The sequence below is a fragment of the Piliocolobus tephrosceles genome, chromosome 2, assembly GCF_002776525.5.
Source record: "Piliocolobus tephrosceles isolate RC106 chromosome 2, ASM277652v3, whole genome shotgun sequence".
In the NCBI taxonomy this organism is placed as follows: Eukaryota; Metazoa; Chordata; class Mammalia; order Primates; family Cercopithecidae; genus Piliocolobus; species Piliocolobus tephrosceles.
In genome coordinates, this window is record NC_045435.1 from 119,227,454 (window position 1) to 119,371,632 (window position 144,179).

Below are 144,179 nucleotides of genomic sequence, written 5' to 3' on the forward strand. Positions count from 1 at the left end.
TCTTTTCTGTGGTCTCTCTGCTTATCTGAAGTCTTTGACTATTAAAGGCAGTGAGTTGGTGAGAAGCTGGATGAGCCCTTGGAAGATTTAGGAAGTTCACTTCTGAGGCTCACATACGCTCCTTTTCCATTCTTTCTAACATCCTATGAAATTAAACTGAAAAAAAAATAACGTGGTAGTTAGCTTATTGTATGCTAGCTGTAACAAACATTAAGCAACACATTCATAATGATTTCGTGTACTGCCTTAGAATTTGGAAAAATTTAGGGTTGGCTAGATATCCTGCTTTAGAATGTTGTTAGAGGTTTGAAATGATAGTTCCTCTTCCTTTAGGCTAGCTACACATCCTGTGGCAAATAGGGACTTCTAAATCAGGTCCATTATTAGTAGTCTGTGTTCAAAAGGTATTTATTTATTTTTATTTTATTTTACTTATTTATTTTTTTGAGACAGAGTCTCGCTCTGTGGCGAGGCTGGAGTGCAGTGATGCAATCTCGACTCACTGCAACCTCCGCCTCCCGGGTTCAAGTGAATTCTCCTGCCTCAGCCTCCTGAGCAGCTTGGGACTACAGGCACACGCCACCACGCCCAGCTAATTTTTGTATTTTTAGTAGAGATGGGGTTTCGCCATGTTGGCCAGGAAGGTCTCAATCTCTTGACCTTGTGATCTGCCCACCTCAGCCTCCCAAAGTGCTGGGATTACAGGCGTGAGCCACTGCACCGGGCCTCCCAAGGTATTTCTTAGTGATATTGATGGTAAGGTTTCTTTCACTGAAAAGCATTTTTACAAATAAGAGCTAATCATCTACTTTCTCCTCTGCCCTCCTCTTCGGACATATTTGAAAATTACAAAGGTAGCAACTTAGTGACAGACGAAAGTGAGGCACAAAGATACATTGAGTGGGGTTCAGTTACTCAGTTATGCATTTAGCCACAGACCTACTTTCTTTTTTTCTTTTGAGACGGAGTCTCGTTCTGTCGCCCAGGCTGGAGTGCAGTGGTGAGGTCTCAGCTCACTGCAAGCTCCGCCTCCCGGGTTCACGCCATTCTCCTGCCTCAGCCTCCAGAGTAGCTGGGACTACAGGTGCCCGACATTGAGCCCGGCTAGTTTTTTGTATTTTTAGTAGAGACCGGGTTTCACCGTGTTAGCCAGGATGTTCTGGATCTCCTGACCTCGTGGTCCGCCCACCTCAGCCTCCCAAAGTGCTGGGATTACAGGCGTGACCCAACGCGCCTGGTCAGACCTATTTTTTAGTTTGTTCATCTTCTAACAATTGCCACAGGGCATTATCAAAATCCTATGAAAAAGGAGTCTCAAAACATCTCTCACAAAATGTTCAAAAAGACATAATACCTTGAATGTAGCTTTCTTTACCTCTCAAAATAGGTCAGGTAAAGGTGGCAAGCAGCAAGGCAGGTGTATTCATTAGGGGACAGCAAACTGATGAACTGGTAAAAAGGTGAAGACATAATAGAGTGAAGATTGTTTTACAGGATAAATAACTTCTGTAACTGTCAGATGAAAAGGTTAAAATTAGTTTATTAATACTGAAAAGCTATTTTAAATTTTGTTTAATATTCATCACCTTCTCTTAGGTGATGATTTCTCCTACAAATTACAAAATATTGAGTTCCATTTGTAGTAAAGAAATTTAAATAAAAGATTTAGGCAATAGAAATTATTTACTCTAGGATCCTAAATATTATTAATTTAAAATATTACCTTTAGACATTATATGTCAGCTGTCTCTCTCAACTTTATATTTTTTCCTTTTCTTATTTTGAAAATGAACAAATTTGATTAAAATGACAAATTCACTTAAGTTAGAGAGAATTAATATTCTCAAATGTTATCTTTGCCCTTCTCAAATGTAAGACTTGGAGTATCTCTCAGTTAATTTCTTCCTGCCTTAGAAATAAAATACTAAATCAGCAAAATTCTTCAGGGTTTACAATTTAAAATTAAATATATTGTTAAATATATGGAATATAGAAATATAATTATATATACTATTTTTAAAATAACAAAGAAGCAAAAATAGAATAAACAACACACCTTCCAAGACCAGTATAAACAGCTCATATGTTACAATTGCTACCCAAAGGCAATGTTATGTAAATTCAATTTATAGGCCTTGGATAGCTTCCTCATGTTGGCTGTTCAAAAGTTCTATATTTTCAGGAAACTAGCAGTATACTTTACCTTGGAAATGTAATATTATAAAAATACCACCATTAGTTATTTTATGTACTTCTACATACCCTTCTTGAATTTGAAATAATGGATAAGTTCAGGTAATAATTTTTGCTCTTTCAAATTTTATGACTAAAATATTGAGTTGTGTTTTATGGCCTGCATTTATTATACTCTGTAGAGTCAGCCAGCAGCTGACTCTACAGGCAAAGAATAGGCAAAGAATATCATTGGCAAAGAATATCGTTGGAGTCTGGAATCAGATGCAAAGGAATCAGAAGTTTAAGATGAATCATACATTCAGGAAACATAAGAATTTTCCAAAGATTCTAAAATACATATTGTGTAATATATGAGCAATAATTTTCCAACAACTTCTTTTTCTTTTGTGGCTAGGATAATTTTCTTTTCAAATATGGGGCAAGATTGTTGCCATAAACTTTATTTATTTATATATTTATTTATTTTGAGACAGAGTCTCACCTCTGTCGCCCCGGCTGGAGTGCAGTGGTGTGATCTTGGCTCACTGCAACCTGTACCTCCCAGGCTCAAGGGATACTCCCAACTCAGTTTCTCGAGTAGCTAGGACTATAGGTGCACTTCACCACGCCCAGCTAAATTTTTATGTATTTTTTTTTTTGTAGAGGCGGGGTTTTGCTGTGTTTCCCAGGCTGGTCTCGAACTCTCAAACTTAAGCCATCTGTTCTCCTTAACCTCCCAAAAGTGCTGGAATTATGAGTGAGCCACCATGCCCGGTCTAAATTTGGATAGTGTTTTTGGAGGAAGAGTTTGTTTAACAAAGTACTCTGACAACAGTAAGGAATGTTTAGTTATGAGGAATTTTAAAGGGATTCCAGTAATTATCCAATCTTAATTTCTGAGAGTCAAACTAGAAAAGAGGAATTTAAAGTCGTAGATTTAATAACAAGGAAGATTATGTAGTATTTACACAACAAAACTCCCAAGCTCCTTTAGATTGTTTTCTTTTACAATCAGATTGTCATGTTAATAGAGATACAGTTTCTTACTGTAACATGTTTAATAGAATGAGAACATTGTTTCTATTGAAGAAAAAGACAGCAGGATTTGGATCTGGATTCTAATCTTGCTGAGTAACTAACTTTATGCAAGACCTAAAAGGTCCTAGAGCTATCATAGTCACTTTGATAAACTTTGGCTTGTTTACCAACATGAAAGTCTGACACCCTGGCGGTGATCAGTGAGTAAGTGTATCTGTACACGAAAGTATTTTGAATAATATAATGCAAGTTATTATTTATTAAGGAAAAGCACATGCAAGACACACTTTATTTTTACAGTGGTATAAATGCCACAGACTAGCATCGTTATAAATTCAGTTTATTTTATGGCTTTAGCAACCTATAATTTCAGAGTCCACCTAAAAAAACTTTTGCACCAGGAACTGTCTTTCTGCTGAATTTAGCTAAAGAGATTTACCCCCATTTTGAGCACTCACGCCCATTAGCAATGGTAACGACTAAAGTCCAGTTAGAATATAAAAATTATGCAGTGTATCATAAATTACACCACACTATTGAGACAGATAAAATTTACTTTTCTTGGAATTCAGATCAACAGCAGAAACAAACATTATCATTTCTGCATAACCTTAATTTTTCCCCTCAGGTACACAGAAAAAATAAATGCAGTATACATTTCTTCGAAGGTTTGTGGTTATTACCTTTCCTGTGCTGTACTAGTTTTTACATAGGGAACCTTTGTTGCCCTTTAAAATGTAATTTAGAAATGTAACTGATGTGTTTTGCCACCAATAAAACAAATATACATGACAAAATGAATGGATACTCATTTCAGTCTGTACGATTTGTTTTTAAATTATTCTATTTGCAGCTAGAGGAGAAATGTGAGATCATTTCTTTCCTCTCTGCCAATGGCAAGCTGATTTCCCCGGACCACGTGGACAATTGAACATTAAGTCTAGCGTGCTTCAAGTCTCCCGACTCCTGCCGGGCCATCTGTGGGCACACACACATCTAGGCTAGTACTCCGGACGGGGTAAGGCAGTCGACACAGCATTTCTGGTTTGACTACCGGGATTGTGCTATGTAGCTATCCCATGTGTCTGCCGCATCTGTTTATTGGACAGGGAAAGAAACTGTACTCAGCAGAGTGCACACAGTTACTGCCATCCATTCTTTCGTTCATACATACATTTTACTACGCTCTCCACGTGCGTTCCGAGAACTGGATCACAAACACACATACTCAAATACACACACACACACACACGTGTTCACCCAACCTCACCCAGACTCAGGCCCGGACAAGTCCCCCGCCCACCCAAAGCTCCCCGCCCTTCCGCCTGCCTCTTCCCACCCTCTCCGACTCCACGTGGGCGCACCCCGGCGCCAGGCGGCAGCGCTGCCCAAAGAGCCCCTCTCCTGCCCCAGCACTGAGAGGGAAGGCGCGGCCCTGGGGTCGGACGGACAAAGCGGGCGTCCAATCGAGCCCGGCACTGCCTTCCCGAAGGGAGGGAGCGGCAGCTCGGACGGGCCCAATGAGCAAGGAGCCCGAGTGGGACTTCCTCCCGGAATCCCGTTGGCCAGAATAGCGGGGCCGTGGGTGACACGTAAGTTGGGCGGGAGGTGGCGGCGAGGCAGAGGCTCCAGCCGACCCGTCAGTGATACCGCTCTGCTGTCCCCAAAACCAGCCGAGGCAGCTGGCCCCCACCCTTCCACCCATTGGGCAGGCCGCGCCGGGGCGCGGCCCGGAGTCCTGGTCCCTTTGTTGGGCGCGCACCCCCTCCCTTAGGTGGCAACAAAGTCGTGCAGTGGAAGCCGCAGCGAGGGGGCGGGGAGCGGCCAGGGCGGGACTCCAAGAGCTGCCCGGGGGCAGCGGGGCCAAAAAGTGGGAAGGAGGAAAAAAGGCAGGAGGCATCTGGGGACAGGCGCGAAGGCAGCCGGCTCTGAAGTATGCGGAGGGCCCCCTCCCGGCCCAGGGCATTCGCGGAGAACGAGCGTCGCAGAAGTTTGGCTGCAGCTGCCCGGGCAGCGTCGATGGCTGCGCGCCCCGCGACGCGCGGGGGCTGAGCGGGCGCCACTTCCCCTCCGGGCCGGCTTTTGTGTCTGGCATCTCCTTCTCATGCTGCGTCTGGCCACCTCCTGCGGCGGCCGCTGCTGAGACGCTCGCTCAGACCAAGGGGAGGAGACGGCGGGGGCGGCCGCGGCGTTGGGTCCAGGCGGGACTATGGGAAACGGGATGTGCTCCCGAAAGCAGAAGCGGATTTTCCAGACGCTGCTGCTGCTGACCGTGGTGTTCGGCTTTCTCTACGGCGCGATGCTCTACTACGAGCTGCAGACGCAGCTGCGGAAAGCCGAGGCGGTGGCGCTCAAGTACCAGCAGCACCAGGAGTCCCTCTCCGCCCAGTTACAAGGTACGGCTAACCGGACGCGCGCAGTCGGTGGCCAACTTTGCCCCGCGCCTCCACCCGGGCAGGAAAAGTGGCTTTGTGGAGCTCCTGGCACTGTGGTTGCCACCTCTGACCTTCACGGACGTCAGAGATGAGCTTTTCAGGACTGCCGGCCCCAGAGTGTCAGGGGAGATGACATTCTCACCCTCCCGCTTCTTCCTCCCAGCGGTTAGGTTTGAACTTGGTAGCACCAGCCCATCGGGACGACCCGCTGGGCGTTTGGTGGGCGGGTGCAGAGAGTCCTTTACCCGAGGGCTTGTCAAAGGCCCAGCGAAACTAGGAGCCCTCCGCCGCTTCTGTCAGCCCTGCTCTAAGGAGCATTGTTCCGTCGATTCTAGGTATTTGCTTTCTTGTTGACTTTGTCAGTTGCTTAAAACATGGAGAGTTTGGCAGAGATTTCTCAAACTGTTTTGTTTTTCAAGGGAAAATTAAGCCATGATCCAGCAGCTTAATTAAAGTCATGGCCAAGTCGAATGGAACCTAGATCTAGACCCGCTAGTTTCTTATTTCTTATTCTTTTAATTTAATAGGATGTTTTTAGAGATGCTGGATGTGTGGGAAAAGTCCACACTACATACCATTCACCATCCTGCAGTAGTTTCTTTCAAAAAAGGTTTGCTTGTCTTCCTCAGTAACTTTTACTTTATCACAGAGCTCATGTATTTTACAGTTAGCTCGGGAAGTCAGAGGAGAAACACAGGTTTTCACTTTGCCATGCACAGCAAACCCAACTTGAGCAAGACCTGTAGAAGAACTTAAAGTTTGTATCCTTCTATTTTAGAATCTGATTTAATGTAATTTTCACAAACATAATTTACTTTTAATGTCAATTCAGAAACATTACCTCAAAGTCAGCACCATGTCGTCTTGTTAAGGACGTATCCTATACGTATTTTTTTTTTTTTTTGCAAGCTTTTACTTGTGGTTAGTTTTCAATACTTATGCAACTTTCTCCCCAACCAAAAAATAATAATAAATAGCTGTAAGTAGTGAAATGTTGGCAGCCTTTGCTGATGATGCAAATATAGCTTATTTAATACTGCTAGGTAGATAGATGCAAGCTAGAGGGATGTTTCTGTGTATGTGTGTGCAGATATAAAACAGATGCTTCTTCCTTCAGTTATTCTGAGTGTTTTCTAGTAAAAAATTTAAGATGAGAGAAAATGATACGCATCTGATTGCTTGGACTTACTTGCTCTTCCCAGCTTTGAAGAAAGAAAAGTATTTTTAGCTTACTGACGCTGCATAGCCACAGGCAATGAAAATACATGGCTGGGCTTGGTTCAAAAGTAAAACCCGATTTGATACACTCTTAGGTTCAAAAAATTTTCTTTAAACTCATTGAAATTTACCTATGAGTTATTGTTGGTATGAGAATATGGATATTTGTTTACTTATTTATTTAGAAGATATCAGTAGCTTCCCTGTGAAGTTCCGTGATGTTAGACCAAGGAAAAATTTACTGTCTAATAGTACAACAGTACTGGATTTTCATAAACATGGCTGGAAGGGGCATGTATGGTGGATTATATGAGGTTGTGTGTGCCTTGGTCTCTTATGAGTCCCAAGAGGGCAAAGGCTGTCATTTTCACCATTACCTCCTCAGCACCACACTGTGCCTGGCACTCATTAGGGGAATCAATGCATGTTTATTCAAACAACAAACAAAAATTATTCGGAACTGTGGTGAGTAAGTTCATCTCAGGCACTTTTGTCTTTCTGAGACTTTGCTTCTATGTCTTTGCTTTTTGAAAGCCAAATAAAACAACAAGAAAATATTTTGTTCAAGTAGCTCCTTTGCCTCAATGGCCTATGATGGACATTGTTGACTGAGGCCCTGATTTCTGAATAATGGCCTTTATTTGCAGTATTTCATTTTGAAATTTTAGAAATTTCTGTTCTAATTTGCCCTTTCTTTTTTTGGTGGTGGTGGTGGTGGTGGTGGTAGTGGGGAAAAGAGGTGGTAAATGGTGATACAGGATCATTAAAATGTACAACTTTTGTTTTGCAGCAGATGGAAATGTTCTACCTAATTTGAATAAGTGGCTTCAAAGTCCATTTCTTAATTTATTCTTTTGTCATTTCCTCTTTAATTATGGTGCGACAAAACTTGCAGTATGATTATGCATTAAGAATTTTTTTGCAAGCAGGCTACAGTTTTTTTGTTTGTTTTTGTTTTTTGTGGATTCACTTTTCACTTCTGTAGGATTTATTTTGGATTTCCCATGTGTAGGCCATTCAATGAACATTTTCTGATGGTATGCAACTTTTGCTTCCCTTTTCCAAGACAAATGACATTTTACTCAACAGCACCGTGTGCCGCCTGCATAGATGGGCTTTTAGGACATCAGGCTCTCCAGTCTTAATACTTGTTTAGTTAGGTGGGATTGCATGACCTGCCTTAGATTCAGATCAGAATTAATTACTTTACAAAGAGTGGTCTTTTTAGAAATGACTCTTGGAAAAAATTTCAGTAGTTTGGTCCTATAACCTGATGATGTGCATTTGTTAAGTGAGCATATTTAGGTCACCTTCAATTTAAGAATAGATTATACTTCATAGATTCCTTTGAAAGTGGGTTACTTGTAACCCCAAGTTACAAGTATTATTATAGAAGAGCCCCATAACCAGAAGATGGCGGGGATGGCATGCAGAAAGGTCAAAGACTAGGCAAACCCCTTCCACTATAAAAATATCTATGCCTGCCTGTTTGTCTCTCCCTCTTAGCAATCAGTCATCTATTTATCTCCCATACGGGTACCTTAATTATACTAAGGAGTGGGGCAGAGGTCACATACTGGTGGCAAAGGTAATAACAATCTTTGGACAGCACAGTGTTTATATAACCTTTAATTTTTTTAAACTGCTTTCAAGTGAGCCATGCTCCATTGTCTGTATCTATAGGCAGTGTTTCTCAGTCTAGACTGCCCATTAGTGTCACCTGGTGGCTCCCAGACCAATTAAATAACAGTCTGTTGGGGGTGGAACCCAGGCTTCAATAGTCTTTAAAGCTCCCCTGGTGATTCCTGTGTGCAGTCAAGGTTGAGAGCCACACCTCTATAATCTTAAAACTGAGCCACTCCGTGCATTTACTTTACTTATTTGACCCCAGAGACACTTGAATTTTTTATCTGAGCATGTGATTAAAAGCAGATTGGTTTCTAGACTGTAATTCAAATTCTACTTCTAAAACCTTTTGTGTGAACCTCCACGTTTTTCTTATTTATAAAATGGAGATTAGAATAACCTACTTTATAGAGGTATTGTGAGGATTAATGAAGGTGATAGACTGTAGAGCTCTTAGAACATACTTGGCATATAGTAGGTACTGCTCATTAAAAGTTAACTGTTATCAGAATCCCTCTTTGAGGTAAGCTGTTTTATCCCTTTTTTGTCTTGCCAGGTTTGTCAAGAGTAAAAATTTTGAAATTGGCAGAATTTGTTTATGTAGGTAACCACCTTCTTTTATTGTACCTTAAATGAACATCAAGGAATATGCAAACATCCAGTGTACCTTACTCAGAAGAAAGGACCTTCCTTGACAGTTTAAACTTGGACTACGGTTACTGATTAACTCCGTTCTGGATCTTATCAGATTAGGAGAGGGTGTGACTGCTAAGGTAATAATTATGTGTTGTAAGATCTGGGAGAGAGATATAACTATTTAAATGTTACAAAAGGCTTTTAGCATAGAGGCAAAGAGCCCGACATTCCTAAAACACAGTATTGCAATGCTTTTGGACTTACAGGGATAAGGAGAAACCATCGAGAAAAAGTTTTTGTAAGGGTTGTATGTTCCTATTCCAGATGAATATGTTACAACTATTTAAAATTTTAAAAAAGGTCACAAATGTGGACCCGTAGAAGTGCAGAGTTACAAGTGTGGATTTCTTACATGCATATATTGAGTTGTGGCGAAGTCTGGGCTTTCAGCGCACCCAAAGAATGAACATGTTTACCCCACAGGAAAATTTCCAACTCTCACCCCCCTGCTAGCCTCCCACCTTTTGTAGTCTCCAGTTCCACTCTCTATGCCCATGGGTGCCCATTGTATAGCTCCTACTTGTAAATGAAAACCTACTGTCTTCGACTTTTCTTTTTCTGAGTTATTTCCCTTAGGATAATGGTCTCCAGGTCCATCTATGTTGCTGCAAAAGACATGACTTCATTCCTTGTTATGGCTGAGTAGTATTCCAGGGTGTATATATACCACATTTTCTTTACCAGTTCTCTGTTGATGGACGCTTAGGTTGATGCCATATCTTTGCTATTGTGAATAGTGCTGCAATAAACATACAAGTGCAGGTATCTTTTTTGTATAATTATTTATATCCCTTTGGGTATATACCTAGTATTGGGATTGCTGGACTGAATGGTAGCTCTATTTTTAGTTCTTTGAGAAATCCTGATACTGTTTTCCAGAAAGGTTGTACTAATTTACATTCCCACCAACAGTGTATAAGCATTCGTTTCTTTGCGTCTTTACCAACATTTGTTGTTTTTTGACTTTTTAATAGAAGCCATTCTGACTAGTAAGATGGTATCTCATTGTAATTTGCATTTCTCTCATACTTAGTGATGAGCGTTTTTTTCTGTTTGTTGTCTTCTTGTCTAGCTTCCTATTAAAAATGTCTTTTCATGTCCTCTGCCCACTTTTTAATTTTTTTTTCTTATCAAGCTGCTTGAGTTCCTTGTAGATTCTCGATATTAGCCCTTTGTCAGATGGATACTTTGCAGATATTTTTTCCTATTTTGTAGGCTGTCTGTTTACTCTGTTGTTTCTTTTGGTGTGCAAACATTTGTTTTATTTAAGTTAGTGTTTTTTGTTTTTTGCTCCTCTAACACTTAGGATGGCCCACTGGCCTAAGCATGAATACATCTTGTCATTGGTTACTTCTTTGCTTTCAACCTTCCCTAAATCTACTTTTAAAAAGGAAATGTTGGCCAGGCACCCTGGCTCTTGCCTGTAATCCCAGCACTTTGGGAGGCTAAGGTGGGCGGATTACTTGAGGTCAGGAGTTTGAGACCAGCCTGGCCAACATAGCTAAACCTCATCTCTACTAAAAATACAAAAATTAGCCAGGTGTGGTGGCACATGCTTATAATCCCAGCTACTCAGGAGGCTGAGGCATGAGAATTGCTTGAACCTGGGAGACAGAGGTTGCAGTGAGCCCAGTCACACCACTGCACTCCAGCCTGAGCAACAGAGCGAGACTCTCTCAAAAAAAAAAAAAAAAAAAAAAAAAAAGAGAGAGAGAGAGAAACATATCCTTCAGCACAGAACCAGGCTTTTTTTATTCCTTCATCTCCAGCGTCTGGTGCCTGGCGTATAGTAGGTGCTCAATAAATAGTTTATACCTATGTAGTACTTATTCTTGGCCTATTAATGTGCATATATATGGTGGTATTGTGGGCAGTGAGATGTAGTGGATACAGGCTGAGGCGTCAGAGCACTTGAATTTGATTTCCTGCTGTCTTATTTTACTAGTTGTGTGGGCATGGGCAAGTTATTTAACCTTTCGGTGACTCAATCTCTTCATACGTAATAATCAGGATAATAGTGCTTACAAAAGGTTATCATGAGGATCAATAGTGTTAGCTGATGTGCAATGCTTAGAAGGGTGTAGCTTGCATTTTGGATGATTGAGGAAGCATATATACAATAGAGTGGTTCATAGACCTCAGCAATTTAGACCACAAGTGTGGGCAATATGTGGTAGGTGTACTAATTTTCAAGTGCAACGTTAGAACTTATGAACTAGACATTGTCTATTAAATGGACATCTTCACTGAAGTGCAACTTAGAGTTAAATGAAGAGACTATCATTTTTGCTTGATTCTGTAGAATGTGGAACAAAAATACTCTAAAGTGCAGTAGTTTTTATTTGTATGTAAATTCATTCCCCGAATAAAAAAGATAAAAGCTTCCAAATACCTTTTGAAACTTTGATTCAGTGAAGCGTTCTTTTGAGTATATATGATTTGCACAGAATCTATAATCGATTTCACACATTGTGCCCACCTTAGTCATCCCTGTAATATGTAACATGCCAACTCTAATGAGAGTACTGGTGTCCAGGTAAATAATTGGTTGCTGTGTAAGAGAATTGCTTGTTATCTTGGAGGCTTTAGTTTAAATTCCAAGTAGATTGGAAGCCTTGCCTTGATTATTTATTTTTATTCTTTCTTATCTTAGGAAGGACAGTTTCCAAAAGGACTGGAGTACAAGACCACATTACGGTGGCTGAAAGAATAAGTGAATTGGAGTTGGGGAAATGAATACTGACTAAATATGGTGTGAATCAAAAAGCAAAGGATTGCAGAGAAACCAGAAGAAGCAGGGAGAGAAAAGGGGACACATATCACCTGGTGACTTTTCAAAGTACTGAGGAAGAGTTTTGTTCATACCTTTATGCCCTAAAAGAAAAGCAGCAGGAAATCGTGATGGGAGAGCTGGTTGGGGCATTAGATGTGGTTTCAGTGCAAGTCAGGCGTTTACCAGCAGGGTGATCTTGAGTGGGCAAGTAACCTCTCTGAACTTCAGCCTCTTTGTATTTGAATTTGGGATAACAATGTCTAACTTGCAAACTTGTATGGATTAGAAATAGTGCACCTAAAGTGACTAGTGTGAGTCCTGGAGAATATTACTACTACCATTTATTAGGTGACCAGAACTACTGTTGCTGAATTAACATTGGGCTTCTTTTTATTTTGCCCAGCCTTTACTACATCCAGTAGGTAAGAGTGTTATTAGTGCTGGCCTAAAAGTGGCTCCTTTCACTGTGTACCCTATTTGGCTTTAACTTTTTGATTTAAGATATTCTCACTCTGTCTTTTGCACCCTTTTGAGCTGTTTTTGGGGCCAAAAAGCCCTGAAAATGCTTTACATGATAGCAACTAAGAGTTGTTGTTTTTCATTTTGACAGCCAGGGGTTCTTCTTTTATCATTAAGGACAAAGTGGTTTTGCCACTTTTGCCAGTAGATGGTTTATGGGTTTTATAGCTTTGTTTTGAAGTGAAAATTATATATCATATAGCTTTATTATAAAAGAAAAATGATAAACTGTATTTTCTTTTTAGCCACTGTCCTTTGGAGTGAATTTATTTTGGTAGAATTTTGAAAATTTACTTGAAGAAATTAAGTTATTTTTAATCCATAGCATTTATTGAGTACCTAGGGTTCTCAATATTCAATGCTAAGCTTATTACATGCATTATGTCATTTAACTGTGACACTAGCACTTTAATCTGAATGAGCAATCTGAGGCTTAGAGAGGCTAATTAACTTCCCAGTGTCAAGATCTAGCCTAATGAAACTAAGCTTAGAACTCTAATGTAACTTTTTCCATAGTGCATCATTGCCCTCAAAATTATTTTAGTGTCTCTCATGACAGTATTAATGGTTTTAAGAAAGTAGGTTAGGTGGGTCATATGGGGATTCCTGATAAAATTTAGAATCAAAAATAACAGGTGTACTATTTGATGCAGCATTTCCAGGGTACAAGAAATTTGCTGCTGGTATGAAAGATTGTTTTTGTTGATACTGGAGTTGATTTTATGTGGCATGTAGATGTTGCCTGAAATAACAGTGAATCACATAATGAAAAACTTATTTCCTTTCAATGCTTTCTTAACAAGTAATAGAGAAATTCTCAGTTTGATGGTAAAATCTCTCTCCTAGAGAGTTGCTTCTCTGTTTTTCCAAAGAGAATAGACATGAGGCAGCCAAAGACTTAGCTAGAATTTAATAATTGTTTTGTTGTATTATTGTATTTAATTTTAAATTAAATCTATTACCAATCATTAATGCTATGTAAATCAGATTTTTCATTTATAAAGTAGTGGTGTAAAAGTTTCCTGTTTAAAGTTTATTTTAAGGAAAAATAAACTTATTTAAATGAATATTTGGTAAAATCAAAACATCTGTACAGGTTTTGCATGAGTGTGGTAAGAACTTGCCTGAGGGATGCCTGCATGTCTGAAGTTTAGGAATGCATTGACTGATCAAATTGGATACAGACACTGAATTTTATAGTTAGTTAACTGAATTCTATTCAGGTGGATAAGTCACTTACCAGGTGGCTTAAGCTAAACTGAGAGCCCACATATTCTGACTCCCAGTACAAGATAATATCCCTTCACTGCCCTGTGCTGTCTCTGTAGACTAGGACCCTCTTCTCTGTGAGAAGAAATGGGCATTGCTATTTTTAAACAATGCTGTGTATTTCTGAATGGTATATTTGTGTTCTTTGTTTTTATTGGCCCGTGAGTGCATATGCAGAAGACATGTCAGTCATTGTCCTTCACCGATAAGCTTTACTATATAGGCTCATAGCCTGGAGAGACGTGGGCATGAAATAAATTGCTCTCTATAGCCATATGACATTTTAAAAAGTACTGCTTTAACTATTTTTCGTATATAAAATGTCACAATATGATAGTGAATAGAAAATTAAGATGTGCTGTCATTCTGAAGGATAGGCATTATAGAACATTGAAATGATATTTTTGCTTTTCTTTGAGAGTGCATGAATTTAAAAAAATTATCATTTTAGGAGAGTCAAACATTTCATTTTCCAGTTCACATCTCATTTAAAATGGCTCCTTTAATTGGAATCTTTGTTACAAACAGAAAACAAAATCTGCAAATCAAGATATTTAGGACAGCTTTGACGTTGCTTATGTGTTCTCTTGATAATAGCTATGATGCTCTAAAATAAATATTATAAACATAGATTAAAATTTGGCAGTTGATAATTGATTAATTTGGTTTAGAGAAGTTTATCAAGTTTTATGTTAGTGAGATTTATTATTAATAATATTAATATTATAAATCTATGATCCTTGCCCTTCTGCATCAATAGCTCAATCTTTTAACAGAAAATGTTTTAAAGTATTTTATATTTTATTTAGAGGTTTGGATGCTATAAAACAAGTTAAATTGTATTGATGTCATTAAAATATGAAAAATAATTTTTTTTAGTGTATAGACGGTCATCAGCTCAAAATCTAGATGCCATCCAAATTTGATCCAGGTGTGGGTGCAGCCCCTTAGGTATCCATACAGTCTTTAACTATAATTCTTCACGTATGCTTCCTCTTTATCTGTAGATCCTTGAAACCAGAGTCAAATTACCTGCCCTCAACACAGCCAACATATAGTGGTAGGACAGGCATAAAATACCTAGATATTCCTGTTAAAAAAAAGGCAGAAATGTGAGAAAAATAGGAGTCACCTGTCCATAGGAATTTTGAAATCTGTTGAGGCAAGTGCTCCTGTAGTAGGTCTCAAAGCCTGGGAATAGTTCTCCATTGTTCTTGACTGTACCGTTTGGTTCTTGGTTCCACTCTGAGTCATCTTTCCTTTTTCGTGAGAGGTAGCATATGTTTGCAGCTGAGTGGTTTTTCCAGCCTGCTTCCTACCAGTAGAATTTTAAGGACCCATGGCCTTTTTAAATTTAGTAGTGCTTCTAACCCTTTTGGTCCAAATAGGCAGTGGTCCTGCTGATATAATCTTCTCAAAAAGTTTGTGGGTCTCCTGTGAAACTTCTTTGAATTTTCTCCATTAGACAAAAGCCACATTCGTATATCTCCTGGAGATAAGTCTTCTCTACTTTAGGCTTGTGTCAAGATCAGGGAGAGACAATGCATGCCCTTAAATTTCCCAAAAGCTCATTATGAGGATCTGAGGAACCCTTAGGAGGTCCTGTGATCTGATTAAATAGTACTCTGAGATACCACTTTTGATCTTTCCAAGATTTTAACAAACCGATTTTATAGGACATCCTCAGCTTTTGTCTTTAGACCATGTTTTTCTGGTCGTGTCCTGGAATTGATCTTTTCTTAAAAGCTGTTTCTTAATTTCAGCATTATTTGCTGTCTAGAGAAGCTAAGAATTTTTGTAACTAATCAAGTCTTGCCTTCTTTTTGTTTAGCGGTCCTTCCCCCAATGTATCTCTTTCTTCTCATAGTTTCCTATGAAGACAGTAAGAAGAAACCAGGTGACGTCTTCAGCACTTTGCTGGTAAATGGCCTTAGCTGGATAACTCAGTTCATCTGGCACATTTTATTTTTTTAATTCCCATATAACTGTAAGTGACTGCTGGTCACGTAGCTACATCTAAGTGTGGGTATTGCTAAACCTTAGCCACTATGTAATTTTTAGTTTCCACAAACATTTTCTCACTTTCATTTAAGCCCTTCCATCAACCTTCTTGAATTCCAGAATTCTGTGTATGGTGTGTTCGAGGCACATTCTCACTAATACTTTTCTTAAGGTCCACTACACAGTTCCAAAGTCACTCGTGGCTTTAGATTTTTATGACAGAACCCCACTTCAAAATCTGTGTTAGTTATCATGTTGCATAGCAAATTATCTCAAAACTTAACTGTCTTAGAACAATGAACATTATCTCGTAACTTCTGTGGGAAAGGAATCGGCTTAACTGGGCGACTCTGCCATGGTCACTCACAAGGTTGTTGTCAAGCTGCTGATCAGTGTTTAGTCATTTTAAAACTTGATTGTGATTGAAGGAGCTGCTTCAAAATTCACTCAGGTGGTTGTTGATAGGCCTTAGAAAATCCATTTCCAATCACACTCATCTGGGGCCTACCACAGGAATGTGTCACAATATCATAACTGGTTACCCCCAGGGCAAGTGTATTAGTGTGTTCTTACATTGCTAGAAAGAACTACCTGAGACTGGGTAGTTTATAAAGAAAAGAGGCTTAATTGGCTCACAATTCCACAGGCTGTATAGGAAGCATGGCTGGGAGGCCTCAGGAAACCTACAATCATGGCGGAGGGCAAAGGGGAAGCAAGCATGTCTTACTCTGGTGGAGCAGGAGAGAGAGGGTGAAGGGGGAGGTGCCATACACCTTTAAACCATCAGTTCTTGTGAGAACTCACTCACTATCACGAGAACAGCAAGGGGGAAATCCACCCCGATGATCCAATCACCTCCCACCAGGCCCCTCCTCCAACACTGGAAATTACAACTCAGAGCCAAACCATATCAGCAAGAGATCCAAGAGATTGAGAAACAACGTAAGCACTGAAGATAAAAGTGAAGGTGTTTTAATAACCTAATCTTGGAAGTGGTATCCCATCATTTCTACCGTATTGTCTTCATTAGATTTGAATCTCTACATTCAGCACATGCCGAATCAGCACAAGGGAAGGCCTTAGTGAGGCTGTGAATTACAGACAGTGGAGATCGTTGGGATGCCTTAGTAGTGGCCTACCATAATATTCAGTATAGTTATCTGAATATTATTATTGTCATTGTTGGGAACATCATTATTCCCAAAGTTGTTATAAGCTAACATTCATTGAGCACTTGCTGGGTATCAACCACTGTTCTAAATCACTTTCTTGGATTATCTGACTCAATACTTTTGTAAAAATGTTTTACTACATTCTAAAATGTGACTTACCATTAAATTGGAAATATATTAGCAAGAAGTGGCATTTAAAATTATAGCTTCACAGGGAAATTACCTGGTGTTTAAACCGTCTGACCTGGAAACATTAAAAATCCACGTGACTCTCTGAAGTATAAACCCAGTTGGTAGCTCATTAAGGAAAATACCCACGTGGAAGACATCGTGTCTTTGGGGAGTTTCAAAACCCATTGATAATATGCAGACCGTTTCTTTGGCAAGTAAATAGGAATGCACTGCAGCGTGTTCCTTTTGACTTTATAGACTGCAGTCCTTGGTGAAGTTTTCTTTTATTTGACAGGAGATTTTGTGTTTTTTTTTTTTTTTTGATACTTTTACTGGTCTTAGCAAGATATTTTTGATTTAAAGAAAGCATTAATTGTAACTGGTAATTAATTTCAGTTTGTTCATTCACTCCTACTTTGAAAGTCATTTAAAAAATTGCAATGTATGAGTATTCTTTTGTACTATTAATAAAGTCAAAAGTAGAATATAAGAACATGTTGTGAAAGGTCATTAAATGTGTTCTGAAGTTATAATTCCACGTTCATAGTATGTCTTCATTCACCTAAACATAGTTTAGTTATTACAAATACATGAGAAAAATATTCTTTTTATTTGACTTCCATTGTACTTTCCAAAACATATTTCTATGAGAGATTGGATTGGGAAGTGGGTAGATTATATTTTGTCAAAATATGTTTGAGGCTGTATTTCATTCAAGAATTAAAGATTGTTCTGCTCTTGTCAGTGAGAAGTTGTTGTTGAATTTCTGTAGAACCAGTGTTTCTCTTCCTACCCCATTGCTATGTGTATGGGTGCCAGGTTTCTGCCATGATATTAACTGGCATTCTAAGTTGCTACGAACTCCTGCTCTTGGTGGTATTCATATTGACACCGTCACCCTCTCCCTAACATGTATTCTCTTCTCTATTCTCTTTGCCAAAACCAAAATGAGGAAAATTCCCTGCATGTACTGTAATGTATTGATAATGTGCCATGTCGTTCTTAGAGAGACATATTGTTCTTTCTCTCATATCTTGTGCTCTGAGTTCGAGTAGGGTCCATGTGAACTGAGGCTAGAGTATACTCCCTTGTGTTGAAACTGTCCAGGGAAGCAGAAGCTACTAGTTACCTATAATGGTAGTATTTGAGAGTACATTTGTGGCCTTTTGTAAAGAGACTCTAAGACATCTTCATCTGAGAGTCTCATAGTAACAATATTTTGAGTAGGGGCTGAACTTGAAAGAAAGTCAGCTTTGTCTTTACTGTTGGCTTCCAGTTCTTCTCAGAACTGCCTCCTATCCAGCACCAGCTCATTCCCTAAGACCACACTGAATATTTTTCCTGTGATCCTGTCTTCCCTAAGGGTGGCATTTTCAATGTGGGATCCTTGGAGGGATGGTTCGTGAACATCCTGAAACTATATGTCAATTTTGTATATGTGTCTTTTTCCAAGACGGAAGCCATAGTGTTAAATCAGTTCTTCAAAGCATCAGTGACCTGAAAAAGATTAAGAACCACTGCTTTAGGGCAAATTCCTCCTGAGGTCTTTTCAAGTCCATCTTGGAGTTTGACCTCCCTTAGTCCCACTCCATGAACCCCCTGTAGACATGACTGTAAGTGGCAGAGTTTGTAATGGAGTAGTCAGTGTGTTTGCTGCTGTTCCCCTTAAGCCCTGACCGTTAACCCCCTCACCCTCCCATCCCCAAATTAAAGAATAATTCTGATTGGAGACTTAAATGGCTTTTAATAAATTGCACTCCTAGAATCCATTAGTAATTTCTTAGTAAATAATAAAAAGGTCTAGCAATTACATGAGAAATATGTACTTTCTAATTGCCTTGTATTCATGATATTATTTGATCCTGAAAACAACCCTATGTTACAGAGTAAAGCAGTATACTGTATTATTGCCATTTTAAATTTAAGGAAACAGAAGTCACACAGCAAGACAGTGACATATGCGGGATTAATGCTCAATTTACTTGGATCCTAATTCCAGGCTCTTACTCACACAATCCTCAGTTTCCAAGGCTTCCTCACCCTGGAGCTAAACATAGGTTTAACTGGAGTTACAAAACTGAGTTTCTGTGAGTTTCTGACTTTGCCACCTCTGAGGGTACTCTACTTTTTTTTAGGTTCTGCCAAACGGCTAAGAATATTCCGGTCCATCTGCTACCCGTTACACCCTTCCCAACCCTGCCTACTATGTCCATGGAAGATGCTGATGGCTGCTCAAGCTACTAATTTCTGCTTCACCTCTGCAGCTTTCCACTGTCAGTCTCACATGCCCTGGAGGATCCAGGCAGGCTCCCTAAGGATTGGGTCCCAGGGTAACAAGGGTGATAGTCACTAGGGAGAGTTCAGCCTCACTACCCTTTCTTTCTGTTAATATCTCTGGCACATTGTCCTTGATCCAGAATTAGGGGATTGGACTGTCCCTTCCCTTAGTATGATTTCTTTTCAGTCTTCTGCATTCTGGAATGTAAATAGGACTTCATCTCATGCTGGAATCCTGCTAACATTCACCACCGGCTGCTACCTGGTAGCATCGTTAGCTTGTCATGACTTCACAGTGGGGTGGTTTGATGCTCACCACTCAACTGAGTCTCCAGCTGTGTGTTTTAGATTCCAGGTGTCAAAGTCAAATCACTCCTATAAATAAATCAGAGATTGGTTAAAGCAGGAAAGAAAGTTCTTAGAGCCCAGGTTGCAAATACCAGCATATGGGTATGTTTTGGTTTGGCCCACACAGTGCTTTGAAAAATTTCACAGTAGTTTATATGGAAAAAGAAAAATATTTTATATAAACATCTAGATTTCCAACACTGTGGGAAAAGTCCTATTGCAGCACTGGAGCTGCATTTCTGTGTCAGGTGAATAACTTGCTAACTATTTGGAATGGGGCATGTGGGCTTCAGTTGGCCAAAATTCACACTGCCATTGCTTTGGTCATTTATATTACTGCTGTGGCCTGTATAAGCACCTGAGTTTGAAAATCTTTATCTTGACTAACATTTTTAGTTTATCAATGAAGAAAGTAAGCCTCGAAGAGATGGAATGACTTGACAACTGTGCTATCTAATACGGTGGCCACTAGGGTCATGGGTAGAAATGTGACTCCTAGTGTGACTGAGGAGGTGAATCTTAAATTTTAGTTAATTTTAGTAAATTTTCATTAATTTAAATACCAATTTTAAAACTATGGAATATGAAATGTTTTTCTGTTAAACACAACTTTCATTTTAATTGTGTTGTGTCTTACAAGATATGACTGATATATTACAGTACACATTTACTTTCTACTTTTCAAAATGGGGCTACCAGGTATTTAAGAGTTACAGACATTTCAGAGTGTATTTCTGTTGGACAGCAGTGACCTGACAGAAGTCTCCTAGCTTGTTAATGGCAGGTCTGGAATTTGTCAGATCTCCGCAGTTCTAATCATCTTTTTTTCTCCATTATTAAAATGTTACCCAACTGTTCTTCTAATTCTTGAAACTTTTTGTTATTATATACTTCTATAGGAATTTGTTTTTCCTCATTTTTACATAGTACATGATAGAAAAGAGATTTTATGTAAAGGAAAATTTAGCATCATGTATTAGCAACAGTTATACAAAGATAATTTTAGAGATTAATTTTAAACTTAATATTCATGACAAAGACTTTTTTTTACTTTAAGTGACTGACAATTTTCTCTGAACTACTTATTTAAGAAAACAATTTCAGCATGTTCAAAATGACATTGTGTTTGATTTTGGAACAGGTGTATATTAAAATATAGTGTAAAATCAATGATGTATTTTATTGTAGCTTTAAAACTAGACAGAAATTATTATTACATTTAATATATTGAGTTCTTATATTTTATACCTAAGAAAGCTTTCCCTTTTTAAAATTTTGTATTTTTAATTATCTAAATAAGATAAAAAGATTAAAACCCTTAACAAAGTATTGGGCATGTGTATAGCCCAACCAAATATAAAAATTTAGATAAAATTATTTTGACAATTTACTTATTCAACTTTGAATTGTAACTTATCTACATAAAAGTGCACATATTGTAAGCAAACAGCTTGATGAGACTTCACAAACGCAACTGTATAACCAGCAATCAGATCAAAACACATGGCAAGACCAGCACTCCAGAAGCTCTCTTGCACTCATCGTATTCAAAAATTGTCTTCCAACCTCAAAGAATAAGCACTATGGATTAGTTTCACCTGTTTTTGTACTTCATGTAAATAAAATCAAACAATATATACTCTTGTGGCTGGCTTCTTTTGCTTAACATTGTGAGATCCATCCAAACTGTTACGTGTAGTTGTAGATTGCTCATTTCTATTATTATATTGTTACCTTTGTGTAAGTCTATCAAAACTTACCCAATTTACTGCTAATGGAGATTTGGATATTGGTTGCTGCCACTATGAATGCTCTAGTTCTTTTAACTTTTTTTTTTTTTTTTTTTTTTAAGGTACTAGCAGCTTTTTGATATACTTGATGACTATTTTAAGATAATGCAACATAACGACTATTTTGAGTGCATTTACAAAATTTAATATTGCTCCTTTCCTAGTGTTATTTAATATCCTCATACAACCCAACTATAAGTCCTGATCTGTTAGTGCAAATTTTTAAATATGACCAAAAGTAGAAACAACTAAAACTTAAATGTTCAAAACACAAACATTTGTAACATTGTTAAGCCGGGGGATAAGCTGCCCAGAGGACTGCTTAGACATATAAGCTGGCTTGTCTGTTCTTTGTTAACCATTATTTATGCTTAATGGGCACGTGCTTTTTCTCTTTCTATATTCTAAAGGGGTCATTTTAAAAATGATTGTGTATTTATAAAAATACAATAACAGCAGACCCACCAATTGCCTTTTGTTAGATCCGTTTCCTGAAACAAGTTCACAAAACCCTGGTTTAGAAATACTACCTCTCACTGGAAAAATTCAGAATATAACTGAGCAGTTGAGAGGAATATTATAGAGTTAACACAGATATCTAGTGAGTCGTTAGACTAGCTGTAAAAGTGCTTCTAAGTTAAAATTTTATGATTTTTAAATTCTGATGTGCTAGCTGAAGTGAATAGTGATGAAAATAAGAATTACTTGTAGTGACTCATATTCAGCAATTTATTACATACATTGTTTTCTCAGTAGTTTTGCTTTTTACATATAAATGGCAAAAGGGCAATGGTGATCTTTGATGTATAAAAATCTAATTTTACTTTTGTTACTTGTGATAATTTAACTTGCATTAGGCTAATGTTTACTACCATACAAATTATGATAGAAAAAACTAACAAAATATTTGTGTAAACAAAAATATGTCCTATTTAATTTTTTATTAAAATAACAGTGTTCTAAATTACTTAATAACATAAAAAGGAAAGATCTATTCATTATATGCAAATAATTAACAGGGGATTCCTATCTAGTAATTGAGACAGACCCTAAAAATATTGGTATTCAAAAGTGATAAGTTGTACCTTGTGACATTTTTAAAATTCAAGATTCATACTGGTTTCACCTCCCACTACTAGTTATACTTGCGAAGTTTGGAGGTAAACTGCTAATAAATAAATAAGTAAATAAATGCATCTAGAGTATATCAAACATTTTAGGGAGGTGTGTTACTTTCAATTCATTTGAAAGACTACATTGTAGAAACATTTAAGGATACCAAGTTTTAAGTTGGGTTTAAGTATAGCTTGTTCTGTATATTATAGTTTATTTTTGGAAATCAGGCTTTAGCAATAGAATGAATTTCTTTCTGTGACAACTTAAATCTTTATTAAAAAAATTCTCATTCTGTTTTCTGAAATACAGTATAACCAAAGAAAATTATTATTAGTTGAAGGGAGGTAAATTTAAAAGGTTTAGTTTGATGCAACTCATGTTACATGAGTAGCCATATAAAGGTATGGAGTCAATATATTAGTTTTTGTTGTATGACAATTTCAGAATCTTAGTGGCCTGTAACAAACTTGGAATAATGAATATAATCATGTTCACAGGCCTACAGTTTGGCTGTGGTTTGGTGATGGTGGGCAGGGCTTGGCTGGGTCTGATTACCTGGGCCTGGATACCAGGTCTTTGGTCAGTTTCAGGTCAGCTCCCCAGGCTTCCATTTTACAACCTGGGCTGAAAGGATTGCATTACCTGAAGATGCTCTTCAGATGGCAGGTCATAGGAACACAAAAGGGCAACTGTTAACACTTGGGAATGGGCACACCATTATTTCTGTCCACATTCCATTGGCCAAACATTAATGGGATGGTGAAGAATTCTGCCCCTCCAAGTGGTAAGCACTGCAGAATGCTTGGCAGAATGTGGATGTATCATTACAGTAGTGAGGGATGAAGAATTTGGCATGATGAGTTCATCTACCACAGCCAACTTCAAGATAGGTACAGTGTGAAATGAAAGAAGAAAACTTCCTTATTTGAAGAATCATTTTATAGGGATTATAGACTTTTAAAATATTAACATCAACATAATTTTAGTCACATTTGTGTACTTTTAGGCAGAGGCTATGAGTTAATAATGAATAAGTACTTAGCATAAAGTCTAAACAAAAGGCAATAAGTAAATATGTCCTTTAATTCAGCAAACTTCCTGAAGCACCTAGTGTCCATAGCTTTCTGGGATAATATAAATTTGGTTATTCAAGTGCTGCCATCAAGTAATAGAATGTAAATAATCTGTTAAAAGCTTTCATACTGAATTTTTATGACTGTTCTTTTAGTGACATAGAATAAGTAGAACATTGTTACTTAAGTATTTTGACATTTAATGTGTTGATTTTCGCAGCAGATGATATGATTAACCATAGGATTGATTGATTGACTGATTAATTGAGATGGAGTCTCACTCTGTTACCCAGGCTGGAGTGCAGTGGCGCAATCTCAGCTCACTGCAACTTCTGCCTCCTGGGTTCAAGCGATTCTTCTGCCTCAGCCTCCTGAGTAGCTGGGACTACAGGTGCACGCCACCACATCTGGCTAATTTTTGTATTTTTAGTAGAGACAGGGTTTCACTATGTTGGCCAGGATGGTCTCAATTTCTTGACCTCGTGATCCTCCCACCTCTGCCTCCCAAAGTGCTGGGATTACAGGCTTGAGCCACGATACCTGGCCAGGATTTTTTAGATACTAATTTATGTGGATTAAAACAAAACATAAAAACCAGAACAAGTTAGAGCTTGACCCCACAGATAGATTTGAGCATTTTAAATTTTATGTAAACTTCTGGTGAGCATATGTAATGCTTTGCTTTTAAAAAATTAGCATATTCACTTAGATTCTTTTATTTAAAAATTAAGTGAAAAATATGTCAGTAATATTTAAAGATTTAGCACCTATGATGGCAACTATAAATGTTCATACCCAAGGCTTTGGGAAAAGGTTGTGGAAAATTTATAAAGGCAGATGTCCTCTCTCTCTTTTTAAGAAGGTATCTGATTGTAAGCATTTCTTTCAAACATTCCTTTCAAGTTGCACATTCGTTAATTTCTTCCATTTAATGTGAGGTTTGTGTGTGTATATATATGTATGTGTATATGATTATATATGTATGTTTGTGTATATGTGAGAGTAAGTGACTAGTCACTTATTATATTGACCTTCTTTAGAAGATCACTGAATGGCAATTTGTTTATATTTTGTCTTTTAAAACTTGATTCTCCATGTCCCCTTAAGAATGTCAGAAGCTGAAAACTGGTCTTTAGGTCCATAAACATAGACTTGATTTCTCAGTGGCTATTTACCGTGAGTCATCTTGACATGCTTTTTGTGCATATGATAGAAGAAGCAATCAGAAAAGCAGGTGTGTTTTGACATGATCTTTTTGTGAACAGTGCTTGCTCAGAAAATTTCCAGAGTAGGAACATGTAGATTCCTGTTAAGGCCTAATAAATGAAGCTCTAAAGGCTCTATAAAACTAGTGAATAGTCCACCAATTACCAGTGTATTTGTTTTCTAACTTAAAGAAATACTTCTTGTCATTAACTTTGTCCCTTTAGAAATACGTTTATGTGGAAAGAAAATTAGCTTTATTTTTGTTTTTTCTCATCTCTGTTTTATTCCTTTTTTTTTTTTTTTTTTAACTTCACTAGTTGATTGTTTAAGCACTTACTTTAATAGTCTGGTTGGCACCAATCAGAACAAAAGGAACATTTCTACTGACTGCTTAATTCTTTCATAAAAGGAAAAGTCCTCCTTTCTAGGCTCCACAGCATTTTAATGACAAGAGGTTATAATTTTTAACTACAACACCTACAAATTATTTCTTGAATTTTGATTTATGTCTCAATAGATCACATCTAATTTCCCCTCTGTGTTGGACTATTCCAGTGGTAACTGGGTCACTCAAAAACCAGAACCTATTGGCATGATGTGGGCCACATGGATAAATTTTTCATATAATCATGTTCACTCTTTTCCAAATACATATCTAGGATCATCCCAAGTTGTAATATTTCTAACATCTTTGCATTACTAGAGATGACAGCTATCATCTCTTGGCTGAACTAATGTAGTAGTCTATCGCTTGGTTTTCCTGCTTTCACCCCAACCTTCCACATAGTAGCCCAGTAGGTTACAAAGATGATTCTTTGTAACATATAAATTAAGTAATGTTACTTCCCATCTCTCTTTGAAGGAAATTTTAACTCTAATCTCTTACTATTTTGTTATACTTCAGTAAGGAGATTTCAGTGATGTGGGCTTTTTAGCTGTTCTCAAGCTCATGCCTTTCTCATGATCTTTTTAACTGCCCTTCTTTTTGTCTGGAATGTTCTTCCCTGATGTCTGTTCATCACTGGTTCCTCTTTATTCAGGCCTCTGCTCAGATTTCAGCTATTTAGAAAGGCTCTTTCCTGAAAAGTTGACTAGTTATTTGTTGTATAACAAATAACTCCAAAAACCTAGCGCCTTTAATCAACAGACATAAACACTTCATATTCCACATAGTTTCCTGAGAGTCATGAATCCAGAAGCAGCTTATCTGGATGGTTCTAGTCCTGGGTTTCTCAGGAAGTTATAATCATGCTGCAGTCTCCAGGGAGGATCCACTTCCAAGCTCATTCACGTGGCTGTTCCTCACTATTGGCCAGATACCTGTTTCTTCCCCTGTGCGTCCCTCCTTGGGTTGTGTACATGTCCTCATAACATGGCAGCTGGTTTCCCACAGAATGAGGAATCCCGACAGGAGGAGCCCAACATGGAAGCCACAGACTTTTTTATAACCTCATCTTGGTAGTGACATAACACAACTTGGGACATATGCTGTTCGTCAACCAGCCCCACTATGGTAGAGTGTAGGAGGGGAGTACACAGGGTGTGAGTACCAGGTGCTAGACGTCATTTGGTTGGAACAATCTGGAAGGTTAGCTTCTGTGGCAGCCCTGCCATCCCTGGAGATCTCACAGCTGCTTTTAAGAAGCCTATGCCTTCTCTATTTTCACCTTTGAACAATCTGTACAAGTTATACTTCTTCCTTTGTATATAAGAAAATTATTAAGCAGAAAAATGATAATAGTCCATCGACCCAAGTACTGTCTATCCCATTATCCTACATCATTTTCTTATTTGCACTTACTAGCTGAAATCTCATTTTGTATTTCCTTGTTTGTTGTATATCTTATTTATCTTCCACCATGAGACTGTAAGGACCTTTAATACAAAAACTGGTACTTCATGTCCATGCCCACTATTCTAATCTTTGAACTGAAAACAGTGCCTGAAATGCAGTAGGTAATCAATTATTTGATAAATGGATAAAATAGTTGGCCTTTTCAAGCCCCAGAAGTTTTATTTTAGACATTTTATATGAATGTGTTTCCACATGCATTCCTATATTCTGAGTTTACTAAACATAAATGTTATTAGTTTAACTCGTATTTACTGGTTTACCTTATATAGAAGGCACTATGCTAGATACTCTGAAGTTACAAACACAAAGAAGACATGGTCCCTACCCTCAAGAAGTCCTGTTGGTAAGGAATGGCAGACTATGATATGCATGATATGAGAACAGGTAAAATTGCAAGGCAGGGAAAGTGTGAAACTTTTTAACAATCACCTCACTGAAATGACTAAAAATACATGAAACTGTGTTTCATTATATGTGATCATATATAGAGCAGTTTGCTCATACATTAAGTACCTCTAGATCAGTGTGTCTTTAGAATAAGTTCTCGGAGTAGTGATTGTTTTTTATAGTATTATTTGCTGCTGTTAGCTTGTACTGTATTAACTCTGCCTTCCTCTCCTTAAAGTTGCTTCATCTAATTTTTCTGTGAACTTGAAAGCCAAATAAGCAACCTGGATAAAATTATATATAATAAGAATATATAAGACACTCCCTCCAAAAAGTTTTCTTTTCAATTAAGTTTTAGGGAGGTTTTATTTCTAGTTTAGCTATTTATGGCCCATTTTTACATCTGTCTGATATTCCCCTATGCTTTTAACAACTTTTCTTAACAGAGTGTTATTTTACTTAAGTTTTCTATCGAACTTTTTGCCTCTGTTCAATATATTGTAGTTGGCTTTGGAGTCAGAATACCTCATAGCTCTGCCAAGTTTTAATTTTATGTCCTCAAGCAAGTTGTTGAATCTTTCAGAACATTTTTTTTTTGTTGTTGTTGTTGTTGTTTTTTTTTTCTTAAATCACATCTTCCTTACAAAGTTGGTATACAAAGTCAATGAATATGTTAAAGGCTAGAATGTTACTTGGCAGTCTGTTTCTTTCCCCATTCTCCACCAGGTTGAATTTGCTTCCCACCCCATCACTGAGTGACCAGTGACAAATGCCTTGGTGAGCAGCATCCATAATGGATACCAGTTTCACAGAAATGTCAACGATATATCTCCTGCAATGTAGGGCTGGCCTAAGACCACTCCTGCAGGCACTTTTGTTTCCTAAGATCATCAGTGCAATTTGGGGCATGATCCAAGTTGAATTTCACCACAGAGTGGTACCAGAATTTGGCCGTATGGGAAATCCAGAGTCCAAGACTGGCCATAAAATTAAACGTTTTCTCGAGGTATCCTTCAGAGATTTGATGCTCAGAAGCAGGTTTAAGTGCTATGTTGTATTTCACTCCCTGCCTGGAGTTTATAACGGGAACTCTGTCACAGGCATTTCAGCCTTTGAAAAGAGTAAGATGATGTGAGTTTCATAGGGGGATGTATCATTTACTGTAGACACTTAAAGTTAACAAAACATTCAGAGTAAGGAATTTTTTAATTAAAGTAAGTTCTGCAGCATCCATTAATTACCTACATTTTTCCACTCCCTCACATATTTTCTCAAGTTACCCACCCTTGTGACTCATTCAGTAGCAAAATCAGTGAAGTCGGCATTCTCTTTTAGTCATCAAGCAAAAATGGGGTCATCTCCCTGGCCTACTAGATTGTCTGGTCTGCCCCACACAATCTCTTTTCAGTTTGGCCCTCTTTCTGTTGCCATGTTGCCTTGCTTTCCTGGAGGTAGGAGGGTGCCGGCGAAAGTGGGGGACAGTTTCCACCTACCATCAAGAACTTGCCATGACAGCCAGCTTCTTCGCTCCAGGTGGCTCTCTTCTTAATGTTGCATTTATTGTATTCATTTATCATCCCTGCCTTGAGAGCAGTGCTAAGATTCTGCCCTTGTCTTCTTTTAAATGCAACTGAAATTCGTTGAGTATCTATTATGTGCCATGCCCTGAATTAGGCCCTTATATTTAACATTATGGATTTTAAAAAATGAGGCTAAGAAAGGTTGTGTGTCCAAAATGACAAAGGTAGTAAAAGATAGAAGGAATTTGAATGCAAATCTGTTGGCTCAAAATTCAGTTTTCTCTCTGCTTTAGCATGACTCCCCTTTCCTCCACGCATACCAAGAGATTAAAAATCACTGATGATGGGATGTGAGCTGGAAGCCTTTATTAAGTCATGCTTGAGCCTGTGCCACTGATATCCTCCCTCCTAGGCTCAGGTGACTGCTGCAATCAGTGTGCCCCAGGTACTATTCTCTGGGTCCATTTTGACTCGGAATTTCCAGCCCCTGGCTTGTAGAATGGAAAAAAAAAGCTATCACCTTTGAATTAAGAAGGACTAGTCTTAGAATAGATTTAGCAATTTAGAATAGAAAACCCCCACTAACAAAGAAGAGTGAGCTTACTATTAAATGTATAGAAGTTGAGGAACTCACCTCTGATTTGTTTTTTAAGATATGGATTTGATCTTTAATCAGAAAGGTATTACATTGAATAAATAACCTTTCCTTTTCAGGCTGAAAAGCAATAACCATCTTCTAGAAAGTGAACGGAATTTAATATTTCTTTCTTTTTAGTTTGAACTTCTTTAATAACCTTAATGGAAATTAAGGCAGTTTTCATGGATTGAAACCATTGGCAATTATTGATTAATTGTATTATTGGAAGAGAATAGTAAAAGCAATTCATTTGGATTTTATAATGTATAATTTTACTTTACCTTTGAGTCTCTGTTTCACCAGATAGAAGATTACTTTAGAGACTTTAAAGATGCTGCAATGTGAACACCCAGCTCAGGAAGCTGAAGAAGCTATGTATTTTCCCAGTTTGGAATGGTGTAGACCTGAGTTCAAGTCTATAAAATTTGGGTTTTTTTCTTTTTCTTTTTTTTGAGATGGAGTCTCGCTATGTTTCCCAGGCTGGAGTGCAGTGGTGCAACAATCTCGGCTCACTGCAAGCTCCACCTCCTGGGTTCAAGCGATTCTCCTGCCCCAGCCTGTTGAGTACCTGGGACTACAGGTGCATGCCACCATGCCAGTCTGATGGTTTGTATTTTTAGTAGAGACAGGGTTTCACCGTGTTAGCTAGTGTGGTCTTGATCTCCTGACCTTGTGATCCACCCACCTAGGCCTCCCAAAGTGCTGGGATTATAGGCAGGAGCCACCGCGCCCGGCCTGGATTTTATAGTTAAATACCTGGATGACCTTTGGTAAGTTACTACCTAGCTACTTGGCCTTTGTCATTGCCTGGTAAAATAAGGATTGTGTTTTCTGGAGTTATGTATGTAATGATATGCTACAACTTCTAGGAAAACAAGTTAAAGTATTTACCTTACTAATGGTGAATTAGTAACACCATCTTTCTCTACACAGACTTCGTAGTTGAAAATTAACTATATTAATGATTTTTATGTAACAGTAAGGAAATAAAAATAGAAGTGACATAAATCACTAATGATCCCCTTTTAAGATTTCCTTTAAGGAAAGTTTAGCATGTTACAAGATATTTTTTAACAGGCACTTTTATTTCTCTTATGCAGTATATTTTGAATGCTCTTTGAAAGGCTGCTGTTTCCATAGTTAATTCATTTTATTCAAAGACAGAACATCAAAGCAGCAAAACTCAATTAAGTGGAATAGTCAGGAAATGAAATATTCTGGTGAATTTAGGTAGCAATGTTAAATAGAAAACTTATTACCTTCTCTACCCATATGGCTTCTGGTCTCTGTATTTAAATCATTCCACTGAATTTGAGTTTTTATTGAAAGCTCTGCTAATTTTTGTCCTAGAAAAATGAAGGAAAATCAGTTAAAGAAAATTCTTGTTTCAAATTATATTACTGAAAAGCATTTCAAACTATATCAATTGCTTGACTTCATTGGTAAAAATGTTCATCATTGGAAACATCAGTTCTCTTCCAGTACTGGTAATATAGATCAGATAGGAAGATTCAGCTAAATGTGTTGTCCCTTGGACCTAGCAATGTTCTGTATATTTTTATCTTTCGCTTTCTTCCAAAAATTGAGTGTGAAATAAAACTCCACTTATTTGAAATGAGCATCATTTAGTGAAAAGAAAATCAGCATATTAATTGATATGATATAAACTTAAACAAATGGTTTGTGTAGCAATTTTAAAAAGTGCAGGCCGGGCATCCTGGCTCATGCCTGTAATCCCAGCAGTTTGAGAGGCCGAGGTGGGTGGATCACCTGACATCAGGATTTCAAGACCAGCCTGGCCAACATGGTGAAACTCCATCTCTACTAATAATACAAAAAGTTAGTCGGATGTGGTGGCATTCTCCTGTAATCCCAGCTACTCAGGAGGCTGAGGCAGGAGAATCACTTGAACCTGGGAGGTGGAGGTTGTGGTGAGCCGAGATCGCACCATTGAGCTTCAGCCTGGGCAACAAGAGTGAAAAGAGTGAAACTCCATCTCAAAAAAAAAAAAAAAAAAAAAAAAAAGTTTAAAATGCAGAAAAGTTTTAGGAGGTAAAATAAGGCATTCATAATTTTGGTAAACAAAGAAATCTCTATAAAATTTTAGTGTTCTTTATTTACAGAATCAATGGCAAATGGATATGCAACTCTTTTTTAAAATCTAAGTTGTTTTGTTTTGCTTTTTATGTACTTATTTCCATTTTAAATTTTAGAGAAATAAGAAAAAAATAGATGAACAGATATGAAACCTCCCTTTTTAGTATTAAAAAAAAAAAACCCTATCCTTAAGTTAACATTGCAATGTCTTAGTGGATATGCAGAAAAAGAGAACAGATTGTTTTTAAACATATTTTTATCCTGCATTAAGTTGACATATAAAGTAAGTTGCTTACCTGTTTTTTTAAATTCAGGAAAAAATTGCTTTAAAAAATGTGACTATTCAGAAGCCACGTTTTAAGAGATTTTTTAAAAATTTTATTTTCTTACACAAAGTGTTGAATGAGCAGTGTTTGTCACAGTGATTTTTGTGTTGGTTTGCTTTCAGTTATTTTTATCACAGTAAGGAATGCAAGCCTAACAGAAAAATGCATCCATGAATTTTCAATATTTGTTTTATCTTACATAGATTACTTACTAATCTATGTTTTGTTGAAATCTTGTGAAAGTTATTTTAATTCTGTAGTGCAGTAGTATCACATACATATTTTATCAAATACATAGTGATATTGTATCCATTAATCTAAATTTAGAATGAGAAGTTAAGCTCCTAGCATTTTTTTAAATTTTTCAGTTCTGAAGTTAAAAATGTGTAAAATTATTTTGTATATTCCTAGTGAAACACCAGCCCAGAAAATATTAATAACACTCTGGTTATATTTTGTTTCTGTTCAGATTCATTAAAAAAAAAAAAAAAAACTCTGAAAGAAAAGATGATGGAAATACTTTCTGCCCCACACAATAGATATCTTGTATATTTTGCATATCAGTAATATAGGGTTGTTGTTCTTTCTGCCTTATGGGAATTTTTAATGAATCCTGGCCTTGTTTTTATTTTTTAAATGGCTATGTTGTATTCTCTGATGCGTTTAATATGGGTATGATTTGCTGAGTTCTGTCAGTACTTTGGCAACTACATTCATTCATTCATTCATTTGTATTCTCTATAATTACTTTTATTAACTCTAACATTTAGTTTCAGTTTAGAGAAATGTTGATTTTTAAATAAACAATGAAAAACAAAATACACAGAATAAAATACTCCATTCTATCTCATGTATTTTTTTTTTAGAAAAATATAGTTTTTTTTTTTTTTTTTTTTTTTTTTTAATTAAAGGCAACTACTTTTAGATCAGAAGAGGTTTTGTTGTTTTTTGCTCTTTTTGTATTATGGGGTGTGTGTGTGTGTGTATGTGTGTGTGTGTGTGTGTGTGTGTGTGTTTGGTGGCCTCTGAGGAAAAGCTAATAACCTCTCTATTTTTTGTTTTCCTGCATATACTGCTGATTATGTATGCATTTAGATAACTGCTTAATGTGTATTCCTAAGTGTATTGCTTTGAGTCAAGGGCTAGAATTCTTCATTCATAAATTTATGGTATTGAAGAGATGGACTAATTGTAAGTATGGTAGTTTTTATTCCATCATTGAATAACTAATAAAGTAGTCACAAAATTATGCTCATTAAGAGTGGCATTTAATAGTGGGCACTTTAAATTTTTAAACAAAAAAATTTATCCAGTGTATTTTCAAGATTCTAAAGCAAAAGTGAAAGAACTAAGCATGAATAGTGACTGAAAATTGTCTTAATCATCTTAGTTACTTATATTTATGCAGCTTTATGGAGGGTGGGAGGTTATGTTGTATAAAGGATTTGAAAGTAAATTTCAAGATAATAGTGTGTTTCTCATAGTGTCTTAAGTGACACTCACAAAAACTACCATGTTAAGTGATTTATTTTTCTTATGAAGTGACTCTTCAGAAATTCAGAACGTTGAAAGAAGACCATACTAAATCACCAAAAAAGTGTAATGTTTTGTAAGTTAATGCATTTTAAGCACTGTACGTGTAAGGTAAACTATGACTACAAAAAGGTCACTAGATCTTCTAATGAATAGATACTAGTAATTTTTAATCAGCACCTCACTTGTTCACCCACAAAGTACATGTGAATTGGATGTATAAGTTATTTGTGTATAAACTGTAAAGGACTATAAAAGTATAGTTTGTTATGGTTGATACTAAAGTAGGTATTAAAGAACACGTTTTTTCTGAATATATGAACATTCATCTACAAGTATATTTTACCTCATAGTGATAGGTTTTTCTGTAAGGTGATAAAAGATAGAACCAAGATCTTTAGTGGGATAACTATTCTCCCTGAGAAATTCTGATTTACGTTTTGTCAATGAAAAAATAACAGCAAATAAAGGTAAAATGTCTACTATACTAACGGGTCTTACTTGAAAAGGATAGTTATAGTTTTATTCTCTATTGCTTGAAAATGAATACATAATATAATAATAAACAGCTACTCATGTTCACAGTACTATGAATACTGAAATATTGGTGGAATCTGGAAGTAGTGAGGTTATTCTGTGCCTGAACTTCCTGTTTTCACCTACTTCCCAATTACTTGCAGCTGTCAAAATAATTTTAATCATTTTCAGATACTTTGCAGAAAAAAAAAAGATCTTAAGCCCTTCGGCCCTAATCAAGGGCCATAAGACTTCAGCTAAAAAGATGTTACCCCTTCTCTTCTTGTCTTCTTTTGTATCCCTGCTGAGTCCTTCTGTCTAGTCAGGTCAGTGTTCTTTCTGAACATCACTATTATGTTCTAAGATCTTAAACATTTATTCAGGTCATTCACAATTCCGATTCTGTATCCTTGTCTTCTAAACCAGATCAGAGAATCAGAGGATGTTAGAGCAGAAAGAGGCTTTAGAAATCAGTTGATAAGCTCTTTTATTTTACTAATGATGAAATATTAGGTATGAAATACTTTTCAGATTAAAAATTAAACCAAATCTCAGAACCTCTAGCCTCTGAGCGGTTTTTCTATGGCATGTTGTTTACAGAAACATGCAAGCAGACTTGCAGAGCTCTGCTTAGTCCATGGAGGAACCTAAAGGTTGGATTCTCCCACCTCTATGCCCAGGTTGTCCACCAAATATGCTTGTTTATTTCCTGGTACGTGGAAGAGTTATTATGGGAAAAGTGAATGTAAAGTCATATACAAGACAAGGAAAACCAAGCAAGCATCTCATTAGGCCCATTTGCAGTTAGAGTGGCAGTTGTATGCATTTATTGTCTTATTATTTATTCAGTGTCAGAAAAGGATAATGTGTTCGCATTCTACACAGTCATACATACAGAAAAGGAGAGCCTCACTGTAGGACACCTTAAGCGTGGGGCAGGATCTTAGTTTGTGTGTAGTATTTTTCAAGTTATTGAAAATCATAGGTGACAGATACATAAAAAATAGTCTTCTTCTGCCAAAAGGCTTTTCCTGAAAAATCGGAGCCTTTCTTAGCATTGTGGTAAACTGAATCTTTCCTCTTTTACTTAAACTGAAGTCACTGAGAGTATTCAAAACCAATTTAAAATGAATTATGTATAGCTGATGCCACTACTCTTCTCCTTTACTAAAAACATGAATATTTAAAATCATAGAATTTTAACATCGGGAGGACATTGGTGACTTAACTCTACAACAGCTTCATTTTATTACTGAGGAAAAAGATGGTGAAGTTTCTTAGTTGTGAACACTGAACTGGTTAGTGTCAGGCAGCCAGGAGGTCAGGATTCTTGGGCCTGTGTTATTTTCCCTAAACTACTTGAAAATCCTCATTAAATTATCTCTTGGCACCATCTGTTTCTCTTTGTCTTTTTTTCTCTCCTTTTTTTTTCCTTCTGGGCTAAACCATGTCAGTCCTATGTAAGTTATATTCAATAGCTTTAATCTAAATTCTATGAAATGGGGTTGAAAAGGAAAACCTGGAAGTCTAATTAGAATACTTACATGTCTCATCAAAGATTATCTTTTTCTTTCTTTTCTTTAGCATCCAGTCATGCACCTTTCCACAGATCTGGACTGTTTATTGATTTTACTGTGCTTTAAAAATTTCCCATGAAGCCAGGCATGGCTTTTGCCTGTAGTCCTAGCGATTGAGGAGGGCGAGCTGGGACATCCAGGGACATCCACACTGCCTGGGGAAGCCTCCCGGGACCATGGTGAAGGCAGATGCCAATCTCACCTTTACCATCTAGAGTGATATTATTTACATGATGCAGGGCAGTATAATGGAAGTATCTCAAGGCCTGCTCGCCAGAATAAACTTTCACAAAATCCTCCAAATCCTCTTTATGTCACATCATCCTCAGAAGTCTCCTGCTCGCCCCCTAAAACCCACACTTTCATAAATACTGTGCCCCCTTTTTTTTCCCTTCAACTTTTAGGTTTGGGGGTACATGTGCAGGATGTGTAGGTTTGTTACCTAGATAAACGTGTGCCATGGTGGTTTGCTGTACAGATCAACTCATCACCTGGGCATTAAGTCCATCATCCATTAGCTATGCTTCCTGATGCTCTCTCACCCCCTCCCCCACTCCCCTGCACTTTCTTAAAGGATAAAGAAAGGACAAGTCTTATATTTGACCTTTGAGGGTCTTACCCAGCGATCTCAGCCTTCTACTCTTGAAGGCTTTTACATGCTATGCAGTGATAGTGATTACAGTGTTCCCTCTTCTCCCAAATCAGGCAGTGGCCAATATCTTAGTGGGGAAGATACCCTATTCAGAGTCACATGTATTCTTCATAGCAAATCACCAGGAAAATACTCATTTTCTGTAGCCAGTATGAAGAAAGGAAGTATATGGGCAAATCTCTGTACCTTTCTTTCAATTTTACTGTAAACCTAAAAGTACTATTTAAAAAAAAATCTTAAAAAAGTATACTTTCACTTTCATCCCAAAGGAGAGCTTGAAGTATCTGAAAGTGAAGAGAAAATGTAGGCTATCACTAAGAATTCTAATCAAACTGGGAAAGCAGAGTTTCGATGTCTAGTGTTGACCTTATCCCCAGTGTTGACTTTGTCTTCATGGTCTTTTAGGAGTAAATCTTTTTAAGTTTCCTCAGTGGCAAATGTTAGAAGTTAAGTAGTTTGGTGGTGGTGGGAAATAAAATTCTAGGAAGAGTTAGAGGTGGCAGTGGTAGGTGGGCAGGGGTTTGTTTCGGAGGAGAGCTTGTGTTAGGCCTTAGACATGCAGGTGGTGGTGAAAGCAGGCCTTCCAGCTGTGACCTCTGGCTACCAGCAACCTGTTTCTTAGATTAAATGGTTCTGTTTCGATCTTGATAACTCTGTCAAACATTAGATATGTCTAAAATGGAAGGCACAGTGGACTCACTCCCTCCGCCTTGGATCTGGATCCATGTTTCACACAGTAGCTAAGCCAGAAATATCGGCACCATCCTTAGAGCTACTTCCATAGTACACTTTGAATCAATCACTCAGGCATTTTTATTCTGTTTCCTAAATATAGTTTGCTTCAGTGCATTCCTCACCCTCTGTCAATGATTACCACGTGTGCTTGAGTATGAGGTGAAGTTCCCCTTTTCCTGCAAAATTACTCCTCAGAGAAGAGGGAGTCTTGAGGTGGAGTCAGTGCAAAGCCTCTGCTATTACTGAGTGCTTTCTGCAAGGCTTTATTTTAAATAGAGCATTTGTGAGGAAGACACATTAGCCCCACATGACCCTGTTTAATGCGGTTAGGTATTATGGAGGACATCTGACAAAATCTTTTTTAAAAAGGGTATGGCAGCTTTGAAAATAGTGTGGGAATTTATTCTTAAGAATGTGTCCTCACAGTTGTAAATACAAAGTATCTTTATAAACAAACCTTTCCACTAAGAAAAAAAAAAAAAGCCCGGATACACTCAGATTAGGGATATAGAAAGCATGAACGTGTTCCTACATTACAAATGGAAATGGCAACCATCCTGATTTTTACCAAATCCTATCTCAGGCTTAGGACAAGATTTCCAGCGATGGCACCAGACAGAGATTCCACTAATGCTTTACCTCTGGTGAAGATCGATATGCTTCACAAAACTGTCAGAGGCTAAAAACCTAACTTGAGTTGACACAGACACAGATGTCAGCCATGCATGTGCAGAGTTTGGACCAAAGTGTTTTTGGGAGATGTGGATATAGAAAAAAGTGACATATCTAAATTTCTTGTGTATTTCACTATTTATTTTATTTATATCACTAAAAATAACAAATGCATGACATGACATAAACAGGTGGCTCTTTCATACAGTCTGTAACTTTTGGTAAATGTTATTGAATTATACATTCACAGAAGTACACGAATCATGAGTAAACAGCTCAATGAATTTTCACAAAGCAAACAGTGTAGCCAGCTCTCAGACCAAGAATCAGAACACCACCAGCATGAGAATCAGAACATCACTGGCACTCAAAAATGCTCCCTCTTACTCTCTTCCAGTTATTGCCTGACCGCTGCCCCCACATGTACAGTGTAAATAGTATCTTGTTTTCTGTCATCAGAGATTAGTTTCGCTTGTGCTTGTTTTTGAACTTTTTATAAATGTAATCATTCAGTAAGTACCACTTTGCTGTCTGGCTCCTTTCCCCAGTATTATGTTTGTGAAATTCGTCTATGAATTATTTAGTTTGTTTACATTGATGAATGATATTTTACATTTTGAACAACCAAACTTATCCATTCTAGTATGATAAATATTTGTGGTGGTTTCAGTTTGGGGCTGTTATGAGTAATGCTGCAATGAAAACTCTCCTGTATGACTTTTGGTGAATAAATGTCAAGTACTGGGTTGGGTACATACCTAGGAGTGGGATTTATAGGTCTTAAGATATGCCTTCATCAGCTTTAGTTAACACTATCAAACGGTTTTCTAAAATGGCTGTACCTTTTTCACATCCATTAGCAAAGTAGAAGAGTTCCTTCCTCCACATTTTTGCCAACTATTGGTATTTTGTGTCTTTTTCTATATTAGTTGTTTTGATGGGAGAACAGTATATTGCACTATGATTATAATTTGCATTTCCCTGATAACTAATTTAGTTGAGCACTTTTTCATATATTTCATGGCCAGTAGGATATATATAAGTGGCTGTTCCTATTCTTTGCCCCATTTTGTTTGTTTTTTCTTTTTTGCTTCTCTAAAATCTTACATATTTGGCAAAAAAAAAAAAAAAAAAAAAAAAATCAACTCTTTAATATGCTTGCTTTATTGGCAAAACTGAAGATCATCTTATATTCAAACAATATTTAAGTTTAACCTCCATCATACTGTTTTTTTGGGTTGCTGTGATGACCTGCTTATGAGTCCATTAACCTCTACTCACTCTGAGATGCTATCTTTTACACATACAAAGTTAATTTTACAATCATGCAGATGTGATTAAGTTCTTTTTAGCCCTGTCTCATTCATTCTTCCCTGCTGTGATTATCCACCTTTCCATCAATCCTATGCTAAACATAGTATTGACAAAACTGCCCTATAAAAGCTCACGGGGAGTGGGTGAGGCACTCTTACTAAACTTTCAGATTGCCAGTAAATTCGGATTCAGTAGATTTGAGTTGGGTCCTGGGAATCTGTGCTAGTAACAAGCACTCCACATTCTTATTGTAGGAAAGTTTGAAGAATACCATGGATGATTTTTGATTTTGTTTCAGTGTTCCCTCACATTCCCTCTCCACTGTCTGGATTGTTTTCTATCCTTCTTCCATTGTCATCTGTCAACAGCCATCCACATGTAATCTCTGGGAGTCTAACTTGACTCTTCCAGGCTGAGCACATCACGCTATAATCAGATCTTACTTCTGATCTTCCTCACAAAACTATTACGTCATTGGCCTTCCCCATCTCAGCTGATAACATGCAGTAGTTTGATCTTCAGTATAAATGTGGAATCTGAATATTATATAACCTCCACAGCATGTACACTGGTCCTCTTCTTCCATTACCCTCATGCCTCAATTACTGCAAAACTAGTTTCCCTGCTTGCATCTTGTACCCATGCAGTCTGACTAGAGGGATCAATATTTCAAAACCTAAGTCAACATCATTTCTACTCAAATCTCTGCACTGGAGCTGGCATGGTGGTATGCATCTGTACTCCCAGCTACTTGGGAGGCTGAGGCAGGAGGATTGCTGAAGCCTCAGAATTCAAGTCCAGCCTAGGCAACATAGTGAGACCCCATCTCTAAAAGACAAAAAACAAACAAACAAACAAACAAAAAAAAAACAAAAAAACCTCTCTCATGGTTCCCAATTTCTCTGAGAGTAAAATCCTAAGTTCTCAGTGGGCCCTGTGAGACCCACTGCACTCTGCCCCCTCCCCTTACCTTATGCTTTGACCTTCCAGGCTCACCCTACCTCAGTCACTCTAGCCTGCCTGCTTCTCTTAGGACATCCCAGTGTGCTTGCACTGTACAGCTTTCCTATGGGCTACTCCCTCTATCTTGGAACAGTCTCCCCCTAGATATCTGTAGTACTGACTGACCCCTTCAGTCTTTCAAGTCTTGACTCACATGTCCACACTGAAATATCCTTCTCAGGAAGTCCTACCCTCATCACTCTATTTTAAAATGAAGCCTGGCCCATTCTCCCTACACCTCCAGTCTCTTTCGATCTCTTTTACTCTACTTTTTTTGTTTTGTGGCAATAATTACCTGCTAGTATATTATTTATTCTATTTATTATTTATCATCTAGATCTCTCTGTCAGAATAAAATCCTCCAAAGGCAAATTATTTTTTACTGTTTTACTTACGGAATGTCCCCAAAATCTGAACAGTGTTTGGCATATAGTAGGGGCCCAATTAATATTTGTTTGATTTGTTGAATGAAATATTTGGGATGCAGTAGTAACCTTAAATAAGACTAAGAGAAATTAAATAGCATCTTTTTATAAGCCTTTTATGAAATCTTTTCCAAGATATGTCACATATTTTAATTTTGAAGTAGAAATTGGAAGTTTGAATGAAGGTGGGTTAACTTGTGTGTACTGCTACATTGATTTGAAGGATAAGATAGTGGTAGTTAGGCTCATTCCAACCTAGTTGAGGGTATTCTCTGCAATATGATGTAAAACGTTTAGGGGTTGATACTTGAGTACTGGATTTTAGGTTGTTTCCTTTTTGCTAGCATTACTTGCAGTGTCCATAGAGGCAAGTTCCTATTAAAAAATCAGACAACTTATGGAAATTAGATGTCTTTTAGGTTTGTTTCAAGCACATCGATTTTGAAAACTATTCATAGTTCCATTTTAAAAGCAGTGTGCTTTTGCATATTTTATCCATCTTAAGGGCATTCTTACACGTGTTTGCATCAAATTTGGGAGCAAGAAACAACCTCCTCTCGCTTTCCCTCCATGTCTTTTTCTCTTGTGCATAATTTTCTGAAATACTATGATGCTGTCCAGCTGCAATCTGACTGCTGGATAAGAGGAATAGTACTGTTCAGGTTCTGTTTATAGATGTCTAATTTTAGAATAACTTTTATTTCTATTACTGTGAGTCCTTATGTTTCTAGTATATATGTATATACGCTTATACATGTCTCTCAGAATATAATATTTGCTTTGTAGAGTGCAGTCTTTTTATGGAAGAGGAGGATATTATTCCTCTCAGCTTTCAAAGAGATTCTGTTTAAAAATCTGCTGGCTCAGCAGTTCATTATGTCATCCTAGCCTGACTAACCTTTGGTGATCTCTAATTGTCTTATGTTTTACCTGTCTTAGCCTCTTCTCACAAACTGTATTTATTCATTATAAGATTTTGTATAAGAGTAACTCCTATACTTTGGTGTTTCCCAAGGTGCCTAGACCACTGCTGGGTTATATAACATAATAGCTCAGGGCAGCTAAGAGAAGAATCCTTTCATGAGAAGTGAATAGACTTCATCTGATAATGAGAATGATTATTAGTAGCTTAGCGCTTGAAAGAATGCCAAAAAGAATAGCATGAAGAAATGTATCTTAAGTCAGCTCATACAGTACTTATTTGAAAAAGCCAAATCTCAATTAGTGGCATGAGGAAAAGCCTGGATATAGTTTTATCCACAAAAGAAAAGGCAGTTAAGCACCAGTTCAAGTCATGGTTAAAATTTCCATATAAACTACTTTACTAACTGTATGCATTAGCAAACTCAAAAGTAGACACTTTTGTGAACTGTTACAGGAACTTTATTGTACAGTTAAAAAAATACTGCAATAGCCAGGCAGTAGAAAAATACTTAATCTGATTGTTCTTTTTTCTCTCAGCATTCTGAAAGTGTCTGTATTTCAGTACTATTATTTAACTAATGATAATAGTGTGAACCTACACATCAACAGATAAATTTAATCTCTATTCTGTTATCTGTCTGTTTCCTGGGACATGTGGTGATAATGAGCCTACATATTTGGGAAGTTAGTTTAAAAAGTGCTAGGGCATAAAAGATGGCAGGCAAAGGAGGAAAAGAATGAAATATCTTCCAAATGCATTCAGTCATTGAACAAGTGCTGTCGAATATCACTAGATATTAGGAACTAAGGAATTGAGACTGAAGTGATAGTGAGGGGCTGGGATATAGATGAAAAGGAAAAAGGTGGCTAGTCCCAGTCTTCAAGGTACATAGTTGTTCATCACTCACTCACTCATTAATTTATTCATGCAGTATCTATTGAATACCTTGATATGGTTTGGCTCTGTGTCCCCACCCAAATCTCATCTAGAATTGTAATCTCCATGTGTCGAGGGAGGGCCCTGGTGGGAGGTGATTGGATCATGGGGGTGGTTTCCCCATGCTGTTCTCATAATAGTAAGGGAGTTCTTACAAGATTCGATGGCTTAAAAGTGGCACTTGCCCCTTGTAAGAGGTGCCTTGCTTCCTCTTCATCTTCCACCATGATTGTAAATTTCCTGAGGCCTCCCTAGCCATGTGGAGCTGTGAGTCAATTAAACCTCTTTTGTTCATAAGTTACCCAGTCTCAGGTAGAATCTGTATAGCAGTATGAGAATGGACTAATACATGCCTACAATTCAGTGTACCAGGGTGTATTATTTCATTTTCATGCTGCTGATAAAGACATACCCAAGACTGGGCAATTTACAAAAGGAAGAGGTTTATTGGACTTATAGTTTCTCATGGCTGAGGAGGCCTCACAATCGTGGTAGAAGGTGAAAGGCACATCTCACATGGTAGCAGACAAGAGAACTTGTGCAGGGAAACTCCCCTTTTTAAAACCATCAGCTCTTGTTAGACTTATTCACTGTCGTGAGAACAGCACAGGAAAGACCTGCCACATGATTCAGTTACCTCCCACCAGGTCCCTCCCACAACATACGGGAATTCAAGATGAGATTTGGGTGGGGAACACAGCCAAACCATATCATTCCACCCCGACCCCTTCTACATCTCATGCCCTCACATTTCAAAACGAATTATGTCTTCCCAACAGTCCCCCAAAGTCTTATCTCATTTCAACATTGATTCAAAAGTCCACAGTCCAAAGTCTTATCTGAGACAAGGCAAGTCCTTTCTGTTTATGAAGTTGTAAAATCAAAAGCAAGTTAATTACTTCCTAGATACAATGAGGGTACAAGCATTGAGTAAATGCAGTCATTCCAAATAGGAGAAATTGGCCAAAACAAAAGGGTTGTGAGTGCCACCCAAGTCCAAAATCCAGCAGGACAGTCAAACCTTAAAGCTCCAAAACTATCTCCTTTGATTCCGTGTCTCACATCCATGTCATGCTGAGGCAAGAGGTGGGTTCACATGGTCTTGGGCAGCTCTGCCCCTTTGGCTTTGCAGGGTACAGCCTCCCTTCTGGCTGCTTTCATGAGCTCGTGTTAAGTGTCTGTGGCTTTTCCAGGTGCATGGTACAAGCTGTTGGTGGATCTGCCGTTCTAGGGTCTGGATGACAGTGGTCCTCTTCTGATAGCTCCACTAGGCAGTGCCCCAGTAGGGACTCTGTGTGGGAGCGCCAACTCCACATTTCCCTTCCACACTGCCCTAGCAGAGGTTCTCCATGAGAACCCTGCCCCTGCAGCAAACCTCTGCCTGGGCATCCGGGCATTTCCATACATCTTCTGAAATCTAGGTGGAGGTTCCCAAACCTCAATTCTTGACTTCTGTGTACCCGCAGGCTCAGCACCCTGTGGAAGCTGCCAAGGCTTGGGACTTGCACTCTCTGAAGCCACAGCCCAAGCTCTATGTTGGTGCCTTTCAGCCATGGCCGGAGCAGCTGGGACACAGGGCACGGGGGACCCTGGGCCTGGCCCATGAAACCACTTTTTCCTCCTAGGCCCCTGGGCCTGTGATAGGAGGGGCTGCTGTGAAGACCTCTGACATGCCCTGGAGACATTTTCCCAACTGTCTTGGGGACTAACATTCGGCTCCTAGTTATTTTTGCCAATTTCTGCAGCCAGCTTGGATTTCTCCTCAGAAAATGGAATTTTCTTTTCTGTCACATCGTCAGGCTGCAAATTTTGTGAACTTTTATGCTCTGCTTCCTTTTTAATACTGAATGCCTTTAACAGCAGCCAAGGTCACCTCTTGAATGCTTTGCTACCTAGAAATTTCTTCCACCAGATACCCTAAATCATCTTTCTCACGTTCAAAGTTCCATAAACCTCTAGGTCAGAAGCAAAATGCTGTCAATTTCTTTGCTAAAACATAACAAAAGCCACCTTTGCTCCAGTTCCCAACAAGTTTCTCATCTCCATTTGAGACCAGCTCAGACTGGATTTCACTGTCCATATCATTATGAGCATTTTACTCAAAGCCATTAACAAGTCTCTAGGGAGTTCCAAACTGTCCCACATCTTTCTGTCTTCTTCTGAACCTCCAAACTGTTCCAACCTCTGCTTGTTATCCAGTTCCAAAGTCATTTCTACATTTTTGGGTATCTTTTCAGCAGCACCCCACTCTACTGGTACCAGTTTACTGTGTTAGTTTGTTTTCACGCTGCTGAAAAAAACATACTCCAGACTGGGCAATTTACAAAAGAAAGCAGTTTATTGGACTTACAGTTTCACATGGCTGGGGAGGCCTTACGATCATGGCAGAAGGTGAAAGGTACGTCTCACATGGCAGCAGACAAAGGAAGAGCACTTGAGTAGGGAAACTCCCCTTTTTAAAACCATCAGATCCCTTGAAACTTATTCACTCTCACAGGAACAGTACAGGAAAGACCTGCCCCATGATTCAATTATCTCTCACCGGGTCCCTCCCACAACATGTGAGAATTCAAGATGAGATTTGGGTGGGGACACAGCCAAAGCATATCACAGCGATACAATAATGAAATAAAGTAATTCAGAAATTCTCACCCCCAATCGAGGTTCTGTTCTTTTGTGATAGACAGGGAATTAATAAGTAAAAATCAAGTAATCCATGATGATCAGCACTAAAGAGAAGAATAAGGTAGGAAAGGAGACTGGAACTATTGAGGGCAGGAAGCTAGTTGCAATTTTAGACAGGATGTTCTCGGCGTGAACGCATCTTTCTAGTGAGGATCTGAAGGAAGTAAGGGAGTTAGTTGTTCAGATACCTGGAGAAATAGCAGTGAGGCTCAAGGAAAGGCAGTAGGAGGGGCTGAGGGGAAAGTGTGCCTGACATGTTCAGGCCTAACAGGGAGGCTGCTGGGGATGGACAGGTTGAACGATGGGGTAAGGCCCTGTGAGGGCCTTGTGGGGTTTCACTCACAATGTGGTGAGAAGCCACTGGGAGGTTTTGCCCCCCAGGCCTGGATCTTGAATGTGTAGGAAAGGTTAATTAAAAATTAAATTCAGCCATAAATGATGAAGCTGACTCAAAAGATTCAATTTTATTGAAGGAATGAAACTGGAATTGAGTGAGAAGTAAAATCTGGGCTTCATGGTTTGGGAGTCATCTGTGAGAAGTTGTAGTTAAATTTTGAAGATGGATGCAGAATTCTGAGGAGACGTTTTTGAAGGAAATGAGAGGAGGAACCAAAGTCGGTGCCCTAGCGATGCTCTTCCCTGCTCCTGGGCACTGGAGGGAGAGTCCTGTTTGAGCCTTAAAATGGTAATGGTGGTCCACCTCCTTTTTCTTTTTATTGATTTCTTTTATGGGGGTTGTTTTCTAGGAGATCTCCAGTATTCTTTCGTAGACTTTTTGTAAGGTAAAATTATGGAAGAAGGAAGGAAAAGTAACTGGAAGAATGTATGATGATGACTTTGTGTTGACCCACCAACTCATTCTTTTATGGAGGAAGGGGGTGGGCACGTGGCTGGCTTCCACCCCACCTCTGTGATTTAGAATTACAAGGAAAAACTCTTATATAAAGACTCTAATTTCTATGATGTTAGCCCTAAAGAAACCCTCAAGAGTATTGAAATCTGAGACCTATATTAATTTCAATTTATTTTCCTTTTTGTATCGTCTTTCTTACTATTATGCTTAAATATTCTTCAGTCACAGTTATCAAAAGCATACTTTGTTCATTTTAATTTTTGTTTTATATATAAGAAGATAGAGGTACTTACAAATCTAAATGTTTTCACAAGTTGAATTGTGTGACTTTCATACCAAGTCTCTGTTGTTTGTTGTTTTTCAAAAATAAAACATTATGTTATAGCCAGGACCAAAACCAAAATTGCACAGGCTATTTCTTCTGCCAAAGAAACATTGCCCTCTTTTAGTTTAAGATGTCAAAACACTTAGCAATGTTTTCTGCCTAATTTTGGAATGTTGCTTTCTGATTCTGAATTGGAACAGTTTGCCCTGAAATTGCATAGATACGCATTTTGCCCATAAGTGAATGTATACAGCTGATTTCTCGTGTGACTTTCAGATGAAAGTCAGAGTTAAAATGGAAAATTGCTGTAGGAAGCTGGCACGTTTTTAAACTCCTGAGTGGTTTTGGGGGGAATAAAACCTCTTTCCATTCCGGGCTGCATGAAAAATATTAAACTCCTTTTAAGTAAGCGGGAGACGAGATGAGTATTATGGATTTTCATCTTTTTCTCCTGAGTTCTTGTGATTCAAATCCTATTCCTGTTGCAGTGTTATTCTGCATTAAAGATCTTGACTGCTGAGATTGAACCATTATTTTCTTACTTATTTTACCTTAAACTTGTTTGGTGCTATGAGAATATTCAGTATATAGCTTTTTGTTGCAGAGATTTTAGCAGCATTAGTTCATCTTGACTGATGCCCTTGACTTCAGAGTATAAATAGAAAAATAGAGATAGGTGACAAGGATTGATTAGCTATCCTCATTCTAAGTGAAACAGTAAACCTAGCTAGATAAATCACAGCTCAAAAGCCTGGAGAATGCATGGTAAAAGAAATAAAGGTAGTGCGTATGTGTGTGTATGTGCTTAATAGTGAAGTTTTCTAAAAGAGGTACAAGCACAAAAATTCCGTCTGATCTGTTCTACTGTCTTTCAGTTTTTATTTTTAAACACTTAAGGGTTTAAATAACCCATGGAATTATTATTTGCTTTTTCTTTTATTTAAAGAAATTTTTTAAGTAGAAGAAAACTGAGACCAATGTCATTGCCTTTTTAAGTCAGATATATGTGTGTGTATATACATCTGTGTGTGAGTGTGTGTGTGTGTGTGTATGTATATATGTACATATATGCATATACACACATATTACTTTGTTATTAGACTTTAATTGTAGGATTGGAAGGGCTCAGGGGAGATCACCTGATTTTTTTTCTCTGGCACTTTTAAGCTATTTAAGCATTTTAATAGTGTTTACTCTGTGCCAGGCAGTGTTCTAAGCACTTGATATATATGAACTCATTTAACTCTGACATTCAACCAAAGAGATAAATCTATTATTATCCCCACACACCGTACAAGGAAATTGAAGTTCACAGAAGTTCAGCAGCTCACTCCGTGAGAAATGAAACTGGGATTTTAACCCAGGCATCAAGGCTGTGCCTTCAGCCCTTATATTAGCACCTGCCCCTCTCCCTCTCCTCCTCTTCTTTCTAGACTTTTCAGTTCAAAGGATCAGTTTTCACTCTGACTTCCCTTTACCTGATGTGGTTTCTTCAGCCTATAGTTTAAGGCTTTTTCAGTTTGTTTTCCTTTATTCTTTTCTTGAACCTGGTGAAGAACAACCCTTCTCCACATCTCCATCTGTCATTGCTGCTCCATTCTTTTACCCTCCTCCTCCTTGGTTATATTCTCCAGCCTTCAAACCATTTCTGAATTCTTAAGTTATATTGCATCAGGATTACAAGCTGCTGTTATAATGATGGCTTGTCCAGTTCTGAGTAAGATAGTATTAATAGCACAATATCCTCATTGTTTCTACATATATATACACACACACACATACACACACTCGATTCCTGTTTGCCACATCTTTTTTCTCCTGTATTTGCAAAAATACATTCTTCTTGCATTAAGAGTTGCTATTAGTGATGCCATGCTGTGCAGTCGTGTATATTTCTCAGCTTTTCCAAGACCTTTGAATTTTAACAATAATTCACAAACACGCTTGCCATTCTATGGACATTTTATAGGATTTATTGAGATTATTTATGAAAGTTTATAACTGTGTCCTAGGATCTCCTGGCTCTTGAGACACACTGCTGTTAATATGTTGAATGTGTAAATTTCCATTTAGTGTGGAACCGTCAAAAACAGTTGTATGATTCAGTTTGATAGATGGTTACTTAGGGCCAGCTGTCGGGGCATTATCTTTCCGACTGAATCCCAGGTAAGAGAATAAAGAATGGAATACCATCCTGCACCCAGCACTCTTCACCCATATCCCCCACACTCCCTCTCTACTTGGTTTCATCTAGCAGAGGCTCCATTCTCTTACTGAAGATGAAATCATGCTGATGAGTTCTATCCTTCCTAAGCCAAAGATAATTATTACCTGATTACCTGGTACCACACAATATTAAGTTTGTAAAAGTGAGTTTACCTTGATTGCTGCTGCATTTTATTGAGTAAACAACAATTCCACCAGATTGTAATTTGCAAATTCCACTTTTTTCCCCTCTGTCTTCAACATTCTACAATAATGTTTAACATTTAGTCTGAGGTGACTGGGGTGGGTAATGAACAGTCTGCCTTGTCTGTTTTTCTTGACTATGCTGCTGGGTTTTATTATTATTATAGGTGTTGCTAGGTTAGAATTATTTCCGCCTATACTGGGGACTTGCTGCTTTAGGATCTTGGATAGTTCACCTGTTCCTTTCTTTGAAAACTTTGCGTGATTGCTGAAATTCAGTCTATAATATGTCCATTAGTGCAATATTTTAACTGGCATATTTATGCCCTTATAACTTTGTATCCAGACTGTGAGAACTTTGGCCAGTGGATTGGCGGTAAAGGGAGTGTTTTTCCTTCCAGCTGGGGAGCTTACGTGTTCCTAAGCATCCTATTCTTGCCTCTGTTTTATCATGATAGTATTGTAATTTAGCTCTTTCCCTATATGTCTCCCCCACCTCAAGGAAATTCTCAAAGACTGTGAGTGCACAGTCCAGGGCTTGGCTTCGTGATGTTCTATAGGGCTAATCTTAGGCTCTCCCTTTTTTATTCCAAACTTAATTTAAGATGGGGCTATTAGTTGTAATCCAGGGAACCTCTTAGTTTTGAAAGGATTTTAATGATTGTCCAAGGGGCTTATATTCCATACATGTATATGTTTGAAAAAATACTGCTACTTAACAGTGGACTTGCAACCAAACTTTTTGGAACACAACTACTTTTAGCCCAGTTTTACACTTCTGTCCAGGTATATAGTAGAGATGCCATAAATCCAGAGTTATATTGAATTCCTTTATAATAATAATGCAGGGGGAAAGGATTATCTGGTAGAGGAAGGGGATGAGGCAAGGATTATTGCAATGACAGCCTGTGGATGAGGGGAAAGTTGAAATTGGGGTAGGCATGTCATCAGAGGACCACACCATACCAATTTCAGTAGTCACAGGCATTCTAGGACTTAGAGACGGAGATGTTAGCAGAGGTGTGAAGAGAGGTAGGGCCTATGATGATAATAGATGGAGTCCTGAGAATGGAAGTTTTGTATGGGATGACAAGGAAAGACACAGTATGGGGAGAAGGTATAGAACTCAGGAGATAATGGCCAGTCTGGAAGGAGGACAGTGGTAGTTGGTTGTTGGCCACCATAGCAATGGAGAAAGGGCAAGAAGAGAGGCAATCCCTTAAACAGCAAGGGGTTGTTGCAGGGATGGGGAAAGGGAGTTTTCTGGGACCCTGATGACTTTAGCAGCAGCCGGTAGTGTTGGGGCTGTTCTGTGAATTGTATATGGTCAACCAGTGATTGATGCTTAAATTGTATGTAGTCATGGGGAACTTGTAACTGGCCAAAGAATGGAGTAACACGTTTGGTTTAGCCTGCCAAGAATGAGATCATATTTGACCATAATGCTGAACAAACAGGATTCAAAGGGTAGATCAGAATTTTAATTTACTCCGTTCTCCTTTCCTTCGGTGCCTTTTCAAACCATTCTGTGGAGCTGAGTTTTCTGTTCCTGGATGAAATCTTAGACAAACTTGTTTGCTTCACTAACTTCTCTCAGATTAAAAGCGAAAAATAGTTCAAAACTTGTATTCGTAAACACACAGTCTTGGTTCATTAATTGTTATGCCTGGTCTAGTCCATGACAGTTCATTCAAAGGTAAGGCTTCCCCCTCCGGTCCAGCTCCTGCTTGCTGTAGGTGTGGAGCCTGCAGTGGGAAGGAGAGTTGTGGTAGGCCTCTTCTCCCCAGTTCTCTCCGGAACACATCTACTCTTCATCCCTACTCACCAGGCGACTCTGGATTCTTCAGAGTAGACTGGGTGGGGAGGAAGGATAAAGGGCAGAAAGGTCTTACAGAACTGAACGTCGGTTTGCCGCTGGGTTCTTCTGGCTGTGGCTGATGGTGAACCTGACTGGTTCTTTTGTGGACCCTTTTATAAATTCTTTGGAGAGTCCCTCCCTTCTCTATTTCTGTGCTTCTCTAGTCTGTTTTCCTTGACGTGGGAGGAGGAAGGCGATACACCTCCTCTTTCATCCCAGGGGTATGCTGCTGAGGTCTCCTTATGGATCTAGACAGCCTTAATTCAGATGCAGATCATGTTGACTTTGTAGTCCTTAGGGAATATTTAGGAGAAAATACCCTTCTAGGGTCTGAGAGAGAAGCCAGAGGTGGAAGTATAGATGTAGGGGTAACTGCTGTGCAGATGATGGTTGAAAGTCATGAGATTGAACAGGGTTGCCCAGGAAGACAGGAAAAAAAAATCTCAAAAAGACACTTGCATTTAAGAGGCGTAGAAGGAAAGGGAGCAGGTGAAGAGGAGGAAGCATCATTCAGAGTATTGGCTTTAGAAAAAGGCAGGCTGGATGGGAGTCCTGTTAGTATGTCTGTTCTTTACCTGGAAAGGGGAACTTAAAATACAGATGTTTTTATTTAAATTGTGTAAAGACTCTACACCATTTTCTTCCTGTTGTAGAAATTGATGTTAATTTTACTTTTAAATTTCTAATTATTTGAAGACAAAAACTTTAACTCTTTTTTTCCAGTTGTTTATGAACACAGATCAAGATTAGAAAAATCCTTGCAAAAGGAAAGACTTGAACATAAAAAAGCAAAAGAAGGTAAGTAAATAAATACTTTGTGTTCTGTTTTTCCAGTACTCTTCTTTGACGTATCATATACTTGGTTTACTATTTTTTTTTTTTTCGTTTTTGGCTAAGATATTTCTCAAATCAACCCAAAGTCAGATAGGTGGACAGAGAAAAACATGTCAAGTAATATGTTATGCATTGTGCAGTAATCCTTATACAGGATTGGATTTAGAATATTCTATTCAGTTTATGCCACCATGTGATAGCTCATATGTTGGTTATACTTATTATTTCAGGAATAACATATAATTTTTCATCTGAGTATTAAACAAGTATATTACTTACACCTGGAATTTCTGTCCACAGATATCCAGGGGGGCGGGGGGCGGGGGGAATTAACAGCATGCATTGTCCAGAATATGACAAATTTTACACACATACGCATATATGTATACCGTAATGAATTGATCCCATTGTCCATTATATTTTAAGTTATGCACCTGTTTTTACCTTGTGAAAGTTTTTATTGACACATCACTTGATTCAGTTTGAAAGTTAACATTTAGGTCAGCCACTAGGCAATGCTGTCAGTTTTTAATCAGAATTTTTCCATAAAACACAGGCCTTATACAGCTGATGATTTGAAGTTATCTGCATTCTGATATTTATTTATTCATGTTTTATGATACGTCTTGAAATTTAAGTTAAATATTCTGTCTACCTACCTTGGTGGGAAGGAAGAGGATAGCAGAGGAGGGACAGTATTGGTTAGGACCTTTTACTTGGATTGAGCCTGTGTGAAGAATAGAAATTCAATATCATTAAAATGCTTTGATAAAGTTTGGATTCTCCTTGTCTTCAAATGCAAAGTGATTTTATAGAGCCATCTAGTGGATAATAAAGTTTTCAAAGCATTAAAGATGGCTTGGCTGGCTTGATGTCTGTTTTCAGGAACTGAATGATTTTAGTGTGCCATCTAGTGGATAGCGATAAATCACTTCTGTCTTCAGATGTGCTCCATTTTTTCCCTCCTAAATTTCAAGGAGAGTTAATCACAGAGATATTTTAAAAGCACTTTTAATCAATTGGCTATAATTTGGATTTTGTGGATGCAAGATTTACAGCTGTAAGGTAAAGAGGAAGATGTATGTTTTTTGCAATTCTTTCTAAACCAATGAGAGCCAAAATAAAGTATGTAAATCACCAAGTAGATTGTTTTAAACTTAAAACACTTTTGCAAGCCTGAGTAAAATTTGCCTTTATTTCTTTAGATGTTTAGAATCTGTATAGTGAATTATCACTGTTTTTTCCCATCTTGTATTTTCTAGATTTTCTTGTTTATAAATTAGAAGCACAAGAAACATTAAATAAAGGAAGGGTAAGTTTTGGGGTTTTTTTGTTGTTTTCCTTAATTTGTTTTCATAAAACTTGAAAGAGAGAGAAATATAATTGCAAACTCTTTTACTTTGTTGATCCCTGGGGTTATCGGACTGACATACTTTTTATTTATTTGTATTTTTTGGCTGCCAAAACATTCTAAGAGGAAGACTTTAAAAATTGTTTTAAAACTTACCTTTACTTATCACATTATTGATAATAGGGATAAACTGGGAATAACCTTAATGTTTAACTATAAAAAGAAGATTATTTCATTTATTTGTTTGCAGTCTCTCTTTTTTATAGAATATAAGATTTATTTCGGTTTGCCTTCACATGTGTAGCATCCAACACAGGACCTGGCCTAGAGTTTGCATTTAAGAACATTTGTGGAATGGGTGAAGGGATGAATGATATTGGCATTTAAAAATATTTTAAAGTCCAAATTAACTGGGTAAAAGCTAGTCTTTTTCTTACTCTGAGAAAAGTATATAAGCATTAATTGAAAAACATTGATATTTTGGGGTATTAAAACTAAGAAGAAGCCAAGCGAGTTGGCTCACTTCTGTAATCCCGAAACTTTGGGAGGCTGAGGCAGGAGGATTGCCTGAGACCAGGAGTTTGAGACCAGCCTGTGCAAAATAGCAAGACTTCAAAGTACAAAATATTAGTTGGACGTGATGGTACACGTGCCTCTATTCCCAGCTACTTGAGAGCTGAGGCAGAAGATCACTTGAGCTTAGGAGTTTAAAGCTTCAGTGAGCTACAATCCCACCACTGTACTCCAGCCTGGGCAACAGGCCAGACCCTATCTCAAAATAAAAAAACTGAGAAGAGTCACTTCCTTTGGTAGCCCAGGAGGCCATCAGCTTTCAACTCTTACTTGCTTTTAGAAGCACTAACCAAAACTGTGTGCACTTGTAATTTCCTTACAGATTAAAGCAGTGAAGTGAGGTAGCAAAAATGCAGTTCATTTTAGAAGTTATAAAAATATGAAAAAAATGCATGAGTGTATACTTGTGCTGGCAGGGTAAAGTGAGGGATATGGTACCTAAACATAAACGACATAGCATAGGGAGGGAAAACAATCAGGTGTCTTTTGCATACTGACTGGTTATGGCTACCCGGGACTATTGGGTCCATATGTGAAGATGCCTCTCAGGAACACAAAGATACGCTCCTGGAACCTGGAGCTCAGGACATGTAGTTAAGCCAGAGACTTAGGCTCAAGTTTCAATCCTGGGTCTGCTACTTAATGAAATGTTTGTTCTTGGCGGGTTCCTAATCTTTACTCAGTTTCTCACTCTGCAAAATAGAGCCTCACTGGGGTAAAATCATGTATGTAGAATTTCCTACCCACTGAAGTTCAGGGAAAGACAGTGCCTTTTCTCTTCCCCCTTTAAGGCATGCTCAGCTTGTGAGGCCCGCTCCTCATTGGTTTATTTCTTCTTCCCTCTTACCTGAAGCACCCAGCACATATAGTAGCCCTGCGCGGTGACTCTGTGTCTCAGGACAAGTTCGTGTGTCTGGGCTCCAGTTCTTCTGAATATGAAAGTGGAAGGAAATCATCTCTAAGGGCTCTGTCAAGCTACCATTTTATGATTTCATATCCTGCTTTTTTATTCTGAAATCTAGCAAACTAAGGGGAATGTTAAAACTTCATTTCTCTGTTAAATCGATGGCTCCAGTGACATCTTGGTTCCAGTGTAGAATTCATTTTACTGTAGGCAAGTGAAATAAATGAAGTTATATTTTAAAGTGCTTTAAGCTGTGTTTAACAAGAGAGCCATATTTATCTTTGTGCTTTCTTTTTTTTGATTTACAGCAAGATTCCAATAGCAGATACAGTGCACTGAATGTCCAACATCAGATGTTGAAAGTGAGTAATCTAAAGTTGTTATTTATCAATAAAAGAAAGGATTAACTAATACTTGAACTGACTATTGGCCTTTAAAGTGATTAAAGATAAAGTTTACAGAAATTGATTTGTATCATAATATGGCATATTAAAATCATATTTGGCTAAAAATTATATATAGTTGTAATGGCTCATCATATTTATCACTCGATTACATAGAACATTTTAAAATTATTACACATTTTCTTATAAATCAGGCTCTCGGTTACCTCATTTTTAATTTTCTTCTTCTCTCTATCCATTAGGGTTTTATGTTCATTTACTTTCTCACAGTGGTTTTCCTTAGACATTTTCTTTTATCTTACACAGACTGGAGGCTGTAGAACTATTAAAATGCTTCTTTCCTGTTACTAATATTTAATAAATGTCCTTTTACTTACCACGGGAACACAATTTATTATTTAAAGATTCTCCTTCCTTGGTCCTTGAGTAAAACTCATTATTGTGTGTCAGGAAGAGAATCATTGTTTCTGTCAAGCTGGAAGAGACAGGCAGCGTGCGGTTATGCCCTTCGCAGCATGCAGATCATGCCAGCATCTCCACCCCACCATGCCTCCCCCTCGCTTTCTGTTTGCTATTGTCTTACCCTCTAATATCGGTAGGACATGCACTTTTTATTGAAACTGGAATCTTTTCTTATTATCAAGAGAGCAGCAAATGAATTAAAGCAAAGCATGCCTTCACATTAAGCATTTGGAGACTGTAGTGTATATCTAGATCATGATTACATTGTAGGATTATAATCAGAAATAAGGTAAATAAAAGTCAATTCTCTAAACAGTTGATTACTATTTCCAAAGGGAAAATTCTCATTTACTCTGTCTCTTTTAAACTGAGTTACCAGAAAGGCTGAAATACCAAAGAAGAAAAATTAAAGGCATTGCTGGGAAAACATCAGATCAAAAGAGGAAATCCATAATACCCAGGGAGGGATAATTTTGCCATTAGCCTTACCTTGTTTCCACAGTAATTTGTGTCCCTGGGAATTTTCCCACATTTTTCCCTTTTCCATCTCTCATGCTAACTTCTTAAAAATTAAGAGGAAAATTATTTTTGGCTGTGATCCCAACTGTTCATTTGAAATCCAGGGTAAATGGAGGGAAGCTGCACAAATTAAAGCAATTTGAGAAAAACAAAGCCTATTTCTTCATTTGTTCATGCTTTCTTGCTTTCATTTGTTTTTGTTTACTGTGCTGTCAAGAAATAGACTCTCATGTACTTCAGAGAATGTATATTTCTACTCAAGTTTTCATCTTTGTAGAGCCAACACGAGGAGCTAAAGAAACAGCACAGCGACTTGGAAGAGGAACATCGCAAACAAGGGGAAGACTTCAGTAGAACATTTAATGACCATAAGCAAAAATACTTGCAGCTGCAGCAAGAAAAAGAACAAGAACTTTCTAAGCTAAAAGGTATTTGGAAATCTAATTAGCTAGTTTATCTCTAAATAAGTACTGATATTAATGTTCCAGTGCAACTGTAGACTGTTGTTTTGAGTGGTGATTGATTTACATTTATCATGTGGTCCTTTACCAGCCGCTTTTTCTTTGTAACATTTCACATGTGTCTTCATCTATTTGGGTTTGTTTAGGGAAACAGAATAGAATATGTAGTGTATTCTGTTACATCGTAGATTATTCTGTTGTATCTCAGTGGGGCACGTGGCCCTGTTGAGTAAGACAGTTTTTCTCTTAACTGGGTTGCGAGACATATAGCATCTCTGATCCTTACCCACTAAATGCTATCATGTTTCTCAGTTACTGCCACAATCAAAACTTGCTCCATGTATTTCTAAAAATCTCCAAGGGAGCAGAGACTTGCTGTTGATTGCCAATAGTAACTGAAAAAAGCTCAAGTTCTACAGTCAGACTGCACAGGTGAATCTTGGCTTCTTTACTAGCTGTGTGACCATGGCTTAGGCTGTGTGACAACTGTGGGCTTCATTGTCTTATCTGTAAAACTGGGATAATCATAAAAATATCAACCTTGTGGAATTGGTGTGAGAAATAATTTACATAAAGCATCTAGAATCGTTGCTCATAAATTTGCTACCCATCAACATCTGTGTCAGGTATTTTCATAGTAATATGGAAGAAAATATATCACTTTTCTGAGTGCATGTGAGTCCTGGAGAAAGAAACCAGTGCATTCTACAGTGAAATACTTAGGTGAACTCCAGATTAATCACAAGACACACATCATCTTCCCCACTTGCTATTGGGCACGGTGGCTCACGCCTGTAATCCTAGCACTTTGGGAGGCCTAGAGGGGCAGGTCATTTGAGGTCAGGAGTTCAAGACCAGCCTGGCCAACATGACAAAACTCTGTCTCTACTAAAAATACAAAAATTAGCCGGGCATGGTGGCACATGCCTGTAATCTCAGCTATTTGGGAGGCCAAGGCAGGAGAATCGCTTGAACCCGGGAGATGGAGGTTCTTTCAGTGAGCCAAGATTGCACTAAAATTAAATGCATTGCTGGGGCATTGCACTGCACTCTGACCTGGGCAACAGAGAGAGACTGTCAAAAAAAAAAAAAAAAAAAAAAAGGGTGCTAAATGAGTTTAAAGTGAGGTAATTGGTTTTCAGAGGCATATGGTGCATGCAAAAACAGTGGTCAAGTCCAAATAACATTTGTAGTCTAGTTCATTGTACTGACCCAGTTTCCTGGTTTTGGTAATGTACTATATTTATATAAGATGTCATTATGATGGGAAGTTGGGTGTTGGGTCCTTAGGACCACTCTATATGTCTTTTGCAACGTTTCTCTATAAGCATTTCAAAAGAAGTAAGTTACAACAAAATGACATGCAGAAATTAGTCTTGAGGCAGTACTACAAAGGGTTAAGGGTCTATGCTTTCTGATTATTTTTATGTATCTTTAAAATTTTAAATTACTTTAAAAAGTTTGACTGAAATGCTGAAGGTTTGTTTTTAATTTGTGAAGAGACTCAAATCTGAATACACCTACCCATTACATTTTATTCCTAAGGGTTTGCGTATTAACATAAACATCTCATATTTAATTCCTAGGTAACGAAAATTTCCTTATCTTTTGTCTATAATGCAAAAGTTACTTAAAAGCATTTAAAGTACTGAACCAGAATGGATTGAGATGTCCAGCTAAAAACATGCTACATCCCAATACAATTTTTGTTGATTTTAAATATTATGTTGTCTGAGTTCAAAGTAAATTCTAAAATAAGTTATAAGTGGCTGTAGATATGAAAATAATAGAAACAGAATCCTGGAAGTTTCAAGACTTTATGTGTGATCCTTCTTTTTCTAAAATAGAAACTGTATACAATTTGAGAGAAGAGAATAGACAACTAAGGAAAGCACACCAAGACATACATACACAGCTTCAAGATGTCAAGGTAAAAGCCAAACGTTTCAGTAGTGTTTGTCTGCTGTACTTGGTAGAATGACTTTAAAAGTCATTTCCTAATTGGCCTGCTTTACAAATCCAAGTTGTTATTGTGGGCTTTGCATTAACTAGAGTGTACCTAATATTTTTACCACTTCAGCATTGTAAGCTAAAAGATGTTCTGAAAATCTAAATGTTCTCATTAATACTGAAATTATTCTCATGCTAAATAGTTACATTTTAATAAGCTTTTTATTTATAAAAGTTTACTAATAATGAGAGGTTTGTTTCTTTGGTTTCGATTTCATTATAAATAAATGATTATGGTATTTGGGTAGCACATTTTAGATTTTGGAATACTATATAAAGTGTAGTGTTCTCTCTACAATGATTTTTAAACTTAACACATGCTGCTACAACAACAAATAAATAAGCAAGTAACGTTTGGGTAGCCATATCACGATCAGCCAAAGAAGAATTTGTCATAGAATGTTAAAGCTCAACATGTAAAATTCTTTTTTATGTAGCAACAGCATAAGAATTTACTCTCCGAGCATGAACAACTTGTAGTGACTTTGGAAGACCACAAGAGTGCACTAGCTGCTGCACAGGTTAGAAGGGTAGCAGCCTCTATGGGTTCTTTTTACAAGTCTGCTTAACATTTCTCAATTCCTTTATGCATGTAGTCTCTTACAAGCCAATCTTCAGTGAGTTCCTTAGGACAGAGCTAGCCTAATCCTGAGAACCATGCATGCTTTCAAAATTCAGTTAATAAAACATTAAATAAACTTTTGATTATTTTTTGCATTGGTTGTGCAATACATTTACGATCATTTCTTTTCACTCCAGTCCCTACGTGCAGTAGTCTAATACTTGTTTAAATCACAGAAATGATCTCACATATATGGTCTTTTGCAACTATCTGATCTGTGTTGACTCTTGGTGTAGTATCTGTAGTGTTTTATGCTGCTAGCTACCGAAATAAACTGTTGTCAGACTTTTTCTTCTGTGTCTGCCTTGCTCCCAGCATTCCACCCTGCACACCCTCCTTTTGGAACGAGGCTTATGTGTTGTCGGTCAAATTACAGAAAAGAAGAAGAGTCAACAGAGAAGGAAAAACAAGAGTCATAAGCTCCATTTGTTCAAACCTAGAACAGCCCCTGGCACAAGGCAGGCCCTCAGTATATATTTACTGAATGAACAGGGGAGCAAATACAAGTGTTGGAGAGCTTATTAAAGCCATTTCATGCTAAGTGTTATGCGGCTTTCTAGTAGAAGCAAGGAAACAGGAATGGCTAGTTTAGTTGCTGCTGTAAACTAGATCTTCACTTTTATTCCTACTGGAGGAATTATGATAAAAGAGCAAAGGTAAACTATCTGTGCTCATCAGGAAACCCATGTTGGTTTTCTCTTCTTTATAAAATTATTAAAAGGTACAATTTTCTGTCCCTGACCCATCTCAGAGGCTGTAGCATCTGTGTTTGTGAGATTCCTTTTCTAGACAGTCATTGATTAGGTATCTCCTCCTAACCTGTAGTTGTGTAGGGATTTTTTTACATGTGTATAAATGAAATTGACATCAGGGATCATTTCATTTCACATCTTTTTTATAAAAAATTTTGTCAAGTGTTATTTTATATGAGGCTGTTCTTCTTACTGTAAATGTGACAAATTGATTTGAGTGCTCTGTGTGCTGTAATGGCCATAAATGTTAGACTGAGCAACAATTTGAAAATCCATAGAAAGATAAGTAAAATCATTTATTTGATGACCAAAACCAAATTCTGGAGTAGCACCCTGACAGTATTACTGACAGTGTTTTATAATAGAAAAAAAATATTGGCCGGGCACGGTGGCTCATGCCTGTAATCCCAGTACTTTGGGAGACTGAGGCGGGCGGATCACCTGAGGTCAGGAATTTGAGACCAGCCTGGCCAACATGGTGAAACCCCGTCTCTACTAAAAATACCAAAATTAGCCAGGCGTGGTGGTGTGCGCCTGTAATCCCAGCTACCCAGGAGGCTGAGACAGTAGAGTCACTGGAACCCAGAGGGGCGGAGGCTGCAGTGAGCTGAGATTGCGCCACTGCACTCCAGCCTGGGTGACAGAGCAAGACTCCATCTCAAAAAAAAAAAAAAAAAAAAAAAAAAAAAATTTCTTTTTAACCTAAACTATGGTTATAATTTTCTATTTATTGAAATATATTTTTTTGGGGAGAATGCTAAACGTTTGTCCTGCCTTAAAAAAAGGTGTCAGAACTAGGTGCAATCCTTAATTAGAGCCATATGTGTTAGTCACTTTGGGCTGCTATAACAAAACACCCTAGACTGGGTGGCTTATAAACTATGGAAATGTATTTCTCACAGTTCTGGAGGCTGGAAGTCCTAGATCAGGGTGCCAGCATGGTCAGATTCTGGTGAGGGCCCTCTTCTTCCAGGTTGCAGACTTGAATTCTCCTTGTATCTTCATATGGCAGAAAGTAGACCAAGAAAAAAACTCGTGGATCCCTTTACAAGGGCTCTAATCCCATTCTGGAGGGCTTCACCCTTATGACCTCATTACCTCCCAAAGGCCCTGCCTCCTGATCCATCACATTGGAGCTTTGGATTTTAACATATGAATTTTGAGAGGACACAAACATTCAGTCTGTAATACCGTATTAAGACTTTCCCTAAATCTCCTTAAAAAAACAAATGCTGTTTCAGGCACCTGCATTTCTCATGTAAATCATCTTAGGAGATTCTGCCTTGACAACCTGATTTTTAAATGTAGTTGAGCATTTTATTTAATCCTCACAACCTTGTGAGTTATATAATATTGTACCTTTTTATAACTAAATAAACTGAGATGAGATGAAAAGGGAAGTAAAGTAGCGGCCCCAAATCAAGCGGACCAGAACCGAGGCTGAAGTTCAGGTTATCCTGACTTTGAAATCACGCTCGACTCTTAAGTGATATTTTTTGAGACTTCCTGCATCACAGGTACCTGGGCCTTGCCCTAGACCTGTTGAATTATAATTTCAAGAGTAGGGGACCAGGAGCCTACATTTTTAATATGGTCCCTAATTGTGCAACACACAATTACTGCCCTCAAAGATTATGTATCTAGGAGAAAGACGGAGTAGAATTAAGTTTTGTGTATTGCTCCATATTTATCTTAAAATATTAAAAGCATTGTTATGTGGATGTCATTTATTTTTTACCGCAAAAGTTGGTTTGCAAATATTTAGATTTCTCAAATAAAAGCCATTGCTAGTCATATGGTGCACTTTTCTACAAAATTATTAAAAGGCAGTGCCCTGGGAATTATTTAGCAAGCAGACTTTATTACCCTAGTGTACATTAGAAAGAAGCAAAAAAAGCACCTCTCTCGGGGTGGAAGAGCAGTGTGCCATGGTGCATAGCTATGGCAGCAGGAATGCTGGTGGGTTCTGGCCCCACTCACCTGCTGTGCCCTGCACACTGAGGAGGTGGCCCTGTCTGGGAAGCTTGTTGAGAAAAAGACTTGTGTGTTCTCTGCGTGTGTTTATATGTCTGTTTACACACATGGTATTTGTTTTCAGGATAACAGTATTGGTGTATAAATGAGCAAAGTAAATACAATGTCTCTTGATTTTGTTAATTTATTTTTTCGAATTTTCTAGCTCCTTGTATTAAAAATATTACACAGATATCCACACATCCCACCCCATATACACACAGATGCAGCTGTATGAGCAGATTCTAGTCCTATACCTGTGTTAGTACCTTTGTCACTTTAGAAGAAAAGATCATTCAGAATCGAGGATAAAAATCCAGTCTATCACAGCTGTGCCACTGTTTTCCAGAAACCACTGAGCACAGTGTAGGAAACATTCTGGCAAATAAGGGATTCTATTTGAGCACAAATTAACTGAGGGGGAAAATGGTGGCCTGAGTAATTTATACGTGTGCATGTCTGTGTGTATGTGCGTGGTTGTATTTAAAATTTATTTTAAACCTATGACTCCTTTCTACTGAAAGATTTTACTCATATCATATTGGTAAAAAGTATCTGCACTTGTATTTTTATTATTGTGTGAGGTTTTAATGGATTTTTTAATATGATAAAACATCACATAGCGGTCTTTTAATAGTGATATTTATATTAGTAAGTTATTTACAAAAGTTCTGACTTCAATGTAGTGTGGGAAACTAACATCCGTCTTAGACATTTTTTCTGTTTCCTTCAGCTCTATTTCTAATTTGCATGTGCTCAAAAATGATTAACATGCCCAAGTAAGAATAGTTAATGCATGGAAACAATCTGCTTGTTTTTCTAACTTGTATTTAGGTACAATATTTTTGTCTAGTTTTACAGTGTACCCAAATGCCCTTCTATGAATGGGCATTCATAGAGTCCCTCCTCAAATTGTGCAATTTGTATCCAATTGTGCAATTTATATGCAGACTCAAGTTGCAGAATATAAACAACTGAAAGATACTCTGAATAGGATTCCAAGCCTTCGAAAACCTGATCCAGCAGAACAGCAAAATGTGACCCAGGTGGCACATTCTCCACAAGGTTACAACACAGCAAGGGAGAAGCCAACCCGAGAGGTACAGGAGGTAAGAGGCATGAACTGGTAATCTATGGTTAGGTCACTTTCTCTGTCAAGCTGCCAAGAGGAGACCTGCTCTTAATATTGCCAGCTTTTCTCAAAGAGCAGTAGTTCTCAAATTTTAGTGTATACCAGAATCGTCGGTAGGGCTTGATAAAACACAGATTACTGGGCCCCAGGCCCAGAGTTTCTGATTTAGTTAATTTGGAGTGAGGCCTAAAGATTTGCATTTCTAACTGATTCAGCTGGTCTGAGGGGCACACTTTGAGAACTGCTGCTAGTGTTTTCTTTTTTTTTTTTTTTTTTACCCTGAGACGGAGTCTTGCTGCGTCGCCCAGGCTGGAGTGCAGTGGCGCAATCTTGGCTTACTGCAACTTGTGCCTCCCAGGTTCAAGCAGTTCTCCCTGCCTCAGCCTCCTGAGTAGCTGGGATTACAGGCGCCCACCACCATACCTGGCTAATTTTTGCATTTTTAGTAGAGATGGGGTTTTGCTATGTTGGCCAGGCTGGTCTTGAACTCCTGACCTCAGGTGATCCACTTGCCTCGGCCTCCCAAAGTGCTGGGATGATAGGTGTGAGCCACCGCGCCCGGCCGCTGCTAGTATTTTCTGAGAAAGACTTTAATGTCTTTGTCTTTATTCATGTAGGTTTATTTGTCTTCAAGGAGCTGTAGTTTCTGAGTTTTTCAAGGTTGGGGATTTTGGGGGGGTTAAGGTGAGAAGGTTAAATGATCATGAGGATTTTATGTGATAGTCAACCCGCTCAAATACTAAAGTTAGTAATGTATTTGAACTTGGAGCAGTGCTAGGTCTACACAGAGCATGTCAAAATTTGAATTAAAGGACCTGTTTGACACTCCCCCGGTATGAGTGCTAGTCAAGTAATACACTTTTTTTATATTCTTGTTCTTTATAAAAATTAAGCCTTACTTAAGAATATCTCATAAGTGAGACATCAGAAGTAGTTACCATTATCATTAGTTTCTACAAAAATTTTTTTTCAATCATCTGTAATAAAAAATAGACAATATGGTTATCTTTCTGACAAAGTGGTTGTTTTAAACTTTTTAAGTTCAGGAGTGCGTGAGCAGGTTTGTTATGTAGGTAAACTGTCATGGGAGTTTGTTGTAAAGATTATTTTATCACCCAGCTATTTAGCCTGGTACCCATTAGTTATATTCCTGCTCCTCTCCCTCCACCCTCTGATAGACCGTAGAGTGTGTTGTTCCCCTGTACGTGCCTATGTGTCTCATCATTTAGCTCCCACTTACAAGTGAGAACATTTAGTATTTGGCTTTCTGTTCCTGTGTTGGTTTGCTACAGATAATGGCCCCCAGCTCCATCCATGTCCCTGCAAATGACAAGATCTTGTTCTTTTTTTATGACTGCATAGTATTCCATGGTGTATATGTATCACATTTTTCTTTATTGAAGTCTATAATTGATGGGCATTTAGGTTGATTCCATGTCTTTGCTACTGTGAATAGTGTTGCAATGGACATACACGTGCATGTGTCTTTATAATAGAGTGATTTCTATTCCTCTGGGCATATACCCAGTAATGGGATTGCTGAGTCAAATGGTATTTATATCTTTAGGTCTTAGAGCAGTCTCCACACTGTCTTTCATGATGGTTGAACTAATTTACACTCCCACCAACAGTGTATTAGCACTCCTTTTTCTTCATAACCCTACCAGAATCTATTATTTTTGACTTTTTAATAATAGCTCTTCTGACTGGTGTGAGATAATATCTCATTGTGGTTTTGATTTGCATTTCTCTAATCAGTGATGTTGAACTTTTTTTTTTCATATGATTGTTGGCCACATATATGTTTGTGTTAGTCCGTTTTCATGCTGCTGATAAAGACATACCTGAGACTGGGTGATTTAAAAAAGAAAGAAGTATAATTGTACTTACAGTTCCATATGACTGGGGAAGCCTCACAATTATGGTGGAAGGAAAGGAGGACCAAGTCCCATCTTACATGGATGGCAGCAGGCAGAGAGAGCGAGCTTGTGCAGGGTAACTCCTCTTTTTAAAACGGTCAGATCTCGTGAAACTTATTCACTATTGCGAAAGCAGCACGGGAAAGACGTGACCCCGTGGACTGAGTTACCTCCAACCGGGTTTCTCCCACAACACGTGGGAATTCAAGATGAGATTTGGGTGGGGACACAGCCAAACCATATCAGTGTCCTTTTGAAAAGTGTCTGTTCATGTGCTTTGCTCACAAAGTGGTTTCTAACATTAAAGAGAAGACTGAGAAAACTTTCCACCAAGTTATGGGAATAATTAAGTTGATGTTCAGGGTATTCCTTCAACAGACAGGTTCGGTATCCTCATGGACTCTTGTTCTTTCTCAGGCTCTTATGTTAATGACTAAAGAAAGCGTGACCAGATCACTGGCCTGGTAGTTGGTTCTATTCTCTGCTCTTGTCAGACTACCAGTTTACTGGATTAATCTTCCAGTGACTCAGAGCTTCAGTTTTTCCAACTCTGAGGTGGAGATAGAAGTTATCTGCAGTAACCTTCCTTGCTAGGATACTGTGAAGATAAATGACAAGTGTTTGAAAGTACTTAGAGCTCTATAGAGAAATATTTTTCTGTAAAGCTGGGGCAGTGTTAAGTCAAACTTGCCAGATATGTGAAGATGTCGCTAGAATGTGCAACTCCAGTTGTCCTCAAATGTCTGAGAAAGGACTTTTCTCCCCAGTTTATTAATACAGTCCAGTGTCTCACATTTGATTATTATATCTCTGTTAATTTAAGAATAGGGTTTCACATTTATTTCAATTTTGGGAGAGGAATCTGACCAAAGAAGGTTTTTTTTTTTTTTTTTTTTCCGATACTGAAGGTTAAAGCGAAAAAAAAAAGAGTGACATTTGTTTCTGTTGATACTATATTCTCTTTCTTCCTCACTTTCTAGGTAGTGCAAATCATATAGAGATCACTGAAACTTATAGGGAGAACTGATTTGAGTCAGCTAATTTTAGAGGAGGGATATTCTGAAAAGACATTTCTTTTTTTTTTTTTTCTCCTCAGGGTTTTCAATATTAGCAATAAAAATGTTTACAAAAGACTCCTGCTGGTTTGCAAAGAAGAATTACTACTTTAATACATTAAAAATATTTTACTGTGTCTTGTTTAACAGGCACTATGTTGAGCTAAACATGGATGTTCATTAGTAATGGCATTCTTTTTTAAATTAGTAAGCCAAACTAATAAAAACTAAACCCAACTCCTCAATTTTATCTTACCCTTCTCTTTTCAAATAATTATTGAAAACAAAATTTACATTGAAGAAAATTATGTAAACATTTCATCACTTGAAGCTTTTTATTCTAAGGGAAAATAAGAATTAGTTTACTTCTGAGATACTGGTTACTTGGAGGTTTTGTTTTCCAGGTTATTTACTGTATTCTTCACAGATGAAGCTTTGCTTATATTATCTATTTTATAAGTGAGATTACACAGTAAGAAAATTAAGTGACTCCATTACAGTCATAAAGGCAGGACTGTATGTATTTCTAGACACCTTCTTCTGTGGTAGCCGCATGCCCCATAGACATGGAAATAAAGAAATTACATCATTACTTTTGAAATGGAAGAGTGTCATTCCCAGTGATGTGCTTGGCCTAGGTGTCTCGAGATAGTGATGTGTGGCAGAACCATGAAGCAATTCCTGGAAGAGCAGAAGACACAAAACTCTATGCTACCACCCATAAGGAGGCAGAATTTCAGGCTCTCCCAAAACCAGTCCAACAAGAAGTGGGACGCAGAGAGCCTGAGGAGCATCAGGTAGAAGAGGAGCACAGAAAGGCCCTGGAGGAGGAAGAAATGGAGCAGGTCGGGCAGGCAGAACATCTTGAGGAGGAACACGATCCATCACCAGAGGAGCAGGATCGGGAGTGGAAAGGGCAGCATGAGCAGCGAGAAGCAGCCAACCTCCTGGAAGGGCACGCGCGTGCTGAGGTATGAGGTCACCCGCTTCTGGTATGGTATACTGGGATGGAAAACCTGGTGTTATTTTTACATGTTAAGGTAATATATCACAATCTCTAAAATAGAAATGTGAGTGATTCTCCTAAACATTATGTGCTCATATTTAAGTTTTCTCTCGTAATGTTAATAGCAGTGCTATTTGCATACCTCAGAAAGATGATTGGTGATCAGAGAGCACAACTGTTGTACATGTGCATTCTTTTTGTCAGTTGTATACATTCAGAGATTCATTCTCACATCACCTTAATAGAGTAGAACAGGTGAGCACCCAATGGAGCACCTTCCCAGTTTGTACCCAAATTTTGTCTTGAGCATCTTGAGGCAGAGAAAAGTGTCATTTTCTATGATCAGGTGTCTTCCTCTCTCTGTTCATTTATTGTCAGTATGTTGCCTTTTGCATTCACCTTCAAGGTGGTTATTTAATTATCAAAAATCTGATTTTACTACTTGGAGATATTCTACTGGTTGAGCATATCTAAACAGCCTCTGCTCAGGATCCCTTACTGGGCGTGCCACTTACACATAAGACTTTTCCCTTTCTTAAAAAAAAAATGGCCAAGATTATTATAAATGATGCTTTAAAGGAAAACTCTACCCTTTCTTCTTTTAAACCAACACTTAATACAGCTAGATGCCTTTCTTTTACTGTCTCTAAACTGAGTCTCAATAGTAGGTTACCTGGCCTTTACATGGATGCTGATCACCTTCTATCACTCAGGTTTTATTTGGCCTCAGATTTTCTGAGACTTCAAGCTGCTTGAGGCTTTAGGCTAAGCAGGTGTGAAGACCTCTGTAGTTGCCCTCTTGGGTAGTTGCAAACTTAACCTCAGAAAGCTTCTTCCAGTCTTGTGTTCTTCCCCAATAGGGGAAGTAAATTTGCTTTCCAGCCCTCTACCTTCTTTGCTTTGGTGAGAATTGTGTGTGCTTTTGTTAGTTGGAGTATGGCAGGGAGGATGGGGGAGTAGCTCAATGGAATACAGACATTTTTTGTTGATGCATAATATATGTATATATTTTCAGAGTATGTACAATATTTTGAAACATTCATATAATGTATAATGATCAAATCTAGATAATTGGGATATCCATCACATCAAACATTTATCTCTTTTTTATTTTGGGAACATTCCAATTCTTCTCTTGTAGCTATTTTGAAATATAAGATAGATTATTGTTAACCATAGTCACCCTACTGAACTACCAAACATTAGGTCTTATTCCTTCTCTCTAACTATGTTTGTACCATTCATCAGTCTCTCTTCATCCCCCTTCCCAACTGTGGTAACCATCAATCCACTCTCTGTGTTATCAAGATCCTTTCTTTAAGCTCCCACATGGATGAGAACATGCAATACATGTCTTTCTGTGCTTGGATTTTTTCACTTAACATAATGAGCTCCAGTTCCATCCATGTTGCTGCATATGACAGGATTTCATTCTTTTTTATGACTGTGTATATGTACCACATTTTCTTTATCCATTCATCCGTTGATGTACGCTTAGGTTGATTTCATGTTTTAGCCATTGTGAGTAATGCTGCAATAAACCTGAGAGTGCAGGTATCTCAATATAGCAATTTCCTTTCTTTTGGATATGTACCCAGTAATAGGATTGCTGGATCATATATGGTGATTCTATTTTTAGCTTTTTGAGGAACCTCCATACTGCTTTTCATATTGGCTATACTAATTTACATTCTCACCAACAGTGTACGAGGGTTCCCCTTTCTCCACATCCTCACTAGCATTCATTGTTGCCTTTTTGATAAAAGCCATTATAACTGGGGTGAGATAATATCTCAGGGAAGCAGAGTTTTAAGAATTGCTCTATCAGGCCGGGCGCAGTGGCTCAAGCCTGTAATCCCAGCACTTTGGGAGGCTGAGACAGGCGGATCATGAGGTCAGGAGATCGAGACCATCCTGGCTAACACGGTGAAACTCCGTCTCTACTAAAAAAAAAAAAAAACAAAAAAACTAGCTGGGCGATGTGGTGGGCGCCTGTAGTCCCAGTTACTTGGGAGGCTGAGGCAGGAGAATGGCGTAAACCCGGGAGGCGGAGCTTGCAGTGAGCCGAGATCGCGCCACTGTACTCCAGCCTGGGCGACAGGGCGAGACTCCGTCTCAAAAAAAAAAAAAAAAAAAAAGAATTGCTCTATCAGATTTCCCTTTAATCAGAAGGCACCATCTTCTCAGCCATTCTTAGTTTCTTTGGAAAAAAAGTTGAATATCTGCTTTTCCACTATAATCTGGAATGTGGCTTTCTTTTTTTTTTTTTTTTTTTGGCTATGCTTTGCCTGGGATTGGTATATATATTACTAGAGTTAATTAGCATCCCTCAGTCTTAAACTGTTCATGGAAAAAGCCATAGGCATAGCATCAGGTCACAGATTGCCCAGTTAACGTGAAGTTACCAAAGTTACCAACTACTTGTTTGTATCAGAGCCTTGTGAACATAAATTTTACAGTTTGAAACTGATATCTTCTGTTGTGCCTTCTGTTCCATTTGAGAAGGAAGCACATTGAAAATCTGCCTTAATACCAGCAGTTGGAAACATCTGCTGCTAAAGAATCCAAGGGTGATTCAGAGAAAGCTGGGAAATAGGAGTTTTTGGACTTTATGTATAATCACAGTTCCCCTGACAAATAGGCGTTAATAAACCAGTCCTGCCTCCCGGGTTTGTCAGGAGAAACAAATGAAGAGAAAACCCAGAGGAAGTAACCTCTCTTTCTCTGCACCAACTCATTTTCATCCCAGGTGTACCCTTCAGCCAAGCCAATGATCAAATTCCGATCACCCTATGAGGAGCAGTTGGAACAGCAGAGACTGGCAGTGCAGCAGGCGGAGGAGGCCCAGCGGCTGCAGAAACACCAGGAAGCTTTGCACCAGCAGAGGCTGCAGGGGCACTTATTACAGCAGCAGGAACAGCAGCAGCAGCAGCAGCTGGCGAGAGAGATGGCCCTGCAGAGGCAGGCCGAGCTTGAGGAGGGCCGGCCGCAGCACCAAGAGCAGCTCCGGTAGCCTTCCCCTTTCTCAGTGAGCGAGGACAGCCCCTGCTCCAGTTTGCATATGCAGATTCAAAACAGTTTTGTGCATTTGTGATTCATGAAGTTAAGGGGCTCATATTACTCAGATAGCCAAGGCAGGACAGCTACTTGAAAATTAAATACCAAATATTTAATTTTAAAAATATTATTTTTTTCTGCTTAAAAGTGGCAGGTTAGGTCTCCAAATAGCCTTACAGGCTTTGTGCCAACTTTATTTTATTTTATCATTAAAAGATATTTTATCTTTTTACGATACCTTTTGAAAGTGTATCTGGAATTTTTATTCGACCTAATTGCATACATAAGAGGTTTTTAAAAAGTTTTTACGGCTTCTTAAAAATGTTGAGAAATTTTGCTTTTTACTGTCTTTAAAGATAAATGACCTGTGTCAAATTATGCCTCTGAATTTGTCTCACTGGATTTATCATGTTTGTGTCTCTCGTAGGCAGCAAGCTCGTTATGATGCTATGGATAATGATATCGTTCAGGGAGCAGAGGACCAGGGAATCCAAGAAGAGGAAGGAGGTGGTGAGACTTCTTAGATGATGAATGTTTTAATAAATTACTTGATAACATTGCGTATTACCAATGAGCCAATATTATATAACATCAGTGAGCTATATGCATACCTGAGTAAGTGCAAAGGAGATTTGTGAATCATGTGTCTTTTTCTTAATCCTCTTAAGCAGTGCACACTGGTAGTGAAAAATGCTCAAGATAATCTGTTTCCTCTCTGTCATTTTGCCTGTAGTTTAAGCTTTTTATATACTAAATATAATATTTCTGACAAATTATTATAGGATTATTATGCTTTGGGAAACATCTACATTTTCTCCTTACCTTGGAAGTCCTTACATCATTGCCTTAAAATGTTTTAAAATTCAGCCAATAGTAGCTTTCATTTATGGTAAGCACTTAATATGTAACTTATCAAATATTGCTTACTGTTATAGTAGAACCAGAATGTAACTAACTGTCTCTTTGGCACCACTAACGCTTAGATGTGTATCCTTTTCTAAAAAGTCAAAAAGAAAGTGCTTACATACGACCTCCCTTAATAGCCTGTTGTGATATTTTACAGCTCTTACACAGTCAAGAAATTGTTTTCCTTGTGTCCCCTACGTGGCACTTTAAGCTTTTTTGTTCTAATATCAGTAAGACTAGAGAATGGTTTGTCCTCTTCTCTAAGTAGTAAACCCCTTTGTGCACTTGAAGCCTGATGGTAAGTTACCCTGTATCATTATTTTCTCTAGGCTTAGTACACTGCATATACTTAAACTTTCCTCTTCTATCTTACTTGTTTTAAGAAGTTTTCTTTTTTTTCTTCTCTTTTTTTGTTTGTTCTTTTTGTGCTCATACAATTCTCTTTATCTAAATATTTTTTCAAAAAGCAGCAAGTAAATGTCTGAATATGAATGTGTGCTGTTCTTTGCTGTGGCAGTCGTCGTCATTACTGTATCAGAAAATATGTGATGGGCTATATTTGTTTCTGAGCTCCACAGATGGGGTTGTTCTTCCTTGCATTTCCTGAAACTATCAATTTCTTCTTTTGGAGCCCAGCTATTTCCTCGGATACTATCAAAATTAGTTGATTTCTTCAGCAGTGTCCAATCAACTGGGCTTTTTTTATTGAGAAAGTTTTGATTGTTGTTGTTTTCTTGCATATGAGGGAAAAATTACAGCCCCTGTGAAAAGTATTTATGTAAGAAGAAAAGTGTCTGATCCATATCATCTCTTTAGATGCACAGTCTGTGAAAAGAACATAACTTTATTTGGAAAAGCCAAGACATAGGCCTTATGTTGAGTTAACAGAGGTGAAGGTAATATGGTCTGTAGGAAAGTCCACTGGTGGCTTTTCTTTGAGTTGAAAGGGAAATCCTGTTTGATTCATTTGGGGCTGATTTTAGTTTCTTTGATTTGCTAGCCTATGAAAGAGACAACCAGCACCAAGATGAAGCAGAAGGAGACCCAGGTAATAGACATGAGCCTCGTGAACAAGGACCCCGAGAAGTCGACCCAGAATCTGAGGCAGATGTAAGTATCCTCTCTTCTGCCCCTGACACATGGAAACTCATAAGGTGGGAAAGAGAGTTGAAAATTTGCCTGATGCCAGCCTTCAGCCCCAGATATTTCTGTTATGTCCTCAGCACAGAAGAAAAGTGGCTTGCATAATTATGTATGGGCAGTGTTTTTAACTGTAAACCATGGTGGACGTGTATGTGATGAGCTGGTTTAAAGATTGCTCTAGGGGAAAAAAAAAAACAGAATTTTTTTTTTCTGATGACTTTTAGATTAATTGAACTAAAACCTAGAAAAGCAAAATTGAGAGACATTGAAATGCATAGTAACTCTGAAAGATAGGGGGAATAAAAGGCAAGTGTGGAAGTTGGAGATGGGACCAGAGAAAGGAAACTGACCCTTCCTGAGCATGTCGAGCAGTCTGCTAGGGTGTTAGGTATGTTGTGTGGCTCTGTGTAACCTCTCAGCAGTCTAGTGACCGTTTTAATAAATATATGGATGAGGATGTGTGGTTTGAGACATGAAGAGTTGTTCGGGTACCACAATGGCACAGAAAATTTATAATATAAGTAGGTAGACATCTAATAACCGGCATTGTTATTTGTGTTTACCAAAAAAGACTGAGACCTCCAGTTCAGCCAGGTGGGCTAGATCCTTGGCCCTGCCTATATGCGAAGCAAGCAAATGTTTAGTGAGCCTGTTCCTGTGTGTATGTGTAGATGACTTTTACAACTTATTTTAGCTGCCCTGTCATCTTTTGCTGATAGATATAAACTACCATGTTTATAACAGTCAGTCTTTGCTGTCACGTGGCCCTGTTTCTATCGATCCAGTGGATTAAGAGAACCCATGTCCTTGATAATCATCGAGAAAGTCTTCCTGCTAGCTCCTTGAAGGCCTCTTGATGGAAACAGCTTTTCCACTTAACTTGCACCAAGATGTGGCAGAGCACCTTTCCCTGGCATTCCTTGCATCAAGATTTCTGAAAATATGCTCAAGGGAACCTAGTCTTGAAATATTTTCAGGAAAGAGCAAATACTTGAGAGCAGAAACACATGAGAGAGCAAGAGACTACCTATGAAAGAGCAAGAAAGCAAGTGTACAAAGGCCTGCAAATGTACATGGGGTGGGAGGAAGGGTATTTCAGTCACTTGTTTGGGAACTGCTGTAGGCTTTGATTACTTGACTATATGATCCTTTACTTTCCTATCATCTGTTTATTTGTTCTGGGGAACACGCTGGGAAATATTGGCCTTTGTACCATTCTTACTTTTAATTAGAAATGGTTAATCCCACTTGTTCCTCTCTTTTTCTATTTTATTTGAACATAACACTGTGCCTGCTAATTCATACCTGTTACTTGGTCAGAGTTGAGCTAGTCAATTTTATGAACTTTTGCAAAAGATATTTGGTACTTTCTTCTGAAATGAATGTTACATTTTTCCTGTATTTCCATACAACTTTTTGATAGTGCACTAAAGAAAATCCGTATGACAAGAGATTGTGGAGTAATTAGAGTTTAGTGTGAAGGTGGTAATTTGTTAGTCTCTACATTCCCAAGAATAGTGTCATTTGCACTGGAATAACATGGCCAGGGATGTGCAGATAGTAGATCAGCTGAGACTGCAATGAACTCTCAAACATGTTCAAGACTCTGAAGTGAATTGAAGTAGAATCTTGTCTGGAGAAGACTGATAGAGACCAAATCCTACTCTGTGGCTTTACTGTCTCTTAGAAACATTTACAGCTTTAGTAAGTGTCCTGTTGATGACCTGGGAGTGTTTGGGGCACCTCATGACAAGCATCACCGTTCTTGCCCATCTCAGGCTCTAAAATCTAAATCTTTATGAGGATGTATATTATTTGGAAGGTGCTTTGGGAGCTTAAGTGGAAAATTGAAATAATTCTAAAGTTGATAATATGAAGGGCCTTTGTTGAGCACAATAACTTGGGAGATGAGTTAGGGAGGACATTTTTCATAATATATTGCCCTATTGGGCAGTTGGGTAGCTCAGACCTTTTTAACTCCCATCTCTTGCCGGTTCAACAGCTATTTCATGGGAGTGATTGTTAATAAAGAAATTGGATCCATACTAGGAAATGACCATTTCCTTTTGAGTTAGCCTTTTTCTTGTCTTGTCTCCTTTTCACATCTTTTTTATACATCCTTTCTGGTATGAGCCTTTTTTCCCCGTCAACCACTTTTCACCTGCTGACATGTTAAACATTGCTTGCACAGGGAAGTTAGTATAAAAATCAACAGAGCAGTGAAAAGAGTTAATTGCCCATCTAAATCCCCCACCTAAATTAGTATTTTTTTTCTCACTTGGTCCTCTGACTTTTATTAATTATTTTCTTGTTTATTCAGTTCTGTTCACATTACTTGTGTCAGTAGAGTTTTGAGGACTATTTCGAAATCACTTGCAGGGAAGAAGTGCTATTTGTACCTCATTCTGATTCGTCAAGCGTCTGACAAGTAAAGCAGGAGTTTTCTCTTTTGACAATGCGATGCTAGATTCTTGTGAGTCTTGGCAAGGATAGATCTGAACAATTCAGGGAAGGACGATTTCATTTGCTGCCAGTGTGTAGCCTTTCAAATGAAATTAAACTTGATCCTCAGTTTTGAAGTGATAGTTGCTTTTTATTAAAATTTTACAGCGGGCAGCTGTAGAGGATGTAAACCCAGCAGATGACCCTAATAATCAAGGTGAGGATGAATTTGAAGAAGCTGAGCAAGTGAGAGAAGAAAATTTGCCAGATGAAAATGAAGAGCAAAAACAAAGTAATCAAAAGCAAGAGAATACAGAAGTGGAGGAACATTTGGTGGTAAGCAGATGCCATGAGGAAAGGCTGGATTTAACTGGGGTATTCTAACAAACATCTGGTTTATGTAAAAGGTTAGTCATAATCTACATTGACGGAAGGTTTGCCACTTTGGTGGTTTTTAGGCCACTTCATCACATGATATGCCTGTACTCTGAGAGAGAGGGTAACAGACATCCTGGGCTTTGTATTGGAAATGATTACTCATCATTTCCTGGCCCCAGATGCTTTGAAAGTGCCCTTTTCATGGTGGCGTGCTTGTTCTTTGTCCCAGAGTACTGTGTAAAAGACATCTCTGATGTACAGTAACATGAACCTCCCCTTTTGTTTCAACAGATGGCAGGAAATCCAGACCAGCAGGAGGATAATGTTGATGAACAGTACCAGGAAGAGGCAGAAGAGGAGGTAGTAAGAATTGAATCCCAGAGACTGATCAGATGGGTCTATCACATACACTAACTTTAAACAAACCTCAGCACTATTGACTTTGCCATGCCTTCCATAGAAATGTTCAGAAAGATTTAAGCAGGATAAGAAAGGGTTGTTTAAAGCAAAAATGGATCATGGATCATGACACTGGAGATGTTTGGTTAGACGATAACAAAAGCAGGGTAATAGAATCTATCTCTTTGGTTCTCATCTGAAGTTTTGAATTAAGAAGGTATTTGACTTTTCAGGAATGGTGGACTTAGATTTGTGTGATCTTTTGTAAGAATATTTTCTCCTGTCTCCCTCTGCACATTCAGGGAATCCAAACTGGCCCCTGGAACTTTCTCTTCAGGCATCTCCCCAGTGCCTACCTCACAGGAATACCCCATAGTGTCTATCGGAATCCACTTAACACCCTCCAAACATTTTTGTAGATTTTACAGTCTCTCCTTCTGGCCTATTCCCTATAAGAATTCAGTATCTTAATTAAATTTAACAATAAAGAGGGAGGAAAAGGGTATAAAGAGCTCAGCTGAATAAAATGCAAAGATAGAGTTTCTTAATATTTTATTTTAGTTTGCTTTTCATTGTTAACTTCGGGCATCTTGTTAATTAGATATAAGTAGCATTTATTGTGGTGCTACTTATGGTGTAATTGATTTATTGTGGTGCTGCATGTGGCGTAATTGGTGAATGCTGTTTGTTGTAGCCATTTTATCACAGCATTCTGCTGTATAAACAACTGCAATATATTAGAGTCTGATACAAATTAGGCCGAGACCCTGTATTTAGTCTCATTATGGACCAGTAAGTAGTTCCCAAATTAAAACCCTGGTTCAGAGCTGCTTCTCAGCCAGGTGTCTTGCAAATGTGTGGTTTTTATCCCTAAGGGGAACTCCATGGGAGGATGGACATATGGCAGGCTAAACAGACACACCCCACCACTGGAGATCCTGTGCAGACATCATGAGCTGTGCTCTCACACACAGTTCCCTCGAATAGATCTGCTTTCTTATTCTTACTGATTTTCTAAGCTTTTCAGAGCTGATGAGAAAATTTGTGCTTATACCAGGAAAACAGAAAAGGATGTTGCTCTTTAGGGTCACTGGCAACATCTCTAATAACATGCACTTTTCTGGCTTGATCTTTTTGTTCTTTGGTTTATCATCCTAATCAAGACCCTTGGCTGTCTCGTCAGAAAGAGAGCGGCAGAGAAAATAGTGACCTTGAATATTAAGACATTTGGCAAGGAAAAGATACTCATCCAGGCTTCTCATATAACAGGATGTCTAGAGTAATACCACTTTGTTTTATTACGTCCAATACTAGGAATCTTTGAGGGATTAAAAGAGAAAAGGTTCACCTTGGCTTCTTTTTAAAAATTCAGAAGATTGAACATAAAATTTTAATCAGTATTTCCTGATTCCTTTTCAGTTTTATTTTATGATCAGTTAAGATAGAGGAGAGAAATCCTGAGATCCAAGAGGAATCAAGAGTAGAAAGAGAAGAAAGACAGAGGCAAGAGGGAAGGAGAAACGGTGCTAAGACAGAGGAGGTTGCTCTGGCTGAGTGCTGCCTAACCTCAGCAACTGCTCCTCATCCTGCCAATCATCCCCTTCAGATCTACTGGACTGACAGGACTCTTTCTCTTGCACCTGGCCCCAGGTCCTAATTCTGTTTCCCTGGTTCCCTGCCAAAAATTCTTTAAGCAGTGTTCAGGCCTCCTCCAGCATGTGCTCCAGGTTGCCACCCTGTCGCTGAGAACTGTTGCTCCATGTGCTCCTAGGGGAAGTCCCACATGCCTTTTTTTCTTCCCAGTGTAACTTTCCTCTCTGCCCGCCGAGTGTCCCTTGTTCATGCTGTGTTATATTTTTGTGATTATGAGATGATTAATGTTTGCATCTTCTCACCTCTGTCCATGGTTCCCAGGTCTTCCCTTGAGAGAGGAGAAGAGTGGTTCCCAAACACCATTTAGGCACTGGTGATAGAGACAAAGTTCTTGTCAGACTGTGGCAAAATGAGAAAAATAAAGTGGAACATAGAATATGGAAACACATATTGCATTGTTTATAAGTGCATATGTGTATGAAACCTCATTGCTGGAAGCACTCTGAAAACCATGAAATGTTATGGAATTGTGCATTTTTTGTTTTGTTTTGTTTTGTTTTTTGTTTTTATCTCCATTAAACCTTAGAGTCTTGTAGCTGCCCCAGCTAACCACTAGAATGCAAGGCCTGTGGCTGCCATCGCTTCCCTTCCCCTCCAGCGTACAAACTTGTTTCTGTCAGCATTTCCTCCTGGGGAAGAATTGCATCTTGCCTGGGCCACACCTGTTCAGAGGTATAGCCCATCAAACTTATAGACTTGGCCTCTAAGAGTAGAGGACACAAAAGATGTATGATTTTAGGAAATTTATACTACCCTGCCTTCTTTTGTCTTAGTGCAGTAGTATTATCTTTCTAAGACATAAAAATTATTATTACTTACAAGCATTTCTTGTTTCTTGTTTGAGATTGTTTGAGTGGAAGGCATGATCCCTTCCTCACATTGCTTACATTCCAAATGTTTTATCACCTTATAAGCAGACAAGACAATTTATGGCATTGTCAAAAAGTGCTATGTACACTTTAAAATTATTTACATGTTCAAAAATATATAGATTAAATGACAAAAAATCAGAATACTTTAATTTCCCTCAATGTAACTGAAAACAGATTAATCTAAACACGCAGAAGAGAACAAGTACAAGGCATTTGTTCACCTTCACTGGCTGAATATGTGCATACACCTACATGAGACTGCCAGCCTGCAAATCACCATGTCAAGAAGCTTTTCTTTTTTTGTTATTTTTTGTTTTTTGAGATAGAGTCTCACTGTCTCCCAGGCTAGAGTGCAATGACGTGATCTTGGCTCACTGCAACATCTGCCTTCTGGGTTCAAGTAATTATCCTGCCTCAGCCTCCCGAGTAGCTGGGATTACAGACATCTGCCCCCACACCGGCTAATTTTTGTATTTTTATTAGAGACGGGATTTTGCCATGCTGGCCATGCTGGTCTTGAACTCCTGACCTCAGGTGATCCTCCCACTTCTGCCTCCCAAAATGCTGGGATTACAGGCGTGAGCCACCATGCCCGGCCAAGAAGCTCTTCAATTGGAAAAAACTCTCTTGTTAAAGCAGGGTGTTCGTCACTATAGCTAATGTTGCTGAAGGCCTTTTGTTCATCACATTCTGTTTATTTCTTTGGATCCTACTGTTCTTACCTACTTGAGGCTCAGCTTTCTGCCCTTGCACACCCATAATATCTTCAATGTGTGAAAGAAAGGTGTTAATAGACACCAGGAGAGGGTATCTAGCCAAAGCCCATTTCAGACACTTTTCAGTGGACCTGTTTTATTTTGGATTTGGCTGTTTATTAAACTTTGTGTCATCAGATAAGGCTCATTTCTAAAATGCCTAAAACTTAGTAGATAAAAATGAGTAACAAGAAGCATTGTTTGGGAAATCTGACAAAGCATTGTGACAGCTTTAGCAGGATGCTAAGAGGGCCAGTTGTGGGAGACATAATCTGTATGTCTACACTATAAAAGAATAACATTTGGCTTCTGCTTATTATTCTAGGCATATTTTAAAGATCAGTTAGAACCTCTGTATCATTTTGTTCCTTTTCATTACCGAGAAGCCTTACTTAAAGGCATTACTGCCTTTAAGATGAGTTTGCATTGCTTTTGCCCCAAATATCAGTAATATATTACTAGAATAACAATATGTGTCTAACTAAGAGTCTGTTCTCTATATGTCTAGAAGATTACAGCATTTTCATTTGTGGGTTCCCTAAAGAGTGGTTGAAATCAGTGGTCTCTAAATAAGATTATATTGACAACTGGTAAACAAGCTAAATTTTCTATAGCCTATCTCCAGAGACTAATAAGATAACCTAGCATCCATTGTTACTCAAGGAAATAGTTCTTTGTCTCTGCTGTGAATAAGGATCACCTTGAGTTTGTGGCATATACAAATTTTGGACCAGGCCCTTACCCTTGAGATTTTGATCTTATCTGTTATGGAACCTAGGAAGCAGAGTTTTTCATAAGTGCCCCTTCACCCACCCACCACCAGCTGTTTCTGATGGCTCGGGATCATACTCTTTGGAGAAATAGTCCTCGGGCAGACAGTTGTGGATGGCATTTGGGAAGTCTGAAACTCCTATCTGTGTATATATGCCCATTTGCTAAAGACTTTCTAACCGAAGTCTTAAAAGGGTGCATGACTCCCCAACCACACATACATACAGGAAATTAAGGATCATTGATTTTTCACCCAATGCTTTCATTTCACATGTAAGAAACTTGGGCTTCAGAGGGGTTAGTTAAAAATTTGAAGGTTGCATAGCTTTTATTTATTGCTGGAAACATGATTAGAGCTCACCTAGGTCTGATTTTAAAGGCTACCATAATTAAGTGTACCATGCACAGTAACTATATAGTTGATATGGGGAAGTTCTTTATAGAAATTAGTGAATATAGACAGAATGATGGAAATAGAAAGTGACCATTTTTTTGTAACCCCTAATTGAAGCAAATAATCTAAGCAACAGTCATCAGTGAATGATGTCACTAGATGAACAGAGGTCAGGGAACTGCACCCTGAAGGGATCAGGCTGTTACCACCTGAGCTCACTGGCCAACCTTAGCATTACTCAAAGTGGGACAAATAAATGTGTATGTCTCCTGATGTGATTAAAAAAAAATAGGAAATGTACACCATCACCTCGGAAATACCCTTGTTTTTAAAATCGAACCTGAGTTCTTTCAAACTTTTATGCTAACATCCATTTATAGGAAATGTCGGGACTAGAGAAATGAGTTAAGTGATATAAAGAAACAGATAAATTCAGAACGTGGGTCATTTTACAGGACTGCAAATCCATAGCAGTAGAGAAAAAAGAGGGGAGTGAATCCCGTGTTATTGTGCTGTTCCTTTAAATCATGATTAGAACAAACCAACTGTAAACAGACATTAAGACAATCATAAAAATGTAAGTGTGGATGAGACATCAGATGCTACTATGGAGTTATTTTATCAGGTGTGATAATCACGTTATGATTATGTAAGTTGTTTATTTTTTTTAGATATATACTGTGATATGTGAAGGTGAAATTACATGACATCTAGAATTTTTAAGAATAAATCACTGTAAAAAATAGAAAAGTGATAGATGATGCAGGTGTAGCAATGTTGAGATAGCTTTTGAACATTGGTGGTGGCTGTAAGGGGTTTATTGAATGATTTTCTTTGTTTGCATGTGCCTAAAGATTTTCATAACCAAAACGATTGACCTTATGATTTATACAGTTAGAAATGCTGCAAAGGCAAGGCTTTAGTCGAGGTCTTTCTCACTCCATAGTATATGTTAGGAGTTGGCAAACTACAGGCTGCAGCCTAGTTCGTAAGTAAAGTTTTATTGGAACACAAACATGTCTGTTTGTTTACATATTGTCTCTAGTTTTTTGTTTTCTTTTTTCTTTTTTGTACTAAATAGAGTGGTCAAGTTGTATTGTTGTGAGAGAGATCTTATGGCCCAGAAAGCCTAAATATTTACTATCTGGCCCTTCACACAAAAAGTTTGCTGATCCCTGATTTAGATATTCTTCTACCACACGGCATAGACTCAAGGCTGTTTTTTCCCCCACTCTCAACTGCAACGTTTTAATGTTTATAAATAATACATTTTCATTATTAAGGTTGTAGAAGACATGTCTTTGTTAATCAAAATTAACAGGGACACTTCAGCAATTTAATGACGTTTCAATTAGACCTTAAGACAGCCTGAAGTAAGTGCTTCATTGTTTTCATCCCAATGTCTTGTGGAATGTTACTATGAGGTTCTGTGACTGTGGGCACAGGCGATGTTATGGACCACTGATAGAAACGTAGGGTGAGGCAAGATAGGTGTCTTTAGCTCATTCCACCAGGAAATAGGAATACAGTAGATACTCAGTGCCTTTGTCCTTAAAATGTATTTCTTTGGTACCAGGTTAGTTTAGGGGGTGTGAGTTAAACTGGCACTGGACTGGTTAGAAGAGACTCACAAATGTTTGGCTCTGCCCAGGGTATCTTTTTTTTTTTTTTTTGAGACGGAGTCTCCCTCTGTCGCCCTGGCTGGAGTGCAGTGGCCAGATCTCAGCTCACTGCAAGCTCCGCCTCCCGGGTTTACGCCATTCTCCTGCCTCAGCCTCCGGAGTAGCTGGGACTACAGGCGCCCGCCACCTTGCCCGGCTAGTTTTTTGTTTTTTTTTTTCAGTAGAGACGGGGTTTCACCATGTTAGCCAGGATGGTCTCGATCTCCTGACCTCGTGATCCGCCCAAAGTGCTGGGATTAAAGGTTTGAGCCACCGCGCCTGGCTGCCCAGGGTATCTTTAAAGAGTCACCTTTGTAGGCTCTCGACAGGCCAAGTTTTGTCCAGAGCTCTTCTGCTGCATTTCATTCTTGTCTCACCTGAGCTGCACACCTTCAGGCAGCACATAATTTGTTTCTCTTGAATTATAGCATCGTATACTTTTCTTCCTTTGTTCATTTCTTAGATTTTTCAACAGCCTCCTCCACTCCCCCCACCAAAATATGTGATTTTTGTGTTATTCAATGATCTTATGCTCTGATCCTAGAAGAGATCGGACTTTCTTTGGTATTAGGAGACTGCATTATACTTAACTGATGTTCAGCAGTTTTTTTGAAATGTGTTCAAGTGACTTAAACATTTTGGCATATGTATAGTTTTCAAAATAGTTAACAAGTTAGAAAATGCCCTACCCTGTTTTTCTGTGAGATACGATAATGAAATAGAGACTATTTAGCACAAATATTTGGATGCTTGCTTTAGTTTACATTTTGAGATACATATTGGGATCATGTACACAGTGATAATAGTGCAATAAAGGAAAACTACTTAAAACAGAAAGGTTATATTAGAACACTAAAGAGAGAGGAATTTTTGAGGCAGGTCAATAGATGATTTCATAAAGAAATTGAAATGATTGTATTTTATTTTCTAGATATTTGAGCCAGAGAAATATATTCTTAAGTATAGAATAGATACATAAAATTTCTGCTACATTGTATGTAGGCAGTGATGTCTACTTTTTGTGCCTTTACAGAGGATTTATAGAGGCTGCGGGTTGGACAAGCTTGATCTAGATAATGACTTGAATAAGACAGGCAGTTCCTGCCTCCATAGAACTTACATTGTGTCACAGCTCTCAGATTTCTACAGTTCTCCCATATGGAGAAATGGGAATTTTAATTTTATTATTTTATTTTTGGGAAGACAGGGTCTTGCCCTGTCACCGAGGCTGTTGTGCAGTGGCACAAACGTAGCTTACTGCAACTTTGACCTCCAGAGCTCAAGTGATCCTCTGCCTCACCCTCCCCCGTAGCTGAGACTACAGGCGTGCACCACTATGCCCAGCTGATTTTATAATTTTTTTTTTCTTTTGTAGAGACAGGGTCTCACTTTGTTTTCCAGAACTCAAATTCCTGGGCTCAAGTGATCTCTTGCCTCAGTCCCACAAAGTGCTGGGATTACAGGTGTGAGCCACCACGCCTGGCCAGAATTTTTTGTTTTAAAAGCTAAATTTTTTCAGGTGTTTTATATTTGGAATTTTAACCATTATTCAAATACATCAAAAATTCAAACACAAAAGTCCTAAATTTAGGATCAATCACATTGATTTTTGTAATAGGTGTATTATACATTTCTTCACACCTAGTAGATAAATCCTTGACATATTTTTTCAATTGTATATTTAGTTTAGTTTTGCTTCTGCTATTTTGAATGAACTTTTTGGAAATCAAAATATATTATTGCAAGTGTTTAAGTGATAACAGTGTCAAAATATATTATTGCAAGTGCTTAAAAGACTACAGTGTTTAAATGATACCTGTGGTTTGTTTTAGGTTCAGGAAGATTTGACTGAAGAGAAAAAAAGGGAACTGGAGCATAATGCTGAAGAGACCTATGGTGAAAATGATGAAAATGTATGTCTCAGATACATATTTCTATTGAGCACTTGAGTGTTTGTGGGTGTGCATGTGTATAGGAGAGATACATGTATTTGGGATAGGTACCAGTGGGTAATGGTGCCTCTGAGTTACCACTGAATTTAACAGGCCCACCTGAAATTAGGAAAAGTTATGACAACATGGAAAGTAGGAGAGACAGCAGCCCTGTTGCTTACATATCATTTTTTCTTCCTTGTTTTTTTCCTCCAAAAATGAGTAACTTCTCATCCTGTTTTTAGAGAGAATTATTTATCACTAACTGTATAAATCTCTTAGTTTTTCTTTTTTCTTTTAATTTTAAGGCTGATGATAAAAATGATGGAGAAGAGCAAGAAGTTCGAGATGACAACCGCCCCAAGGGCCGAGAGGAACACTACGAGGAGGAAGAAGAGGAGGAAGAAGACGGGGCTGCAGTTGCTGAGAAATCACATCGAAGAGCTGAAATGTAGCTGTGCCCAGTTTCTAGACAATGCTCAGCCAACCGATTCTTTTCAAGCTGCTCAAACATAAATCTGCCTACTGAACTCTAGGATATTTAATTACAAAAATTAAGAACTTAGACTTTTTTAAAACTTTTGTATTAGAAATACGCATACATTTATATGAATATATTTTGATAACGTAGGTCTAGAGCTTCTTTTATATTCAAGCTAAACATGAAAAAGAAGAAAAACAATAAAGTAAACCTGAGCCCCCATGTCCCAATTTTTTTAATAGATTATGTGATGTTGGAAAGGTCATTGATTTTGTATATGTTTCAGCGTGTTACCTTTCTGGCTTCCAGTTTGCAGGTGTTCTTTGCCTTTGATAAAATACAGGATTTAGGAACAGAGAGTACTGCAAAATGCCATGCAAACTTTAAAGAGAATGGCCCGTTTACTAATTGCTGCCCTTCTGATGTCTTTATGTATAGTTCTGATAGAATTTTCACCAGTTTATGTATCTCTGGAGTGAGATCTATGTACAAAGTGACATACAATTGGAAAGCCATTTTTGTCATAAAGACATTGTTTTTCAGACTTTTCCGATCAGTTAGAAAAATGTTTGTCGTTGCTTTAAAATCATAGCTGTTCTGCTTAAGAGGAATTGAATTTAAAAATGAGAGAGTATTAAAACTCACGTGGCAGTATCCTGGTCTTAATCAGATATTGCAGTGTTCAAACGAGGTATGGACACATCAACATATTCACCTTTTTGAAGGACTAGTGACTTGTTTAAAAACTAGTGAGTGTTTGTGTGTGGTGTTTTCTATGTGAGCACCATTCTCAATTTTTTTTTTTTTCTGAAGCCTTTGATTGATATTTTTGTTTCAGTGTCTGGTTCTCTACAAGTAAAATATATTTCCTCTTTAAGCTCTGTGCCTCAATATGCAATCACTTTGATAATAAATATGAATATGAAGACATACCAAACTGCAAATAGGATTATTTTTGAAAACTATATGGTGAGACATATGGTGATATGATAGACTCTTACGATTTTTCTGTTTGCTGGGATTGGGTCTGCTTTTTGCCTGTGTATAAGGCATTTTAATGATTGTGAATATAATAGATTCCTTAAAATAAGAAAATTAAAAATCAGAAACTTCCCTTGGACTAGAGACATTTCAGTTGCAAGTATAAAGATTTTTAAATATATAGCACTAAGTTATATAATTCATATGTGTGTGGTTTTGTATTAATACTCAGAATTAATAAAAACAAATTTCATTTTCTACCATTATTGTATGAATGTAATTTTATTTTTTAATAACCACACTCATAGATGGTTTTGATTGTTCCAGTTGAGTGATTGTGTATGTATGCATAGGAATGTTTTGTTCAGAGGTACTTTGTATTTCCAATAATCAGAAATCTTACCTTTATGTATAAAAACCCATTATGTAATGTAAAATGTATAATATTGTACATAATATTCAGAATACAATTATTTTGGTAAATTAGCTTGTATTTTTAATGTCCCAGTTGCAGTATTTAATTATTTGAACCATAATGAAAGTTGGTAATAGTCAATAAAGCTAAGAAAAGGTGGCAAATCTTTTAAACTATGTGGTTTCTTACTAGTTTATGACCTTCTAGCATTCTTCAGTTCTTTTTCATAAAAATAAAAATTTTAAGAGATGCCAATATAAATTAATGAATTATAAAGTGCCTTTTCCCACCTGCTTCTGTTTTCTGTGTCTTTCTCTACTTTGTTTGGCATGTGATTTTTCCCCCTTTTTCTAAAGAAAGAGCTGAAGATGTTTATTTTATTTGAGCTAATTCTGAGGGAAGAAAAAAGGGGCAGAAAGCATGAGAGTGTCATGTGCATGCACACACACAAAATAAACAAAAAACTATTAAATCCCCCTAGGAAAGCAACAGTCACAAACCCTTCTACTCTCTGCATGGCACCAAGTTATAGGACCATTCTAACGAATGTCTAGAGGAGAACTAATCAGCCTGACCTGATCTACATTAATGAAGTGACAAGAAATAAAACATCACCTGTATTTATCCTGCCAATTAGTCTGTGACTTTGGTACAACCAGTAAATCAAAGGATTTGGTACTAGGAATATAGTCGGGGTTGGGAGTGGGGGTTGTTGGGGGAAGGCACGTTTATTAGCAATGAGTATAACTGGGCACAACAAAACTAGTACACATGCAATGACTGGTTATTTGCAAGAGTGATTTGGAAGAGATCTAGGAGTAAGAGCATAATCTTAGCCACATGTGCCAGTGACTGACTTTTACAAAGGAAAACTATTGATGTGTATTGAATACCTTTATAGTCTAAGAAGTATGTGAATAGGATCTACTTTAATCCCCACAGTATTCTGTAAGTTTAATGGAATCCCCTTCTCACAACTGAAGAACCTTGTCTTCCAAAGCACTTAACATTTAACTTCTTTTAATGCTTAGTTTTGTTTTTAGTTCTATTATGTTGTGGTACATCTATACTATAGCATCTTACACAGTCATTAAAAAGAGTGAGTTAATTCTATTTCTGAATCACCTTCTGTGGCTTCTGTTTTACTGTCTTTTCCTAGTTTTTTTTCTAGCATACTGACTACATTCTCCACTTTTTTTTCACAGGTTCCTCTTCTTATGCCTGCTCTTTCAATGTTAGTGCTCCTCAGGTTTTATACTAGAGGTATTTTTTTCTGTTTAATCCTCTTCCCATCCATCGTTATACAAATGTCTTGAATCTGTTTCCTTAGCCTAGCTTTCTGTGTCCCATCCTATGTAAAATTTGCAAGTTTCAAAACTGAATTTGCCTTGTTAAAACCTGCTTCTCTTTCTAGGCTTTCTGTCTCAACTCATGATGTTTCCCTAAACAAAAGCATGAAGTTTGTCCTTGATTCTGTCTCCTCTCCTTTTGACTGCTATCAAAATATCCTCAGATTTGCCCACCTCCATACTCACTATTTTGGTTCAGACCCCTTTTATCTTTTACATGGACTGATATAACTGTTCCCTAACTCATTTCTTCATTTACTCTCTATTGCCAATCCCTAAAATCTGTACCAGTGTGATTTTTCTAAGGATATCACACCTACCCCGTTGTAAAATTTAACAAATTGCTATTGCTTATAGGAAAAAAATCCAAACTAATTAATATAACCTACATAATTCTTTATGAACTGGCCCCGTCTTATCCCTTCTAATACTGAATCATAATAAATGGGATTCATCTTTGTCAAGCACATTCCTCTCCTAATGTCTTGGTGTCTGACCTTAACCCATGTGTGGATGGAAATTTGACTTTTGCAGAGCTGGTAATACTGTCCCGTCTCCTTGGACAAAGTGCTTGATAGAGGACAGGCACCTGACCTAAAATACATCAATTCGATTCCATCCCTAGAATTTTTTGTTGGAAGGCCACCCTCCATGGCGTTTCTATGCAGCTTGTGACAGCTTTTATCCTAGACTGTGTTTTCAGTGATACATGCACAGCAAAAAGCCTTGGAAGCTAGAAACAGTATCTCCTTCCAGGTCAGAGGGCGGATTTGTTTCCTGACTTGAGTAATAAAGATGATGTCTTCCTTTAGGAAAAAGTTCAGACAGGTTTGACAACAGCTTCTTTGTAAAATGAGGGTTTTCTAAGATCAGGGATCCTCAGCTATGACAGAAGCCCACTGTGTGTGCAACATCCACTTGGGCTGCTCCACATTGACCTCATGACACCTGGAGACACAGGGGAATTGATGTGAACATGAAGCTCACGACTGCTGCTGAATCATGAGAAATGGAGTCCTTTGTCTCTGACCCAGCCGTGTAGTTCCTTCTGCCAACATCCATGAAACTGTAGCAGGCAAACTCGTTAGTTGTAAGGTAGATGAAATCTCATAGTAGTTTTACTACTGTGTAATGAATTCAGGGCTTCTCGTGATCGTTTACTTTGTTGTGTGAAAAAAGTAGTTTATAAAAGCAGAGAACAAATTTAACCTATAAAGAGATGCAAAAGTCAGAGGCAGAGTTGAAGAGAGAGTTGTGGCATTTTTCCCAGTCCTTATATCTTGCCATCCTTGATGCCAACCAAGTCTCTCTACAGGTTAGTTAATGATCTAATAAAATCTACTTTTTCACTTGACCTAGTTGCATTTCTGTCACTTGCCACCTGAAGATTTTTGACTAATTACCTCAATTACATTGAATTCCTTTAAATCGTCATGTTCTCTTATATCACGGTGTATTTGCCACCTATCCTCCCCAGAAACACTCTTCAACCCTTATTGGCTCTCCTCTCCTTTGCCTGGCTGGTTGCTTTGGGTCTCATCTTAGACACCAATTCCTCTGGGAAGAGTCTACCTCCCACTCATCTGACTCCTAAGTCTGGGATGCATACCCTTCTGTTCTATAGCACCCATGTTACCCATATCATATCACATTGCATGGAAGTGGTCTATACATTTGTCTATACTCTCTTTGACATGTATGTTCTGAGAATAGAGACCATATTTCTCTTGTCATTATTGCACCCCAAGCACTGGCATATAGTAAATTTTCAATAAATATTTTTTAAATTGATAGAGTCCTCATCTATAAAAAGGAAATATTATTTCAAGACTATATGACACATATTAATAAATGGCAGAGCTAGGAATTCTTCCCAACTCAATCTGATTCCACTGTTAATTTCAAATATATCAAGGATTGTTTAGATCATTGTCCATGGTCACATTCTGAGTTTCATATGTTAAATTCTGCAATAACAAGTACTAAGAGGGTCGAAAAATGAATGAAGTCTCAGCCACAGGCTCTGGAGGAAGAACCAAGAAACTGGAATTACTTGATCTGAGAAAGCAATAGTCAGAGGAAGAAATAACATTGTCTGTCTTCATTGAAGCATCAACTGTAGCATAAAGAATTTCTTGAGAAATAGGTGAATGAATCCTTGAAATCTAGAGAGGTTTTCAGATTGGAATATATTTAATAATTAATTGTGATCGCTAAGAGGCCTGCCTAAGCTGAGGAATAGGTGCTATATTCTGTGACACATTCCTTGGGTCTCGTGACTGTGATAGGAGGGCCAGTTGTTATGGTGGAATAGGATATGTGCTCATCCACTCGTTGGCCTTTCGTCTCCACACTATCACTTCTGCCCCTCATTTGTAGCAGGTCCTGTAACCGCAGGAGTGGACCAAAACCTGAGCTGGATCAATCTTTGTACCCCATCTTCTAGGCCATAGTGATTGATGGAGAAAAGCAAGCATGTTCCAAAGTAGCCCTTCAATTTCTCAGTCTGAGATTTCTGTACTGAAGCTGAATAAGAGAAACGCTGTCTAGATGCTTTGGAGATGGAGTGAAACACATACACAAGGAGATTGCAGGAGTTATAGTCCTCATCACATGGAGAAAACCAAGTTTCAGTAAAAAAAAGAATGATGCCAATACATAAAAAGGAGTAGCAATGGAGGGGAGGAGGAGACGGGAGAAGGCAGGAAAAGGAATCAGAGAAAGGTGCAAAGAACGTAAATGGTGTTCAAATTCCCATGTTCCACCTTCCTTTGATTTTATTTGCCAACAAATCTCCCTCCCCTTTATGTCTTAACTAGTTAGAGGATCTTAAACCGGTCAGACTAAAGAAAACTGACTGACTTCAGCATTATATATTTTATGAAGCAGAACAATATTAGTGTGACAAAGGAAATATTTGATTAACGTCTAGTCCTTTGGCCCCCAGGGTAGTAAGTTTTAATAAATAATGACTTTTTTTTTTTTTTTAAACCAACCTTTTTTCTTCTTGGATCTGTCTTTGAGGCACAGAGGATCTGTGATAAAAGCTTAAGGATTATCGTAATGAAGTTATGAGTACTCTTGTATCCCCATTGTTTTCGTCTACATCAAAAAGTGGCAAACTTTTTCTGTAAAAGGCAAACAGTGAATATCTTAGTTTTTTCAGGCCATAAAGCCTTTTTTGAAATTACTTGGTTCTACCTTTGTACTGTGAAGGCAGTCAGAAACAATACATAAAGGAATGAGCATGGCTGTGTTCCAGTAAAACTTTATTTACATAAACAGAAAGCAGGTCAGATTTGGTCTTCAGGCTGTAAACACCTGGTCTATATGGTCCAAATATTTGTTGTAAAAACAATTATTTCTATAGACAATAGACGATTTTGAGATCAGCTATTAAGGCTTTCTGGTTCTTTGTTATAATTCCTTCTATTTAAAATTGGCAAGCACGCAACATCATTTTTGTTGCTACATTTGTACACTATTTTAAGTAATTGGAAACGAAATCCTTTTGTCCTTTACCGTCTTGGCTGACTTTGTTCACCCCATTCCCTGTATGTTACTAATGGAGCTTGAAATTAAGTGTCATTTCTGTTTATCTGTTATTAACACATACATAGCATGTCCCATAAAGTACATATCTTTTAAAGAACTGGTTCATTGGCACATGGGCTTGTACCAGATGAGATGACATCTTTTGATCTGGTGTGTCCTTTCTTCTTTCACAGTTTAAAGTATGGATACAAATTATAATAGCCATATATTAATACATTAAATTCAAATTTGTGTTCTTAGCTCTGAGTGTTTTGGGTTCTGTGGGTATCTAATTCCTGTTAAGTTTATATACCCTAGTAGAATTAGACTCTATTTCATAAAGAGAGTCAAAATACATTTTATATTCCATGAAACCTGGTCAATTATCTTCTGTAATGGTTTTAAAATTTGTTCACAAAATCTTTGATAGTCTTCCCTTCAAGACACAGAGCCTCGTTCCCTTTCCCTTGAGCGTAGGCTAGACTTAGTTTCTGGCTTCAAGCAAATAAAATTGAAGGAAAGTGACCATGTATGACGCAGAGATTCAGTCATAAAAGCCAATTTAGTTTCTTCCATGTTCTCTCTCTTGGATCACTGACTCTGAAGGAAGCCAGCTACCATGTCATAAGGCTATTCAAACAGCCTTGTAATGTGACCTTCATTCCTGTGGCAAGGAATTGAGGCCTTTGGCCAACAGCCTGTGAGGAGCTGAGGCTTCCTGCCAACAGCCATGAGTGAGCGTGGAGCAGATCCTCCAACCCCAGTCAAGCCTTCAGATGACTGCAACAGGACTGCAATCACTTTAGAAACCCTGAGCCAGAACCACCCAGATAAGTTATCCTAGACTTCTGGCTCACACAAACTATGTGAAAATGAATGTTTATTCTTTTAGGTTTGGGACTAATTGGTTACACAACAATAGATAACTAATACATCTTCTAGGCAGAGTTTATGACTCAAAAGGGAGAGGTCAGGGGTAAAGACGATCTGCAGCTGCATGGTGTTACTGGGCAGCTAGCCAGCTGCTCTGCTGGAAGACAGGTTTCGATGTGTTGGTGAGGGACGATGGATTTCAGCTTAATGAGCTGAATAAATTTAAGCCAATTTATATGTTCAAAATTATTAGATAATATTTTGGCAGATATTAGTAACCTTTCAACCTTGGCTACAAACCTGGAGAGTTTTAAAATAATGATGCCTGGATCCCATTCCCAGAGACACCGAATTAATTGCTCTGTGTTGAAGTCTGAGCATCAGGATTTTTAAATTTCCGTAGGTGATTTTAATGCACAGCCAAGATAGAGAACTACTGCTTTGTAAGTTAGGAGTTGGAAAGAATAACCTTCTCGCCTCAACATTTCTCTACCAGATGGCAAATTACAATGAAAACAAGTCTCAGACCAAATCTGCAAAGCAAATATTTACAGGCAAGTCAAAACAGACATCTAAACTTTTCTGAAGGCCCAATGAAATTATAGTTCCCATTCCTTTCAGGCATTCTAGACAGGCATCAGCCATGAAGGATTAGCTCAGGACAAATCCTATAATTTTTCAGAAACAGAATTCTGTTAAACCTCTAGTTATATCCTGTGCCCAAGCCTTCCCTAAAGAGGCATATGTTCTTCTGCAATGGCTGTAGGAGTTATCACATCCTCATACCTCTTGTTCAGAGGGTAGAGGTGCCTGTACCATACATCCTACAACTCATTCACATATTTTGAACTCTGTTTCCCCAGTGAAAAGAGTCTTTAATATTCATAGTGTTGGCTAGCAAAACACTTAATGCTGAATTGCGATAAAGATAGTGGAAGCATTTACGGTAGCAGCCTTCAGAATGTGGACTTCGATGACAGCACCAGTTTCCCAACCCTGGCTGTGTATTACATTTTTAAAAAAGACCTCCAGACCCCACCCCAGTCTAATTAAATCAGAAGCTCTGAGAGCAGAGCTTGACATTAATATTTTTTAAAAGCTTCTCAACAAATTATGATTGATAAGGATAATAGTCAAGAGAAGATTGGGACTCTGAAGGGCTAGAACACACAGGAATTTTTTGGGGTGGTAAAACCGTGTTTGGGTTGTGGGGGTGGTTGTATGAATCTATACATGTACTAAAACTCATTGAACTGTACAACAAAATAAATAAAATACACTGTACAACAAAAGAAATATACTGTACAACAAAATAAAATATGCAACTGTACAACAAATAAAATATTGATTTTATTGAATGATAATTTAAAAATAAAATAGTGTAACTGCTAAAATATTTTTGAAAGCCCTCTGATGATCTTAATGTAGAGCCAGGATTGAGTCACCATATTAGATTATTTTAAGAGCTAGTCAACCATTGCTGGGGTATGTATTCATAATTAGGCACCACCAGTATTAACCTCCTAAGTTGACTATCCTCTAACCACTAACCACACACGTGCCCATACCCTTGTTTGTAGGCACGCCACATTGTCTATGGTGAAGTAGTTTTTTAATAATTACAAATATCATATAAAAGTGAGATACAGCTGTCTTTCACAGATTCGCACTGAGGAATTTTAGAGTATGGCAACGGAAATTGCATGAGTCAGTAGTTGTATTAATCTCTGCTCTTGGAGAAAAAACCACTAGTATGGTTGCTCTCCCTCAAAACAATGTTTCTCAAACCTATTAACTCTGGCTTTTATAGAATAACCAAGAATCCCAATAAGAGAGCTGTTTGGCAGTTTAATTAGTTTCATTTCTAACTGAGACCACAGAAAGAAAGAAATGTATCATGAAACAATGTGTATGAATATATGTGTATATATTGTACAAATAAAATAAAAGTTTCAAGAAACATAGGCAGGCCTTTCTTACTTTATTATATTTCAATGGAGTATTGATCATGATATCATGATGCCCTGATGGTGAGCCAGTTACAGTTGACTGGACAGTAGAACCAGGTTCTACTCTGGAACAATAGACCCAGGCATTTATGCTTCTCCCTGCTGTGACATAAGGAGACAGATAGGAATTTGACCCATGGCTATGCCATTCACTCACTTCCGGAAGTTAGACGAACTTCTTGATCTTTCTGTGTCTCCACTTTCTCACTTGCAGATAAGAATAATTGCAGCAATGTTCAGGTTGTTGTTGGAATCACTGGATCATCTGACTCCATCAACTCTAAGTTCCTCTTCTTCTTTTCTTCCTTTACATTTAAGTTAAGACCCAATGAGAAAGAGAATGGAAATGGAAGCTCTGTACTATTTCTTACGTTGGAGGCCAGAGACTAAATCGATTTATCATCTTTTCTTGTTTAATGATGTCATATGGTAGCTAGGACATATCAGAGCTTTCAATATATGAAATATTTACTGATCTCAGCCACAGTAAACATTCTTTAATCTTCAGTGATTTGGACACTCTGGCTGGAGACAGAATAATACATTAAGCAGTTGTTCTGGCCAAAGAAGGTTGAGTAATAATTCAAACTGACCTGACCATCCACAGCCTTACTTTAAGCAGGAAAGTTTCACTTTTATGGATTTAATTAGCAAAAAATTATTAATACATTAGGAAAATAAGATGACTATGCTAGCTAAGAAAACAGTTATGCAGTCTCTATGGAGAGTTGGTTAGGCCATACCATAGCTAGGGTTGGAAGCATCTTTGTCTGGAAAGTCCTGGGAACCACCTCCTCATCCTCTCTAAGCCTTACCAGTGCAATATTTCACAGGCTTGTTACAAAAATCAGTGAGCCATGGCAGGTGTTCCCCAGTTGTTCTCCCTCCCCACTTTTTATTTCCTGTTTAGTTTTTCTTGTTTTTATTTAAACAAACATTTGCTAACCGGCCTACCAATATTTGAAATTTTCTTAACTGAACACTAAGACTCGAAGACTTGAAGTCTTCAATCAGGGATGAACGTGTTGACATGTTATGCTGTCTGGATGAAGCAGGTTATTCATCTCCACAGAAACTCAGGTAACTAAAATGCCTATCATTGAACCATTGTAACTTGGAGCTAGGGTGCCTCTGGGAAAAGGGCCAGATGATCCTGGCTGCCAAGAAGTGGGAGAATGAAAACAGAGGACTGAAGACTCATGTGCCTAAAGCTGCTAACCCTGTTTGTCCTTAGCTATGAGTAAAGTAATAAAAATATTTTGCATTACAGTTTAAAAATTATGGTTCTTTGCAAACTCTCTTACTTTCATCCCAACAGATTGTTGACCCTGATTTTTCAAATGCTTTCGAAACTTTATTCTGCATCCCTACTTTGGAGTGGGTGTTAACAGCGCCTGGGAGTATCTGCTATCCTCCCTCTTCATAGCATCTTGGCTTCCATTTCCTCAGAGCTGTTAGAAGGCACATGGGCACAGTAGAGTTAATAGAATGGAGACTGTGATTCCCATCCTTCTCCTCCACTTTTTCCTCTTTTAGCCCCACACCTGGAATTATTCCTGGTTTTTGAGGACAGAACAGTTGAATTAATAAATACCTGTTTGTATGCACATAGAACAGAGGAATATATGCACTTTAATCCTTTTGGTGTTTCCCTGTGGCCTGTGCTCAGGTCTTGAATTGATGTGTGCTACCTATGGATAGATAAGCTTGGCTTTGCTCCCTTCCTCCTCACTCTACCATTCATTCTCCTTGCACTATCAGGCTGGTGACATCAAGATGTTGTGAGCCAAGGTTCAGTGTGGAGGATCAACTAGCCACCAGTCAATGTCTCCTGGTTTCCTGACCTTATTTATTTTTAAAATATTTGATGTCATAAAGATAACAAGACAAACTCTACATTACGCTAGGGATTCTTGGAGGAATCTTAATGGTATAATTCAGGTTTCTTGATAGCTTAGAAAAGCAAACATTCTATGGCTTGATATTACTACTGATTTTACATAATATCTATGATAGAATTTTCTCATTTAGCATAGGGTGTTCAATAGCCAATAAAGAATGTCATAGACATCACTAATGGAAACTGAATGGTATAGTACAAATTTGATGTGTAGCTGAGACTCTGATATGAACGTATGGTCAGTTTTAATGAAGTAACTGAGCTGAGTAGCCTCATCCATATATGGAGCTGATGAATTAAGAGGGACTACAACATTTACTTGTACATGTTTCCCAGCCCGACATTTGAAAAGGAATCATGAGATTTTACACTGCCTTTTTCATTTTATTTATTTTATTTTTATTTTTATTTATTATTTTTGAGATAGAATCTCGCTCTGTCACCCAGGCTGGAGTACAATGGCACGATCTCCCCTCACTACAACCTCAGCCTGCCGGGTTCACGCCATTCTCCTGCCTCAGTCTCCTGAGTAGCTGGGACTACAGGCGCCCACCACCAAGCCCGGCTAATTTTTTTTTTTTTTGTATTTTTAGTAGAGGCGGGTTTTCACCGTGTTGGCCAGGATGGTCTCCTGACCTCGTGATCCGCCCGCCTCGGCCTCCCAAAGTTCTGGGATTATAGGCGTGAGCCACCATGCCCGGCTATACTGCCTCTTTAAGCACATTTTTTTTTTTTTTTCGGGTTAGAAACTATGATCGTATCTTTACCTTACATATGGAAAATTAATAAACTGTCATTTGTATTTTGATGACTAGAATAAAGAACTCATCAGCACCTTCAATTCACATTCTCCTCTCATTTCTTTTTCTCTGCTATTTCCCTAAGGATACAGTTCTGGTGTATCTTTAAATCTGTAAGTGATACCAAAGAGCCAGAAGCTTTTCCAGTGATTCAAACACACTTAAGTCCCAAATGCAAAATTTGGAAAAAAATTCCAAAGATAAATATTACTTTTGTACCAACTGAAAATCCCATATTTCTTCCTGTCGCTTGGAAATACACTTAGCCTCTTAAGTGGTATTTCTTAGAAAACCAAGAAATTGCTATAATTAAAACATTACTTATAGCTCTAGATTCCAATTAACATTGTCATTATTTAAAGTATCTTTGAGTTATATTTTCAGAATTTAATGCAGTTGCCGAGTGGCATCAAAAGCAAAACCTAAGTATGAATAATATTTCTTGTCCTTGTTTCAAAGTAAACATTCTCAGGGTGACAGAAAAGGAAGGGTTGCTGTGAGCAAATAAAACAAATTATTTGTTATACAAGACAAATTTTGTATAATTGCAAAAATGGCTTAATACAATTAGAATTGACTTTAGTAATGTTTTTGTCAACTTAAAAAATAGTTGACAAATTTATTATTCACAGTTAATTAATGACTAGTTTAGACATAGCTTTTGAAATTATTTCCAAAGCTATGGTATTATCTTCATGAATAACCAAGAAGGCAAGGAAGGTTATCTGTTTTGAAAAGACAATGGGAGTAGGTTTGAGTTGCCCTTTACCAAGGTCTCCATGAAATTAATTGTACAATATGAGAATCTTAAAACATTACCTATGAGGTAGAAATAAAATAAACCATAATAGATGTTAATGGAGAAAATATAACTCTAGTTTCATATCACTATATAGCAATAATCATTAACCGGTGGAGATTAAGCTCATTTAAAAGCTTAAGGAAGATATTTAAACACTGCTTTGAAAAGTGATTGTTTTAGACAAATTTAAAAATATATACTTAAAATAAAAATAAAGAATAATATTTATAGAATATGTTTTCTTGCTGATGTCTAGGCAATTGAAGTATCAGCAAATTTCTATCTAACAATGAGCAAATATTAGAATTTTACATTAGTGTCTACATTAGTTTCCCAGGGCTTCCATAACAACTTACCACAAACATGGTAGCTTAAAACAATAAGAATTTATACTCTTAGAGTTCTGGGGACTAGAAGGCTGAAATCTATGTGTGAGCAAGATTGATTCCTTTTGGAGGACTGAAAGGAGAATGTGTCCCATGCCTCTCTCCTGGCACTGGTTGTTGCTGACAACACTTAATGTTCCTTGACTTACATCTGAATCACTTCAATCTCTGTCTCTATTATCACGTGGTGTGGTGTTCTCTCTGTATGCCTCTGTGTCTCTGTGTTGGCACAGAGCCTCCTTTTTTTTTTTTTTTTTTTTTTTAGACGAAGTCTCTCGCTCAGTCACCCAGGCTGGAGTGCAGTGGCGTGATCTTGGCCCACTGTAACTTCTACCTCCTGGGTTCAAGCAATTCTCTACCTCAGCCTCCTGAGTAACTGGGATTACAGGCACCTGCCACCATGCCCGACAAATTTTTGTATTTTTAGTGGGGACGGGGGTTTCACCATGTTGCCAGGCTGGTCTTGAACTCCTGACCTTGTGATCCACCCGCCTCAGCCTCCCAAAGTGCTGGGATTACAAGCGTGAGCCACCGCACGCAGCTGAGCCTTCTAATTAGCACAGCAGTCATGGGGTTTAGGGTCCAATTGAATCCAGTATGATGTCATCTTAACTAATTACATCTGCAGATACCCTATTTCCAAATAAGATCGTAGTTTGAGTGTCTGGGTGAACACAAATTTGGGGGGACACTATTCAACACAGCACAATGTTTTATCTTTTGCAAAGAAAAATTGACTGTTTAAAAAACTACCCAAAATACATTTTTGGTGTTCATACTGTGAACTGGCAGTTAAGCAATTACATTTGGGAAGTATGTTGTTTAATTTTTGTTAAATTTTATCAAACTAAAGAAGTGGGGAATAATAATAATTGCTATTTTAGAAAATGTTTGCATAGTCTTCATATACCTGAGCAGAAAAAAATCAACAAATATTTACTGAACATTTGCTATGCCCAAGGCACTTCATAGAATATTGGTCTTTTGTTTATCTAAAACAAGATTACTATTGATAGAAATATTTATCATATCCATTTTTAATTGCTTGCCATACCCAAAGAAGGGCATGAGATATTGAAAATAGAAACACAAACAAGAAATAGTACTTTTCCTCAAAAGTTTTAAAATAAAAATATACTACATTTTTGTAAAACATAAAGAGAAAGACGCAGTTGGTAAGGAAAAGACAAACTGCTACTTATTAGCCAGATAACCATGGGCAGGTTAGTAAATTTCTCTGCATCTTGGTTTCCTTATCTGTAAGTGGAGTCAGTAATATTTGTACTTATCGCAGAACATTGCTAGGAGGATTAAATGAATATATGCATGAAGTGTGTTTAGAATGGTACCTAGATGCATAAACCTTTGTGTGATAGCTGTTTCTACAAGGGAAATTAATGCATATAGATATTTAATAATGGTGTGGGACAATATTAAAAATCTTTTAATATTTAAGTAATCTCCAGAAAATAGTTTCCAATAAACACTGGGTAACTTTATAACTGGGTAGTTATAAACAAGTTATTTGAGATAGCAATTGCTTTTTTTAATTGGCAGAAATCGTTTGTCTATTTCAGTGTAACAATTGGTTTTTACTTGGAGAGTGTAATGATTTATTCTGGTGTTGAGTTTGCTGTTAAATGTAAATCAGGTGGAAAAACTTAATATATTTGAAGAATATAAATGCTATTCATGTGTTTTTGACCTATGTGGGTTTGAACGGTTCCCCCATGAGGTCGTATGACAATGGTTATGAAAATCTCTCTCTTGCACCCCGTAAGAAAAGATATATAGAAGAGATGGAATAATCACCTTGAACACACCTTGGTCTCACATTCATTCCTGTCTCCAAAGAGGAGTCCTCTGCTGCTGTTGACTTCTCAGTTCAACCACACTTCCTTGGGTATCTACCACCACAGACAAAACCATACCACAGGAAGCAGTTGAATTACTCTGATTCTGATGTTTTCTTTCCCCAAGCCAACCAAGGTTAGTGTGGCAATTGAATGGAGGCTGGATAATCACTAAGCTTCTGTGAGTACAACTTCACCACTGGCTATTGGGCGGTACTTTTTTTTTTTTTTTTTTTTTTTTTTTTTTTTGGCACAGATGAATGATATTTTAAGGGGCCTAATAGGTTGTAGGTAGTAGGAGGAAAAAATATATTTGGGTAATTAAGTTGGGGACATGAAGAAATCTGCAGCTGTATTCTACCCAGTGTATTTGTTCACTGTGTACGGTTCAGCTGAGTTGGGAAACCTGTAATATGCCTGGTTCCACCACTCACTGTTCCATAGCTACAATTTAACAATGTCCTCAACCTGAAAAAGTAGAGTGCATACTGCATTCTTTTTCCCACGTGCCTCAATGTGTCTTCATTTTCTTCTACCCCATCTGCTTCCTGTAAGTTACTTTTACAGTTGCTCCCCGAAAAGGGAGAAGAATAAATTTTTGTAAATTTAAACTAATGCCAGATATTAAGTATTAAGTAGGAAATCTGTAAAATAGAGTTTCCCTGGGAAGTTGATAAGTACTATGAGAGAAACGGCTTCCACAGAAAAGTAAGGTTGGGAAATGTTAAGTTATATTATGCTAAACTAAAATTGGTAGGGTAACCACATGATTTATTGCCCACACTAGAATAATTGAGAGAAAGAAAAAGGGAGCGCTATTGATATTATGCCAGAGGAAGCATTAATCAGATTGTCCCAGGCAACTATGGAAGTATGGTCACCTAATTCATTGTGTGTCATGTTAGAATCTTTAAAATGATAATAAACATTTGCTTGGGAAGGAAATAGTATATAGCATCTCCCCAAAATATATGTGAAATACGTCGAAGGTCTGTGTTTAAAAGTGTTTGTGAAATGTTGGTTTGGACTTTGAAATCATGGATTTCATACACTCTCCCTCATTTCAAATTTTAAAGGAAACCACATAAAAATCAAAAGAAGGCATTATCATTTCCATATAAATTCAAATGTCTATGGATGATGTTAAATTCTTTAATGAGGACCTTAACTGTGTAATATACATCCTTGGGATTAAAGGTTTTTAAGGATGGCTGATATCTTATTAACTTTTTAATAATGTTATAATACCCCAGGAGAAAATTAGGTCTGCCCCTAAATATCATTAGAACAGTCTGCCTATTTTGCCTACATCTTCATCATGGGAACTTTTGATTTTAAGAGTCTTTAATGGTTGTTTCAGGAAAATGCTTTATTGTAAGTCTTATTCATTTATGGACATAAGATCATTTAAGTACAGATTCCCCTGTTGCTGGGGAATGTTTCCTACTTCGTAAAATGAAAATGAGAGTTTAATGGTTCACTTCACCCCCAAGGAAAAATGGTTTCCAGCACATTTGAGATATAGAGACTTCACTTTCTCTGGAAAGACAAAAACCAAAATTGACCCCAGTTTTCAAGCTTCAGTCTTCCAATAGTTAATAGGATATTATTATTAGCATTCATTAATCTGTTTTCAAGAGACCCCAAACTCACTGATTAAAATCTAGCAAGGGAAAGAAAAGAGATGAGAATCGTGAAATAAAGTGTGAAGACGGCAAGACACCATAAGTTAACAGTCATTAATAGACTTGTGTTATTTGCTGATCTAAAGGACTGGCGTAAATCAGGGTAGGTTAAAAAAGGTTGAGGTGGTGAGAGATAGGAGGGTGAGAAAAGGTACAGGTTGCTCAGGCAGAGTAAATGTTAAAAGGAAAGCTCAATTTACCTTAGAATAACAGCTGGAACATTGTAGGAACTCAACAAACCAGTCACTATTCAATGAGTAGTTGTTAAATGAATCAATGGCTCACAGTAATCAGATCTGAAATGCTGTTTCAATATAGAGATAAAACGAGAATTTAGAACACTTTTTTTCTATTTTTTTTTAAATCGTAAAACAAAAAGAGGAGAAAAGTGTAGATACTCCTCCTTTTCCCTTGAGCAAATCACTGAGATTCAGATTCTAATTTTAGTTTATAATATTTACTCTACCCTCCTCACTTGACTGTTTGAGGATATAGTTAATATGGGTGTCTTATGCAATCATACAGGATTATTATCCTTTGAGGGAATATCAATAATTTCCTTTAGAAAGCTTTTCCTTACCGAACAAGTGAGCATGTATCTACATACGGAGGAGAAGATGTAATGTGGAGATACCTGGCTGTTGCATACGTATATACTACTAATGAAACAGCTACTAATGGATCAGTGATTCTGAATGTCTTAATGTGCTTTAGATTCACCTGGGCAGCTTTTACAGCACACCTGTGTCTGTGCCTTGCTCCAAGAAATTCTGATTTAATTAGTCTGGATGAGGCTCAGGAATTGGTATGTTTTTAAAGCTCCCCAGACGATTCTACATGTTGGTGGAATTGAGAACTACTATTATAGACCAAAGTTGGGGATGAGGAGAAAGGAAAGAGGAGAAAGGAAAGTGGGAGGGAGATAGAGCCTACAATTTTTCCTATATCTCTTTAGTAAATATTTCATGAATATTCTTTATGTGCCAGACACTGTGCTAGGCACCAGGCATATATTAATGATTAATGTCAATAAAATTCCTACTTTCCTTGACCTTACATTCTAGTTGAAAAAGGCAATAAACAAATACATATTTTATTGATTTTTTCCAGCTTTATTAAGATTTAATTGACAAATAAACATTTTATATAAACAGTGTACGATGTGATATTTTGATATGTGTATACATTGTACAATAATTGAATTAAGCTAATTAACAGATACTTCACCTCACATACTTATCATTTTTTGTGGTGAGAACATTTAAGGTCTACTGTCTTAGCAGTTTTCAAGTGTATATTATTATTAACGCTAGTCACCATGCTATACAGTAGATCTCCAGAACTTACTCCTCTTGTCTGACTGAAACTTTGTAACTTTGATCAACATATCCACATCACCCCCTTTCTCCCAGCACAGCCCCTGGGCACTCGCCATTTCACTCTCTGCTAAAGTTCAACTTTTTTGATTCCATATATAAGTGAAATCATGCAGTGTTTGTCTTTCTGTGCCTGGCTTATTTCACTGAGCATAATGTCCTCCAAGTTCATTCATGTCGTTCAAATGGTAGGATTTCCTTATTGTTTAATAGCTGAGTAGTATTCCATTGTATATATAGAGCACATTTTCTTTATCCATTCATACATTGATGGACATTTAGGTTGACTCCATATTTTGGCTATTGTAAATAATGCTGCAATGAACATGGGAGTGTTCATTTGTGCAGATATCTCTTTGACATGCTGACTTCACTTCCTTTGAATATATATCTAGAAGTAGAAATGCTAGATCATATGGTAGTTCTATTTTTAGTTTTATAGAAACCTCTATGCTGTTTTCTATATGGCTGTACTAATTTACATTTTCACTAACAATGTACAAGAGTTTCCTTATCTCTACATCCTGGACAACAGTTACCTTTTATCTTTTTGACAACAGCCATTCTAACAGATGTGAGGTGATATCTCATTGTGGTTTTAATTGGCATTTCCCTGATGTTTAGTGATGTTGAGTATTTTTTATATTCCCATTGGCCATATGAATGTCTTCTTTTATATTTAATTGAAGACATATATTTCATAATTTAATGTCTGTAAAGTATACATTTTACACTGAATGTGATAAAGTATTGCAACATTTAGTTATTAGACAATTTTTTCTTAGTGGTAAATAGAATAATGGTACACATTATATCTATGAGATCTTAGATTCAATGAAATATAATTTCAGATAGAATCAAGGAAATTAACCTCTCCATAGTAAGGCTTCAAATCACATAATCCATAAGTTACAAATCTCAATTAACACAGCAATCATTAAAAATTACTACCCTGAATAAACACTGTGTCCCTTCATCAGTGTTTTACTTCCCTGGACCAACACTGTAACTTTCCTACAGATCCTACATATTTAATTGAACAAATACCATGCATCTTTAAAGTGTATGTTACCAGTTTTTGGACACAATTCTCCATGAGTCTGTTATACTTCTCTACATTTTGAGAACTGACTGCCCTTTGTATCAACTGTCTATTCAAGGATGTTTGTGTAAGCAACAGTCTTGGAAGACTGAGATAGTATTCTCCCCCAGAGCAAAGGGTGGGCATGCTTATTGCCCATTGTAAAAGACTCAGATCCATCAGGAAATATTCCCATGTAACAAATCTGCACATGTACCCTCTGTATCTAAAATAAAAGTTGAAATTTTTAAAAATACTCATGTTTGCTGAACTCTGCTGCATGTTCAGGTACTATCTAACGCTTTTCACATTGCCCTTTGGGAACTGGGGCTTTGGGAACTAGCTACAAAGTAGCAACATAATTCCTCTATTATAGTGGATATGGCTGAAGGGTTGGGTACTAAATAAATTCTTGGCCCAGGTACTGCCGTGTAGTGATATGGAGAACCACAAGTGGTCATTTTCCCATTCCTAAATGAATAATTATAATAGACATACAGAGTAGTTGGCAAATCCTCCACAGTGATTCCTTGGTCTGTGGAATAAGAGTTAAAACTGCTCCCCTACCCATCCCAAAACAGTAAATTACTACAATTTTATGTCCCATCGGGACTAGCAGGGATTAGAGTTGCCCTTAAATAACTAAAGAATGCAGAATTGGTGATTCCCACCATATTCTCTTTAAACCAGACAAATCCTGAAGGATGAGCATGGACTGTGCTAAATGTATTATCTTTGCCAAAGCAGAATTACTGGTCTGAGGTGTGTAGTATGCTGCCAGTGACCTGGCGATACATTGTTTTCCAGCCCTATCTGGAAGACAGTCGAAATTGTTTGCATTCACTTGGGATGGAGAAGAGCATATATTTTTTCATCTTACTCCAAAGCTATCTTACCTTTCCCTTCTGTCATAATATAGTTAAAGGAACCTGCGCTATTGAGATGAACAGCAGAACATTACATTGGTCCATTCAATCAATGATATTTCAATTGGACCAGCTGAGCAACAACTGACAAGGACATTAAAGGCGTTGTTAAGGTGCTGCATTCCAGAAAGGGAAGAAATAAACCCTATGATGATTCAGAGACTTGTCCTCATTAGTATAGGCTATAATACTCCAGTAGTCTGAAGCATGTTTGGCTATCCTCTCAGAAACAGAGAACAAGTTATGGCATGTTGTACCTCACACCATTTAGAAGAAATTACAAGGACTGATAGGTTACTTCAGGTTATCAAAGCAGTATATTCCCGGGCTGGAAAAATGATTCTAACTGATTTACCAGGTGATAAAAAAGGCTGCCAACATTGATTGAGAAATGGCATAAGGAAGGTTTCTATAGCAGACCCATCGATAGTACAAGGACGTTGGCTGCTTGAGCTACATCACCCAGAAGCCTCTTTAGTATCAGACGTATCATTTGTGGGCAAAGATGCATGAGTTTCTGGAAATCTTAGAAAAAATTTATCTTTAAAAAATGAGTACTAGGAGGAAGAAGTTAAAACAGCTTAAATGCCAAGGAGAAGAATGGTTAAGCAAATTACTTTATATTCAGACTCTGGAATACTATATAGAAGGAACAATGATGTTCAGGAAAAAATGCTCAGGTGTGTGTGTGTAACACTCTATGTATACAGTAGGAATATAAATCATTATCATCATATTCATGATAGCAGGAGATACATTAAACATTTATTAATTTGGTAAATAATGTATTGAGAACACAGTGTCTAGACACTGTCAATACAATGTCCATGAGAGCAGAGCTTTTTCATACTCTTTTCCGTATTCCCAAAACCTTAAATAGTGCCTGACATATTTTTAGGATCTCAATAAATATTTATTAAGTTATTTCATTGAGTCTTTATGACAGCATATGAGATAGTTTTTAAATGTCCCGAATTTTATTTAAAATGCTTTATCATAGACAATGAGATATAAATGTGTGTATATTAGTTTTTATATATAACCCAAAGACATTTAGTCACTAATTCAAGTATTCTAATCAGAAATTCTCATTCAGGGGTGATTAGTTCATATTGAAAGGCATTGATTTGGAATCTAGATTTCAGAGATGTCTATACCAGTGTTTCAGGTATCACTGTATGATTTCTCATTATTGAGTTCATTAATTATCACAGGGACATTTAGTGGAGATTTCTTACTGTTGAAATGAGTGATATCCTAAATATGTTGACTAGGAATTATTTTATACATACCTACAAACTTGCTTGAATGGTATATTTGAACCTAGAAAGCCCAATAACCGAATGTCTTCGGATCAATACTTTAGATTTCATTATCTGTTCCAACTATGATAGCTGATCCTCACCTTGGAATATCATTAACGTCGTAGTCTCTAAGTAACACTTCCAAGAAAACTTCTGTGGGATTATGTAAAGATAAAGAACTGGCATCCCTGATTGCCACGGAATGCTTGTATGTTTGGCAGAAATCAGTCTGAGCCTTGCTTTCATTGCTATGGGTCCCCTGACAGAGAAGTAGCAGCGGAGGAGTCCTAATTATTGCAGGTCACCACTATTCACCAAAAAACCTGGTAATTGTGAAGACAAGTATTTGCTTAGGTCCAACAGGGATTGATAAATGCCATTGTTATCCCCATTTTATAGATAAGAAATCTAAGGCTTAGAGAAATAAGTAATTTATCAACGTGATAAAGACAGAGACAGAACTGGAATGGAAATCTGAGTATTACTCTAATATCCCTTTCCATGCACTTAAAGCAGGTGAAAAAAAAAAGAAGATATCAAAACATATCATTTTAACCATAGGAGACAAAATAAACCACCTAAGGAAATATTGTGCATTAAGAAAAACATAAAATAGAAATTACTTATCGTCTGTGGGATTATGAGCAACTGTTTTTCTTCCTACTTTACTGTATTATTCAAAATTTCTCCATCTAGCATGTATACATTTATAAAGAAAACAACTCCAAAATGTTATTTGATTTCTTTTTTAAACATTTCTGGCTGAAGCAAACTGTTCTCTGAATGTTCCTCAAAATAGGATGTGTAGAGATAAATATACCTTCATAGGCCAAACAAAATTCATCATGTGTCATATCCCTCAAGTACATTTATGCTGTTGATTCAGACATTTTGACATACAAAGAATCTCAGCCAATGCATTATTTTCCTATTATGCATATTTTAAAATTTTCTATAATCTATTTTGTAACAACAGAATAGTGGTTTTATTGACTGAAATACAGTGTTACCATTATTTCAAAGTCACATCAGAAGAAATGTTGAAAAGGAATAGAAATATGTCAAACTTTTATGTTCTACTTTAACTTGCCCTTTGCATAGTTTATGTGAATATAATAATAAAATGCATTGCAAGCCTTGCTAAGCATATCCCGGATGAAAGAGGAGGTTATATTTATGTTTCCTTGTTAGTAATGGGAGAGCTCTAGTATGCTTTACTTGTATACTGTCTGAGTTTTTTAAGCTGATGAATTGGAATATGATAAATACCTATATGGCTGACACTATGGATGAACATTTTTAGTATAGTGATATTCTTTTTCCAAAATTGTTTTCATTAGAGCAATTGTTCATTGAGTTTTGTATTAAGTCACTTTTCAAAGTGTAAGATATTTTAGAATGTTGGTTTTTGGTGGTGCTAAGAAAAAAGTAAGCCAATTTAATAGAAGGATTTTGTTTGTAAAGTAAGAGGTGGCAGGATCACAAACTCTTTGCCTCTCTGATTCTTCTATCTACACTTACATATGTGTATAATTTTTATGTTTAAGTAATATTTTTGATCATTTTTATTTATTTCAATAAGTATAATGCCTAAATTTTGAGACATATTCTGATCTTGGTAACAAAAAAACAAAACTAACAATGTTATCATGCCAATTGCTAGAATTGCATCGTACTATTCAGGCAATGTCATCTGGATTATTTGTATTTCTTCAATACAAAAGTAAAACAATACATTGATATGTTGTTGACCTAACATATTAACAAATGTATGAAGACTTGTGTGTGTGTGGTGGGGTGTAGGGGGCACTGGACCAGCTCATTTGAAGCTGACAGAGAAATTGATAAAATTTCTTTGAGCACTGTCAAGCAAAGAGACTCTCCTCAGTGGCGTTCCTAGTGACTGACAAAGAGGGGAGGTCTGGCTAAGATGGAGCACTGACCTCCATCAGAGGTTAGATTCCAGAGATTTTTTAAAGCCACCTGTTCTAGAACATAGAGATTCAAGACAGGGAAGAGGCAGTCTTTGGTCTAAGTGAAAAATGTATCCTGGACTGCCTAGGATTCTAAACAGCTTTTCATCACTTAAATATAGCATCCTGTTTTGAAACTCTTCCATATAAAGCAAACATTGTCTTATAAATAATGTCATAGAACACATAGAGTCCATTAAAAGGTTGCCTTAAAACTTTTCCAAGGTAAAAACAAACAAAAATTTTATTTTATGGTGTAAGTTTTTATATTATATTGAAATTTGGCTAATTTTTGCTTAAATAATTATAGAAAAAAGTCACTTGGGCTGGGCGCGGTGGCTCACGCCTGTAATCCCAGTACTTTGGAAGGCTGAGGCAGGCAGATCACGAGGTCAGGAGATGGAGACCATCCTGGCTAACACGGTGAAACCCTGTCTCTACTAAAAATACAAAAATTAGCTGGGCATGGTGGCGGGAGCCTGTAGTCCCAGCTACTCCGGAGGCTGAGGAAGGAGAATGGTGTGAATCCGGGAGGCGGAGCTTGCAGGGAGCCAAGATTGCGCCACTGCACTCCAGCCAAAAAAAAAAAAAAGAAAAAAGAAAAAGAAAAAAAAAGTCACGATCTTTTTTTAATTTTTAATTTTAATTTTTGTGGGTATGTGGTAAGTGTAACTATTTATGAGGCACATGAGGTATTTTGATACAGTCATGCAGTGCATAATGATCACGTCATGTAAAATGTGGGTATCCATCCCCTTAAGCATTTATCTTTTGTGCTACAAACAATCCAATTATACTCTTAGTGATTTCAAAATGTACAATTAAATTATTATTGGCTATAGTCACCCTGTCGTGCTATCAAACACTAAGTCTTATTCATCCTTTCAATTATATTTTGTACCCATTGACCATTCCCACCCCTCCCCCAATCCCCCGCTACCCTTCCTAGCCTCTGATAACCACCCTTTCACTATCTATCTTCAAGAGTTCAATTGTTTTGATTTTTAGAGACCACTAATAAGTGAAAACGTGATATTTGTCTTTCTGTGCCCAGCTATTTCACTTAGCATAAGGGCCTCCAATTCCATCCAAGTTATTGCAGATGACTAGATCTCATTCTTTTTATGGCTGAATAGTACTCCATTGTGTATAAGTGCCAGTTTTTTTTTTTTTTTTTTTTTTTTAATCCACTCGTGTTGATGAACACCTTAGGCTGTTTCCAAATCTTGACTATTGAGAATATTGCTGCAACAAACGTGGGAGTGCGGATAACTCTTCAATACACTGATTTCCTTTCTTTTGGGAATATACCCAGCAGTGGGATTGCTGGATCATATGGTAGCTCTATTTTTAGGTTTTTGAGGAGGCTTCAAACGGTTCTCCATAGTGGTTGTACTAATTTACATTGCTACCAAGAGTGTACAGGGTTCCCTTTTCTCCACATCCTCACCAGCATTATTGCCTGTCTTTTGGATAAAAGCCATTTTAACTGGGGTGAGATGATATCTCATTGTAGTTTTGATTTGCATTTATCTGATGATCAGTGATGTCGAGCACCTTTTCATTTGCTTATTTCCTATTTGTATGTCTTTTGAGAATGTTTGTTCAGACCTTTTGCCCATTTTAAAATCAGATCATTAGATTATTTTTCCTATACAGTTGTTTGAGCTCCTTACATATTCTAGTTGTTACTCCTCTGTCAGATGGTAGTTGACAAATATTTTCTTCCCATCTGTGGATTGTCTCTTCACTTTGTTGATTATTTCCTTTAATTAGAAGCTTTTTAACCTGATGCGGTCCCATTTGTCCATTTTTGCTTGGGTTGCCTGGGCTTGTGGGGTATTACTCAAGAAATTTTTTTCCCAGATCAATGTCCTGGAGAATTTCCCCAATGTTTTCTTGTAGTAGTTTCATAGCATAAGTCTTAGATTTAAATCATTCGTTTTAATATAATTTTTGTATATGGTGAGAGATAGAGGTCTAGTTTTATTGTTCCATATATAAATATCCAATGTTCCTAGCACCATTTACTGAAGAGATTGTCTCTTCCCCAGTGTATATCCTTGGCACTTTTCTTGAAAATGAGTTCACTGTAATATGTAGATTTGCTTCTGGGTTATCTATTTTGTTGTACTGGTCTATGTGTTTGTCTTTATACCAGGACTATGCTGTTTTGGTTACTATAGCTCTGTAGTACAATTTGAAGTCAGGTAATGTGACTTCTTCAGTTTTGTTCCTTTGACCTAAGATAGCTTTTAGGATTCTTTTTTTCTATTCCTGTGAAGAATGCCATTGGTATTTTGACAGAGATTGCATTGAGTCTGTAGTGTGCTTTGGGTAGTGTGGACATTTTAACAATATTGATTCTTTCAATCCTTGACTCTGAAATATCTTTCCATTTTCAGTGTCCTCCTCAATTCCTTTCATCAGTGTTTTACAGTTTTCATTACAGAGATCTTCCACTTCTTTGGTTAAGTTAATTCCTAGGTATTTCATTTTATGTGTGGCTATTGCAAATAGGATTTTTCTGATTTCATTTTCAGATTGTTCACTGTTGGCATATATAAATTCTATAACTTTTTGTATGCTGATTTTGTATCCTGTAACTAATGAATTTAATAGTTCTAATAGGTTTTGTGGAGTCCTTAGGTTTTTCCAAATACAATATTATATCATCTGCAAACAAGGATTATTTGACTTCTTTCTTCTTAATTTGAATTCCCTTTATTTCTTTCTCTTGTCTGATTGCTCTAACTAGGACTTTCAGTACTATGTTGAATGACCGTAGTGAAAGTGGGCATCCTTGTCATGTACCAGATATTAGAGGTAAGGCTTTCAGTTTTTCCCCATTTGGTATGATACTAGCTGTGGGTCTGTAGTATACAGCTTTTTAAATGTTGAGATATGTCCCTTCAATACTCAATTTTTTGAGTTTCTTTTTTTTATCATGAAGGGATGTTGAATTTTATCAAATGTTATTTCAGCATCAGTTAAAATGATTTTTGTTCTTCATTCTACTGATATGATGTATTGTGTTGATTGATTTGCTTACGTTGAACCATCCTTGCATCCCAGGGATAAATCCCACTTGGTGAATGATCATTTTAATATGTTGTTGAATTTGGTTTGCTATTATTTTTTGAGGATGTTTGTGTCAATATTCATTAGAGATATTGGCTTGTAGTTGTGTTTTTGTTTTGTTTTGTTTTGTGTTTTTATGTGTCTTGGTCTCATTTTTGTATTAGGGAAATACTGGCTTCATAAAATGAGTTTGGAACTCTATTTTTGAAATAGTTTAAGTGGGATTGGTATTGTTTCCACTTTAAATATTTGGTAGAATTCAGCAGTGAAGGCATTGGGTCCCAGGCTTTTATTTACCGGGAGACTTTTTATTAGGGCTTCTATCTCACTACTTGTTATTGGTCTGTTCAGGTTTTGAATTTAAACCTTGGTAGATTGTACATGTCTAGGAATTTGTCCATCCTATCTAGATTTTCCAATTTATTGTTATATAGTTGCTCATGGTGACCAATAATGATCCTTTGAGTTTATGTGCTGTCAGTTATAATGTCCCTTTTCATTTATAAATTTATTTCTTTGGGCCTTCTCTCTTTTTTTCTTAGTCTGGCTAAAGGTTTGTCAATTTTGTTTAGTTTTTTAAAAAGCGAATTTTTATTTCATTGACTGTATTATCTTCTTCATTTCAATTTCATTTATTTCTGCTCTAATCTTTATTGTTCATTTTCTTCTACTGATTTTGAATTTGGTTTGCTTTTGCTTTTCTAATTTTTTAAGAGGCATCATTAGGTTGTTTACTTAAAATCTTTCTCCTTTTTTGTTGTAGGCACTTATAGCTATAAACTCCCCTCTTAGTACTGCTTTTGCTGTATCCCATAAGTTTTGGTATGTTGTGTTTCTTCTATCATTTGATTTAAGAAATTTTTCAATCTCCTTCTCAATTTCTTCATTTACCCACTTGTCATTTAGAAGCATATTGTTTAATTTCCATGTATTTGTATAATTTCCATAATTCTTCTTGTTATTGATTTCTAGTTTTAGTCTATTGTGGTTAGAAAAGATGCTTGGTGTTATTTCATTTTTTTCAAATGTTTTAAGATTCGTTTTGTAACCTAACATATAATCTATCCTTGAGAATGATCCACATGCTGAGGAAAAGAATGCATGTTCTGCAGCCATTGGATGAAATGTTCTGCTAATATCTATTAGGTTCATTTGGCCTATAGTGCAGATTAAGTCCAATGTTTCTTTGATTTTTCTGTCTGAAATATCTGTCCAATGCTGGAAGTCTCCAGTTATTATTGTATCGAGGTTTATCTATCTCTTTAGCTCTAATAAATATTATTATATTTCTGGGTGATCCAGTGTTGGGTGTGTATATATTTACAGTGGTCACATCCTCTTGCTGAATTGACACCATTATCATTATATAGTGACCTTCTTTGTCTCTTCCTATAGTTTTTGTCTTGAAATCTATTTTGTCTGATATAAGTATAGCTACTCCTGCCCTTTTTTGGTTTTCTTTGGTGTGGAATATCTTTTTTCATTCCTTTATTTTCAATCTATGTGTGTTTTTGTAGGTGAAGTGAATTTCTTCTAGGCAACAGATCATTGAGTCTTATTATTGTATACATTCTGCCACTCTACATCCTTTGGTTGGAGAGTTTAGTTCATTTACATTCAATATGATTGATAAATAGAGACTTATTCCGGCATTTTGTCATTTTGTTTTCTAGTTGTTTTGTGATCATCTCTTCCTTCTTCTTTCCTTCCTGTCTCCCTTCTAGTGAAGGTTATTTTCTCTGTTGATATGATTTTATTTCTTGCTTTTTATTTTGTGTGGTGTGTATCTATTGTTTATTTTTTGGCTTCAAGGCCTGCTAAAACTACTCCCTGGCTAGGACCTATGTTTACTCAAGGCCATGGGGCTCTACAATCAGCAGATGGCAAAGCCAGTCAGGCCCCTGTTTCTTTTTTTCCTGGGTGGGAAGTTGCTCCAGGTCCCAGGTGAGTCCAGAGAGTTCACCCAAGAGCCAGTGACTGGGGTCAAAATCCTTACAAGTCTGCCTGATATTCTATTGTACTGCAGCTGAGCTGGCACTCAAATTACAAGATGCTGTCCTTCCCACTCTTTCTTCTCCTTTCCAAAGGCAGAGGAACCTCACCTCATGGCACCACCACTACAATACCATAGGGAGTACTGATGACTACTGGTGATGTTCCCTTAAGGCTTAAGGGTTCTTCAGTAAGCTTGTGGTGAATTTTGCCTGGCCTAGCACTCACCCTTCAGGACACTGGGCTCCTATCTGGCTCAGGGCAGGTCCAGAAAGCCTGTCTAAGAGCCAAATCATCTAATTTGGGACCCCAGGTGCCTGCTTGGTACTCTACTCCGCTGTGGACCAGATGATACCCGAAGTCAACAAGTCTCAGAGGCTCACCCAAGGCCCTCAACATAATATCTGGTTATCGCTGCTGGCTATTCAGGACCCAAGGACTCTTCAGTTAGCAGGTGAATGCTGCCAGGACTGGGCTGTTTCCTTAAAGGCAGGAGGTTCCCTTCTGGCCCAGGGTGTGTCTAGAAATGTCATCTGGGAGCCAGGGCATGGAAAGGGGACCCCACAACGCTGACCAATGTCCTATCCTGCTGCAACTGAGCTGGTATCCAAGATGCAAAACAAACTGTTCCCTGTTCTGCTGTCTCCTCTCCTCAAGTGGAGGGAAGTGGTCCCTTTTGGAGCCATGAGCAGTGTAGCCTGGGGTTGACGGAGGGGAGAGGCCAGCACTCCTTTAGTTGCCCTGGCTGGTGCCTTAGTAGGTCATGTGTTCCCTGCCCACTGGCTATGGGCCACATTCAGCACTAGGACTCACCTAGGAGTTGTAGTCCTTGTGGCATAGACTGCCTTTCAAGTTTATTTGTGGTCCCAGTGTACTTCAGTCTGCAGTAACAAGGCTTGTGAGAACCCAGGTTTGGACCACTAGGATCACTGATTTCCCTCTGGCTAGGGCTAGTTTAAATATTCCTTCCATGGGCAGGCATCAGCTGAGTTTGGTCCAATTTTGTTTTCTGCTATAACAAGGCATCATTGACTTCAGTGTCTCACCATTGCTGTGCTCTCCCGCTCTCCGGCATACAGGAATGCTCTCCAGATACCACTGTTGCTGCGGGGTGTAGCAGGGATTGTGTTGGTGATCCAAGACTGTTTTTTCTACCTCTTCAGTGCCTCTTTCAGCAATATGAAGTTAAAATCAGGTACTGTGAGTGCTCACCTGCATTTTGGTTATTATGAAGGTGCTTTCTTCTGTATAGATAGCTGTTAAATTAGTGTTCTTGTTGGCAGCAGGTGATCAGTGGAGCCATCTATTTTGCCATCTTGCTCCTCCCCTCCTTGCTTTGATCTTTTAGATATAAATTTATCTCATTAGTTTTCACACCAATAATAACAATGTACTTTGTTTTCGGTTTTATTAAAGTTCGAAGAAATTTCAAATTACACATAATCTGCGTCTTGAGCTTTCTTTTAGTAAAATTAATAACAACATTTTAAAAATATTTATGTTTCTTTAGTTTGCTTTCAAATTAGTTTTACGTGTGTGTATTGCATTATTTGTTTTAAACGAAGATAAATTTTCTGTTTCCCAAGCATTTCTTAAAGTATATTGTGTCATAATTAGTAGTTGCATTTTTTCTGAATATGTTTTAAATCTTTGAGGGGAGAAAGTATTTACAAATTTTCTAACCTTTATAATGCTAAAGATAGAGTCCTGTACATAGCTGAACTTTAATCTTATTAAATTGAATTGAATTTATACATTTAAAAAGGAAGAAATGAGGAGTAAGAAGAAAGACAGAGAGAGAGGATGGAGAGAGACACAGAAAAGAAACTGAGGTATTTAACAGGGAAGGAAATGCCCTTTTAGAAAAGATCAAAGGACTTGGATCATTTTGCTTATTCAATAAATTTCCATGTCATAGGATTCACCTGTCAAAACAAGAAGAAGAAGAAGGAAAAGGAGAAGGAAGAAGGAAGAAGAAGAAGGAGGAAGGGAGCAGGGAGAAGGAGGAGGAGGAGGAGGAGGAGGAGGAGAAGGAGGAAGAAGAGGAGGAGAAGACGATAGGCTTCTAGTGTAGGCAAAACTAACTTGGGACAATAAAAAATTTCTTGACCAAAAAAATTGTTATATGAAAGCACAAAACAAGTAAAATTTCATTGTTCTCTGTCCTTTTGACATTCATTGTTCAAATGATTTAGTCAGATGCAAGTATTTAATCATACTTCAAATGTAGGGAGAAGAAAGAACAAAGGAGGATTTAGAGGAGAAGGCAATTAAAATGGAGCTTGAAGAATATTTTGGATTTGGGCCCTCAAAATAAAAAGGAAAGGAGAAGGAATAACAGAAATAAAGGGCACAGAACCCTAAGGGTTTAAATTGGGAGCAGCTCATACGCAGGAGAGCCACAACTTAAAACCAGGCCTGGATTCAAACTTGAATCTATCAGACCAATGTGAATTCTTTTTGGAACTCCAAACTTGGTGCTTAAATGCTCAAAATTTAGCCATAAGACATTTTTTCCTGTATCCTGTAGAATCAGGACATGAAAGGTAAATAGAGATTTCTTTGTATAGAATTTCTAAAGAGGTAGAGTAGAAAAGTTGAGCAGAAGACACTTCCGTAGTCATAATGACTTTAGTGACCATCTGGTTCTCCCCTCTCCCATTACAATGTGCACATTAGAATCCTGAGAGCTTAGAAAACATGAACAAAATGAACAGTTAATTAGTGCCAGAGCTGAACCCCGACCCTGGCTGCCTGCCATGTAGTCCAGGAATCTTTCTTTAGGTAGTGGCAGAGCCCAGATTGTGGAAGGCAGACAGGGCTAGATTTAAACCCTGTTTCCATCTCTCATTACTATGTGAACTAAGTGGTAGCCAGAGATAAATTTAATTGCTTCATGGGTTTGTTTGGATGACAAAATACTATAGTATAGTGGTTAAGAACATGATAAATGTCTTAAACATTCTGTCTTGATACCCTCATACCTAATTGGAAGATAATAAGTACCTATTCACAGCCTTGTTGTAAGGATTAAATTGAATAAGCCCTTAAAAAACTGTTAATCCATGGAAGTGTTTAGGGCAGTGACTGACACACAGTTACTGCTTCCTAGACACTTGTCAGCAGAACCATCATTAAGAATGGAGCAGGATCTACGGGTTTGAATCCTCCTTCTATCACATCTTATCTATGTGTCCTTGGCAAACTTCTCTGTGCCTCAGTTTTTTCATCTATAAAATACAATTAAAAATACCAGCTTAATAGGGTTATTGTGACAAAGAAAGAAAGAATCTAGGACATGTTTGATATATACTGTGCATCTTTAATTCAGCTAGCTGTTTTTCATTATATGAGAATGACCAAAAGATTGGTTCATTGTTTATTTATTTATTTATTTATTTAGAGACACAGAGTCTCACTCTGTTGCCCAGGCTGGAGTGCAATGACATGGTCTCAGTTCACTGCAACCTCCGCCTCCCAAGTTTAAGTGATTCTCCTGCCTCAGCCTCCCGAGTAGCTGGGATTACAGGTGCCTGCCACCATGCCCTAATTTTTCTATTTTTAGTAGAGACAGGGTTTCACCATGTTGGCCAGGCTGATCTCGAACTCTTGACCTCGTGATCCACCCGCCTTGGCCTCCAAAAGCGCTTGAATTACAGGCATGAGCCACCGCACCTGGCCCATGGTTGTTATTTTATATGCAAGTGATATAATTTTACAGAATCTACATAAAACTATAGAATGACATGTTTAGAATGTTTTAATGTAAACATTGAGATGAACAAAGGAAAAAAGTCAACACACAAAAATCTGAGTGAGGAATGATGAAAATTCCAACTATGACTATGTTTAGAGAGATGGCATTTTCTGAAAATATTATACAGACATATTTCAATTCTAGTCAACAGTTATTGCTTACTCTGGAGAACTAAGATTGCTTCTCTTTGACCTAAAGCCCTTCTCGCATTAAAGCTGAAGCAATCTTAGCTTTAGGAAGAATATAGAAAATCCAAAGAATAAAAAAGCAATTGCTTTTTAGAGTATAAAGTAATTTTTGAATATAATTATATAATTTTTATGTAAGATTTAAGGAAAAGGGTAGATTTTTAAAAATTAAATGTATTTTTTAAGATTAAAAATGCATGTATAAGTATTTATAGGTTTTACATTCACATGGTTCAGAATTCAAGATGTATAAAAGAATATCTGGTGAAAATTCTCCTTTCCTCTTCTGAACCTTATTCACCTACTTTTCTGCACAGACAACCAATGTTATTGGTTTTGGTTTAAGGCTCCAGACATATCTCAGAAATCATACAAATCAGTCCATAAAGAGCCACTTCACTGTTTTTTTATGCCTTCATAATATTCTGTTGTATGAATTCACTACAATTTTTATTTAATCTCATATTGATGGACATTTGGTTTATCCTGTCTTTCACTATTACAAACAGTCCCGCAATGAATAACCTCAAAAAAAGGCCATTTTGTGAGAGTATGATTTTATTTGTAGTATAAATTCCTAAAGTTGGGCTTGTTGTTTAAGGCCACGTGTATTTAAAATTTGTTAAATATTGCCAAATTACCTTCCATGGGGTGGCAGTAATATACACTCCCAACTGGAAATATATCAGAATTCTTCAACCCAGACTTTTTAGAGTCTGTTAAAATTCTGGAAAGGGGATGGGTGAGAATAGTGGAATTATCACTATCACTCAAACAGAATATCAGATCTGGTGCTCCCTACTGGCCATTTTCTGCCGAGATGACAAGTCTCCAGAGAGTTCCCAATTTGACATGGCTCTCTGCATTTCACATGGCATGGGGGCAGGGGCAGTGAGAGGTTCCCAGGCTGTGGATTTCAGGGTGGCTTTGAAGGGTGGAAGAAGCACCTGAGAATTTCTGGGCCCACACAAGGCTTGGAAACGCTGAGAGGGGCAGGGGAAAAGAAGAAAACTGGGTTTAGGACCAGGAGGTCACAGAAGGCAGAGACCTTGTAATCAGCAGGGGTAGCCAAATCAGATATTATCAGTAGTAAATTATACCTACAACACCAAATGTGACCTTACAGATAGCTGTGTAGAATGTCTTTTCCTCAGCCAAGCAAGGGAGAGAGAGAGAGAGGCTGTAGCAGGGTGAGACACCCTGGCCAGAGACCAACTAGGACTGACATTCTTCTCCTCCCTAATGTCAGAATAGTATATAAACTTGTATCACACCTGGGGGTAGAACAAGGACCCTGTGCTCTCTTACTTCACTATCTCCACTTGGATATGTTTTTTTCCCCCAATTTGTCCAATGCCTTTACCTTGGATCTCTTATTTTTCTGTTGCCTTAGGTAATTTACTCCTAGTTGCAAAGCACAACATCTTATGTAAACATAATGTAAACTAATGTAAACATAAAGAGACTCATAAAACATGCAGAAACTCAATTCCAGTTCCAGGGAACTGGTTTGGAATCAAAACGTCTTTTTAGTAAACTCTGAGAAATTATTTAAGGGTTTGGGACATTAAGAATGGGGCATTATTTCATTTTCATAAAACAAGTCTTTTAAAAGAAATCAAAAGAATAAATCAAAAGAAATAAAAAAAACAACAACAACAATTTTTAAAAGACATTTTGATTCCCAGTCCTAGTTCCAGGGAACTAGGCTGAGATATAAAACCAGCAGCAATGCAGCCAGCAGAAAAGTCCAGTGGAAACCACAGTCACCATGGCTCATCAGTGGATTCCTGATGCTGGGCAAGGGAGGCTAGAAACTCTGCCACAGCTATTCCAGAAGAATCATACCTGCCCATCTGGAAATACTTGTCCTTGTGACTGCCAACTGCCTTTGTTTCTCACTTTCACATTCAACTTGCACAAGACTTGATGGGACCAGGCCACATGTAGAGCTCTACTTGGAAATGTGCCTGGAAAATGACTTTGTTAGGGTTTTCATCTACGGTACAAGAGGACTAACATAATATGTGTCAGAATGAATGTTGCATGAACCAAATGAGAGTATCTGCTTCACCCCATGTTTCAATCTGTGTCCTTTACATTGAAGAGTGCCACATATATGTGTGCTGAGCCTCCAATCTGCGTATTTTCAACTTCCTGCTAGACAGAGAAAATGACTTGCTCACAGTGTGGAAGCAACACTTCTTTTAAAATAACATAAATTTTCTTCTTTTTTTTAAAAGGGATTCTTTTTCCTAAACGAACCTTGTCCTCTATATTTAACATCCTTAGCTAAGGTCCATAGATACATGTTCTCGCCACCCCATCTTCTGAGTTGTAATTTTGAACAGGTCTCCCAGATGTGCAGTCTTTCTACTGAATACCAGTGACATGATTATTGTGCTTCAGATGCAAATAAGTGAAAGAATAAACAATTTTTGAACCAGAGTGCTGAACACAAGATGATTGACTATGCAATGCTCTCCTTCCCACTAAACACAGATGTATTTCTTGTCGTGTTTTTTCTAAGTGGATATACAACTTGGAAGTCTCTTGACAACACACACAGCAGCGGCTGTCACCTGATCAGATTACTTTTCTAGAATACCCTGTTCACAGTCCTGTCCTATAAGTCATTTCTTGGTTTACCATGTAACTTTGCTTCTTGTTCCGTTTCCTCACTCTCTTCATTCGTAAGTGTACAAATTTTCTTTCTATCCATCGTTTACTGTTCTGCTGTCTTATCTGGTACAAATAAGATTATCTGCCTTACCCTACATTTTAACGGTGAACTTTAGATAGTAGAATTACTCATTTATATGTATCTGAGCCTCAGATCTGTGTTTTCAGTTTCCTGCTTCTGAACTTCATTCAGTGGTTCAGTTGCTCTAAATTAATTTTTACAAACACATTTTTATGCACAAAAGGAAGGAAGTGAACACATGCTGCAGTAAAAGGAATCTTGTGTAATTGATGAGTAAATGTGAGCTTTGCTCTTGTCCTGAGGGCTAGACTATAGATTTCCAGAGTCAGTGTGCCCAAAAACATGATTAAGAGAACCAACAGGTAGGGTGTTCATCTGAGCATATATGGAAATGCTTTTAGATGCAAGAAACACAACAGCTTGTGTTAGTGAATGCTATGGGTATCTTTGTCTCTTAAGAGACGGCAGTCTTACAAAACACCAAATAAGGCTAAATCAGAGGTTTAGGGGACACAAAGTAAAGGCTAGTAGTGGTGATTATAAACAGTTGACTTTTCCTTCTTTCTATTTCACTTTATTTCCTTTAAGGAAAAGAATTCATATCTTTTCTTATTGCCTATAGTTTTTGAAAGTTGATTTAAACAACTCCATTGACATTTTGCCTGTATGAGATCTTCAAGTGAAATAATACTTTATGAAACACAGACACACTCCCTTTTAAAAGTTTTGTTGGCTAAAATGAGCTTCTGTTTTGTCTATTTAGTAAACTCTGAGAAATTATTTAAGACTTTAGGGCATTAGGAATGGGGTATTATTTCATTTTCATGAAACAAGTCTTTTAAAAGAACAGACCATGAATAATTTCCACTTTTTTTTTTAAGTTCTTTGGAAAATGCCCCTTTCTCCTTATGCGTAAAAATTTGTTGTTTAAAGCTACAGGTTGAATGATTTTATTTTCACTAGGAATTGCTCCTTCAAAAGTCAGATATTGATTCTTTTGTTAGACATAAAGTCATTTTTTTAAAAAATTGTTCCTTCTTTTTCTTGAAGACGAGCATTTTAAATGCATGCTCCTGAACTTTCTGATAAATCGCTGACTACTTAAGTTCTCCACATCATTTCAGACATTTTTTGTGTGTGGCAATAATGAGATAGAAAGGGAGTTTGAAGAAGTGAATATAAAAAAGATTTCTCTTGTGTCAAATTTTATGATTTTTTTTCCCTAAGAGTTGTGAGTAAAGCCATTTTGCACAAGTCACTCCTACTGAGAATAAAGAAGTTGTAGAAGAGATTTTTAGTTGAAGAAGGTTTTCCACTTAAAGAAACAATGGCATCCTGTATCCATCTTGTATTTATTGAGGAATAATAGAAAACATTATTTCTCTCTAACACATAAGGGCACTTTATACTGACTGTTTGATAAAATGGTTATGCATTTAATTATAAATGTTTACTTCATACACTGCATAATTATATATTTCCACAGTTATTAACTCTCAGCCCCACTTAAAGGGGAGAAACAGATTTAGGGTGCATCTCCTGCACCTACCCATAACCTTCTCCTTTCCAACCCACACTTTGTAAGTGCTTTTTGCTAGCTTAAGGGTACACATATGGTCACATATCTAATTTTTAAAAATGCAATCATTTGTACTCCTCATATAATAGATTTCCAAAAGGTTCACTATCCCTTTCTGTTCCTCAAATCCATCAAGACCTGGCTTACTCAATTCAAGAAAGCCAATCTTGCTTCCAAATGCCTCAAGGAAAAGCAACGGTAGAAACTGATCAACCCATTAAATAGTTGGCCCCAATTTGAGGATACCATTACTTCTGGTGTTGCCACACTATGTCACTGTTAAAACTAGTTATCTGCAACGTAATACATCCTTGTCCACTCCTACAACAATGCTTGTGTTAATCAGACCCATGCCTAGAGAGAGTTGTACGATTTTGGGCTTCCAAAATTAAAATTATTTTATTTTTACTTTGAAGTAAAAGCTGTCAGTATCCTATATATCTTTTACAAGGCTGGTGTGCCTGCCCCACAGCTAGTGTGAGTACTGACTGCTAAAAACTCATGGTCTTAGTCTTCTTTAAGTATTGACTCTGGGAAAACAGGAGCTTATTGTTTGGGAAGTTACACTTGCACCATCTTGCACCTTTTTTGTTTGTTTGTTTGTTTAATATGGAGTCTCACTCTGTCTCCCAGGCTGGAGTGCAGTGGCATGATTTCTGCTCACTACAAGCTCCGCCTCGCAGGTTCATGCCATTCTCCTGCCTCAGCCTCCCGAGTAGCTGGGACTACAGGTGCCCGCCACCGCACCCGGCTAATTTTTTTTTGGATTTTTTAGTAGAGACGGGGTTTCACCAGGTTAGCCAGGATGGTTTCGATCTGCTGACCTCGTGATCCACCTGCCTTGGCCTCCCAAAATCGTGGGATTACAGGCATGAGCCGCCGCGCGCAGCCCTAACACTTGCACCTTTCAACCTGGGAAAAACCCATAGCAAATCATTGGCTGATATTAGAATGAGGAAGAACAGCCCCTTTGCCTCAACATGCGCCAATTCTGCAGCTGGCACACAGCCTAGAACATAATAGAGATTCAATAAATACATATTGAATGATTGAATAAATAGATAAACACTTGAATATATGTTATGGTACATACAAAGCGAATATTTTCTGAAAAGATATTAATATTTTCTTTTTTGGTGTCTAAGTTGTAAATCATGGTGAAAAAAGACTTTCCCACTCAAAACTAATAAAGGATTTTGCTCATGGATTCTTCAACTACTTTTTAAGACTTTTTTTCTTATGATCAATAGACACTTGAGTTTTTCACTACTGTGGCTAACATAGGTCATTGCACCACCTTAGTTTTATATTTATTTAGGCTGTTGTGTCCTCCAAATTTGAAGCCAGCTTGTGCACAACTTAAATTGACAACTTTTTAAATTTTTTTGTCCTGGAGGTGGAATGGGAGCAGTAGTGGCTGGCAGCAGATGTGGTTCCTCATATCAAAACTCCTCCAGAAAAGAATAGAATTTACGTGAAGATCAATTTGAACCTAAAATGATCCCAAATTTTCAGAAGGGGAGGGAGTCCAAAGTAGGAACTTTTTAGTTAGAGGGAATAGCATTATATTGGCTCTGAGTTGGGGAGGAGCTACAAACAGTTGAGAAGCTAAAAGAAGGCCACAGCTCTTAGTGGAGATGATAAGAAGCTTGAGATGCAACTTATAAAACAAGCAGGGGTCAAATTATACAACACCAAAGTCTGGAGCTTACACGTGCCTATTTGAATCTTGTAAAGATCATTCTAGCTGTTTTGCAAAGAATGAACTAGAGTAAGAAGAGATAATGGCCTGAGTCAGGGAAGTCACAGTGAGAATGGAGGATGAATGGAAGAGATACATTGCCAAGACTGGGCAACCCATTGGTTGTTGTGGACAAGGAAGGAGGGTAGTAAAAAGCAACTGAGATTTAGAGCATGAGGTGGCCATAAAAACAAAGGCGGGAGGAGAAGCAGTATAAGTACATTTGGGGGCACATGATGTTTGTGGGGCCTGTGAAATGTCCGGGCAATTTGAAATGTGTGGCTGTAATTCAGAAGCAGAAGACGGAGACTTGGGAGCCACTTGATAGATATTGTCCTGTGCTGGCAATGAGGTGAAATAAGTTCCACAAAAGAGAGAGAATATAGAGAAAAAAGAGAGAAGTCTTCAAACACATTCTTTGGAATCTTTTGTAAGAAATTGTAGGTTGGGGTTTCCGTGCCATTTCTTGTGTGAGTAAGTGATAATGTCTGAATACTTACTTTCCAGCTTTGCAATTTAAGCAGAAGAATAAAATAATTGTTTTAGGGTGCTTGCAGCTTGAAATATGATTAGAAATTAAATAGTATATTTATGAGATGTGAATCTTTTGAGAAATGCAGAAAGTAGGTCAGATAAAAAGAATATTTCTACAAATAAGCACATCCAATGGGCAATTCCAAAGCATCCTGATTTTGTATAGCAAGCCGTCAACCTTCTAATACTTTTCACAAGAGAGAGGAGGTTATGGCCAAATGAAAATTGTAAAGAACAGATGGCAGTCCTCAGGTGACAAATGTTTAACATGAGGCACACAGACCTTTCTCAGTAGGTTGAAAAGACCTTAATGACTGAAAATTTATTTTCACTTTCTCTGCTTCAATGAAAGGGAATACAAACTTCCCAGCCTCCTCAGGCAGTTTATTGTTACAGCTATGCCTTTGGAGACAAAATATTGCCCTGCGCTATCTTGACAAGGTGAAAGAGGGCTGCAAGGCAGTTACCAAACTTTCTCTGTTCAGGTGGCTCTTGTGTTTATTATTCCACAGCATCCCAGACCAAAAGAAATATCTGACACTTCAGTATAGTAAGTAGTTAGTTCCAAACAACTTAATAAGTATTTATGTACTAGCGAATTATTAATAGTAGCTGCTTAAAGTAATACACATAAATTTAAAGAGAAAATATTTTATATCATTCTTGAATAACCACAATTACTTCCTAATGAGAAGTATGCACTCACTGGGCACTGCACAGCTTCTCAAACCTTAGAGTCAGTTGGGACACCACTCCCCTCACTTCCTGTTCCACATTGCTTTTTGTGCAGTCTTTGCTTTTTATTACATCATCTGTGAAAAACCCAGCTGCTAAAAGATATGATGGTATGCAGGGGAATGGTATGCAATCTGCAAATTACTTTCAGCTTGTAATTAATTCACGGAACATCTGACAGGTGCTAAAGACCACTGTGTTTCCCTTAAAAATATATAAAGCATCTCACAGTCCTCTCTATGGATTTTCTGCCTCACCTTGAGGTGCTTTGGCACTTAGTTGGGTAACTGCAGCTTTGCAGAGTTTGAGGGTAATCAGAAATCAAAATGGGATCAGGGAACAGACAGACATTTAGGAGATTATCTCTTTGACTAACCATGTGAATTCCTCACTATAAAAACCTGAGTTTCATTGAGGTTTTAAGAGGCCTTATCATTTGTTCCCAGTTATGCATCAGCATGCGTTTGCATGATGTCCTTTCTAAATAATGGAATTAGTTTTCAGGATAAAGCTATAACCTTTTATCCCAAGATATCATCAGTTTTCTTGAGTTAAAAAAAAAAAAAAGGTTAGGCTTTGTTACTACTTCAGTGGGCAGAATCTCAGAATAATGTAGGTCTGACAGGGCGAATCTCAAAATAATGTAGGTCTGACAGGGTGTGATTTGTTCTTCTCTTGGAGTATATTGTATATTGAACTGTTTCTTTGACACTTTCTTAAAGGACACAGTGTCAGAGCTATCATCTATTAGAGGGGACAGGAGATGACTCTGCATATAATCACTAGCAAGCCTAGATATTTTATTAGACAAATGAAATATTAGGTTCCTACATCACCTTAATTGTGTTCCAAATTGATCTCAAAATTAAATCCCGGTTTCCTGTCTCTTACTGCTTAACTTGTTTGCTTTTTTTTTTTTTTTTTTTTACTGCTATGACAACGTATTCATTGTCAGTTATAATTTATCAGCTGTCTATAACATAACCGTTGAGTAGAACAAGATTACCTTTAGCTCCTAGGACAATTATGAAGAAAACTTACCTGTCTTTTCCCATTTTTCACAGAATCAACCTGATTCTACAATATGTCATTTGCGAAAGGAAGAAGAAGAAAAAAAAATTACAGTACTTCTTTTTCTAGTGCTTATTGTGTGCTATGCAGTTTACCTGCCTTAATGAATTTGGAGCTCACAAAAACTCTGTCGAGTAGATAAAATGGTCTTCTTTTTCTTTTTTTTCTTTTCTTTTCTTTTCTGATGTGTAAAACATTCCTCGGAATTAGTAAGTGTTAGGGTAGGAATTCAAACCCTGCCATCCATGTTCTTTTTACTCTATGCTATCTTCTCTCTCTAGGAAATTAGGACAATGCAACCAGACAATGCAAAGCCCACATTTCATCTGTGTCCCTCCATTTCCGTATCACGAAAACAGGATCAAGCCAAGTTAGAGTTAGCATTAGGGCCATCGATGGGGAATGTCCCACCAGCTGATGTGCAGAGAAATCATTCATGGTGTGTTTCCTTAGATTACCAAGTTGAGATCATGAGGCTTACAAACCCTTAAAAACTTCACCAAGAAGTCCAAAGAAATATGGTCCCAAGAAACATTGGTACTGGGAGATACCTTAGAGATTAGTTAGTTTAATTCCATATTATAGATAAGGAAAGAAGGACCCGAGTAGTTTAGTCACCATATCAAATTAATGAGGAGCTGCTTTAGAACCCAGGTCACCTGACACCAAATCTAGAGTTCTTTCTACTATGTCACAAAGCCTTTTTTCCATCATGTGCTTTTTTCTTAATTAAACAATACAACAACATATATTCATTATAGAAACTTCTCTTAAGACTTCTGCTAAATGTCTTTCTAGCCACATATATTCATATACATTTTTCTTTTTAATTTTATGGGTACATAGTGTATATATTTATGGGGTACATGAAATAATTTAATACAGGCATGCCATGTGTAATAATTGCATCAGAGTAAATGGGGTATCCATCACCTCAAGCATTTATCATTTATCTGTGTTGCAAACATTCCAATTCTATTTTTTAAATTATTTTAAAATGTACAATAAATTATTTTTGCTCAACCTGTTGTGCGATCAAATACTAGTTCTTTATTCTATTTAACTATATTTTTGTACCCCTTAACAATCCCCATTTCTTGCCTGCACATCCTTCCTAGCCTCTGGTAACCATCATTCTACTATATCTCCATGAGTTCAGTGTTTTAAATTTTAGCTCCCACAGTAAGAAAGAACACAGAAAGCATGTGTTTCTGGGTCTGGCTTATTTTATTTAATACAATATACTCCAATTCCATCCATGTTGTTGCAAATGACTGGATCTCATTTTTTAAATGGCAGAATAATACTACATTGGGAGTATGTATGTGTACTGCATTTTCTTTATCCATTCATCTGTTGATGAATACTTAGGTTGCTTTCAAATCTTGGCTATTGTGAATAGTGCTGCAATAAACACAGGAATGCAGATATCTCTTTGATAAATTAATGTCCTTTATTTTGGATATATACCTAGCAGTGGGATTGCTGGATCATATGGTAGTTCTATTTTTAGTTTTTTGAGAAACTTCCATACTATTGTCTATGGTGGCTATACTAATTTACATTTCACCAACAGTGGGAGGGCCCCTTTTCTCCACATCCTCATCAGCATTTAATATTGCCTGTCTTTTGATTAAAACAAATTTTAACTGTGGTGAGATGCTATCTCATTGTAGTTTTCATTTGCATTTTTCCAGTGATCAGTGACATTTAGCATGTTTTCGTGTATCTGTTTGTCATTTGTAGGTCTTCTTTTGAGAAGTGTCTGTTCAGATTTTTATACATTCTTAAATTAGATTAGTAGATTTTTTCCTATAGAGTTGTTTGAGCTCCTTGTATATTCTGGTTGTTAATTCCTTGCTAGATGGATAGTTTGAAAATATTTTCTCCAATTCTGTGGATTATCTCTTCACTTTTGTATTGTTTCCTTTGCTGTGCAGAAACTTATGAAGTTGATGTGATCCCATTTGTCTATTTTTGCTTTGGTTGCCTGTTCTTGTGGGGTATTACACAATAAACCTTTGTCCAGACCAATTTCTGGGAAACTTCCCCAGTGTTTTCTTTTGGTAGTTTCATAGTTTAAGGTCTTGTATTTCAGTCATTAATCTATTTTTATTTGATTTTTGTATTTGATGAGAGATAGGGGTCTAGTGTCATTCTCCTGCATATGGATATCAGTTTTTAAAACACCATTTATTGAAGAGATTTTCCTTTCCCCAATGTGTGTTCTTGGCACCATTGTCTAAAATGAGTTCATTGTAGGTGTATGGATTTAGCTCTGTGTTCTCTATTCTGTTCCACTGGTTTATGTGTCTGTTTTTATGCCAGGGCCATGTTGTTTTTGTTATTATAGCTCTGTAATATAATTTGAAGTCGAGTAATGTGATTACTCCAGTTTTGATCTTTTTGCTCAGGATAGTTCTGGCTATTCTGGGTCTTTTGTGGTTCCATATAAATTTTAGGATTATTTTCTCTATTTCTGTGAAGAATGTCACTGGAATTTTTTTATAGAGATTGCATTGAATCTGTAGATTGCTTTAGGTAGTATAGACTTTTAACAATATTAATTTTTGGAATTCATGAACATAAAATATATTTCCATTTTTGGTGTCCTCTTTAATTTATTGCACCAGTGTTTTATAGCTTTCATTGTAGAGATTCTTTTAATTTCTTTGGTTGGGTTTATTCCTAAGTATTTTATTTGTAGCCATTATGAATAGGATTACTTTATTGATTTCTTTGTCAGATTGCTTGCTGTTGGCATATAGAAATACTACTTATTTTTGTATGTTAATTTTGTATCCTGCAACTTTACTGAATTTATTTATGAGTTCTAATAGCTTCTGGTGGAGTCTTTAGGTGTTTTCAGATATAGGATCATATAACCTGCAAACAAGGATAATTTAAATTCTTCCTTTTCATTTCGGATGCCCTTTCTTTCTTTCTCTTTTCTGATTGCTTTAGTTAGGACTTCCAGTAATAAGTTGAATAACATTGGTGAAAGTGGGCATCCTCGTTGTATTTCAGATATTAGAGGAAAGACTTTCAGTTTTTCCTCATTCAGTATTATACTAGTTGTGGATCTCTCATGTATGGCTTTTGTTGTATTGAGGTATGCTTCTTCTATGCTAAGTTTTTTGGTATCAGGGTAATACTGGCCTCATAGAATGAGTTTGGAAGTATTCCTCCACCTTCCATACTTCAGAATAGGTGAAGTAGGATTAATATTATTTCTTTTTTAAATGGTTGATAAAATTCAGCAGTGAAGCCATTGGGTCACAGGCTTTTCTTTGCTGGGAGACTTTTTTATTAAAACTTAGCTGTCATCACTTATTATTGGTCTATTCAGATGTTGGGTTTCTTCATGGTTCAACCTTGTTAGGTTGCATGTGTCTAGTTTATCCTGGTAACTAAAGTAACTAAATTTCCAGTTTACTGACATTTAGTTGCTCATAGTAGCCTCTAATGATCCTTTGAATTTCTCTACTATCATTTGTGATGTGCCCTTTTTTTAAGAAAAACAATCTCTGATATTATTTATTTGAGTCTTCTCTCTTTTTTCTTAGTCTGGCTGCAGTTTTGTGGATTTTATTCCTCTTTACAAAGCTCCAATGTTTGTTTCATTAATCTTTTGTGTTGTTTCCTCATTCCAATCCATTTGTTTCTGCTCTGATCTTTATTACTTCTTCTCCTAATTTGGGGTTTGGTTTGCTCTTGCTTTACTAGTTGTTTAAGATGCATCATTATATATATATATATATTTTTTTTTTTTTTTTGAGGTTTTTCCTCTTTTAAGTTATAAACTTAGTTTCAGGCACCTAAGGAGTCTACTTTGTGCTCTTTTCTACTGTGGCTGAGCTGGCACCCAAGCCACGGGACACAGTTCTTCCCACTCTTACCTCACCTTTCCTCAAGCAGAAGGAGTCTCTCCTCATGGCCACTACCACCCCAGATTCACAGTGAGTACTGCTTAGCTACTGCTGATGTTTACTCAAGGCTCAAGGCCTCTTCAGTAAGCCTGTGGTAAATGCTGCCAGGCCTAGGTCTCTACTTTCAGGGAAGTCAGCTCCCCTCTGGCCCAGGGTGGGTCCAGAAATGCCCTCCAGGAGCCAAAGCCTAGAATAAGGGACTCAGGAACCCACTTCTTGCTTTAACCCACTGTGGCCCAGCTGGTACCCAAGCAACAAGACAAAGTCCCCTTTACCCATCCCTCTTCTTCCACAAGCAGAAAGAGTCTCTCCCCATGACCACCACAACTGAGGATGTTCTGGGTCACAACTGAAGCCAGAATGGTACTGGATCTCACCCAAGGCCTGCAGCAAGTACTACCTGGCTACTGTTGATGTTTATTCAAAGCCCAACTACTCATTAGTCAGCAGTTGATGGATCCTATGAGAACTGGTTCCTTCTCTGGGCCAGAAGGAAACCCCAAAAGGTGATGGGTTCCCTTCTGGCCCAACATATGTTTAGACATGTCATCTGGGAGTTAGGGCCTGGAATATGGGCCTCAGCACTCTGCCTGGTGCCCTGTCCAGCTGTGACTGAGCTGGTATCCAAGTTTTAAGAGAAAGTCCTTTTTACTCTTCCTTCTCCTCTCTTCAAACAGAGAGAAGGAGTCTCTTCCAGAACTGCAAGCTGCACTGCCTTGGGTTGGGGGAGGGGTGACACAAGCACTCTATTTTCCACCCCAGGTTATGTATCACTAGGTCATGTGCACCCCAGGTCCACCGGCTCCAAGACTTGCAAGCACCAAGACTTGCAATCCCTATGGCCTACACTGCCTTTCATGTGCATTTAGAACCCCATAGCACTTTAGTCTGCAGAGGTTCGGCTAGTTGGAACTCAGGTTCTAACTGTTGAGATGGATGATTCCTCTCTGGTGGCAATGGTCTAAATGCTCCCTGCATAGGTGCCGGCTGAATTCTGCCCTGTGTTACTTTCCACTGTGACAGGCAATGCTAAGTTCAATGCATAGTCCTACAATCACTGTCCTCTCCCTACCCCAAGTGCACAGATTCTCTCTCCATACCAGGTGTCTCTGCTGGAGAATGGGAGAGGGGCAGTGTCAGCAATTCAAAACTATCTTTCCTACCACTTCACTGTCTCTTCGCTTGGTATGATGTTACAACCAGGTTCTGTGATTGCTCGTCTGATTTTTGGTTCTTAACGGAGGGGCTTTCTTGTGTGGATAGCTGTTCAATGTGGTGTTTCTGTAGGGGGAGTGATCACTGGAGGGTTCTGTTTGGCCATCTTGCTCCGTATGATACATCTCACACACATTTTAAAAATGTGATTCTACTACACGTGGTCGTTAACAATTTTTTTGGCCATTAGCAAATTTTTACTCAATATTTTCTAAGTACCGTTTCACATAAATAAGTATCTATATCATAATTTTTGATATAATAGCATAGTAGGATATATGAAAAACTTTGTTGTGGATGTTTATTTTCTTCCTAATTTGTTGCCATTATAAATATTCTTCCCACAAACCTCTCATTATGTACAAGATACACAGCTATTATATACTGTATTGTATATATTATATGCAGTCTCATATACTGTACATATACAGCTCTCTTTCTATTTGAATAATTTGAATACTGTCCAATTAATTTCTCAGGATATATTCCTAGAAGTACAATTCCAGGAATAAAGCATGCGTATTTCTCAGGACTCTCTAGAGAAGAAACCAATATAATGTGTATACACACACACACACACGCATATATACACACAATTTGTGTGTGTACATAGAATGCATATACATCATGTGTTTATATATGTTTGTAAAGAGATTTATTATAAATAAGTGGCTTATGCAATTATGGAAGCTGATGAGTCCCAAAATCTTCATGATGATCCAGCATGTTGGAGATCTAGGAGAGCCAATAGTGTAGGTTCTAGGCTGAGTTTGAGGGCCTGAGAACCAGGAGAGCCAATGTATTCCATCTGAAGGCTGGCAGGCTCAAGATTCATTAAGAGTAGATGCTTCAGTTTGAGTCCAAAGGCAGAAAAAAACTGATGTTCCAGTTTGAAGGTGATCAGGCCAAAGGCGTTCTTTCTTTTTCAGAGGAAGATCAGATTTCTTGTTCTAGTTAGACCTTCCACAGACTGGATGAGGCCCACAAACATTGAGGATGGCAATCTGCTTTGCTCAGTTTAGCAATTTAAATGTTAATCTCATCCAAAATCATCCTCACTGAAACATCTAGAATAATGTTTGTTCAAACATCTCAGCAACCTGTGACCCACAGTCAAATTGACACATGAAATGAACCATGACAGCATGTGAACAATTTTAAGGTTTCTGATTCGTATTTCCAAGTTGGCTTCTGGAAATTCTGTACTAAATCAAAAGGCACACACCAGCAGCAGAGTGTGTCCACTGTCCCTCACACTAATCTTATCTAATTCTTTGTCAATATATAACCAGTTCTCATTATTCATAAATTCTGTATTCTTGAATTTGCCTACATCATTAAGATGTATTTGAAACCCTGGAGCACTTTCCTGGCCATTCATGAACATTCAGAATGGCAAAACATTTGGCACATTTCCAACTAAAGCTGAACAAGGCAACACTCTGCCTTCTTGTTTCAACTTTCTTATTGTAACCAAGCATCATTTTCAGGTCAATTTAGTGCCAAAATTTTGCATTTTTGTGTTTTTGCTGATGGCTTTGCTGTTTAAAATGGTCCCCAACCCCAGTGCTAAAGTGCTGTCTAGTGTTCCTATGTGTAAGAAAGCTGTAATGTGTCTTCTGGAGAAAATACATATGTCCAATAAGCTTCATTCAGGGCTGAGTTATGGTGCTGTTGAACATGAGGTTAATGTTAATAAATCAACAGTATGCTATATCTGGAAAAAGCAAGTGAAAATTTGTTCATCTGTATGTGTGGCAGCTCTGAGAAAACGCTCAGGTAACATCTATAGTCCAGGCTGATGATATGGAAAAGATGGAAAAGCAGCTAACTTTGTAGATTTATAAGACGACAGGTAAAAAACGAATAGTAGATAGTCTTGTTATGAGGCTAAATGCCAAAGAAATTTATGTTCATGTCACCCAGGGTTAGGAAAATGTTAAACCCTTCTCAGTTACTGTATACGGTAAAATTAAATTCTATTAATATATTAATCATTTGACAAAAACGTTGTCACTGAAATCTTACAGGAGTCTTATCCCATATTTCCTTTAAAAGCAATGACTTGGTACTCACTACTTTAGTATTCTCAGAAACTTTATAGGACATAATTACTGTGAATAATGAGATCAATTATATGTGAAATGTGATTTCTTCTTGTTTTAAGTTGCGTATCTTTATTATTGTTAAAATTGGACTTTCCATGCTTATTAACTCTTTTTCCCTTTTTTTCAAGGGGCAGTATAGTGTAGCAGTTAAGGGTATGTACACTGTCTCACATGATTTCTTAGCTCCTTACTTCTTTGATATCAAGAAATCTGTGTTCCAAACATTTTCTGCCACATATGTTACTGCTTTTACTTTCTGAGTTTTTCTTTTCACATACAAAATGAAGGTGTGATTATTTTTAATTCCAACATTGTGGATTTTATAATCTGTAAAATGAGCCTGACGTCTATAAGATCAACTCTAAATTTATTCCCACCACATACATTTGATGAATCAATGACTATTATCATCTTTCCCAGAGGCAGAACATAATTGATGGGACGCTATCATGCAATATCTACTATCTGTGATTCTGCCTTGAAGGACTCATGTGTCTTAAGAATTTTGGAGTGATTATATTCCTAGGAGTTGTTTTATGGATGTATAAATAATATTTAAATTGTTGGGCTAGCCTAGCTTCCTAATGTTATGTTGACTCAGATTAGCAAATGAAACTGAGACTCATTTCATCAAGTAACTATTCCAATTTTTGTTCTATATTAAAGAATGGATTTGGACCCAATTTTTTTGTGTTCTTTGTGTCTTCATCTGCCTTTAATTATGCAGAGATAATTATCCTGAAGATGAATTGATATGTTTACTTCTTAACATAGGTGACAATCACATAATCGCTGCTAATAAGTAATTTTTGGTAATTTTAGCTAAAGAAAAATACAATCACCAAGGCTTGTACTTAAGATGGCCAATTTACGGCTAAAGTCAAAAGAATATTTAATGTGTAGTGTGTAGAAGAGATAAAGTTAGCAGTACAAAGCCATTCATAACTATTTTCTGAAGATGTTAATTTTTAAATCTGGTCTTCTGTACCTTTCCATATAACAAAATGTTTCAGCTGTTGTTCAGACTTGCTTTCTTAAATTCCAGCCCAGAATCTATACTCACTAGATTATGCTCAGATATGTCTAGCCCATCACAACATATGAGTTCCCAGAAGCAGCCAATCCAGAATTACAACATTTTCTCAATATTTTTTTAGAATTATTAATGAAGCTTTTATTTAAATGGTCAGATATCATTGTGAAAAACATACATTCTGGAAAAGGAATTATGCATCTGGATGTCCTAAACTGTATCATTTCTGGATGCCTAGTATTTTTTGAACTCCTTGTCTATATTTTGATAATTCTCCACACTTCAAAGGAGCATCCAGAAAACTCACTTTTCTAGACTCCTTTGCTTCTCACCTGAGGACACAGCATTCACACTCTAGAAGACTGATTCAAAAGGAAGCAACTTTAAAGTATAGCATCCATTTTTCTGGAAAGTGTGGTAGCTGGAATATGAAACTTTTGGTGGTAGAAATTTCTTTGTTGGACCAAATCTCTGTGTGCTCTAGGATGTTCAGTTCTGTTTCCTTAACCCCATCTATATTCTTTAACAAATTCCTTCCTACTTAGATTAGGCAGGATGTACCTTTTGGTTTGCAAAGTAATAAAAAAAATTGAGGATTTTCTTTCTTTTTTTTTTTTTTCTTTTCTTTTTTGAGACAAAGTTTGACTCTAGTACCTAGGCTGGAGTGAGTGTAGTGGCCCTATCTTGGCTCACTGCAACCTCTGCCTTCCAGGCTCAAACCATCCTCCCTCCTCAGGCTCCCAAGTAGCTGAGACTACAGGTACATGCTACCACACCTGGCTAATTTTTGTATTTTTTGAAGAGACAGTTTTACCCTGTTGCCCAGTCTGGTTTCTAACTCATGAGCTCAAGTGATCCACCCGACTCAGCACCCCAGAGTGCTGGGATTACAGACATGAGCCACTGTGACTGGCCAAAAATTTTTAATCAAAATAATATACATATAGCTTTCTAAAAATAAAAGGCAAATAAAACAAACATCAGATACATTCCCACTTCTTCATTTCCAGTGCCATTACCCAGAGACATAACAAGTTTAGTTGAGTCTTCTGGCATTTCTCCCTCTTCCATATCTAAATTATACATCACTTTTTCTTGATTTATCACATTTAAATATTACTTAATGACTTACAAATTTCTCTCTTTTGCACTAACCTCTCTTCCTTTCCTCTATCTTCTCAATATCTTATAAAACATTTGCTTAGGTTAATGTCAGTATTTACTATGTAGATATTGCTTATTAACGAGTTAAGTAGTATATCATTTTTGTATTTTACTTTTTTTCAGCTTTTTGTTACTCTTGGAATTCATAACTGCCTTATTCTCTTTCTTGTTTTGTCTGAATTTCCATATACCTTTACAAATCCTGTGTCAGATCAACCAAACTCACCACTATTATTTCCTCAAATGTACAAATAAATATAGTAATTTGGAAAGCTTACCTCTTGCTGTAAACAAAATGTTTGTGTCCTCCCAAAATATGTATATTGAAACGTAATCGTCAATGTGAGGCTATTTGGACGTAAGACCTTTGAGAGATGAATAGTTCATCTGGGCAGAGGCAACCCTCCTGAATGGGATTAGTGCTCATATAAAAGAGACCCCAGTGATCTCTTCCCTTTCCACCAAGTGAGTTTATCATTGATGAACCAGGAAGAGAGCCTTAACCAGACACTGGATCTGCCACAGTGTTGACCTTAAACTTTCCAGCCTCTAGACCCATGAGAAATAAATTTATCTTGTTTGCAAGCCACCTAGTCTATGACATTTTTGTTATAGCAGCCCAAATAAACTAAGATATCCCTGGAGTCCTTGTTCTACCTTCTTTGACCAATACTGGTTACTTTCTAGCCTAAGTCATTGGCTGTCCTGGTAAAACTCCACTTTGTAGCTCTCTGTGTTTGGTCGTGTATATTCTGGATATCAATCTACCTCTTTCTTGTTTTTCTACCACATTTTGCTAGGGCACATCTTATAGTGACTTCTTGAACATGTACACGTGGGATTTTGAGTGCTTGCACCTTTGCAAATTCTTTATTCAATACTTGATCATTTGGGCATAAAATTGAATATATTTTTTCCCATATGATTTTTCTATGAGCAGCAAGTCTCCTTTTTATAAAAGGAATCAATTTCTCTTGTTAATTATCTTTCTATTTTTTATTTCATACAAATCAATTATTAACTCATGGCCATAATAAAGTGGATATAACTGACCTCTACATTTTTAGTGAGCATTTTTATATCTAAGTACATTTTGCCATCATTAAAAGGAGCTAAATATTTTACTATGTCAAGTTTATGAAATATTCTACATACCATCAAAATAATGTAAATATTAATTGATAGCTTTTTGGTTATCTTCTTCAAGACCCAAGACAATTTAGTGAACTATGAGAAAACTTGGACTTAGGATTTGATAGCTATTCCCAGCTGGGAGGATGAAAACTGTTTTGAATATTGTCATTTCTAACAAAATCTACCAGAGAAATTCTGAGATTTACAGGTGTTACGAAGACTTCTTTGATGCTTTTGTTTATTACAAGAAATTCTGGCATCTCGATTTTACTGTCCTCCTCTATTTTTTCTCAACATCTTACTCAGGCATCGAATTATATGTGTTATCACCACCTCTCCCACTTGATGGTAAACTTTAGAAGAATTGGATATTTGATAATTTATCTTTGTATTTACCTGAGTGGCTACCATTTTACTTTGCTCAGAGAATGTGTTAATCAATGTCTATAGAGTTAAGTCATTAATTTAATCTTTGCTTGACCAGGTTCAACAATGTGATAGTACTGTTCCAGTGAAAAAAATAAAAAATGGAAAAAGATATTGGTGTAAACAATGGGACAAAAATGTATGCAGAGCATAGGTAAATATAAGAACACATCTTTTAAGAAATTCATCTGAAACTTTTGCAATAATTTAATTCCTTCAAGGTCTTTGACAGACACTTTTAAATAAGACAAGAAGGATATTGATTTTTACCAACAAAGGATTTGATTAGTGCCCTCTTCTTGTTAAGATTAGAACAACACCTTAAATTCAAAGAATTTTCTCTCGTAAAAACATTTTCAAGGAAACATATAGGCCTTTTGAAGCTCATCCATGCAAATACTTGAGGTTGAGATGCATTAGCATGTTGGAAAGTTAACTTTTTTAATGGCTAGAGAAAAGATGAAAAAAAATGAATGAAGAAATCTGAGTAGAACTAAATATGTTAATTAGAGTAGAAAGTTAAAAAAGCAGACTGCAAGGATCACCCAGGTGTTGGGATTAGCATCAAGATCAACCATGCAGAGGAATTTAATTCATCTGGGAAATCCAGCTGAGACTTGACAGCTCTCTCATCTCATTGTGTTTGCTCATCCAGCAAAGGTACTGGCTCATTATAATTTTTATGACACTGAGATGAAGCATCTTAAGATTTAACTCTAGACATAACACCTACTCAAATTGCTATATTTCCTGGCTTACCTCTTTCTCTGAATCTTCTTGCCTGCTAGGCAAAATTCAAGTTCCTTGAGGGCAGGATTTACATACACGCGCGTGCGTGCACACATACACACACACACACAGAGCATTTATTTATTTATTTACTCCAAACCAAACTGTATCCAACTTTATTAAAGATATTTTTCATAAACAACCATGGCATTGCAAGTAGGACATGGGCAGATGATCATTAGGGCAGACGATCATTAACAGTATGCAACAACTTTCAAACTCCCTTCTTCAATGGGTTACCAAAATCAGAAAACCACTATAAAATGCAATGAAGTCTTTATTTGATGCTCTAAACAGGCAAAGTTTAGAGTGAAGGTTCACATTTCCCATTTAGCTGTTGTTTAACAACTTTTCCCAAGCTGACCCTCACTTTCGGGAAGTGAAATGAAAATGGCAGAATTTATCTGAAGACCTACAGTCTAGAAATGGAATTGCTGCTCTTTTGTGGGGCCCTGGAAAGTCCAGATTGCTTGACATACTGGTAACCAATTACTGAGGGTCAGGTCCCAAAAGGTGACTGGATTTAAGGGAGTTAAGCCTATGCAGAAGGTGGAAAGGGAGAAGAAACGTTAAAATGAATTTGTTTTTCTACACCATGAGCATTTGTGCCCAGTTGGACATGTGTGTCAACGTCAGAGAATCTCTTCTGGGAGCCAAGAGGAAGTCTCAAAACTAGAAGGGAAAGGTGTTTTCCCCACATCAATCCAGCTTCAGTGACATTCTATTAGTGACATATGACCCTTCCCCCAAAACAATAAAGCGTCTGTGAGCTGACAGCATGGCTTAAATTCTACATTTTTATAAAACTTGATAAAAAATAGTATTTCAAATTGTACATTCGCCAGAAGTCCAGAGTTATCAAAAAATGCATACACTTCACTTGTCATATCACAACGCCTTTAGCTTTCTGTGCCTGGTCTGTTTTGACATCTTTGTTTATTGCAAAGTTATTTCCATCCTTGCCAACATAAGTTTTTCTCCTTTTCTCTTTATATAAATATTCTCCCTTATTTGTAGGGGCCTTTTCTGGCTTGGGCTCTAGCTTTGGAGAAGGAGGTCTAGCAGACAACCTTGTGGATCTTTTCCGTGGCTCATTCTTAACCTTGGTCCTTCCTTCCGCCTTTCTCTTGGACATGGTGTCAACAGCTGCGAGTCCTAGGTACTGGCTCCAGCGATGAAGCTACACGTGAGTTTTGGAGTTTTGGTGGGTCCAGGGGTCATTCTCAGCTTTTCACACTGCTCACATGGCATTGAAAAGTATTCTTTGATGTTGATTAAGGTGGGACATTTCTTCTATTCCTTACAGATTTTCTATTTGGTTATTTGCAAATAGTTATTATGTAGATCTGAAGTTCAGTGGTTATAAAAATTTGTTAGAAGGAACTGTCGTGAACTGAATTGTTTAGAAGGAAACACTGAATGTTGTCCCTGGATCAATTAGTTCAGTTGGAGGACCATGGCAATAAAGAAAGGTCCAGTTCCTATTACAACCACTGGTTTGTTTTCCCCTCACATCAAAAATGTTTTTGTTTTGACATAAACTTTATCCTAATCTCAATTAGGTGGGATGCAAATGTGTATGAATGAGTCACAGTCATTTATCAACAAGTCTGAATAAGCAGCTCAGTATCATGACTCTGGGTCAATAATACAATGTTTGTAGAGGGACAACACATTATCAAAGTCAGTCACACTTATTGAGCAATAAGGTGAAGTTTAAAACTGAATAAAAAGGCCGGGCGCGGTGGCTCAAGCCTGTAATCCCAGCACTTTGGGAGGCCGAGACGGGCGGATCATGAGGTCAGGAGATCGAGACTATCCTGGCTAACACGGTGAAACCCCGTCTCTACTAAAAATACAAAAAACTAGCCGGGCGAGGTGGCGGGCGCCATAGTCCCAGCTACTCCGGAGGCTGAGGCAGGAGAATGGCGTGAACCCGGGAGGCGGAGCTTGCAGTGAGCTGAGATCTGGCCACTGCACTCCAGCCCAGGAGACACAGCAAGACTCCGTCTCAAAAAAAAAAAAAAAAAAAAAACTGAATAAAAAATTTCTAAGTCTTTCTTTCATCTATTAGCTGCTCCTAAATGTTCCAAATTTAGAAACTAAAATTTATTTCATGTACCCCTAAAAGTTTAATATGTTCCCCAATCCCCTGGGTTTTAACTAAAAGAGCCAACTGAGAGGCAGACATATCAATTTATTAATAAATTATCACTATTAATAAATCAAAATTATTTATTATTTTAAAAACTCTTGTCATGCTATTCTGTGAAAATTATAAGGCAGAACTGACTTTGGAGAACTAGTTAAGCCTTTCTTTCTAATTTCTCTGCTCCAGTAAGCATGTTGTAAGGTTCCCACTTGGTAGTAAATTAATGATAGACATTGAAATAATAATCTTTATAAATTAGGTACTGAAATAAATGAATGAAAAAATAGTACTGTAGTCTAAATGATATCAGCAATTTTCAGATTTAGACAATTACATTTTAGAATGATCAAGAAAATAAAAGCTTATTTTCTTTTTAATGATGATTCCTTTTAAGAAAATAAATGTTGTTCATAGAAAATTAGAAAAAGTAAAAGGATAAAGAATAAAACTAAATGGCGTACTCATATTCTGTGATAAGAATATAACTCAGTGTAATTTTTACTCTAAATTGATGAATTATAATTGTATATACTTATGGGGTACAAAGTGATGTTATGATTTTTAAATACAATGTGGACCAGAGTGGGCTTCCTGGGAAGTGTCTCAAAATGCTGAGGAAGCTGGATGTGCATCTCCAGTTCTCTTTTCCTCTTGGAGAATACATGGGCTTAGGGAAATCCTCTCCATGTGGCCTTGTGCCTATTTGGGGGAGAGGAAGGAGTGATATCATTAAAGTGAAACCTTCCGGTGCAACTTTCATCCTGTTCTGTGGTCCATACAGGTGTCTGCATGGACATTATATATATAAAATATATATAAATATATAAGAATATATATATTTACATAAGTATATATAAATATATATGGTTTAATGTTTTTAAAATAAAAATGTGAACATCTATTTGTAGATACTGGCAATTACTCTGTAAAGATGTTATACCAAGAAGATTAAACTTGAGCAAGAGGGCAGAATAGGAATTCTTAGGCTTCAGTAATTCCTCCCAATAGAAAGTTTAACTAGCAGCTATCCACAGACAAGAACATCTTTGTGAAAACCCCAGTGCTTGAGAACAAGTCTTGACCAAATGTTTTAAATAGTTAAGGCACTTTGAGTCTTTTAATGTGGGAAATCTTCCCTCCACTCCACTCTGTTTAGATATATGGAGACATGCTCTATATCAGCATTCAGATATCAGGATTTGGTTTGGATTTCATTTATCGATGTGCCATTCTGCTCAACTAGCAGTGTGCTTTGAATATGATGTTCATATAAATAATTAAGATATGAGTTACATGTAGTAGAATAATCTTATAAGTGGCCATTCTTTTTGAGGACAAGCTAAAGCATTTCGTAAAGATAATGAATAAACTTCCCTCCAAAAATTAGTTATGTTTCAAGGATGTTAGATTTTGTTAGGATTCAAAATACAAGAGAGAGAAAGATGTTTGGCTTCTGAGCAGGAACCTTTGTAGTATGAGCATGAAAAGATAGAATTAAATATGAGTGATGCTGAGGAAGGCAAGAAGATTTTTATTTAGAAGTGTCCCCAGTGTCACACCATGGAAAAGAGGGGCAAGCACAAGACTGGGCCATATCTGCATGATTTCTGGGCAGAAGACAGGTCAGGCTGCTGTCTTCTCTTACGCAGTGCCAACAAAAACAAAGACATCAGCTGGGGAGGGGAGACACTGACAGAGTTTTTGGAGAATCCCAAGAAGTACATCTCTGGAACAAAAATGATCTTCACTGGCATTAAAGAGCCGGGCGTGGTGGCTCACGCCTGTAATTCTAGCACTTTGGGAGGCCGAGGCAGGCAGATCACCTGACGTCAGGAGTTCAAGATCAGCCTGGCCAACACGGTGAACCCCGTCTCTACTAAAAATATAAAAAATTAGCCAGGCATGGTGGCACATGCCTGTAATCCCAGCTACTTGGGAGGCTGAGTCAGGAGAATAGCTCTAACCTAAGAGGCAGAGGTTGTGGTGAGCCGAAATCTGGCCATTGCACTCCAGCCTGGGCAACAAGAGCGAAGCTCCATCTCAAAAAAAAAAAAAAAAAAAAAACTTCACTGGCATTAAGAAGAAGACAGAAAGAGTAGACTTGACAGTACTGATACCTGCCTTATCTATTACAAAAAATAAATGTCTCATGACTTTCTTATGTGTACCATAATTTAATTGATCTCATACACCAGAATCCTGATCATAAATGACTGACAGGATATTTTTATTGGGGAGTCCTGATTTAAGTAAGACTATCTTGTGGTTAAATAAATATGATCAGTTTTTTTAAAAAATCTGATAACAATTCTAATCAGTAAATGGTAACACTGTTTTCTCCCAGCCAAATCCACATACAAGGGGCATACCTCAATCTAATAAAAGTCATCTAATACAAACCCACAGCCAACAAAATACCGAATGGGGAAAAGTTTAAAGCATTCTCTCTGAGAACTGGAACAAGAGAAGGATGCCCACTCTCACCACTTTGCTTTAACGTAGTACTTGAATTCCTAGCTGGAGCAATCAGACAGGAAAAAGAAAGAAAGGGCATTCAAATTGATAAAGAGGAAGTCAACCTGTTGCTGTTTGCTGACGATATGATAGTATACCTAGAAAACCCTAAAGACTTCTCCAAAAAGCTCCTAGAACTGATAAAAGAATTAAGCAGTTTCCAGATACAAAATTAATGTACACACAGTAGCTCTCCTATACACCAACAGCGACCAAGCTGAAGATCAAATCAAGAACTTAACTCCCTTTACAATGGCATACACACACACACACACACACACACACACACACACACACACAGCCCTAACCATGGAGGTGAAAGACCTATAAAAGAAAAACTAAAAAACACTGCTGAAAGAAATCATAGATGACACAAACAAATGGAAACATATCCCAGGCTCATAGATAGATAGAATCAATATTGTGAAAATCACCATTCTGCCAAAAGCAATCTTCAAATTCAATGCGATTCCCATCAAAATACCACCATCATTCTTTACAGAACCTGAAAAAACAATCCTAAAATTTATATGAAACCAAAAAAGAGCCTGCATAGCCAAAGCAAGACAAGCAAAAAGAACAAATCTGGAGACATCATACTACCTGATTTTAAACTATACTATAAGGCCATAGTCACCAAAACAGCATGGTACCAGTATAAAAATAGACACACAGACCAATGGAACAGAATAGAGAACCCAGAAATTAAGCCAAATACTTACGGCAAACTGATCTTCAACAAAGCAAACAAAAATATAAAGTGGGGAAAAGGCCGGGTCTGGTGGCTCACACATGTAATCCTAACACTTTGGAAGGCTCAGGTAGGTGGATTGAGTTTGAGACCAGCCTGGTCAATATGGTGAAATCTCATCTCCACTAAAAATAGAAAAAATTACCCAGCTGTTGTGGTGCATGCCTGTAATCCAATCTACACAGGAGGTTGAGGCAGGAGAATTGCTTGAACTCAGGAGGTGGTGGTTGCAGTGAGCCGAGATTGTGTCACTGCACTCCAGCCTGGGTGACAGAGTGAGACTCTGTCTCAAAACAAAACAAAACAAAACAAAAAACTGGGAAAAGGACACTTTATTCAATAAGTGGTACTGGGATAATTGGCAAGTCACATGTAGGAGAATGAAACCAGATACTCATCTCTCATTTTATACAAAAATCAACTCAAAATGCATCAAGTACTTAAATCTAACACCTGAAACCATAAATATTCTAGAAGATAACATCAGAAAAACCCTTCTAGACATTGGCTTAGGCAAGGATTTCATGACCAAGAACCCAAAAGCAAACATAATAAAAACAAAGATGAATAGCTGGGACTTAATTAAATTAAAGAGCTTCTGCACAGCAAAAGGAACAGTCAGCAGAGTAAACAGACAACCCATAGAGTGGGAGAAAATCTTCACAATCTATGAATCTGACAAAGGACTAATATCCAGAATCTACAACAAACTCAAGCAAATTAGCAAGAAAAAAACAAGCAAGCCCATCAAACAGTGGGCTAATGACATGAACAGAGAATTCTCAAAAGAAGATACACAAATGGCCAACAAACATATTTTAAAAAATGCTCAGTGTCACTAATGATCAGGGAAATGCAAATGAAAACCACAATGTGATACCACCTTACTCCTGCAAGAATAGCCATTATCAAAAAAATAAAAAAATAATAGATGTTGGCATGGATGTGGTGAACCAGGAACACCTCTACACTGCTGATGGGAATGTAAACTACTACAACCACTATGGAAAGCAGTGTGGAGACTCCTTAAAGAGCTAAAAATAGGAGTACCATTTGATCCAGCAATCCCACTACTGGGTATCTACCCAGAGGTAAAGAAGTCATTATATGAAAAAGATACTTACACATTCATGTTTATAGCAGCACAATACACAATTGCAAAAATGTGGAACCAACCCAAATGCCCATCAACCAATGAGTGGATAAAGAAACTGTGGTACAGATATACAATGGAATACTACTCAGCCATAAAAAGGAATGAATTAATGGCATCTGCAGTAACCTGGATGGGATTGGAGACTATTATTCTAAGTGAAGTAACTCAGGAATGGAAAATCAAACAGCCTATGTTCTCACTCATAAATGAAAGTTAAGCTATGAGGATGCAAAGGCATAAGAATGACACAGTAGACTTTGGGGTCTCAAGGGGAAAGGGTGGGAAGGGGGTGAGGGACAAAAGACTATAAATCGGGTTCAGGGTATACTGCTCAGGTGATGAATGCACCAAAATCCCACAGATCATCGCTAAAGAACTTACTCATGTAACAAAATACCACCTGTTCCCAAAAAACACCTATGGAAATTTTTTTTAAAACTTAGTTTAGGTACAAACCTCTTTGAAGTTGTTTTGAATATCAGATATAACAATCTGATGTACCTCAGCATGGGCTGGTTTTTTTCTTAGAGGCTACCTCATACCCACAGATTTAACATTTCAATGTACGGAAGTGAGGCCTCTGTACTCATAAGAATAAGCTTTGCCAATTGCCGTGGGCTTTGAGGAAATGCTCTCTTCATTAATTTTTTTTTAAAAACATATATAACCACTTATAAAAACATAAAAAAGTAAATGCTATTACTCTTTTCTCCTTCTAAAGATATGATTAGGCCTAATTAGTACTGTTCAACTTTTCACAGAGATGGCGGAATGTCATCTCACAACCTCTTGGAGATTGCTTTCATATTTAGATTTCTATGACTGAATATATTTAGTCATAGAAATCGAAAGATGATAAAAATATAGTAAATAACATTAAATATAATAATAAATATATTATAGTGAATATAGATAGATTAATATATTAGATATTAATATATTATAATAATATATAACTGAATATATTTAAATACTGAGGAAATTCATTCTCTCTCTCAGAACCAAGCAGGATTTACTTGGGTTTTAATTTGTGTTCATCAGCCTGTTAAAGGCAAGGGCTGAAGGTAAGGTGGCAAGGGCTGAAGATAAGGTGGCAAGGGCTGCAGAAGGTAGCAATGTCTGCTTTACATTTTTGGCTTTTATACCCACCTAATTAGAATTACCTGAATCTCAAATGCTGCATTTATTTATTGAAATGCATTTTAATGTGGTTTATGTATAATATCACATAAAGAATATTTAGTACTTCTCACATTTTACAGACAATCTATAAGGTCAGATGTTTTTAAAAGTCAGTGTGACAAGAAATAGCAGCATGTTAAACTTTGGTTTGGAACTCTTTACTAAGTCAGACTAATTTATAATTTAGAATTGTCTTTTAATAGCTATTCAAAAGCCCAGAAAATGGTAGAACTATTATGTATGTGCGATTGGTAATGATGATTTTCAAGTCATTAGAAGGAATGAAGTAGAGGAGATATAGACAAATTTATAAATTATGTGTGACCATGAGACTTAAAATAATTTAAAATAAACACATCATGATTTTAAAAATATATAAAATGCCATATGAAATGACTTCAATAGGTTAGAATAGACTTGTATCTAAGATGAGGGGAGCTGAATGAGATTTTTAAATAAATTTTAAAATTAATCTTCTTAGCAGAAATGCCAGTTATTGAAAGTTGTTTATCATAGGCAGGTATCTGATGCCTCTCGGTTAATAATTTTCTCAAAATTATGACTCTCCTCAAAAACAGTCATACAGCTTAATGACAGTTTTCCTTTGTTTAAAGGTATGTCTCTATTTCATTTCTCTAGCAATTTTTAAATTTTTAATAGCTTTACTGCAGATCTTTGGGCCTACTTTAGAAGGTATGCCATTCTCTATTGTTCTGACAATTGGATGATATATTTGTGTCAATTCCAGACATTAAAAAATACTACTATCTTTTAAGTTTGTTTTAAATTTGATAGACAATGAGGACCATTGTCTCAAGGAGTGGATGAAGTCCTTACTTGGTAATAAAGAGGATTACTTCATGGCAATTTTGGTGATATTATGAAACATCAATAAAAATTCCGATGTCTGAGATAAGGCTATCTTTGCTTAAGATTATAAGGGCTAACAATTTCTCTACTTCATTGCTAAAGATAAACACCTGCTGGGAGTGAGT

The 144,179-nt window shown here is 37.4% G+C and overlaps 1 protein-coding gene across 5 annotated transcripts; it reads left to right on the plus strand.

Annotated features, from left to right (window-relative positions):
• Nucleotides 1-4,783: 4,783 nt before the first annotated feature.
• Nucleotides 4,784-84,571, plus strand: GOLIM4 (golgi integral membrane protein 4). Of its 5 annotated transcripts, none has more exons than XM_023213496.2 (16): nucleotides 4,784-5,609; nucleotides 50,866-50,940; nucleotides 52,239-52,288; nucleotides 54,113-54,166; nucleotides 55,467-55,617; nucleotides 57,498-57,580; nucleotides 58,098-58,181; nucleotides 61,998-62,156; nucleotides 65,792-66,124; nucleotides 68,909-69,168; nucleotides 69,644-69,723; nucleotides 71,123-71,232; nucleotides 73,876-74,043; nucleotides 74,377-74,445; nucleotides 82,423-82,503; nucleotides 82,830-84,571. In XM_023213496.2, exons 1-16 carry the CDS (start codon nucleotides 5,423-5,425, stop codon nucleotides 82,974-82,976), a joined length of 2,091 nt encoding a protein of 696 aa, XP_023069264.1. In that variant the 5' UTR covers nucleotides 4,784-5,422; the 3' UTR covers nucleotides 82,977-84,571. The 5 variants fall into 5 exon arrangements, with proteins under 5 accessions (XP_023069264.1, XP_023069266.1, XP_023069263.1 ...); XM_023213495.1 differs by having other exon boundaries at nucleotides 5,318-5,609; nucleotides 69,644-69,726; XM_023213498.2 differs by lacking the exon at nucleotides 58,098-58,181.
• Nucleotides 84,572-144,179: the final 59,608 nt, after the last annotated feature.

What these genes read in the sequence shown, in the direction of transcription:
- GOLIM4 (XM_023213495.1), top strand. Translation starts at nt 5,423, where the DNA reads ATGGGAAACGGGATGTGCTCCCGAAAGCAGAAGCGGATTTTCCAGACG. An exon ending in CAACCCGAGAGGTACAGGAG is followed by an intron (nt 62,157 to 65,791) that starts GTAAGAGGCATG and finishes TGCTTGGCCTAG; the next exon opens with GTGTCTCGAGATAGTGATGT. An exon ending in AAGGGCACGCGCGTGCTGAG is followed by an intron (nt 66,125 to 68,908) that starts GTATGAGGTCAC and finishes TTTTCATCCCAG; the next exon opens with GTGTACCCTTCAGCCAAGCC.